General features: G+C 41.5%; 1 long non-coding RNA gene across 1 annotated transcript; it reads right to left on the reverse strand.

Moving 5' to 3' along the window:
- Nucleotides 1-46,375: 46,375 nt before the first annotated feature.
- LOC140487601 (uncharacterized) lies at nt 46,376-120,735 on the reverse strand. Its single transcript, XR_011962848.1, has 3 exons — nt 120,584-120,735; nt 61,553-61,634; nt 46,376-48,032 (listed from the first exon to the last, which is right to left on the reverse strand). It is a non-coding gene; the product is annotated as an uncharacterized lncRNA (long non-coding RNA).
- Nucleotides 120,736-121,896: the final 1,161 nt, after the last annotated feature.

Raw genomic sequence — 121,896 nt, forward strand, 5'->3', positions numbered from 1 at the left:
TATTATGGAAGATAACTTAATTCATATAATGAGATTAGATCTTCCAAACTGGTTGCTTCTCCAAATGCCTTGACCAACAAGCTGCATTAAAATGCCTAACTAACATCCACAGATTTTAGTTTTGTGGAACTGAGGCTCAAATTTAGGACAGAATATGTTGGTGAGTGCACACAGAAGTACTTTCCTTCAGCCTTTATACCTGATTTTGACCTCCTAAGAATCACAGGTAAGAATTTTGTGCATAAAAGTAAACAATCTGTATCTTCCTGCACAATGGATTTCAAGTGATCGATTCTAGTCTGTGCAATGAATGTAGTACAATTTTTGAACTCATTGTACAAATATCCAATTCACTCTGGAGCAAATCTCTATTGGAAGACTTTTCTGCAACTTCCAGCCATCATGTTTCCCAAGTAGGTGCAGAAAGCACAGAATAAGCAGCTGAGGACAAAGCTGGAGACTGCACCCTGGAGACCAAGTTCAGAGTTCATACCATTATATCGTAAGATTCTTTCTTCTTGTTCTCACTCTGGCATATAATCCAAAACTAGCTGTGGCATAGAATAGTAATTTGCCCAGGCCTTGCACCATTGACTGGAGCTTGCACATAGTGGCTATTTTAGAGAAATTATGGATCCAGGAACATTTTCTATTTAACAATCTGCATCGTGTGATCGAGAATCCACCATTGAAATGTTTGTTTCTCCAGCCAGCCTCCAAACCAGTCACACACCCTAATGTCATGTACTTGGAACTCTGTCTCTCTGCACTTGTCAGAAGGCTATCCATTCAGCTTTGTATCTTGTTTCATTTACTTTAAAATTGGTGAGTTCTCTCTTGAACTGTTGCAGATTGTATACTGCAAGTACTTCCATGGTTTTGTTTGGAATGGCAAAACCCTTAGTAACATTAAGATACAGATGGATTTAGGCAGACAGGTGCACAGTTGCCTGAAAGTGACAACTCAAGAGGGTAAGATTATCAAGAATGCATATGGCATGCTTTCCACCATTGATCGGAGCATAGCGCAGAAAAACTGGCATGTCATGTTGCTGCTGTATAGGACTTTAGTTCGGCCATTGTGTATAGTTCTCGTTGCCACACTACCAGAAATGGCAGCTTTGAAGAGGGTACAGAAAAGGTTTATCAGGATATCGGCTGGTTTGGAGAGTATTAGCTTTGAGGAGAGATTGGACAAACTGTTTGTTTCACTTGAACAAACAACAGTCCAGCACAGGAAAAGGCCTTTCTGCTCACCAAGACGGTGTCAATACATCATGTCTTTCTAAATTAAAATCTTTTGTCTCAACATGGTCTGTATTCCTCTCTGCCTATCCATATTTATGACAAGTCACCTCTTCAACATTGCTGTTGTATTTGATTCTACCACCTCCTCTGGTGTCGCATACCACCGACTTTTTAAAACCTTGCCTTTTGTATCTCATTTAAACTTATCCCCTTGTACAACAAACCTATGTCCCATAGTAATTGACATTTACACCCTAGGAAAAAGACTCTGACTATCCATTCTATCCATGCTTCTTATAATTTTGTAAACTTCTATCAGGTTGTCCCTTGTTCCCCTATGTTCAAGTGAAACAAACAATCTCTCCTCCAAGCTAATACCCTCCAAACCAGCCGATATCCTGATAAACCTTTTCTGTACCCTCTTCAAAGCTGCCATTTCTGGTTGTGTGGCATCCAGAACAATACACAATCTTGCAGATATGGCCGAACTAAAGTCCTATACAGCAGGAACATGACATGCTAGTTTTTCTACTCTATGCTCCAATCAATGGCGGAAAGCATGCCATATGCATTCTTGATAATCTTATCCTCTTGTTGTCACTTTCAGGCAACTGTGCACCTGTCTGCCTAAATCCATCAGTATCTTGATGTTACTAAGGGTTTTGCCATTTACTGTATACTTCCCCCTTGGACTGCATCTTCCAAAATGCATCATCTTTCAATTGTCTAGATTATACTCCATCTGCCATTTCTCTGTACATGGCTCCAACCTATTTTTATTCTGCTTTCTCCGCTGTGTTGTCCTCAAAATTACTAATCAGGCTAACTACATTCTGTTCCAAATAATTTTTATATATTACAAACAACAAGAATCCCAACACTGATCCTTGCAGAGTAGGGGCAGCATGGTAGCTCAGTGGTTAGCACAGCTGCCTTACAGCACTAGGGTCTCAGGTTCGATTCCAGCCTCGGGTGACTGTCTGTGTGGAGTTTGCACATTCTCCTCCTGTCTGCGTGGGTTTCCTCCAGGTGCTCCGGTTTCCTCCCACAATCCAAAGATGTGCAGATCAGGTGAATTGGCCGTGCTAAATTGTCCATAGTGTAAGGCGCATTAGTCAGAGGGAAATGGGTGGGATACTCTTCGGAGGGTCGGTGTGGACTGGTTGGGCCGAAGGGCCTGTTTCCACACTAGGGAATCTAACCTAATCTAACACCACTGGTCACAGATCTACAATCAGAAAAACACTCTTCCACCATTCCTCTTCATGTTCTATGACCAAGCCAGTTCTGTACCCATCTTACCAGTTAGCAGCAGATCTCATATGACTTCACCTTTCATATCAGCATGCCACAACTGTCCTTGTAAAAAAATCTTGATAAAACCTATATAGACAACATCTAATGCCCTGTCTTCATCAATCATCTTTGTCACTTGCTCAAAAAACTCAATCAGGTTTGTGATACATGAAACCAAAAGAGAAAATGCTGGAAAATCTCAGCAGGTCTGTAAGGAGAGAAAAGAGCTGATGTTTCGAGTCTAACTGACCCTTTGTCAAAGCTGATATGTGACCTTCTCCACAAAAATTAAATCTGTATTTCTCCAAATGTCCCTAAGATTCTTCTCCAATAATATCACCACCACTGATGTAAGGCTCACCAGCCTGTAATTTCCCAAATTATTCCTGTTGCCCTTTTTAAGCAATGGAACAGCATTAGGTATTCTCCAGTCTTCTCGGACCTCTCCTGTGACTAAAGAGGATACAAAGATTTTTTTACCAGACCCCAGCAGTTCCTCATCTTCCTCCCTCACATTCTGGAATAGATCCAATGGGGACGTGTTTAACTCAATGTTTTTCAAAATACCCAAAACCTTTTTTAATATTGACATTCCCTAGACTATTAACATACCTGTCCCTAGACTCACTTTGTCCTTCTGCTTTGTAAATACCAATGAAACGTATTCATTAAGGGCCTCATCCTTTTCCTCTGGCTCCACACATAAATTCCCTCCTTTGTCCTTTTTTTCCTCTCATTGGAGTTGCACTTATCTAGATAAGCAGGGAGTAATCTTTCACGGTCCTGACTTGTGCCTTGTAGATGGTGGACAAGCATTAGAGTCAGGCTAGTTACAGGACCTGAAATCCTAGCCTCTGAATTGCTCTTGTAGCAATAGTATTGAAGTGGCTCGTCCAGTTCTGTCTCCAATCAAGTGTAACCCCCAGCTTGTTATTAGTGGGAAATTCTGTGATGGTAATACCAATAAATGTCAAGCAACAATGGTTAGACTGTCTCTTATTAGAGATAACCATTGTCTGGCATTTATGTTGTACACATATTACTTGCTACTTTTCAAGCCAAACTTGGATATTGTCCAGGTCATGCTGTTTTTGGACACAGATCGCTTCAGTATCTGAGAAGTCATGAATGGTGATAAACACTGGGCAATCATCAACCCTATCATGGAGGGAAGGTCATTGATGAATTAGCTGAACATGTTTGGTCCTCGAACACTACCCTGAGGAAATGCTTTAGAAATTTTGTTTTGAGTCCATGACCCTTCTTCAAAACTGAAGATAACCAGACTCAAAGCATTAACTCTGCTTTCTCTCCTTCGATGCCGTGATACCTGTTGAATTGCTCAAGTAATTTCTGTTTCTGTTTGCATCCACAGTTCTTTGTTTCATATTTTCACAGATGTCCTGAAACTGAGCTGACTCTTTGATTTTCCTTTCTGCCAGGTTTGACTCTAACCAGTGCAGCTTTTCCCCTGACTTCCGTCAACTCCAGTTTTGCTAGGGCTTCTTGATGCCTCACTTGATCCAATGCAGCCTTGCTGTCAAGAACAATCACTTTCACTTCACTTCTTGGAGTCCAGTTCTTTTGTTCAAATTTCGTCCAAGTCAGCAATGAGATCAGGAGACATGAGGTCCTGCAAGAATTTAAACTGAGCAGCTTATCACTGAGCACATTTTTATACATTTTTCTGGTGACCCTGCTGTAGGAAGGATATTGTTAAATTAGAGAGAGTTCAGAAAAGATTTACCAGCATGTTGCCAGAACTGGAAGGTTTGAGTTATAAGAGAGGCTGGATAGGCTGGGACTTTATTCTCTACAACATAAGAGGTTAAGAGGTCACCTTATGGAGGTTTATAAAACCATAAGGGGCATAGATAAGGTAAATAGCAAAGGTCTTTTCCCTAGGGTTGGGGAGTTCAAAACTAGGGGGCATATTTTCTAGGTGAGAGGAGAAAAACTTAAAAGGGACTTGAGGGTTAACATTTTAACACTGAGGGTGGTTCATACATAGAATGAACTGCTAGATGAAGTGACCGTTGCAGATACAGTTACAACATTTAAAAGGCATTTGGACTGGCACATGAGTAGGAAAGGTTTAGAGGGATATGGCCAAACACAGGCATGTGTAACTAGTTCAGTTAGGGAAACGTGGTTATCATGGATGAGTTGGACTGAAGGGTCTGTTTCTGTACTGTATGACATTGTAACCATTTGCATTATTTTGCTGATGATGAAGAATGTGGACTGTGATTGTTTTGGTTTGATTTGGATTTGGTTTTGGTTTGAACAGGACATAGCTGGGCAACCTTCCACATTATTAGATAGGTGCCAGTATTGTAACAAAATATCTTGGTCAGGGTTGTGACTAGTGTGAAGTACAAGAATTTGGTAATATTCCCAGAATGTTGTCAGGACCCATGGCCTGTAGCTTACAAAGCCAAACATTCCAAAATGTCCCTTCTGCATGGTTTTGAAATCACTTTTATTTTTTTCTTTTTCTCCTGTGTGTCTTCCCTCATTCGTTGTCCAAGCTGGTCAATACTCCCTGATGCCTTGTCCTACCAACTGCTCACCACCCAAACACTCCTCCTGAGCACTCATGCTGCCCGATTTTGCTTATGGTTTTATTTCCTGTGTTATTTAGCAGTACCTCAACCAATGCTGCTCATCTAACACTGAATAGTCAGTAGTTCCCTTCAATTAAATGTCAGGAAGCCTAAAGTTAATCACATCAGCCTTAGCTGCAACTCTATTCACTAGCCATCAATTTTATACCACTTCCTACCCACTAAGTGAAGTTGAACCTGACTGTTCATAATCCTGCTATCCTAGTTGATCCTAATATTCTCCTTAAATGCCTGTAAGATTGATTGCCTCTGATTCTGCGACTCTGCTATGGAATCCCTCATTCCTTAAGGATAGTTATCTCTGTAATGAATAATCCCGATAGTCACCTGACCAGCAGCCCAATTTCTTCTTTCCAAAGGTCTGGTCATCAATAATTCTGCTGCCTGTATCCTAAAATGCATCAAGTTCCAATCAGCTATTACCCTGCATTTGCTCTCCTAAGACAGTTTCTCAATTTTAAAATGTTCATCCTTCTGTTCAAATGCCTCCATTGCCTTCCTCCTTCCTCTCTTTGTGAACTCTTCTTGCTCTGCAAGTCTTGATGATCTCTGAGCTCCTCTAACTTCAGTGTTTTGCATTTCTAGTTTTCCTCACTCCTCCATTCATGGATACATCTTTAACTCTCAAGATGATAAGTTTTGAACTTTTCTATCTCTCTCTCCTTTGCACCACTCCTGAAAACTTGTGTCTCTTGCTCTTTGTTGCTGTTCCTAATATTTCTTAATGTGTTTTAATGTTCAACTTTCTCTTGTGAAATACCTTAGATGCTTTATTTTATTAAAGGTGCTATACAAATCCAAAGCTATTGATTGTTGCAATGCAGATCCAGCCATCCAAGTGAATTTAGGCAGTCAGTTTTAGGAGAGTGCACTGAGTGAAAATAAAATACTCGTGAGGAAATGCTTACAGTGAGGGAGAAGGAGTCCATTCACCATTTCAGCTGCACTCCTGGATATTTGGATCTCTCAAGTCCTCATAAGTGCTGTCTGTTTAGGGTGGGTCCTCATTGGAGTATGTAAATATTCAGTCTAAATACAGCCCACATCTATTAGTCATACATGGCCTGTTCAGAACTACAGACCACCATGGCTTGGGGTCGGCCACTGCAATTGGCAGTTTTGTCCTTGTGGTAGAAGTCATGTTCCAGCAGATGTGACATGTCCATTTGGCTTCAAAAATGAAGTGAAGCTGTTACTTTGTCTATATCTGTGCTCACTACTGCATTAATAATCAAAAACACAACTTTGAAAAACAGAAATCTCCAAAGCTCTGTTCACGTCTGATCTTCTTTCTCCAACTGTCTGGGCACATTGTATATTCCCTGTAAAGAAATCACTGATATATACAGACATACTTAAATCCAATTCCCATCAACTTGAAGATTCAACATAAAGTCTTACGCAGAATACACGAGAACATCTCAGGTCAATATGGACGGCCAGCTGGAAACATAAGTCTGCAGAATGAAGACAGGAATGGTCACAAGATCTACTGCCTGTTTGCACAGTTTCACTTGGCCATTTTCCCAGTTGCCCAGCAACTTCATTGCCTCATATGATTATAGGTAGTGTATTGATGAAGAAAAACAGGAAAAAAAACAAATATCTCTCTGAAATCTATAGTTGAATTCGGAATTCCTCCTCTAGTTCTCGTGAATTTGAAGGAATGTTTTCACCTCGAGTGTGTTTACAGGCAGAACAGCCAGCTCGAAAAACACAAGCTACAATTCTGCCATCTTGGTCACCAGGGAAGGCTTACACAGTGGCAGATGCTCGATCTGCTGCTGCAAAAACTTGTGTCGCTATGCTTGTTTAATAATTCATGCAAATTTTAAAAAATTTAGTAGCAGATCCAGCTCTAGATGAAATTGCCAATTAAGCTTATGCGCTGCCTTCTGTTTGCTAACTGGGTGAAATGACTAAGACAAATGTATCTTTCATTTTAGACATTGCATTAAAATGAGTATCAATCTGAAAGAAAGGTTCCAGAATTGTAAAGATTTGTAATATTTTGTAAAGATTTGTAAGATTTATAAAGATTGTAATATTTCCACATTAAAATTCACAGTTGAGATCTGCTGACACTGATTATATAGCTTTAAATTCTGATTAAGATTATTTGCACTGCAGCATTGCTGCATATCTCATGCAAAAGGGATATAATATGAAACAGTGCTGAATGGGGAATTGCAAGGGATATTAGAATGAAAATTGGAAGGGGAGGAAGTTGTAGCTGTATGGTCTCAAGCAGTTCCTCTTGGGCTGGTTTAGGGCCATTGATGACTCACTGGCAGCTGCTGGTCCATCTGCCCTCTTGGCTTCAAAACCAACAAGCAGGGTGACTAAAGAGAATAGTAGAATATAAACGGAATAAAATAACAAAAAGAAACCTTTTAAAGTCAAAAAGCGGGCTTGTCATCACTGGAAAGGAATTGAGAAAATGTTGAAAGTACAGAGGTCAACTAATATCTGGAGCAAGGAAAGGCTGAGTGAGATCATTCTTTCCATAACTGCAATACAAATTACATCAACAATATCATGTTATTTCTATCAAGGAGTTTTTCCCTGCAAATAGCACATTGTAGATAAAAACAAACCATTTCAAGAAAAATTTAAATTAGCCACAGAATAAACCTTACTGCAGAGGAGCTTGCTCCAAAATATAACTTCACAATCACAAAAACACAGTTTTATTATTCTCAAAAGAACACATTACATGAAGAGGAGTGTGGAGGAGGTGAAGTTCATTTCAGACTATATAATGCCGGGGAAATGACATATTCCATGAGATGGAACTTTCATCAAGGAGTTCAGTTTGTAGACAAAATACAGATGTTTCCACCCCCCTCATCCATACAAAATCAAGATAAAGTCCTGAATTTGAAAGAGCATTAATTGCTGCTTTTCTTGTAGGAGGTAGGAATTCAGATCTGTTATCATGCATAATCGTAAAGACACCATTTCCCTTGCAACATTAAAAAGCAATGCAGACTACTCTGCATAATCTCAGAATACATTTCCTCACTATGACATAATCTTACGTCCACATATCCATTTCAATAATATATGACATATGGGCAGCATGGGATAATTCAGCAGGATCTACATTAGAAATAGACCATATTACCATGATTGGGATTGTGCAAAATGGACTTCCAGTTAAATTTCCAGTCAATTCTCTACTAGTTTTCATCAAGTTAAGTTTAAAAATGGTTTTGTTGTCATGCTCACACTGCTTTCCTATTGTTTGAAGTTGCTAACCAGTCCAAAACACAACAATGAGGATGTTAAGTCTTTCCCTCACAGAAACAGAAATTGCTAGTGAAACTTACCAGGTTTGGCAGCACCTGTTAGGAGAAAACAGAGTTAACATTTCAAGACCAGTGTCTCTTTTTCAGAAGTCTTTTCCCTGCTGGCTACAAGGAACACACAGCCTTTTGTCATGTTTATGGAAAGAGGTCATGGATTGTGTTAAAGCTATAACTTCTTATTTATTATTTTGAAATAAACTTTTCCAGACTAAAACACAGCTGTCACTGTTCTCATGGTACAAATTGACCATAATTTCTTGAAAGATTCCAATCTGCAGTTGTTCAGACTTCATCATTCTGGAAAGTCACAGCCTTGCATTTTATGTACCTTGTAGTCCATAGGCACAAAATACCAGTAGACTTGATGTTCAGCCAGTCTGAACAAATGGTAGCTATTGAAGCACATCATACTGAAAATAATGGCTCTCTATTTATCTTATACAAAGAAACAACAGATTCACTGGGGGCATAGAAGCTTAACCTAAGATGCAAATATTCACCTTCATCTCCTGAGGTAGATAATGATCCTCTGGATTCTCTGGTGAGTAATAATAATTTCTGGAGTGCTTGCTTCATTCTGGTAAGGATCTACTTACAGTTAACATCAGTCTGCTTTGAATCTAGGGCCTAATATCACAGCTAGCCTCTATACTGAGTAAAGCCTGCCTCAAGATTAAAATTACGGAAGAAATATTATATTGATCTGAAAAGTGAATCAACATCAACTTGCTGCACCTCTGTTAATTTCAAAAGGAATTGTTTTATTTCTTCCTTGATTACTCATGTGTGTTGTTACAATCTTCCCTTGGGTCTTAATGTACAACAAAAATCCTTCTTTTTAAAAATCTAAAGCGAGTTTGTTGCTGGAATTTTTTGCTACAATACCTAATTCCCACCAAGTCTCATGTTCTACCACACTCTCACAATCCTCTGCAAAATCATCCCAACTTGCTCTTACACATTCCAACCTCCCAATACTACTAACTCTACATTGTTAACTCGTTCACCCAGGATACTTCCTCATCTGCTTGGGTGACACAGTGGCTCAGTGGTTAGCACTGCTGCATCAAAGCACCAGAGACCTGGATACAATTCCAGCCTTGGATGACTGTCAGCATGGTGTTTGTATGTTCTCCCCATGTCTGCGTAGGTTTCCGTCATGTTCTCCAGATTCCTCCCATAGTCTAAAGATATACAGGTTAGATGGATTGGTCATGCCAAATTGTCCATAGTGTCCAGGGATGTACAGGCGAGGTTAGGCTAGGCCAATGGTAAATGCAGAGTTACGAGGATATGAAAGGGGCTGGAGGTGGGTCTGGGTGGGATGCTGTTCAGATGATCGGTGCAGACTCAATGGGCCAAATGACCTCTTTCAGCATTGCTGAGATTCTGTGATCTGCACTGAAACTAACAGTTGTGTCACTCATTTTCCTCTTATAATACCTGCAAATGTGAGTTTAATGATTTTTACAGAAAGATGATAGATCAGGGTACTTTCTAGATTGTAAGAAGTAAATACAGTGGATGTCCAAAGATACTTGGAGTTTCAGTTGCATACATCTTTAAAATGTCACGACCAGATACAGAAAACAACCAAGGAAGCTAATGGAATGCTGACTTTTATATCTGGATGAATGGAGCACAAGGATGGAGAATTTATGATGCATTAATGCAAAACCCAGGATAGACTCCACTTGCACTACTGTGAACAGATCTGGGAACTACACCTTAGGAAGGATATATTGTCTTTGAAAGTTTACAATGCAGGTTTCCAAGAATGATGTCTGGACTTCAAGGGCTAATTTAAAAGGAGAAATTATACAAATCAAGTCTATTTTCTCTAGAATTTAGAAGCTTAAGGGATGACTTGAAAGTCTTCAAGATAGTAACAGGAAAAGATATGGTAGATAAACATAAATTATTTCCATTTGTTGGAGATTTTGGAACTAGGAGACATAGTCTAAGAATTGTTAAATTTAAAAAGAGCTGAATTTTCTTTTGTTATGTAAAGTTATTAAGGGATATGGGCTAAAGGCAGATACAAGGAGTTGGGCCACAGTTTAGCCATGATCTCACTGAATAGTGGAACAGGTTCGAAGGGCTGAATGGCCTACTCCTGATCCTATGTTTCTATGCTTCTATCCTTCTCTCTCATTTCAGAAGGAAAACAGCCCATACAGCAGAAAGGTAGACAGTGGTCTGCCTGACATTTCGTTCCCCACTTCTTATGGGGAGTGGATCCCAACTTTGACTGCCCTGAGCAGTGTCTAGACTAGCATCAGAGGCTGCCCTTGGCTTATTGTGCCAGGACTCTCTGAGCAAATGCTATGCCCCTTGACTGACTGGGGCCTGCTGACAATCATAACAAGCCTCCTGGCTTTGTGATTGTGCTAAGCATGGGAAGCCAATAATAATATTAGCCTGGTATCACTGGCTGAGGAGGCAATGTGCATAAAGGCAAGGCAAGACAAAATAATGCAAGGCAACAATGCTGTGAGCATCCAGGTAGGCTCAAAGCGAGTGAGTGCTATGACAATAAGTAAAGAGCCTGGAGATATAGCCTGGTCCAGTACATGAGTTGGGTGCATGACCTTGCTGCAACATTACAGTGATAGGTGCCAATGCAGGTTGAGGTACACAATTGAAGAGCAAAGTGTTCTATAAGTAGATTGGCGCTGCACTAAGAGGGGTTTTAGAGACTGACATTATATGCCAAATCCATGAATGTGAGGTATGTGGTCAGTTCCCATGGCATATGCTCTGAGATGTTAGTGCTCAGTTTCCAGCATCAAAGTCATTCAGAGCAAGCAGTGAGTTGAATCTGCCAGGTTTTCAGTTTGGTTTCCTTTTTAATTCTTCCTGACATTGAGATATTTGCCAAGTTTGGTAAGATGGAAGTCTGAATATTAACAGCGTTAACAAAGCATTTAACAATCAATAATGACCATCAATTGGTTTTTCACTCACCACACCACTTACAAAATTATGGAATGTGACAATGATTGATGTGATGGATGTTGTGATGATGTGTCATGTAGATGACCTCAACTGTACCTGTCACTGGATTCTGCCATATATCTCATCATACTCACTTTACTCAGACCTCTGTAAGATTCTACCCTAAATGTCTGTATTAACTCCAAATGTAACATTAGTCGGAGAAAATTCTGGAACTCAGAGATACCAGTAATTCAAAATCTAAGGGCAAATGGCAAATTGTAAAGGAAACCTGATGAGGGGGCAGAAGGTATGGACCTAAAACAGCAGATGCTGAAAATCTGAAACAAAAACAGAAATTGCTAGAGAAACCTAACATGTCTGGCAGCATCTGTGGAGAGGAAGCAGAATCAACATTTCAGATTCAATATCCCATCATCAGACTGATTCCAGTTCAGAAAAGGTGGGATAAATTCTGAAGACTGGGTGGGGAGCTGTGGACCAGTGGGGAGGAGTAAACAATAGATGGGAATAGAGAGTGGCGAGAGTGAACAATAGTTGGGCAAAGGATTAGGTAATGATGAAGTGGGGAGAAAGACACCGCCAATGTGTTTACATAACCAGATACAAATTTCTACCTTCTCCCATGCCTAGTGATTCTTCCGCAGAGACTGTTCCCTCCACAAGACACTGTTCTACTCCTCCTTCATTCCCATGCAATCGCATGTAACATCTACCCACTTACTTCATCTACCCCTTGCCCCCTCCCCCTGCCCCCTATCCAAGGCCTCATATACACCTTCCAGGTGAAGCAGCAATTCATTTGCACTTTACTCAATCTAATCCACAGTATTCACTGCTCACAATGTGGTCTCCTCTACACTGGGGAACCAAACACAGACTGGGCAATCGCTTTGTGAAACACGTACATTCTGTCCGCCAAAATGACCATGAGTTTTTAGTTGCCTGCCATTTCAACACATCACATTATTCCCTGGCCAACAGTTCCATCTTGGGCTTACTGTAACACCCCAGCAAGATTGAGCACAAGCTCAGAGAACAAGATCTCATTTTCTGCTTGGGGACCACTGTCTGTGTGAAATCAATACCTCTCATGTCCCTTTTAAATCTATCCCCTCTCACCTTAAACTTATGCTCTCTACCTTTAGACTCCCCAGGTCATCCTTCACCTTCAACACCCTAGCCTATTCAGCCTCTCCCTAAAGCTCAAGTCTTCCAGTCTCAGCAACATCCTCATAGATCTTTTCTGCATCTTCTCAAGTATTACAACATCTTTCCTATAGAAGTGTGACCAGAAATGTACACAGTATTCCAAAGTGGCCTCACCAGTGTCCTTTACAATGTGGCACCTCAATGCATCCTAAACACTTTCTTCAATACCCTGTCTATCAGTCATTCCACTTTCAAGGAACTATGCACCTGCATCTGCACCCCATAGGTCTCTTTGTCCAGCAACACTCCCGAGGACCCTACCATTCATTGTATAAGTCCTACTTTGATTTGCCTTACTAAAATGCAACACCTCACACTTCTCTCAATTAAATCCAAAAGCCACTGCTCAGCCCATCAGCCCATCCATTTAGGTCCCATTCTACTCAGAGATAACTTTCTTCATTGTTCATTACATCATCTATTTTAGTATCATCTGCAAAATTATTAATCATACCTCCTATATTCAAGTAATTTATATAAATGACAAAAAGCAGTGGACCCAACACTGATCCATGCAGCACACCACTGGTACAGGTCTTCAGGTGGAAAAACAAGCCTCCACCTCCATCCTCTGTCTCGTACCTTCAGTCCAATTGGCTAGCTCCCCCTGAATTCCATATGACATAGCCTTGCTAACCAGTCTGCTATGTGGAACCTTGTCAAATGCCTTGCTGAAGTCCACATAGACAATATTTATTCCTCTGCCTTCATCAACATTTTTTGTAACTGCTTCAAAAACATAATCAAGTTAGTGAGACATGATTTCCCATGCATAATGCATTGTTGACTATCCATAATCAGTCATTGTATTTCCATATGCATATAAATCCTGTCCTTCAGAATCACCTACAATAACTTATCCATGACTGACATCAGGCTCACTGGTCAATAGTTTCCTGACTTTTCCTTATCATCTTCCTTAAATAATGGCACCAAATTAGCCAACCTCCAGACTTCCAACACCTCATCCATGGCTACTGACAATACAAATATCTCAGCAAGGGCCCTAGCTCCCCATGAAGGTCTGTATGGATACCAATACTCCTTAGGATGCTGCCATTTACTGTAAATGTCCTTTCGCATTTTCCTCCAAAAATGCATTCGCTGAAATATTAAACCCCTTCTGCCATTTCTCCACCCAACTTTTCAACTGGTCTATACCTTATGACAACTTTCCTCACATTGGTGGATTTTTCCACCAATTATACTAATCAAAACAAAATTTGGATTTTCTTCCAAATTATTTAAACATATGACAAACAATAAAGGTCCCAGCACTGATCATTGTAAAATACCAATTAGTCACAGTCCTCCAAAAATACCCCTCCATAACTATCATCTATCATCCAAGACCAAGCCAACTTGCTATCCAACTTCCCAAATCACCATGGATGTCACAGGATGAAGGTATTGCTGGCTAGGTCAGCATTTATTGCCCATCCCTAATTGCCCGGAAGGCATTTAAGAGTCAATCATATTGCTGTAGGTTTGGAATCCACGTATGGATGGCCAAACCAGGTATGGATGGCAGTTTCCTTCTGTAAAGGACATTAGTGAATCAGATAGGCATTTCCAACAATTGACAATGGATTCGTCATTAGACTCTGAAATCTAGTTTGTTTATTGAAATCAAATTCCATCACCTGCCATGGCAGGATTCAAATCCGGGTCCCCAGGACATTACCTGAGTCTTTAGATTAACAGTACAGCAGCAATATCACTAAGGCATCTCAAGCCCAATGATTTAGTAAAGACTATGTAGATAACATCTATTGCCCTTCCTACATCAATCATTTTCATTACTTCTTCAATAAACTCAATCACATTTGAAAGATAAGACATTCTGCTCAAAAAATGACATTCTTCCCCAAATGCAGGTAAACCTTGTCACTAAGAATCTTCTATAATAATTTCTCAAGAACTGATGTTAGGCTCACTAGTGTATAACATCCTGGATTTTTTCTATTGCCTTTCTTAAATAAAAGTACAATATCGGTTTCTCACTCGTCATCGTCTGTGACTAAAGAGAGTATCAGGATTTCTGTCAAGGCCCTTACAATATCTACCCTTGCCCCCTCAATACCCTGTGATAGATCCTACCAGACCTGAGAACTTATCTACCTTAATGTTTTTCACAACACTCAGCTACTCATGATATTGAAATGCCCTTGGGCATCAACATATCCTACCCTAAATTTACCACCATCCATGTCCTTCTCCTTGGTGAATATTGATACAAAATACTTGTTAAAGACTTCACCCACTTTCGTTGGCTCCATGCATAAATTCTCTTCATTGTCCTCGAGTGAGCCTACCCTTTCCTGAGCTAACCCAATATACTTACAAATTGCCTTGACATTCTCCTTAAATCTCTTTGCCAAAGGCATTTCCTGGCCCCTTTTAACTCTCCGAATTTCTTGTTTACATTATTTTCTGTTACCACTATATTTCTCAAGAATTTTGTTTAACTTCAGTTTCCTAAACCTTAAATACATCCCTTTTTCCTTTTGACTCTGGGGTAGTCCAAAAATGTGCAGGTTAGGTGAATTGGCCATGCTAAATTGCCCGTAGTGTTAGGTGAAGGGGTAAATGTAGTGGAATGGGTCTGGGTGGGTTGCTCTTCAGAGGGTCGGTGTAGACTTGTTGAGCTGAAGGGCCTGTTTGCACACTGTAATTAATCTAACCTAATCTAAATTTTCAATATCTCTTGTCAAAACATGTGGCGCTGGAAAAGCACAGCAGATCAGGCAATATCCAAGGGGCAGAAGTGTTGACATTTCGGTCACAAGTCTTTTATCAGGAATGTGGGAGAGATGGACAGGAGGGCTGAAAGATAAATAGGAGGAATGTGGGGCAGGGGGAGAGGATAGCTATCATGCTGGAGTTCTGAAGAAGGCTGACTTCTCCACCTCCTGATGCTGTCTAGCTTGCTGTGTTCTTCCAGCCTCCTGCCTAACTATGTTTTTCATGCCGGTAACTGACTTCTAAAAATCTCTCATATTTCAAATGTGAATTTACCCTCAAACTGCCACCCCCAATCTAATTTCTCCAATTTCTGCCTACTATTGTTGCATTTAGCCTTCCTCCACTTTAGCACTTTCACCTGAGGACCAATCTTATCCTTATCCAAAAGTACATTAAAACTTAAGGAATTATGATCACTGTTCCCAAAATGTTCTCCCATTGAAACTTCAATCTCCTCCCAGACTCATTGCCCAATACAGGATCCAATGCAACCCTTTCTCTAATTGGACTATCTAATTCAGGAAGAAGATTGCAGGTTAGGAAGGTGGTGCTGACCTCTCTGCCCCCACCCCACTCCGGCCTATCACCCTCACCTTTACCTCCTTCCACCTATCGCATTTCCAACACCCCTCCCCCAAGTCCCTCCTCCCTACCTTTAATCTTAGCCTGCTTGGCACACCTTCCTCATTCCTGAAGAAGGGCTCATGCCCGAAACGTCGATTCTCCTGCTCTTTGGATGCTGCCTGACCTGCTGCGCTTTTCCAGCAACACATTTTCAGCTCTGATCTCCAGCATCTGCAGTCCTCACTTTCTCCTCGAAGATTTTAACCATTTGCTAGCAGTTGGTCCATATCCCTGCAAACCCTTCCTATTCATATACTTAACAAGATGTCTTTTAAATATTGTAATTGTACCAGCCTCCACCACTCCTTCTGGTAGCTCATTCCATATGCACATCACCCTTTGAGTGAAAAAGCTGCCCCTAGGTCCCTTTTAAATCTTTCTTGTCTCACCCTAAACATACGCCCTCCAGCTTTGGACTCCGCTAACCTGAGGAAAGGACCTTGGCTATTCACCTTATCTATGTCTGTCATGATTTTATAAGTTTCTATAAGGTCACCCCTCAGCCTCTGACACTGTAGGGAAAAGAGCCCCAGTCTATTCAACCTCTCCCTTTAGCCTCCAACCCTGGCAACATTCTTGTAAATCCTTTCTGAACTCTTTCAAGTTTCACAACATCCTTCTGACAGCAGAGAAACCAGAATTGAATGCAATATTTCAATTGTGGCTTAATCAATGTCCTGTACAGTCGCGACATGACTTCCCAACTCTTATATTCAATGCACTTACCAATAAAGGCAAGCATACCAAATGCTTTCTTCACTATTCTGGCTATCTGCAACTCTACTTTCAATGATCTCCTTATTCAGCATCACGCTCCAGGAAATTACCATTAAGTGTATTAGTCCTGCCCTGATTTGTCGCTGCAAAATTCGCCAACTCACATTTCTCTAAATTAAACTCCATCTGCTACTCCTCGGCCCACCAGCCCATCTGACCAAGGTGCTGTTGTACTCTGAGGTATGCTTCTTCACTGTCCACTACACCACTAATTTTGGTGTCATCAACAAACTTACTAATCATAACTCCTATGTTCACATCCAAATCATTTATATAAATGTTGAAAAACAGTGGACTCAGCACTGATCTTTGTGTCACACCACTGGTCACAGGCCTCCAGTCTGAAAAGCAACCCTCTCCTACCACCCTCTGTCTCTTACCTTCAAGTTAGTTATGCATCCAAATGACTAGTTCCCCTTGTATTTCATGTGATTTAACCTTGCCGACCAGTCTACCATGCGGAACCTTGCCGAATGACTTAATGAAGTCTATATAGATCATGTCCACCATTCTGCCTACATCTTTGTTACTTCTTTAAAAAACTCATTTAAGGTAGAGAGACATGATTTCCCATGCAAGAAGCCATGTTGACTATCCCTAATCAGTCCTCGCCTTTCCAAATACATGCAAATCCCATCCCTCAGGATCCCCTCCAACAACTTGCCAACCATCAATGTCAGGCTCACTCGTCTATAGTTCACTGGCTTTTCCTTACCACCTTCCTGAAATAAGGGCACCATGTTAGCCAACCTCTAGTCTTCCAGCACCTCAACTGTGGCTACTGATGATACAAATAATTTTATTTTGTTTTAATGAGACAGTCTCTTTTGGAGACATAAGCACACAAATGTTGCAGAATATTCACTTGAACCATTCTGCGTCCAGTGGCTTGGTGAATCAAATAAGAAGTGTTGTAGAGACAATTTTAAACCAATTGGAAAGGAACAGGAGTAGGGTTTGGAAGAGGGGAAATGTAGGTTTACAAAGCAAGAAGATATTGTAGTATGACAAGGCAGCTATTTGGATATTGATACCAGTGTGGGCCAGAAAGAGTATAGAAACATAGAGAAACAGCAGTAAGTAGTACCAAAAGATGAAAAACTGGTAATAAGGGTAAACGTAATGGCTCTTTATCTGTAATATTTAGAACAAAATAAATGAATTCATGGCACAAGTACTGATTAATGGATATGATCTTTCTCATCATTACAGAAACATGATTATGAAGAGATCAAAGCTGAAAGCTAAATAGGTTTGTGACTTTGCAAGGATAGACAGGAAGGAAAGGATGGTGGGATACCTTTGCTAGTATGAGATGGAATAAGTACAAATACAGAAAAGCAAGATCAAAAGGCATAAAATCTATCTAGGTGAAGGATGAGAAATAAAAAGGGAAAGAAGACATTGTTGGGAGCAGTCAATCAGCCCTCTAACAATAGAAATACAGTGGGATCTGGAATAAATCAGGACATAATGAGTGCACTTAAAGATGACTTTAACCTTCAAGTAGATTGTGAAAGTCAGATTGACAGAGCAATCCATGAGGAAGAATTTATAGAGTGTATTCAGGACAGTTTTGTCAAACAATATCCAAATAGAAATCATGTTATTTTGGATATGATGATCAGTTAAGAGGTAGATTTAATAAATTATATTAGAATATTCTTATGTCAGAATCAGTGATTACCATATTAGAATTTAGCATTCAATTTGAGAGGGAGGAAGTTAGCTTAAAAAGAGCTTTGCTAAGCTTAAGTAAGAATAATTACAAAGGATTCAGTGCAGAACTGGCTCGACTGGGCTGGGAAAGGAGTTTAGAAGCAAAACGGTTGAAGAACAATGGCAAAGGTTTAAGAAAATTGTTAATTGCTCATAGCAAAATAATATTCCAATGATATGGGATTCCAAATGCAGTTTGCCCAGAGAATATCCCAGCCTCAGCAGTATATCTTTGCTCTTGTATTCTATCCCTCTTGAAATGAAGGCTAACATTGCATTTGCCTTCTTAACTGCCAACTGAAGCGAGGATGAAGGATCCTAGGAAGGGGACAAGCCAACTAAGTTTAACCAGGGAAATTAATAATAACATCAGATTGAAAGAAAAATCAATCAATGAGGCAAAGATCAGTGATCAGCCACAGGAAAGTTTTAAAAAAAAACAAAGCATGACTGAAAAAAAGGAAAAGAAAATCTTTGACGATACTTGCCAGTAACATCAAAATGATAAGATCATAGGCCATGAGACCATCAAGAGAAGAATTAGGCCACTTGGCCCACTAAGTCTGTTCTGCCATTTGAACATTGTTGATATGTTTGTCAACCAGACTCTCCTGCCTGCTCCTCATACCCTGGATCCCCCTACTAATCAATAACCAATCTATCTCTGTCTTAAATACACTCATTGACTTAGCCTCTTCAGATTCATCACCCTTTGGCTGAAGAATTGTCTCCTCATCTGAGTTCCTTCATTCTGAAATTGTATCCTAGGGAGCTAATCTCTCCTCCCTAGTCGAAACATCTTCTCCACATCCATTCTATCCAGGCCTCTCAGTATGCTATAAGTTTCAATAAGATCCCCCCTCATCCTTCAAAACTCCATTGAGTACAGACCCACAATCCTCAACTGTTCCTCATAAGACAAGCTCTTCATCCCCAGGATCATTCTTCTAAATTCTCCTCCAGGCCCTCTCCAATGTCAGCACATCCTTCCTTCAGCATGGGATTCCAAATGCAGTTTGACCAGAGCCTGATACAGCCTCAGCAGTATATCTTTGCTCTTGTATTCTAGTCCTCTTGAAATGAATGCTAACATTGCATTTGCCTTCTTAACTGCCAACTGAACCTCAACGTTAACCTTAAGAGAATCCTGAACTCAAACTCCTAAGTCCCTTTGAGCTTCAGATTTCCAAAACGATCCCCCATTTAGAAAATAGTCTAAACCTTTATTTTTCATACCACAGTGTATGACCTCGCACTTTCCCACATTGTATTGCATCTGTTTTAAACCCCATTGGCCAAAGGCCACAGAGCATTCAGAAGATCCAGGGTATGGGGGATATAACCCCATCAACAAAGACTAGTTTCAGAAGACTATGTGACAAGCAAAGAAGTCCCAGGAGAAGATCCGCCCTGACCTGCAAGACCCACTTTTGTGGAAGTGATCCAGCCCTATGTCAGAGGAGAAGGACATTACATTGGCTCAGCTCAAACACATGGATCATTGTGGATAATGATCTTTCTCAGACAGAACTAAATAGAGAGTAAATATTGTGGAATTTGGGAAATGGTCACATGGTGTTTTTAATAAGAAAGATTTTGTTAATTAAATTGAGTTGAACTGCAAACTGAATTTTATGTCCCTTTGTCCACCTCACTGACAAAAGTGTTTGGGTAAAGTGTTTTCAAAACATATGCTGGTTGAAGTGTCCAGAGCATTGACAATATTGGTGTCCCTGGGTATGCTTTAATTAGAAGTGTTTTTATAATCTCCCAGGTTGAATTCCCAATGACCTTAAATCCTGAGGCATCCAGCCTGAGCCTGATTTAAGAGGACAGCTGCCCCACATTGTGGCAGGTTTCAAATGGATGAAAGAGGAGTGAAGGCTTCCAACCAAAGATTGGGTGATAAACCAAGTGCTTGTAACTTGAGAAGGATAAAATTGAGATGGCCAGAGTTTGTACAGGGTCAGGAACCCATGGAAAATGAAATCTAGCATAGGCTAATTCAGATTTGGGGACCCTCAGAAAACAGAGGCAAAAAACGCAATTACAAGGTCAAAGAAACATGAGGTGGTGGGAAGCCGATTTTGGGTTGTGGGACCCATGAGGATATGGAAAAAATAGAGCTGGGACTATGTAAGGGATAGGGAGTAGGGTTGGGGGTCCAGAGTCATAGAGAAGTGAAAAACCAACTAATATGGTCAAGGACCCATGAGGGAGAGAGAGGGAGAGCAGTAAATTGAAAAGAAACAATTGGAGAAATGGCACAATGCCCAGAGCAGGAGGAGGTACTAAGAAAGTACTTAAATAAGCAGTGGCCCAGATGTGTCGACCTTTGCAGTGAGTAAATATAGGGATCAGGCTCCATGCTAAGAAATGCTAGGAGGCAACATAGAAAACTGACAAGAAGAAGGCTTTAAAAGTCAGCAAAGCTATAGCATTCAGCAGCTGAGAGGGTGAGAATGGAACAAGTTGCATCTAAGTAAGGAGCTGCAAAAACTGAATCAGGAACTAGAAAAAGCAAGAATCGGAGCTGCAGAGCAGGAACACAGGAACTAGGTGAACATGACACATTTGGGATAGTTTCAGACACCCCAGTGCAAAAGAGAATACCAGAATGTGCAGCCTGTGGTAAGTGATCGGGTCACAGCCCTAAAAGCTGTGGACGAGCTAACCGAGAAATGCAAACACTTATGGGTTGTGCTCAGAGTCCTGCTGTGGACCGTTTGAAATGTCAGCGTGAAATTGAAAAATTAACGTCCCAGCTTTCCACTTAAAAGGGCTTGATACATACATATAGGCAAAAACATCACATGGGGACAGTATATTATGAGATAGACTGGGAAGGAATGGAAGAACAATGGAAGCTATGTTAAGAGCAGCATAGATTGGGACAACCCTACTTCTCTTTCTGGAGGAGCAGATCCTTTGGCACCGCTAGGATCTTACCCTGCCTCAATGAATCCACTGAAAACAACCCATCAGGATGGTCAAAACAATGATCCAGTCACTTACAAAACCCATTTTATGGTGGCGCAGTTGACAGACAACAAAACAAAAGGCCGCATTTGAGCCAACAACTGACCTCCATGTGTTTCTTGACAGCAACCATGAACAAAGGGTTTCCCATGGGTTCGACAATGTTGAAAAGGTAACATTAATGTTAATATGCCTGGGCCCCACAATCCTTATCCAATCCTCAGAATGTGAGAGGAGGGGCGCTGTAGGTCATGAAAACAATAATCCTAGCTGCTGTAGTATACAATGGTGGAGACCATGTAAGTAAGTTTAGACAGTGAAATAGAGAGCATTTACCAGGCGCCCATGGACTCAAGTCACCAGAATCTTTGGGAACCCAAATCAGACAGTGCTGACACCACAAAACAGGGAAAACTTGTATCACATGTCACTGAGGCAGCGAGGAAAGCTTTTTAGAATTTTGACCCAACAGACAACACCAATTTAGAACAACGAGTGATAAGGAGAATGGTCTGGGCTTGGGAGAAGGTGATTAATGAGTCACAGTGCCCCAAATTTGGCAAGGGAAAAAAATGCATCCACTAAAAGCTCAAAACAGAAATGAAGGGGTCATCTGAAACAAGGGGAGCCATCCACCTTCATGCGACCATCTCGCAGTGAGAGATAAGGATCAGCAGCAAGAAGGTCTGAGCAGCAGCTGCCACCGCAAGGGAGGAAGCAGGCCACTTTTTAAGGGTAATTAGGCAATTAGTGCTGTTTAAGACTATAGTCCATGCCATTGGAAGGACTGGAGAGACAAGCAGCATATATTTTAGTGGGGGTGATGGCACATCTAAATGTAGTAGAGAAAATGCCACCATCCTTGTACCCCCTGGTTAGATATGCTCCACAAAGGGTAATTGAATCATGCCTCTCTTTGGTGGATGTGCAGCACTAGTTGGGATAGTATGGGACATGAAATGGACAACAAGTTGGAAAGCTACCCTGCTGAGTTTTTATGGGACACACGACAGTCCAGAATAATACTGAATACTTACTAAGATTTTGATGATACATAGCACAGCCATAAGAAAATTCTTCTGAGTGAATTCACTGAACGTCTACCAGAGATGATGGAGACCGAACTTACAGAATTTAAAGTGGGAGCCATAGTCTGTCAAAACCAGAGATTTAGGGTGTAGGTTTGCCCGCTGAGCTGTAGGTTTGACATCCAGACGTTTCATTACCTGGATTGGTAACATCATCAGTGGCGACCTCCAAGTAAAGCGAAACTGTTGTCTCCTGCTTTCTATTTATATGTTTGTCCAGGATGGGATCCCTGGGGTTTGTGGTGATGTCATTTCCTGTTCATTTTCTAAGAGGTTTATAGATGGTATCTAGATCTATGTGTTTGTTTATGGCATTGTGGTTTGAGTGCCAGGGCTCTAGGAATTCTCTGGCATGTCTTTGCTTAGCCTGTCCCAGGATAGATGTGTTGTCCCAGTCAAAATGGTGTTTTTTTTCCCTCCGTGTGTAGGGCTACGAGGGAGAGAGGGTCGTGTCTTTTTGTGGCTAGCTGGTGTTCATGTATCCTGGTGGCTAATATTCTTCCTGTTTGTCCTACGTAGTGTTTATGGCAGTCCTTGCATGGAATTTTGTAGACGATGTTGGTTTGTCCATGGGTTGTACTGGGTCTTTTAAGTTTGTTAGTTTTTGTTTGAGAGTGTTGGTGGGTTTGTGTGCTACTAGGATTCCGAGGGGTCATAGTAGTCTGGCTGTCATTTCTGAAACTTCTTTAATGTATGGTAAGGTGATTAGGGTTTATGGCTGTGTTTGGTCTGCTTGTCGTGGTTTGTTCTTGAGGAATCTGCAGACTGTATTTTTTTTGAGTATCCGTTCTTCTTGAATAAGTTTTATAGGTGGTTCTCCTCTGTTTTCCAAAGTTCGTCTGTGCTACAGTGTGAGGTGGCTCGTTGGAATAGTGTTCTGATACAGCTTCGTTTGTGTGTGTTGGTATGGTTGCTGGTGTAGTAAAGTATTTGGTCAGTGATTGTCGGTTTTCTGTATGTGTGTTGCTGGAAAAGTGCAGCAAGTCAGGCAGCATCCAAGGAGCAGGAGAATCGACGTTTTGGGCACAAGCATTTTCAGCTCTGATCTCCAGCATCTGCAGTCCTCACTTTCTCCCGGTTTTCTGTATACGCAGATTTGTAGTTCTTCATTGTCCGAACTTTTGACTGTGACGTCCAGGAATGTGAGTTTGTTGTCAGTTTCTTCCTCCATGGTGAACTTTATGCCTGCGAGGGTATTGTTGATGATGTTAAATGTCTCTTCTATCTTGTTTCATATTGTGATGACCAAAAAAGACCCAGTACAACCCATGGACAAAATCAACGTCGTCTACAAAATTCCATACAAGGACTGCCACAATCACTGCGTAGGACAAACAGGAAGAAAGTTAGCCACCAGGATACACGAACACCAGCTAGCCACAAAAAGACATGACCCTCTCTCCCTCGTAGCCCTACACACAGAGGAAACAAAAAAACACCATTTCAACTGGGACAACACATCTATCCTGGGTCAGGCTAAGCAAAGAAACGCCAAAGAATTCCTAGAGGCCTGGCACTCCAACCACAACGCCATAAACAAACACATAGATCTAGATACCATCTATCAACCCCTCAGAAAATGAACAGGAAATGACATCACCACAAACCCCAGGAACCCCATCCAGGACAAACATATAAATAGAAAGCAGGAGACAACAGCTTCGCTTCACTTGGAGGTCACCACTGATGATGTTACCTAGCCAGGTAATGAAATGTCTGGATATCAAACCTACAGCTCAGTGAGCAAACCTATACCCTAAACCTCAACCTGAACTACAAACCTTTACAAACGTTGCAAAAATCAGAGATGTTGATTAATCTCTGTAAAGACACCAAGCACATTTTAAGCTCAGAGTTTATGAGGATGTGTAGTTTATCTTTTGACCCAGTCAATTGTTACATTTTGCAAAAGCCCAAGCTTGATGAGACTCCACTGGAGTTTGCAACAGGCACATACACCCAGATAATTTGTATTGGGGCAAATTGTGGATTAGACCCAACAAAATGACTGAGGACTCAGCAGCATAGGCATTTCCCATGGAGTACAAGAGTCACAAGCACAACAGCATTCCTATGGAGGACAGGATAGTATTAGATGGACTGGACCCAAAGGCACTTTTCCCAAGCAGGCAGAGGGGGAACTGCCACGGGGTCATTAACAGTTTGTTAAAGTCGGGGGTCCTAAGCCCTGGAATGTCGACCAATAACTCACCAATATGTCCGGTTAAGAGACCAGCTATTGTAGTTCACCATTGATTCCAGGGAACTAAATAAAACCACCCCAATCACTGCACCAGTGGTAGCGACTAGGTCTGAAATAATGATGAGGCAGACCTCTTACTCAAAGAATTTCACTGTGTCCATTACTCTCAATGTGGTCTTCTCTACATCAGAGAGACAGAAAGTCTACTTGTGGAGCATTTTAGGGAGCATCTCTGAGACACACGCACCCAACAACACCACTGCCCTGTGGCCAATCACTCCACGAAGGACAGGCAAGGCAAAAGTGAGGACTGCAGATGTTGGAACTCAGAGTTGCGAGTGTGGTGCTGGAAAAGCACACCAAGTCAGGCAGCATCCGAGGAGCAGGAGAATCAACAGTTTGGGCAAAAGCCCTTCATCAGGCTCAAGGACATGGAAGTCCTGGGCCTCTTCCACTGCCAAATCCAAGCCACCCGACGTCGGGAGGAAGAATGCCTCATTTTCCGCCTTAGGACCCTTCAACCACATGGCATCAATGTTGACTTCACCCACTTCCAAATCTCCCCTCCTCCCACCTCATCCCAGATCCAACTCTCCGACTAGGCACTGCCCTCTTGACCTGTCCCATCTGTCCATCTTTCCTCCCATCTATCCGCTCCACCCCCCCACCAACCTATCACAATCACCCCACCCCCCACATCGACCTATCATCCTCCTAGCTACCTTCCCCCCAACCCCACCCCCACCCTCCTATTCATCTCTCAGTTCTCTTCTGCCCCCCCCCCCACACATTCCTGATTAAGGGGTTATGCCCAAAATGTTGACTATCCTGCTCCTTGAATGTTGCCTGACCTGCTGTGTTTTTCAGCACCACACTTTTGGACTCTGACTCTCCAGCATCTGCAGTCCTCACTTACTCTCAATCAGTAAAGTCACAACTACCCTCACAACTGAACATCAAGCCATTGTTTCTCCGACTGTTACCAAATTCATTACCTCTGGATATCTTCCCCCACTGCCTCTAATCTATAGTCTCCCAACACAAACAGCCTGCTTCTACCTCCTTCTAAAATACACAAACCAGACTGCCCCAGTAGGCCCATTATATCAGCCTATTCCTGCCCAACTTAGCTCATTTCCTCCTACCTTGACTCCATTATTTCTCCACTTGTCCAGATCTTGCCCACCTATATCCGCAATTCCTCTGATGCCCATCACCATATGGGCAATTGCCAGTTTACTGGCCCTAACTGCCTCCTGTTCACCATGGATGTCTAATCCCTTTATACCTCCATTCCCCACCAGGTTGTCTGACAACTCTTGATAAAGTCAATAGCCAGAAGCTTTTCCCCAGGGCAGGGTTGACTGGTACGAGGAGTCATAGTTTGAAAATATTAGGAGGAAGGTATAAAGAAGACGTCAGAGGGAGCTCCTTTAAGCAGAGAGTTGTGAATGCATGGAATGCGTTGCCAGCTATGGTGGGGGAAGCAGAGTCATTCGGGACATTTAAGTGACTGCTGAACATGCACATGGACAGCATTGAGTTGAGGGGTGCTTGGTTAAGTTATTATATTTTACATACGGATTAAACCTCGACACAACATCGTGGGCCAAAGGGCCTGTTCTGTGCTGTACTTTTCTATGTTCTATGGGCCATGTTCTTCCTTGACCAGAGGCCTGAACAATTCCCATCCACCACCACTCTCCTCCGCTTGGCTGAACTTATTCTTTCACTGAACATTTCTCCTTTAATTCATCTCACTTCTGCCAAGTCAAAGGAGTGGCTATGGCTATCCCCATGTATCCCAGTTCTGCCTAGCTCTTCATGGGGTATATAGAACAATCCTCATTCCAGTCCGACACTGACCCTCTCCCACAACTCTTTCTTTGTATCAACAACTGCTTAGCTGCAACTTTATTCTCTTGCCAGACCCTTGAAAAGTTTGATCATTTTGCCTCCAGGTTCCAACTTTCGCACCATGTACTTCTGACACTTCACTTACTTTTGCTGACCTCTCTGTCTCCATTTCAGGAAATAAACTGTCCACTGTCATCCACTACAAAGCCACTAACTCCCAAAGCTACCTTCAAAGCAGCTCTTCACACCTCAGGTCCTGCTAGGATTCCATCCCATTCTCCCAGTTCCTTTACCTACATCTGTTCAGATGATGCCACCTTCTAAAACAGTGCTGCTTACATGGTTTGCTTCTTACATAACTGTGGTTTCCAGCTTACTGTGGTTGACAGGGCCCGCAATCGAATCCAACTTATCACCCATGCTGCTGCACTTGCCACTTCCCATCACTCACAACAGTGCAATTGGGTCCCACTTGTCCTTACTTTCCATCTCACCAGCCTTTGCATTCAAAGGAGCATTCTCTGCCATTTCAGACAACTCCAGCAGAATGCTGGAGCACATCTTTCCCTCACTCCCCCACTTCCATTTCACAGAGGTTGTTTCCTCTGGGACACCCTATTCCATTCATCAACCATCAAAATCACATGCCTCTCCATGGCACCTTCCCATGCAACCGCAGAAGGTGCAACACCTGCCCCTTCACCTTCTCCCTTATCACCACCCAAGGACCTAAACAGTCTTTCCAGGTGAAACAGCATTTCACCTGTCCCTCCTCTAATTTTGTGTATTGTATTCGCTATACCAAATGTGACCTACTCTACATTGGAGAACCCAAACGCAGACTGCATGATCACTTTGCAGAAAACCTTTGGTCTATGCGCCCAATCTTCCTGTAGCTGGTAATTTTGACAAAACATCCTGCTCTCACGTCTACCTGTCTGTCCTCAGCATGCTGCAGTGCTCCAGTGAATCACAGAGCAAACTGGAGGAACAACACCTTATCCTCAGACTAGACACTTTACAACTTTCTGGACTTAATATTGAATTCAACATCTTCAAACTGTAAACCAAGTCCCATTCCTTCTTTTTTTTTAGCTTTACTTGTTACATTCTCTGTAACCATGTCCTCTCTCCCCTTCTCCTTCCCATGGGACCATCTATTCTTTCAAGCTGGCAGTTAGGCACACTATTTCCCGGCATTGGCAAATGAGTCCCGAAGCAGAGGTCAATGCACAGAAGCAAGTCCTGGAGCAGAGTTTGGTGGAGGGAAGTTGAGGGTCAGAGGTGAATCCTGGAGTGGAGGTTGATATAAGGAGGTGAGTCCTGGAGAAAACTTACCTTGTTTTAGAGAAAACTTTACCTTACGCAACTGATAGCAGGTGTGGAATCAACTGGAGGCTTCAAGCAGACCAGGGACAATTGTTGGGCTGAGATCTGGCATGGACAGTTAGACCACATGTGGAAGCCCCTCCTCTGAGCTACTGCAAATTTGTAATTTGTTTATCTGTCTGTAATGTCTATCCTTTGAACTATGTCATATTTTTAACTTACACTATGAATCACTGCAAAGTAATGCAACTACTTTTCTTTTTTACTTCTCTTTTTGTATCTAAGATTTGTACCTAGCTACTTTGTACCTAAGATGATGCCATAAGTGATGACATAGTAAGGTTTTCACTGTACTCCTGTACTTGAGTACACTTGACAGTAAAGGATATTCTATACTATTGTTCTGCTATTCTGACATTCCAATCACTTAATCTGAACTATCAACATTCTTTCTCCCCCAGGACTCTACACTCCATCCCTCCCTCAACTATAGCAGAAATGCTGCCCCCTCTAGACTTTACGTCAGCTCTGACGAAGAGTCATCTTGACTCAAAATGCTAACTTGCTCTTTCTCCATGAGTGCTGTCTGACCCGCTGTCATCTCTAACTGGGTACATAAGGCAGACTAATTAGCTAAGTAGGGTGTCCACAAAGGAGAGTTATGGTAGCCCCCATTCCAGAACAAATGGATTCTGTCACTGTGACCCAGAGCAAGGTCAAAGATCTGGAAGAAGCTCAGAGCAGTGACGCCAAGTTAATGCAAGTACAGAAGGGAACAATCTCCGCCTCCAATGGCAAGTGGGAGGATAAGCACTAAGGATGAACTTGTTCTCAAAGATGAACAGTGCATTATCCCAGTCCAGGACCGAAATCAAATGATTTATCAATGCTATGATGCCCAGGGTCACCTGGAAAAATGAAGCTATGACTGACAGAATTAAGGCACGGTGTTGGTGGCCAGAAATAGGAAAAGACAGAAAATATTATGTGAAGAATTATATAAACTATGCCAGAACAAACCAGACAAGTCTGCCAATAAAAGAGATTGAAAGCATATTCAGCCATTAGCAGGACTATGGACTGAACACCAAATAGAATTTGTTGCCTCCCCCTACTACCCTGTAAAGGGCAATAGAAGTGTATCATGGCCAATGAGGACATTTATAGCAAATGGGTAAAGGTGTTCCCCATTCAAATGAACATCGCTAAAGTTGCAGCTGGCTTCTTAGTTCAGCACTTTTTCATGAGATGGGGTATTTGCCACAGTATAAATTTGGACTAAGGAAGCAATTTCATAGTCCAGGTCATGCTGGCAGTGATGAACATAGTTGGCATCAGCCAAAGGTCCCACATTGTCTACCATGGTGGGAAAAGCAGGAAGGCAGATTATTATCTGAATGCTGGTAGTTTAAGAAAAGGTGAGGTGCAACAAGACCTCAGTGTCATGGTGGAACAGTCACAGATGTTTGGCATGCAGCAGGTGGTGAAGAAACCTAATGGCATACTGGCCTTCATAGTGAGAGGATTTCAGTATTGGAGTGAGGCTGTCTTGATACAGTCATACAAGACGTTGTTGAAGCCACATCTTGAGTATTGAATGTTGTTTTTCTCTCCTTCGTCTGGAAGTACATTCTTACTAATGAGGGAGTCCAGCAAAGGTTCACCAGATTGATTTCCAGGATGGCAGGACTGATATCTAAAGAAAGACATTACCAACCCTGGAATTATACACCCTGGAATGTAGAAGAATGAGAGGACATCTCATGGAAACATATAAAATCCTGATGGACTGGAAAGGCTAGATGTGAGAAGAATGTTCCCTCTACTGGGGAAGTCCAGAAGTAGTGGTCACAATATGAGATTAAGAGGGAAGCCATTTGAGACTGAGATGAGGAACAATTCCTTAATTCAGAAACCCCTTAAAGATCAAGAAGATCATCTATGTGTGGAACTGCAGGAGATTGTTGAGATACGAAACAATTATTTCACATCAGTGTTGACTGTGGAGAAGTTTATGGAAGCTGGAGTATTTGAAGGAATAAATAGCAATATCTTGAAAAGTGTCCATACTACAGAGGACAAGGTGCTGGATGGCTTAAAGTGCGTAAAGGTGGATCATCGATAACCATGCAAGAGGTATTGAAGACTGGATATTGGCTAATGTGGTACTATTATCTAAGAAAGGTAGTAAGGAAAAGTTAGGGAACTATCGACTGATGAGAATGACATCAGTGATGGGCAAATTGTTGGATGGGATCCTGAGGAATAGAATTTACATGTATTTGGAAAGGCAAGGGCTGATTAGGGATAGTCAACATGGCTTTGTGTGTGGGAAATCATGTCTCAGTGACTTGATTGAGATTTTTGAAGGAGTGACGAAGAAGATTAATGATAGCAGAGAGGTAGATATTAGCTATATGGACTTCAGCAAAGCGTTCGACAAGATTCTGCATGGTAGACTGGTTAGCAAGGTTAGATCACATGGAATATAGGGAGAGCTAGCCACTTGGATTCAAAATTGGCTCAAAAGTACAGACAGAGGGAGATGGTGGGGGATTGCTTTTCAGACTGGAGGCTTGTGAGCAGTGGAGTGCCACAAGGATCAGTACTGGGTCTACTGCTTTTTGTCACTTTCATAAGTGGTTTGGATGTGAATATAGGAGGCATGGTCAGTAAATTTGCAGATGACACTAACATTGGTGGAATAGTGGACATTGAAGAAAGTTATCTCAGAGTACAACAGGACATTGATCAGATGGGCAAATGGGCTGAAGAGAGGGAGATGGAGTTTAATTTAAATAAAGGAGGTGCTGATGTTTGGAAGGCAATCAGGACAGGACTTATATACATAGTATTAAGCTCCTGAGGAATGTTGCTGAACAAAGAGACCTTGGGTGCAGGTTCATAGTTCCTTGAAAGTCAAGCTGCAGGTAGACAGGATAGTGAAGAAAGTGTTTGGTAAACTTACCTTTATTGACTAGTGAATTGAGTATAAAAGTTGTGGAGTTATGTTGTAGCTGTACAAGAACTTGGTTAGGCAACTTTCAGAATATGGCATTGAATTCTGGTCTCCCTCCTGTTGGAAGGATGTTGTAAAGCTTAAAGGGTTCATAAAGGATTTACAAGAATGTTGCAGGGTTGGAGGGTTTGTGGTTTAGGAACAGGCTGAATAGGCTGGGGCTGTTTTCCCTGGAGCATCATAAGCTGAGGGGGAAATTTACAGAGGTTTATAAAATCATGAAGGATATGGAGAGCCAAGATCTTTTCCCCAGGGTGGGAAAGTCCAAACTAGAGGGCATATGTTTAAGGTGACAGGGCAAAGATTTAAAAGGAATCCAAGGGGCAACATTTTCATGCAGAGATTAGTGCAAGTATAGAAAGAGCTGCCAGAGGAAGTGGTGGAGGCTGGTACAGTAAAAACATTTAATGATATGAGCCAAATGCTAGCAAATGAGATTAGATCAGTTTAGAATATCTGGTTGACATGGATGAGTTGGATTGATGAATCTGTTTCCGTGTTGTACATCTCTATGACACAATTATTTTAAGACTCACAGACTTTAAGACTCATGGCAGAAGACCCTGCAGCAATCTCAGAAGACCCAAGAGGAGAACTGCCCTGACCTGCAAGACCCACCTTGGTGGTTCCAGCCCTATGTCAGAGGAGAAGGAAATTCAAATGGCCCAACACAAACATGTTGATCATTGCAGGTGGTATCTTTTCTTAAATGGATAGAGCTAGATAGCTGAATTGGCATCACATCCACAAGCATCCATTCCCTCCATCACTGACATCCACTACACACTGTGCTATTATCTACAAGATGCACTGCAGAATTTCACCAAAAATCTTTAGAAAGCACCTTTCAAATCCATGACAATGTTGATCTAGAAGGACAAGGACAGTAGATACATGAAAACACCACCTGCAAGCTGCTCACAATCATGACTTGGAAATATTTCATTGTTCCTGCGCTGTTGTTGGGTTAAAAGCTTTGAATTCCCTCACTAACAGCATTGTGGATCTATCTGCAGCACATGGACTGCACTGAGTGAAAAAGGCCTTCTCAAGGGCAATTAGGGACAGGCAATAAATAGTGGCCAGAAATCGATACCCACATCCTGCTGGAGAATATAAAAAAGGCAAACATACTGCACTCAAAGTTTCAATAATTGCCATTGTGGGAATTAAAGAATTAAATTAAAGAATTGCCATTGTGGGATTTCAGCCCATGTCAGCTATGGGTTTTTGGATTCCTCATCCAGTGACATTACCACTTCGCCAACACATACAGAATACTTTTGTTATTAGGCAAGTTATTGAATACAAAAGTGGAATGTAATATCCGAATTACATAAGACACTGGCTCGGTCACAGTTGGAGTTTTGTGAATATTCCGAACATCTTATTACATAAAAGGCATAATTACTCAACAGACAGTACAGAAGAAATTTATAAGAATGTGGCCTTATCTTGAAAATTAGAGGAAAGAGGAAGGATGAATAGGCTAGGGGTTGATTGCTTTAGAACAAAGGAGGCTGAGGGATTACCTAATTGAGATGTAAAAATAATGAGGGGATTTGAGAGAGTGGTCAGGGAAGACTTGTCAGAGAGGTCAATTACAGTGCTCACAGATTTAGGGTGATCGTTAGAAATATTAGAGAAGACATAAGGAAACACATTTGACCCCGAGGACAGTAGGTGTCTTGAATTCACTGCTCAGTTTGGTGATTAAGGTGGAAATGCTCAACTCATTTAAAAAGAATCTGGAACTACACCTGCAAGGCTATAGACCAGGTACTGGAAAGTGAAATTAGAATGCATATTTAGTTATTTCATTTATAACTTCTCTATGCTTTGTGGTTTTACTCTTTTAAACAGAAAGTAAATATCCCTCAACACTGTCTCTATCAAACATTCCCAGGACAGGGGTAGCACAGGGTTAGATGCAGAGCAAAACTACTACGATATCTTAAAAAGTGATAGTAAAAGTCGTAAAAATAGTATAACTGAAAGGAAATGAAAAATAATGTTCTCTAAATACTAACCCATCAAGTACTACCTGGACAGGACAGCACAGGGTTAGATACAGAGTAAACTTACCTCGACTCTTTTAAACTGAATGTAAAGTTAACACTGTCCCCACAAACGCCCCCAAGGTACGGGGTTAGACAAAGCATAAAGCTTTATCTGCATTGTTCCCATCTAACACTCTCAGGACAAGTGCAACACAGGGTTAGATACAGAGTAAAACTTCCTTTACATTTTTGAACTTCAAGTAAAGCTCTCCCAAAACTGTCCCCATCAAAAACCTCCCAAAACAGGACAGATACAGTGACTAGCTTTCTGTATTCTTTTAAAACAGTAAGGAAATGGAAAATAAAGTTATCTTGACACCATCCCCATCAAACACTCCAGAGATGTTATGTAGTTCTAAAATTAAGAGGGCAGTTGATAGTAAGGAAGAAAACTACAGAATGAGGTAAGTCATAAATCAGCTTGTCTGATGGGCAGAAAATATATAATTCAATCCAGAAAATTGAGATAATGCACTTGTTGAGGTCCACCAAGGCAAAGGAATGCAACTTAAATGATAGCATGCAAAGATGTGCAGAGGAACTAATCCCTCCACTTTCCAGGATGCGAGACTAGAACTTTGGAAATTGCTAGTTAGGTGGCAGCTAGAGTACCACTAATGAACAGCCTAAATAGAAAGGACATGAAGGGTCAATTTATCTTAGGAGAAAGATCCACAATTAGTGGCCATAAATTTAATGTAATTGGAAGAAGGGAGCTGAGGAGAAAGATTTTCACTCATTGTTGGTGTTATTGTTTCAGAACCCAATACCTGAAAAGGCTGCAAGAAGCAGAAACTCTTATTCCAGTTTTTAAAAAAAACTTGGCTATGCTAAAGTGCTGTAACTTACAGGGCTGCAGAAAAATAATTAGAAAGTAGAATCAGCCAACACAACTGGACTGAAAGACCTCCTTTCCAGCTGTAAAGCATCCCCTTTCCTATATTGTTCTTCGATATAGGTTACAGGCCATAATCAATGAAAGGATATGGCCAGCCCAAGGCTACAGAACATTGTCAGATCAGATGGGAATTCTTTAATTTAAATATACCAGAAAGGGCTTGGGACATTGCTGGATATTGTACAGAACTGCTGCTTCTTTTATGAGTATGATAACATTCTGATTCATTCAGGTCATGATACCTACCGGTAAAACTCTTGCCTTCAAATAAAGTATTTGAATGTAAGATGATAATTCATTCTGCATTTTCTTATAGCATTGCACATGTGCTTTTGATGATTAACATCTACACTTTCAATCTACTGTATGACTTTTATTTACTGGCATAAAATCAACAGCTGAATATAGTTTTAGTTTGCATCCTAAGTTCAATGTGAAATTATATTCAAAGAAGTTATTTTCAATATCTGTCGCATCAGAGAGAACAAAATATGGGACAGAAGCCAATACTTCTACATTTTTGTAAGAAATCGGAGAATTCAGATTTTGTGTGTCATTACAGGTGGTGATATATCAGTCTTAGTCATGTTGGTAAGCTTTGGTGCAAGAACTTAATTTTTTGTTTGACTTGCTGATTCTTAATAAATGCTAAATCTTGTCTGGTCGAAGGTTTAATTCAAACTAAACACAACTGAACGGGATCTGAAAATCTGTGAAAATACATTTTTTCCACAGGAGAGCCTTGTTCATGCTATGCGTTTTTAAATGGTTAAAACTATCCATGAGATAGAAGGAAAAAGAGACAAAGACAGAGGGCAGAATCTCTTGGTAATTCAGTTGCATGAGCCCATGTGTCATTGATATAAACAGTATCTCTATGGTGTACTGTCACATTGAGCTGAGCCACATTAAAATTCAAAATGTGGCAGAGAACCTCTGATGGAAAAAAAATGTTTATAAGCCTCTTTCAATATCTTAGATTTTGTCAGAGTGATGGTTAATTAACCTGTGGTAGCCTGTTGCAGAGATTACAGGAAGTACACTTTAAATTTTTCTGTCTAGAAGTTCGGCAAATTCTCCAAGCCAAATTTGTGTTTTCCTGTTATTTTTTAAATGTTAACACATTTAAAAGTTTTATTTAATTTTGTCACTAAACACCGCTAAGAATGTAAGTAAAAACCACTAATCCAGAATCTGGTTTCCAGCATCTGCAGTCATTGTTTTTACCTAGTTGATTTTAACCCTACTGTGAATCCTCTTGCAAGGATGCCTGCCTTGAAGAAGTTTTCCTCCTCTCTCTACAAGAATATTGCCCGAATGTCGATTTTACTGCTGCCTGAACTGCTGTGCTCTTCCAGCACCACTAATCCACAGCTAAGAATGTGCTGAGTTACTTGCTTAATAGGATACTTCACTTTTTTTTGGATTAGTTACCATGCCCTGCATTTTATAGCTATTTTCCATTGGAAACCAATTTGTTCTGTGTTGGCTTATTTAGCTTCTTGTAAAAAAAAATTGCCACAAAAGTATCTTGAAAGTCAATAATACAAGCTCTCTGATGCTGAATGATGGTGACTGCTTAGCAGAAGCAGGTAACAGCATTTGTTGTAATACTAGTCATAAAGTTACAATTGTCCTTTAACCTAGCACAGTGAACCAAGAGGCTGAAAATGCATGTTACAGTCTAAGCTTAATATTTCTGGTGGGATTATAAATTGTCAGCATTCTTTGCACTAAAGAAAAACAGCTCCATATTTTGCTTCTGCTTCTTTTACCAATCACCTTGAATCTGGTCCGTCTGGTTGCTGGCCCTTCACCGAATGAAATAGTTTTTCTTTATTTACACCACTAATTTCTCATGATCTTGAACACTTACATCATGTAGAAGCTATTGACAGAGGTGGCCATTTAACAACAGTTATAAAACAATTGGGGGAATATGATGATGCAATGGTAATATCTCTAGACTTGTAATCCAGGAGCCCAAGATAATGTTCTTGAACCAGATGAGATGAGAGTGTCTGCCTTAAGCATCAAGGACACATTTGATGGAGTGTGGCACCAACAAGCATTAGCGGAACTGGAATTAATGGAAATCAGGGGCAAACTCTCTGGTGGTTGAAATCATATCTGACAAAAAATGAAGGTGGTTAGGATTATTGGAGGTCAGTCATCTCAACTCCCAGACATTCCTGCAGGAGTTCCTCAGGGTAGTGTCCTAGGCCAAATCATCTTTGGCTACTTTATCAATGGCTGTGCATCCATCATAATGTCAGAACTGATGATGTATACTGATGCTTGTGCATTTCAGCACCATTTATGATTACTCCAATACTACAGCAGTGCATGTCCAAATGTAGTAAAACCTAGACAATATCCAAGCTTGGGCTGAAAAGTGGCAGTAACAATCATGGTACACAAATACTGGAAAATGACAATCTCCAATAGGAGACTATTCATGGGGCGGCATGGTGGCACAGTGGTTCAATTCCTGCCTCAGGCAACTGACTGTGTGAAGTTTGCACATTCTCCCTGAGTCTGTGTGGGTTTCCTCCGGGTGCTCCGGTTTCCTCCCACAGTCCAAAAATGTGCAGGTTAGGTGAATTGGCCATGCTAAATTGCCTAGTGTTAGGTGAAGGGTAAAATGTAGGGGAATGGGTCTTGGTGGGTTGTGCTTCAGCGGGTCGGTGTGGACTTGTTGGGCCGAAGGGCCTGTTTCCACACTGTAAGAAATCTAATCTAACATCACCTTTTGACATTAACATTTAATGGCATTACTATCACTGAAACTCTCATTAGCAACATGCTGGGGGTTACTATTGACAAGGAACTCAACTGTACATAAAACAAAAAAAACCAGCACTGAGGCAAGGAATGCTGTGATGATTGACTTACCCCCTGACTTCCCAAACTCTCACAGGTCAGGAGTGTGATGGAATACTCTCCGCTTGCCTGGATGAGTGCAGTTTCTTTTTATTCACTCATGGAATTTGGGCATCACTGGCTAGCCCAGCATTTTCTGGCCATCCCTAATCGCTTAGAGGGCAGTTAGGAGTCAACCACATTGCTATGGGCCTGGAGTCACATGTCAACCAACCAAGTAAGGATGACAAATTTCCTTCCTTAAAACCATTAATGGACTAGATGGGATTTTCCTACATTTGACAATGACTTCATGGTCATCATTAGACCTTAATTTCAGATTCTTTACTGGATTCAAATTCCATCATCTGTTCCCAGAAAACTCACTGAGTTTCTGGATTAATAGTCTAGCAATAATTCCACTAGACCATTGCCTCCCCATTTGATGCCAGTTCCAACAACTGCAAGAAACTTGCCACCATCTAGGACAAAGCAACCCGTTGATTGGCATTACATCCACTAACATTTACTCTCTCCATGTCCAATACTTAGTTGCAGTGTGTACTATCTACAAGATGCACTGCAGATATCCATCAAGGATTTTAAGACAGCACCTTCTAAACCCCAGAATGCTTTCATTAGAAGAACAAGGTTAGCAGATACATGGGAACACTATCACCTACAAATTCCGCTCCAAACCATGCACCATCCTGACTTGGAAATATGTTCCCATTTCTAGTGTCTCTGGATCAGAATTCCAAATCTCCCTAGTAGCTTTGTTGATCTATCTACAACAAATGGACTGTAGCGATTCAAGAAGGCAACTCACCTCCAACAGCTCAAAGGCAATTCGTAATGGGCAATAAATTTTGACCCTGCTATATTAACACCCACATCCCATGAAAGCAGTAAAAAAAAATTCAAAGAGGAGAGTGGTTAGGAAGTTGTAGTGCTCTCATAGTTTCTGTGACACTATGTCATGTGAAATGGGCCAAATAGTCTAATTCTGCTTCTACATCTTATGGTCTTTTGTTCACTAACCATTAACATGATAACTTTAGATCCTCCTCACTTCTTTTGTCAGGAAGTACTTCCTTGCATCAGCAAGTGTGAGCTTCAGCTATGTAATTTCCCACATGCTGGGCTTGCTATTGAGATGATAACATAAATAATTAAAATGATAACTAAAAATGGAAATTGAAAGGAAATAGGCTGGGCTTCCAAACAGCCCCTTACAGGAGCTTCTATCTAGCCTGCCCCAACCTTTGCATGCTGCACTCCCAACTTAGATTAAAAGCAGGGCTAGAGTACAATCCAGAGCTGATATTTGGAAAAACAATGATTACACTGTGTGCAAAGTGGACAGGAAAATCTCAAACATCATGAAAGGGGATATTTCTTTTATTCACCTCAACCCAAAAAAATCCAGATATTTGGAAGCCTCACCCATCTTTATGTGTATACAAGGAAGATACATTCTCCCAATGAGTAACATGGAATTCTGAAATGTTTCAAAATATTGATTTTTATGCTACTTTTATATGGGCCTTACATTATTACTAATCTACTGATTTTATAATACGTGATTCCATTCATCCAGTCATAGTCAAATTCCAGCTATGATGTTTGAACATTGAATTAACATCAGGGCACATGCATAGTACATAAGGGAGGTGAACACTTGGCTAATTGCTGTGTCTCTAATCTAGTTTTGGTGGGACACCTAATATTTTCGTAAGAACATCCTGTTTATTGCCCCAGTGCAATGACTTAATATCTTAAGGTGGCTCATCTGGCCACCATCTCATGGGAAAGGAGCCATTTGATCTGGCTGTGCTTTCATTCACACAGGAGTGATATCGTTTCACTATCTTGTGTGGTTCTTTGTATCTCTAGGAAATGACCATTTGTTTTAACCCTTTCTCCTCTGTTTATGCTCTGGTTGATCACAACATCAATGTTAATACGCTGGATTAGTTCAATTATTTTCCCAAGCTATGTTATTTGCTCTGTTGCACCTGCCAAACAATGTGTTTTAACTCTTATATCTAGTAAACAAACTGCAACCCAATTCTTCATATAACATTTATTTATTTAACACAATAAGGATACCGTTTTGGATACTGCTGGTGGGGAAAGCCAGGGGAAAGTCATAGTTGTCAGGCCTCTGGCACTGAACCTGGCACTGTGGATCAGAAGGGAAGGGGGGAGAATAGAAAAGCGCTAGTGGTAGGGGACTCAATAGTTAGACGGATTGACGGGAGATTTTGTGCTCAGGAACGGGACTCCTGGGAGGTATATTGCCTTCCTGGTGCCAGTGTCCGGATGTTGCCGATCGGGTTTACAGGATTCTGAAGGGGGAGAGTGAGCAGCCAGAAATCGTGGCACATATTGGCACCAATAATTTAGCCAGGAAAAGGACTGAGGATCTGAAAAGTGACTACAGAGAGTTAGGTTGGAAGGTGAAGAGCAGGATGAGTTGAGTAGTGATCTCAGGTTTGCTACTGGTGCCACGAGATAATAAGGTGAGGAACAGTCAATGAATGCAGCTTAACACGTAGTTACGAGGCTGGTGCAGGAGGGAGGGCTTCAAATACCTAGACCATTGGGATATCTTTGGGGGAAGGTGGGACCTGTACATGAAGGACGGGTTGCACCTGAACTGGAGGTGTATAAATGTCCTGGGTGGGAGATTTGCTTGCGTGATTCGGAAGGGTTTAAATTGGTTTGGCAGGGAGATGGGAATCAGAGCCACATATCTGAGAGGGAGACGGTTGCAGATGGGGCAGTAACAGGACGTAGTTAATCTATCGGGAAGGTTTCTCATGCAATTAAACAAAAGGATCGGTTAAAGTGTGTCTGCTTTAAAGCAAGGAGTGTCAGAAATAAGAGTGACAAAGTTAGAGCATGGATCAGTACTTGGGGCTTCGAAGTTGTGGTCATAACAGAGACGTGGGTTTCACGGGGGCAGGAATGGTTGCTTGATGTTCCAGGGTTTAGAATGTTTAAAAAGAACAGGGAGGGTGGAAAAAGAGGAGGGGATGTATCATCGTTAATCAGAGAGTGCTTCACAGCTACAGAAACAAAGGATGTTGAGGAAGGTTTGTCTACTGAGTCAGTATGGGTGGAGGTTAGGAACAGCAAGGGAACATCTACAGACTACCTAACAGCAGTAGAGAGATTGAAACATAGGCAAGCAGATTCTGGAAAAATGCAGATGTAGCAAGGTTGTTGTTATGGATGTTTTCAACTTTCCCAATATTGACTGGAACCTCCTAAGTGCAGATGGTTTGGATGGAGCCGTTTTTGTCAGGTGTGTTCAGGAGGGTTTCCTTACTCAGTATGTAGACAGACCGACAAGGGGAGAGGCCATTTTGAATTTGGTGCTAGGCAATGAGCCAGGGCAGTTGTCAGATCTCGTGGTGGGAGAACACTTTGGTGACAGTGATCACAACTGCCTCACATTTACCAAAGCCTTGGAGAGGGAAAGGAGCAGTTACCGAGGGAAGATATTTAATTGGGGAAAAGAAAATTATGACGCTATCAGACAGGAGGTGGGGAGTACCGACTGGGAGCAATTGTTCCACAGAAAGGGCACAGCAGACATGTGGAGACTATTTAAGGAGCAGTTGTTGTGAGTCATGCACAAATTTGTTCCTCTGAGACAAGTAAGAAGGGGTAGAATTAAGTAACCTTGGATGACGAGAACAGAGGAACTTCTTGTATAAAGAAAGAAGGCAGTTTACATAAGGAGGCAAGGATCTAGCACAGCTTTAAAGGATTACAGGCTTGCTAGAAAGGAGCTCAGAAATGGACTGAGGAGATCCAGGCAGGGACACGAAAAGGGCTTGGCAAGAAGGATTAGGGAGAACCTGAAGGCATTTTAGTCACACGTGAGGAATGATCAGGGAGAAAGTAGGGCCGATTAGGGATAGCGGAGTGAACTTGTGCGTGGAATCTGAGCAGATGGGGGAGTGAGAAAGTGAGGACTGCAGATGCTGGAGATCAGAGCTGAAAATGAGTTGCTGGAAAAGCGCAGCAGGTCAGGCAGCATCCAAGGAGCAGGAGAATCAACGTTTCGGGCATGAGCCCTTCTTCAGGAGCCTAATGAGTTTTTTGCTTCGGTTTTTACTGAGGAAAGGGACCATGTTGTGAATGAGAACTTTGAGGAGCTGGGATACAGGCTTGACCAGACGAAGATTGATAAAGTCGATGTGTTGGAAATTTTGGAATGCACTAAGATTGATAAGTCCCCAGGGCCAGACCAGATTTATCCTCGGCTGCTCCAGGAAGCGAGAAATGAGATTGCTAAGCCACTGGCGAAGATCTTTGCCTCCTCACTTTCCACAGGGGTCATACCGGAGAATTGGAAGGAGGCAAATGTTGTTCTTCTTTTCAAGAGGGGTAATAGGGAAATTCCTGGCAATTACAGACCAGTCAGTCTTATGTCTGTGGTCAGCAAAGTTTTAGAAAGAATTCTGAAGCAAAGCATAGTGTGATTAAAGGCAGTCAGCTTGGCTTTGTGAGTGGCAGGTCATGCCTCACAAATCTTATTGAGTTCTTTGAGAGGTGACAAGACAGGTCTATGAAGGTAGAGCAGTGGATGTGGTGCATGTGGACTTCAGCAAGGCATTTGATAAGGTTCCCCATGGTAGACTCATTCATGGAAGTATGGGATACAGGGAGACTTGGCCATCTAGATTCAGAATTGGTTGGCTGACAGAAGGCAGAGAGTTGTTATAGATGGAAAGTATTCTGCCTGGAGGTCAGTGATGAATGGGGTCCCGCAGGGTTCTGTTCTTGTGCCTCTGCTCTTTTGTAGTTTTTATAAATGACTTGGATGACGGGGTTGAGGGGTGGGTTAGTAAATTTGCAGATGACACAAAGGTTGGATCAATAGTATCGAGGGCTATTGCAGGCTGCAGCACAAAATAGACAGGATGCAAAGCTGCGCTGAGACATGGCAGATGGAGTTTAACCTGGATAAATGCGAAGCGATGCATTTTGGAACGATGGACTCCAATGCTGAATATAGGATTAAAGACAGGATTCTTGGCAGTGTGGAGGATCAGAGGGGTTTGGGTGTAAAAGTACATAGATCCCTCAAAGTTGCCACCCAAGTGGATAGGGTTGTTAAAGCATATGGTATTTTGGCTTTCATTAACAGGGGGGTAGAGTTTAAGAACTGTGAGGTTTTGCTACAGCTCTACAAGTCCTTGGTGAAAACACACTTGGAATATTGTGTCCAGTTCTGGCTGCCCTACTATAGGAAAGATGCCCTACTATAGGCTTTGGAGAGGGTGCAAAGAAGATTTACCAGGATGCTGCCTGGACTGGAGGGGTGGCCTTATGAAGAAAGGTTGAATAAGCTTGGACTTTTCTCTCTGGAGAGAAGGTGGAAGAGAGGAGACCTGATCGAGGTATACAAGATAATGAGAGGAATAGATAGAATCAATAGCCAGAGATTTTTCCCCAGGGCAGGATTGACTGGTACAAGGGGTCATAGTTGTAAGATATTAGGAGAAAGGTATAGAAGAGATGCCAGAGGTAGGTTCTTTATGCAGAGAGTTGTGAATGCATGGAATGCATTGCCAGCGGTGGTAGTGGAAGCAGAGTCATTAGAAACATTTAAGTGACTGCTGGATATGGACATGGATAGCAGTGAGTTGAGGGTGTGTAGGTTAAGTTATTATGTTTTACATTAGGAATAAACCTCAGCACAACATCGTGGGCCAAAGGGCCTGTTCTGTGCTGTACTTTTCTATGTTCTAATATTACAACAACAAAATACACCATAAATCTATCTTGTGTTTTAACTTAACTCTGGATGACCATAGACCCCACACTAGATCCACACATGGTGATGATCATGTGGTCGTCGCCCAGTGGTCCCAGGGTGTATTTTCTTCTCAGTGGTTGGTCTTGAGTTACTGCCTTGAGTGTCGTGTTGTGGGAATTCTTAGAATCTAAAGTCTTTTGGCCCTTTTGGGAGGGTCTTCACTGTTCACCAATGGATCCATCAGGTTCAATCACCCTGATCGATCAGAGCCAACCAGGCGCTGGCATTTGATGCCAGGATGGTTTTTTGGAATCCATTCCTGGAGCTGCTGGACACACGTAGCCTCCTCCAAATAAAGGTGTGAGGCATCCAGTGTCTGGTACACACTCTGATGTTTCTGATCGCCCTGAGGATGTTATTCCACTGACTGTATCCAAACCCAAATTTTTGTGCATATTGTAGGGTCTGTAGCTTTCAGGTTGATGGCATACTGTCTGTTGGTAGTTGCAGCCTGTCTAGATTCTGCAGCATGTTTATTAGCACTGTCACTTTGGTTCAAGCTTGCCTTAGTTTCCCAGCATGCCTTAGCCATTGTCCATTCTTGTTAAATGCATGAAAAATTCAGCATTTGAGTGGCCTGTCCAGCCGAAGCTCTAAATATTATCTTACCTAAGATTTTAAACTTTTGTCTTAACTGTTTTTTCCCCTTTTAAATCACATGTAGGTGAAAGGCAGTGTTTACCAAATGAGAGATCAGGAGAAATGGCAAAATACATGGTCCAAGATGTGTTTTAAGTAGAATTAAGGTGAACAGTTCAGAGGCTTACAGAAATTACAGACATAAAGCATATAGAGATGTGTATAAATACTTGATTGATGGAGAGAGGATGCAGATAAGGCTGAATACAATGAAGTCGTGTTCAGAAAAAGTTGCAGCTAAAGAGCTGAAGTAATACCAGGATATGGACAAGTAAATAAGGGAAGAATTATAAACTTAAAGCATTGACAGACTCGAGACACGGAAACTTTGCAAGTATTAGAGTAAGGAATAGATGGAGCTTAGTGTGGGATTACTGCAGCAAAGTCTTGGACAGGTTGAATGCTGAAAGTAGCTGGGCAGGCGAATACATTCAGTGACAAAATGAAATAGAATTTGTGGTAGGTATAAAACATTCAGTTTATATTCCTAACAGATATAATTGAATTGAATTGAATTGCATTAAATTCATTGTCATGTGTACCGAGGCACAGTGAAAAGCGAGCAATACAGGCAGATCACATAGCTAAATAGCATAGATAAGTAAATAATTGGTAAACAGCAGCAAAAACAAAAACACAGGTACAGGGAAATGTGAAGAGTTTGTGAGTGCATTCAGTATTCTAATGCCAGTTGGGTAGAAACTGTTTCAAAATCAGCTGGTGCATGTGTTCAGGCTTCTGTACCTTCTTCCCGATTGTGGAAGTTGTCAGGGGAAAACATTGCCAGGGTGGGATGGATCTTTGAGAATGCTGGTGGCCTTTCCTTGACAGCGAGCCTGGTAGATGGATTGTAGAGATGGGAGGTTGGCCTTTGTGATTATCCAGGCCAAGTTCACCACTCTGTAACTATCTCCGATCTTGAATGGTACAGTTGCCATACCAGGTAGTGATACATTCAGACAGAATGCTCTCGATGCCACACCTATAAATGTTGGCAAGGGTATTCACTGTGATGCCAAATTTCCTCAGGCAAATTGCCTGAAGAAGAAGCTATGTTGTTGGGCCTTTGTAACCAATGCGTCTTCATGAAGAGTCCAAGAAAGCTTGTCATGGATGACCACTCCCAGGAGCTTGACGCTCTCCACTCGTTCCAGCTCTGTGCTGTTAATGTATAGGGATGCATGAGTAACAAAACAGGTAATATGAGGGCGAAGAGAAGCAATGGCATCATTTTGTTGTAATTTTCCCATGTACATCTCCTCTGGACCTACATTTTTATTTCCTTGCTGCTACACTGTCATCCCTTTTTGTCTTGCACCAACATCCATTTTTCTAATTTAATCTATCCTGACTTTCACTGTTCTGTTCTTTCCTACTGCCCGCTTATCGCTGTAGCTGTAGTTACTTAATGCTCATTGCCTGGCCTAGTCAAAGACTCCCATGTCCTGTGAATAAATACAAAACCTATGCCTTCACCAGCAGGAATTTTTCCCACCCCTTAAGTTTAGGAAACCAGAAGCTACTTGCAGTCCAAGTCCCCTCGATAAAGTCTCTCATGACAATTTTAATAAGCTCTGAGGTGAGTACGCCTCTTTCTAGTTATTGGCTGTAGCCTGCGTCCCCTCATGACCTCTGCTCTTGGCCCGCTCCTTGGTGAGTCCCCTTCTTCCCCAGCATCGACTGCAGCCCAAGTCCCTTTGTGACTGTTTCCATTGATATATTCTCTCCTAGTAATTCTACCATGTTACCTCAATACATTGATGTTTCTAAGGTTTGGACAATTTTCAATCTCTTCCCTTTCTTTGAAAATGATGGTAACACACAATTAGGGGGCCATGATTCAGCCTTGTTGCTAGTTAAAAAATTTGGAGACCATGAGATAGACCTTCATAATGTGAACCAGGAACAATTTATTACATGACCTTTCAGCTGCATAGTCAGACCCAGAATGAGCCAAAGCTCCCCTCTTGGGGTGACCTTCTCTCTTAAAGGGGGCAGCACACATCCCTAACTACATGCACAACATTTTCCATGTCTATGGTTGTGCCTTTAGAGCGAGGAGACAGTGTCTACTGTAATGTTTAAAGCCTTTTCCAACATGTGGAAATCACAGAGGCTGGATTATCTCCCCTCAAAATGAAATTTCAAATTTAATTTGAACATTTGGATTTTGCGACAGTACCGTTACCCTTTAATTTGATCCAATTTGGTATTGTTTGTTTTGGTTCGTTTCAACGGATACCATTTCTATTCAATTCTAACCTTATTATGACTTAACTGGGAAGAGTCCTCTAATAATTCTGTTCCACTTCCCTAAAAGTTACCCCAAAATGTATAAACTCCTAATTATACGACCAAAGTGACCAATTTGCCTAATTGACTCTTCAGGACAAAGGCAATTCATACCAGATTTCATCAGCAACAAAATAACTCTAATATGCTTTAAAAGGTAATAAAAAGCAGAGAAAGAAAGGAATTCTAATCCAACAATATACAACTTAAATATTACCCTTCCAAATCCCCAAATATACACATATTTATTCACAATTAAGATGGACAAAAGGCAAACAGTTTGACAAAGAGACTATGGTGGTAAAAAGATGTGGACAGGAGAAAAAAAATCTGAAGATCACACGTTCAGATGTCAAGAATGGGAAAATTGCTTCAGAGTCCCTTTTGATTTTTAGTATTGATGACACATTGTTGTCTGTATTGCAGTAATTCCCAACCTTTATAAGCACAAGGTCACTGTTTGAATTTAAGCACCATCTAGAACTGACCATGAAAAATATATAAAATAATTTACTTAGACCATTATATAAGTGTATTAGCAAGTGTTGGTAGCTGAAGAAAAAAATCCTACAGATCTACAAAGGAGCAGAGGAACAGGATTAGCTGAGCTTTTCTTGCAGAGAATCTGAATGGACATGATGAGCAGAATAGCCCAGTGTTTTTAATGCTGTAATATATTAGCTTCACTCATTTAGTTCCAAGTATATACTTATTTATTTATTTGTATTGCTACCACAAAAGTTTACTCTTCAATAATCCATCTGGATCAAACTGAAACAGATACAGCAAGCTGGCAAAGCCCGTGAAGAATACATACTTTGAGTTCTCTAGTCTCATGAATTCCAGAAGCAGAAGTCATGCTTTGGCATGATGATCAACATGTGCACAGTAGGAGAACACTATCAGAGAAGTTGCGATAGACCAGTCAGTCACAATTTACAAACTGGAAACCACAGCTCGAGGAAGATGGTTGATAATTGAATGAACCTAAATCTTTTCTTATTAAAATTCTTTTAATCTTTCTTGATTTTCTATTTTTTATTCACATGAAGGGAGTGAGAAAGAAGTGGATGGATAGGTTCAGTTTGCCAGTTATTAATATTTCTCCTTCTGTTGCTCTGGCACTTATCACCTTTCATACTCTGTAGCTCAACCAATCAGAGAGTTGACATTAGGTAGATTTCTTTAACTAAAAATGCATTCAGTGCTGCTCAGTCCCCTCGTTGCTTTTAAAAGCAAAATTGCATTGCACAGCTCAAAAATATGCAGCATTTAATTTTCAAGTTCCAAAACCCTCCTGGTATTTCAGTTATACTGAAGCCAAAATTCCATTTCAATTTGTAGTCATAAAACAGAAAAATATGTGGTCCCTTACAACCTGCTCTCACAAAGTACTAAATGAGAGTACACTATTGTCCAGTTGGCATTTCATAATCTTCAGGTCAGCAAGAGTCAATGGAGAAAAGGACCTTCACTCAATGCTTCATCTTTCTCATTGACCAAGGAGGCCAAGGATACATTGGCCAAGGATACATCGTATCTGCTATATCCTCACACAAGATGAAGTATTTTCAGGGAGGCAGCTATAATAGGTTGGGGTAGAAGGCTTCCTGGCAATTACTTCATAACAATTGACAGTTTGGTTCATCAACATGAGGACAGGATGACTAATGAGCATGCAATGGGGTGTTGTGAGGCTAAAAATAATCCAGCTGTAGCAGATGCTTCATGTTCCTATGAAGTTGTTGACAAAGCTGTCCTCTCAAGAACCACAACAATGTAAGAGTACAATGTAACCACATGGAGAGCATGCCTTGGTCAGCTGGGAGGGCATAACTTGGAGCTTTATGAGGAGGGATGCCAGAGCTAAAGCATTTCTTGACCAAGACTGCATGCATTCACTTACAGGTCTCACAGGTCTGCTGAATAAGGTGTAAGCATGGCAAAGACCAATTCAGCAGTTCTTCTCACAATCATAGTACTAAAGATCAATTGTGCAGAAGGTAAGAGAGAGAGACAACTATAGCAGCAGCTGCTACTGCAGCCTCGCTCTGTAGGTTCAACAAGTGACTTGTGGCTGAGTACACGAGAATATAGTCTGCATGGGGCTCAACAGGGACCTGAACTGCTGAAATCCTTTGTGTTTCAGAGGCCTCCAGTAACTTCAGACCCATGGCAATGATTTGCTAACCAGATTGTATTCCCAAGAGATGAAGGGCTTTTGCCTGAAACGTCGATTTCGAAGCTAGCTGGATGCTGCCTGAACTGCTGTGCTCTTCCAGCACCACTAATCCAGAGATTGTATTCCCAAGTCTATTCTAGCTAAGGCCTCCACCTGAATGTTTCCGTATTGGTGGAGGATGCAGGTGAATACTCTGCTAATGCATCTTCTGACTTCCTCCTCAGCCTGTGACCTCTTGCAATAAGCCTGGGGATAAATGGCACAGTTTCTGTAGAAGAGAAGAGAATGAATTAGTCAGTGAAGATGGACAATAGCTTACTTATATCAATGCTTTTACTTTCACATTCATATGAGAAGAGCAGAGGCAACTGGGTTCAGGATCATTGGTATCGCCCCATCGACATAGGAACTGTCCCAGTTTAAACAGCTCAATGGCCCAATCCTCAAAGTAGGTGCAAATGTTTATATCCAGCAATGCCCACTGATCTTGGCGCCTCTCCATCTAGTTGTGTGCCAGTGTTTTCCTGCAATGAGATAAAAAGGAGGACTGAGAGTGATGGGAAATGGGTGCAAGAACAGTTTGTGAGTATGCACAACCATGCATGGTGATGAAATATCACAGTAAGTGAGTAAATAGTGCAGAGAGCAAGGATTGGTCATTCGTGAGCATAAGGTGAGTGTGAGGTCTTTAGGGATATGATGCAAATGGTGCTAAGATTTTTAGGCTATGAACCTTTGTAAGATATCTCTGTCATGGTACAGTGATACTGAGTGCTGCCACTTTGACAGAGAAGATAGCAAGGAAGATTGTTCATTTTGGGTTACTTCTTGCCATTCCCTCTGTCATGCTAGTGACACTGACCTTTGCTGTGATCAGTTTGTCAGCTGGATATTCTAAAGAGAGATCGTCCTGGTGCTATCATCCAGGAAAAAGATTGGTCTTCTCTTCACGACTCTGCCCAGCTCCAGCTGCAAGGCAATGTCAGTAAACCTGAGAACCAGCTTCAGCTACTGGATTTTTTTTAGATTAGATTAGATTAGATTTCTTACAGTGTGGAAACAGGCCCTTCAGCCAACAAGTCCACACCGACCTGCCGAAGCGCAACCCACCCAGACCCATTCCCCTATATTTACCCGTTCACCTAACACTACGGGCAATTTAGCATGGCCAATTCACCTAACCTACACATTTTTTGGAATGTGGGAGGAAACCGGAGCACCCTTCTAAGCTGCTTTCTGGAAGTGACCACCACTGGTTTCTGGGGCGCTTGTAGCATTTGAAGCAATGTCCAACTTGCCTTTAAATATTGCACCAGCACCTTTACAATTAAATCTGCAAAGAGATATAGTTAGGTTAAGAGAGTTTGACAATTGACAGATGGAATATAATGTGATAAAATGTGAGCTCATCCATTTTGGCAGAAAGAATAGAAAAGATTGCAGAACTCAGAGATACAGGGAGATCTGAATATCCTGCTCTATGAATCACAAAATGTTGGTTTCTCGATGCAGTAAGTGTTTTGAAAAGGTGAATGGAATGTTGCTGTTTATTACAAAGAGAATGGAATACACGAGAAGTGATGTTTTGTTACACTTGGACAGGATGTGTTGGGACCATCTGAATACTGTGTACAATTATGGTTTCCTTAGTTAAGAAAGGATATAAACACATTACAAGCAGATCAGAGGAAACTATCTCACCGGAGACTTACATACTTAACTGCTACAATTTCTGATAACCTTCCTCACTGTCCACAATACTGTCTATTTTAGTGTCATCAGCAAACTTTCTAATCACGCCTTGTATATTCTCATCCAAATCATTGATATAGATAACAAATAGAAATAAGTCCAGCACTGACCCCTGAGGAACTCCATTAGTCACAGGCCTCCAATCTGACAAGCACCCTTTCTCTATGACTCTCTGCTTCCTACCATCAAGTCAATTTCACATCCAATTTGCCAGCTCCCCCTGGATTCCATACGACCTAACCTCCCAGAGCAGCCTACTACATGGAACCTTATCAAAGGCCTTATTGAAATCCATATAGACTACGTCTACTGACCTGCCCTCATCAATCTTCCTGTCACTTCATCAAAGAACTCTAACACATTTGTGAGGCATGATCTCCCACTCACAAAGCCATGCTGACTACTCCTAATCAAACCCTGTCTTTCCAAATGCATGTCTATCTTATCCATCAGAAGCTTCTCAAATAACTTACCCACCACAGATGGTAAACTTACAGGTGTACAGTTCTCAAACTTTTGTTTGCAACCCTTCTTGAATAACATAACATTCGCTACCCTCCAGTCTTCTGGGACCTCATCCGTTGCTAATGACAATGCAAAAATATTGGCCAATGCGCCCACAACTTCCTCTCTAGCCTTTTGTAGAGTTCTTGGATCTATTTGGTCAGGACCAGGAGATTTATCCACCTTCATACATCCTAATATGTCCAACACCTCCTCTACTGTGATATTGACTGTCCTCAATATATAACCACTAACTTCCCCAAGCCTTCATGTCTTTCTCCACAGTAAACACAGAGGAGAAATATTCATTGAGAACCTCACCCACCTCCCATGGTTCTGCACATACATGTCCACTTTGATCCTTGAGTGGCCTTATTTTCTCTCTAGTTATTCTTTTTCCTTTAATATACTTAAAGTAGCTCTTTTGATTCACCCTAATCTTCTCAGCCAAGGTTATATCGTGCCTTGCTTTCTTCACCCTCCTGATTTGCTTCTTCAGTAAACTCCTATATTCCCTGTGTACCTTCAGGGATTCCTTTGAGACCAGCTCCCTGTACTTGAGCCACGTCTCTTCCTTTTTTCTGGTCAAAACCTCACTATGTCTTCTTAGCCAGGGTTCCCTGTTCCTGCCAACCTTGCCCTTCATCCTGACAGGAACATATAGACTTTGAACTCTAGCTATCTCACTTATTGGGACTATTTCATCAAACTCCTAACTTGTGGCTTGTAGACAGTGGACAGATTTGGAGGAGTCAGGAGATGAGTTACTTGCCACAGTATTGCTAGCTTCTGCCTGCTCTCATAGCCACTGTGTTTATGTGATGAGCTGAGTTGAGCTTTTGTCAATAATAATCCCCAGGATTTGACAGTGATAGTATCACCACTGAATCTCAAGGGGCGGTGGTTAGATTTTCTCTTATAGATGATGGCCATCACATTTGTATGGTGCAAATATTACATGCCTAGACACTGTACAGATCTCGTTGCATTTGGATATGGTACTGCTTTAGTATCTGAGGAGTCGCGAATAGTGCTGCACATTGTGCAATCATCTGATCTTATGATAGAGAGAAGGTCATTGATGAAGCAGCTGAAGATGGTTGGAACTAGGACACTATCCTGAAGAATTCCTGCAGATATGTACTTGTGCTGAGATGACTGACCTCCGACAACAACAATAACCAACTTCCTATCTGTTAAGTATGACTCCAACCACCAGAGAATTTGACCTCTGATACCCATTGATTCCAGTTTTGCTAGTGCTCTTTGATGCCACAGTTGGTCAAATGCAGCCTTGACATCAAGGGCTGTCACTGACACCTCACGCCTGGAATTCTGCTGTTTCGTCCATGTTTGAACTAAGGCTGTAATGGGGTTAGGAGCTGAATGGCTTAGCAAAACCCAGCAAGTTATTCATATTTCATAGTAATAAAAGCAAGAGTAGGCCATTTGGCCCATCGAGCCTGCTCTGCTATTCATAAAGATCATGGCTGATCTATCCATTGTCTCAGCTCCTCCGATCTGCAATATCCCTATAACCCTTAATTCTCCTTCCATGCAAAAACCCACCCAACTGTGTCTTGAATATATTTAATGAAGCTGCCTCTATTGCTTCCTTGGGCAGAGAATTCCATAGATTCACTACCCTCTGGGAAAAGTAGTTCCTCCTCATCTCTATCCTAAATGTACTCCTCTTAATCTTGAAGCCATGTCCCCTAGTCCTCATCTCACCCACCAGCAAAAACAACTTGCCTGACTCTATTTTACATATATTTTTCATAATTTTACATGTTTCTATAAGATTCCCTCTTATTCTTCTAAATTCTAGAGAGAGTACAGTCCCAGGCAGTTCAACGTCTCCTCATAGGGTAACCCTCTCATCTCTGGAATCAACCTGTTGAACCTCCTCTGCACCACCTCCAAAGCCAGTATTTCCTTCTTCAAGTAAGGATACCAGAACTGTGCTCAATATTCCAGGTGCAGCCTCACCAACACCTTGTACAATTGCAGCAGAACCTCCCTGCTCTTCAATTCAATCCCTCTAGCAATAAAAGCTAAAATTCTGTTTGCCTTCTTGATTACTTGTTGCACCCACAAATCAACTTTTAGCAATGTACAAGAACTTCTAAGTCCCTCTGCACAACAGCATACTGCAATCTTTCACCATTTAAATAATACTCTGACCTATTTTGACTTCCAAAGTGGATAACCTCACATTTACCAACATTGTACTCCATCTGCCAGACCTTTGCCCACTCAGTTAACCTGTCTAAATCTCTCTGTAGACCCTCCACTTCCTCTGCGCAGTTTGCCTTTCCACTCAATTTAGTATCATCAGCAAATTGGGCACACTCGGTCTCCTCTTCCAAACCATTTAGATGTATCATGAACAGTTGTGGGCCCAACTGCTCACCACTGATCACCAACCAAAGAAACACCCATTTATCCCAAATTTTTGCTTTCTATTGGCTAACCAGTCCTCTTTCAATGCTAGTACATTCCTCACAACTCCATGAATTCTTATCTTATGGATGAGTCTATTATGCAGCTACCTTATGGAACGTCTTCTGGAAATCCAAGTATACAATATCCAGCTGTTCTCCTCCAACCACCTCACTTGTTAAATCCTCAAAGAACTCCAGTAAGTTGTGAAATGCAACCTTCCCTTTCTGAATCCATGCTGTGTCTGCCTGTTGCAACCATTTCAACCCAGATGTCTCATTATTTCTTCTTAAATGATAGCCTCCAGAATTTTCTCAACTACAGATGTTAGGCCTATAGTTACCTGCCTTTTGCTAACACCTTTTCTTAAACAGTGGCGTGACATTCGCTGTCTTCCAGTCTGCCAGAACCTGCCTGGAGTCCAGTGAATTTTGGTAAATTACCACTAATGCATCTACTATAACTTCCGCCATTTCTTTCAGCACCCTGAGATACATTCCATCAGGATCAGGGGACTTATCTACCTTTAGAATCTCAATTTAGCTCAACACCTTTAACGATAACAATTGAATTGAGGTCCTCACCTCCCATCATATCCTGAGCAGGTGCTGCTTGATAGCACTGTTGATGAAATCTTCCATCACTTTACTGATGATTGAAAGTACCCTGGTGGGACAATAATTGGCCGGGTTAGATTTTGTCCTGCTTTGTGTGTACATGACATAACTGAACAATTTTCCACACTGTCAGGTAACTGTTGTAACTGTACTGGAAGAGCTTGGTTAGGAGAGTGGCAAGTTCTGGAGTAGAAGTCTTCAATAATATTGCTGGAATGTTGTCAGGGCCTGTAGCCGTTGCAGTATCCAGTGTCTCCACCCATTTCTTTTATTCACGTGGAGTGAATTGAATTGACTGAAGACTAGTATCTGTGATGCCAGGAACCACTCGAGGAGGTGGGGATGGATCATCCACTCGGCATTTCCAGCTAAAACTTACTGTGAAAGCTTCAGAAATCTTTTGTCCCGAGGTGCTGGGCTCTTCCATCATCAAGGATTGGGATATTTATGCAGCTTTCATCTCCAGTGAGTTGATTCAATGTCCACTTCCATTACCAACTGGACATGGCAGGACTGCAGAACTTAGATATGATCAGTTGGTGTTAGGATTGCTTAGCTCTGTCTATCACTTGCTGCTTATGCTATGTGGCATTCAAGTAATCCTTTTTGGTGGCTCCACCATGTTGAAACCTCATCTTCAGGTATGCCTGCATCTGCTCCTGGCATGCCCTCCTGCACTTGCCATTGAACTGGGGTTGATCCCCTGGCTTGATAGTAATGTTGAGTTGGGGATATGCTGGGCCACGTGATTACAGATTGTGCTGGAGTACAATTCTGCTGTTGTCGATGACCCATAGGTGTCATACCCGATGCCCGATCTGTTCGAAGTCAGTCTCATTTAGTACAGAGATAGTGCCATTCAACATGATGGAGATTATTCTCAATGTGAAGGTAGGCTTCATCTCTGTAAGGACTGTGTGGTAGCTGCAGCTGGCAGATTGGTAAGGATGAGGACAAATATGATTTTCCCTCTTGTTGGTTCCCTCATCACTATCCGCAGACCCAGTCTAGTAGCTATGTCTTTTAGGACCTGATGAGCTTGATCTGTAGTACTGCCATTCTTGGTGGTAGACATTGAAGTTCTCCACCTGGAGTACATTTTGTGTTCTTGCCAACCTCAGTGCTTCCTCTAAGTGTTGTTCAATATGGAGGAGTACTGATTCATCAGCTGATTGAGGATGGTACATGGTAATCAAAGTAAATGCTTAATCTGAAGCCATGAGACTTGATGGGGTCCAGAGTCAACGTTGACTCCGGGGCAAATCCCTCCCAACTGTGTACCACTGCACCACCACCTCTGCCGGGTCTGTTCTGCTGGTGGGACAGGACAGATCCAGGGATGATGCACTGAAGAGCAAGATTTACAACAGAAACACAAATAGAAGTTGCAGAAAAAGCTCAGCAGGTCTGGCAGCATCTATGAAGAGAAATCAAAGTCAACATTTTGGGTGTGGTGACCCTTCTTCAGACCTGATGAGCTTTTCCAGCAAATTTTGTTTTTGTTTCTGATTCACAACATCCACAACTCTGTCTGGGGCATTGTCTGTAAGTTATGATTCCATGAGTATGACCATATCAGGCTGTTGCTTGATCAATCTTTGAGACAAGTCTCCCAATTTTGGCACTAGCTCCCAGATGTTATTAAGGAGACTTTGTAGGGTTGACAGGGTTGTTTCTGCCGTTGACTATTCCGCTGTCTGGGTCAATACCAGGTGATCCATCCAGTTACCTTTCTTTGAGACTTTGTCATGATTGATACAACTGAACGAGGCGATTTCAGAGGGAAATCGATATTCAACAAGATTACTGTGGGTTTGGAGTCACATATTGGCCACATCAGATGAGGATGTCTGATTTCCTTCCCTGAAGGACATTAGTGAACCAAATGGGGTTTTCCCACAATGATTTAAAGGTCATTGGTAGATTTTTAATTGCAGATCTATTTTTATTTAATTCAAATTTTCACTACCTGCTGTGGCAGGATTCAAACGCAGGTCCCCAGAACATTAGTTGAGTTTTTGGATTAATAGTCTAGGCCATCAGTGAACTGAAGAGGAAGATTTACAACAGAAACACAATCAGAAATTGTTGGAAAAGCTCAGCAGATCTGGCAGCATATGCAAAGAGAAATCAAAGTTAACGTTTTGGGTATAGTGATCCTTCTTCAGACCTGAGCTTTGCCAGCAACTTCTGTTTTTGTTTGATTCACAACATCCACAATTCTTTTGTTTTTATTTAAGATTTACAACAGCTCTGGCTACACATTGCTGTTTCATTAGAAATAAGTTAAACTTCCATACAGAGATAAAATCCTGCTTATGGATGATTCTGATTTCTTCTAAAAACAAGTGTGCAGTTCCAGTTACACAGTACTTTCACTTAGTTTCTTCCCAGTAAATTAATTCAACAGTATGACTCATTACTCATTTACTTCCTACATGCCGTGTTGCATCAATTAGATGAGTTAGCTTTTTTTTTAAATTGAGATGACTCAATATTGTGCTCTTAGTTTTATTAAAGTGAGTCTGTAAAGATTCACCAAGACTATACATCATGTACTCTATTGGAATGTATCTGTCATTGAGATTGAAATATTTGTAATATCGTTTGAGCACTAGCCTGGTATTTTAAAACATCAGGTAAAGGGTAATTTAAAGAGGAGTGATTTGTGATTGAAAAGGATATTCTCCAGAGTTCTCTGGTATCACAGCTACCAGTCTTCAACCAATTTGATTCACTCCATTTGGTATCAAGGAAAATTGGAGGTACTGGATACTGTAAAGGCTCTGACAACATTTCAGCAACAGCGCTGAAGACTTGTGTTTCAGAAGTTGCCACAATCTTCGCCAAACTGTTCCACATAGCTCCAACATTGGATTCTACCCATTAATGTGGAAAATTGTCCAGCAGGGCAAATCCAACCTGACCAATGACATCTCATCAGTCTAATCTCAATCAACAATGAAGTTATGAAAGGTTCATCTTCAGTTCTATCAAGAAGTACTTGCTCAGCAATAACCTGCTCACTGATGCCCAGTTTGCATTCCATCAGGGCCATTCAGCTCCTGATCTTATCATAGCCATGGTTCAAAAATGGATAAAAGAGCTGAAGTTAAATGTGAAGTGAGAATAACTGCTCATGATGAAAGTTACATTGGATTGATCATTACATAGTGGATCCTGAGCAAAACTGATATCAATGGGAATCAAAGGGAAAACTCTCTGCTGGTTGGAATCTTGCCTGGTACAAAGGAAAATGGTTACAGTGTTAAATGTCAATCATCTCAGTTCCAGAACATCTCTGCAGGAGTTCCTCAGGGTAAAGCCCTTGGTTCAATTATCTTCAGTTGCTTCATCAATGACCTTCTTCCATCATAAGGTCAGAAGTGGGGATGTTCACCAATGATTGTGCAACGTTCACTCACGACTCCTCAGATACCCGAAGCAGTCCTTGTTTAAATACAGAAAAGCGTGGACAACTAGGATTGGGCTGAAAAGTGGCAAAAAAAAATTTGATTCATACAGGTATGTGGCAAGAACCATTCCAATAAGAGAGAATAGGATCATCACTCTTTGATAATCATTAGAATCACCCACATTCAACATCCTAAGGGATTGATCAGAAACTAAATCGGAGTAGCCTTACAAATACAATGGCTACAAGAACAGGTCAGAGGCTAAGAATCCTGCAGCAAATAATTCATCTCCTGATTGCCCAATGTCTGTCCACCATCCACAAAGCACAAGTCAAAAGGTATGAAATACTTCTTGATGATTGCAACTCCAATAACACTTTGTCACCATCCAGATCAAAGCTTGATCAATTTGTGAATATCCACCACCAAAGCTCAGTACCAATGGTCTGTGTCATTGATGAATTTTTTGTCAAAGGTCCTAAGACAGAACTTTCCAAATCCATTGTCAATCAGAGAAGCAGAGGCAGCAGATACATGGGACGACCACAACCTGCAAGGTCTCTTCCAAGTACTCATAATCCTAACTTGGAGGGAGAGGAGGTGGGAGGTCAGGGTTAAAATCTGGTTGTTTAGAGATCAGCAGTCAAAGATCTTGACCTTTGCAATGAGACTAAAGTACTTAGGCTAGTGATGAATGGTCCTTTTGTGTGAGGTTGGGTGCTGAAATCACCTTTCCGTCACCAAGTTTGGCTAAGCTATTTACCATCCTCGCTGAAGGCATACTTAGAACAGATTACAAAGGCATGTCATGCCTCAGGGAAAATTAATTGAAGGAAACTTTGAGCAGGCGTTACACAGGTCTTTGCACACCACATAGCATCTACAAAATACACATCACACACTTTTCCAATTCATAATTTCTAACTCAGTAGCCACCTGTGTAAAAGAACTCCATGTATTAAATATTTTTCAATGTGGATAATATTCCAGCTTCTGACCAATTTGTCATCAATATTTGGGGATCTATTAACAGTCAGCCTATCATTCAGACTCTTCTTATAACAGAATATGTCTGGACATTTTTGTTTACGAGTAGACGTTACCAACTCCTCTGCAATCATTCATCAAGTTCCAGCAATGTACACAGCCTTATACTTAATACTGATCCTGCATCTGAATGATTTCATCTCACATTCACACAATTCTCATGGTTCTCAAATTCTTTGCATTCTTTATGTGATCTTTGTTCTTATGTGATGTTACAGGTGTTGGACAGTCACACAGAAAAAACATCCAAATTTTGTTATAAAGCATGAAGGAAAAGTGTCCTAAGTGAATTTTTTGTTGATATTTTATGTTGCTCAGAATAAATCACTAATTATATAATTCATTCTTCTAATAAATATTAAGCAGAGTTTCTGTACAAGTGAATGGGTTAGAGCATGATATTATCTCACTGTGAATTTGTCTGTACTGTATGCCCTTAACTGATAAAATGCCTTGACATGAGAATAGAATTTTATCCTGTTGTGTTCTATTTTCACCTCATTGGTTTTTGATTTTCTTGGCAGAACATATTTCACACTTAGGCTTGAAAGGGGTGCTTTAACTCCTCTCAAATTGCGTAATGGTTCCATGATTCTCCATGCATTGAGAAATTAGCCTGAGTTTGACAAAAGTAAATTCTGAAATGACTTTAAACTTATTCCAAGCAAGCATTTGGTTCAAAGTTGATAATCTTTTCTAAATTGCCGTACCATAGCAGCATAACCTAACTTCAGATGAGTAAATTGTGATGCTTATTCCCCAATATTGCTGTCAAGTCTCTGCATAGAAGAGAGATGTGGCTTTCATTTTCATCCAAGCATTATCTAGGACCTTCTTAAGGGCTACTCATTTGTTTCTTATTCGCAGTGAAGGATCACTGAATCATAGAAGGCAACCATTCAACCCATTGTGTCTGTACCATAGAATCCCTAGCTGAAAATGTGTTGCTGGAAAAGCGCAGCAGGTCAGGCAGCATCCAAGGAGCAGGAGAATTGATGTTTCAGGCATGAACCCTTCTTCAGGATTCCTAAAGAAGGGCTTATTCCTGAAACGTTGATTCTACTGCTCTTTGGATGCTGCCTGACCTGCTGTGCTTTTCCAGCAACACATTTTCAGCTCTGATCTCCAGCATTTGCAGTCCTCACTTTCTCCACCATAGAATCCCTACACTATCTAGGATCTTCTTTATACTGGACCATAGGCTATTTATCCAAACTGTTTATTTGTTTTTTCGTAGTAGTGAATGATCACTGAATCACAGAAGGTGGCTATTCAGCCCATTGTGTCTGCACCAAATGAGCATATTATTCAGTGTCATTGAACTGCCTCTACATGAAACTTTGTATATTATTCCTTTCAAAGTCTAACACTTCCAAAAGCCTCAATCAAGCCTACATCCACCTTAGTCTCAGGTAGTGCATCTAACTAACATCCAAAGGATTATCATTGACCATAAATTGAACTGGACAAGTCATTTGAATCCTGTGGCTGCAAAAGCAAGTCAGAGACCAGAACTCCTGCAGCAAGTAACTCACTTGCTGACTCTGCAAAGCAGTTCCACTGTCTACAAGGCACACGTGATTGATACCACATCCACAAATACTCTCTATCTCTACCACCAATGCTCAGGAGTAATGTACACCACCTGCAAAATATACTGAAGAAATTCACCAAAGATCCTTAGGAAGCACCTTTCAAATACATAACTACTACAACCTAGAAGGACAAGGGCAGCAGGTACATGGGAACACCACCATCTGCAGGTTCCCCTCCAAGCCACTCACTATCCTGACTTTCAAATATACCATCATTTCTTTGGTGTTGCTGGGTCAAAATCCTAAAATTCCCAGCCTAACTGCATTGTGGATCTACCTGCACCAAATGGACTGCAGCAGTACATGAAGACAGCTTACCATTACCTTTCAAGGGCAACTAGGGGCATGCAATCGATGCTTGCCCAGCCAGTGATTGCCCATATCCTGTGAATGAATAAAGTACATCTAACTACTTACTGTGAAAAATCTCTCGTCAACTTCCTATATATAAATATATATATAGGTATGTGATGATTTCATTGTGGATACTGTTTTTTCTGTGAGAGACCTCCTTTTGTTAATGCAAATGCTGCACGGTAACAAATGGAGTTAAACGTCTGCTATCCTAGTCCCTGAAGATTTAGCCCTTATGTGATATCTACCAATCTTCCCTCATCTGACCATATGCGTCCATACACTTCAAATAAATTGATTATTTGGCAGGATGTTTGCTGGCACTTTAGAATCCCTCTGGGTCTCTCTGTATTTTTTCCCCCCATCTGGTGCATTCATGACTTTCTATGCTTTTTTTGTTCAGAAACATAGATTTGGCAAATAGCAAGCTGGGAGAATTCAGAATTTTTCAAATGTATTCTTCATGAGTGATCTGAGATTAGGTGGATCAATATCAACATATTTATTGCAGCCTTAAATAATTTTTTCAGCTGTGCTGTTTGCTGTGCAATCACACAGTGAATGAAATGGTTTCACTGACACCTATTTTGCAAACTGCAAGTTTAGGAGAGAAATGTTATATGAAGTAGTATCACTGGCCACGAGGCAGGGCAGTGATGGTTTTCTCGTTTTCAGCTTAAAGGTACAATTAGAGTGACTGGCAGGTTTTGGATTTCCTTCTCCATCTCTAGTGGTCATGATTGGAGCTTCTGTTGCAGTTTGGGAAAGGTGACAGCTGGTCTAACAGAGAATGTTGATTCACCAGCTGGGTTTATTGTTGAGTGAGGTACTGTGATTAACTATAGCCTCTTCCATCTGCACTAGAGTAATGCACTTCTTTTTCATAAAACATCTTAACTGAATTATTTTCAATGGGATTAAATTCCAATTGTGCATTCCAGAATAAATCGTAAAATTAGTAAAGATTATATATGTTGTATCATTGGTCCACAATAACCCGTCAAAGACTTACGGGATAATTTTAACACTTGGCAGAAAAACCAACCTGGAAGATAGAGTTGGAGTTGGAGGACCAGCAAACATTAGTTGTTGAAATGCATTTGAATGTTACCTGTTTTTGATGGGAAATCATAGAAAGAAGATAGAAATAGGAATAGGCTATTTGATCCCACAAGCCTTCTGTGCCATTCAATATGATGATGGTTGATCATTGAGTTCAATACCCTAATCCCACATTCCCCTGAATATCCCTTGATTCGTTTAGCCAGAAGAACTATATTTATTTTGTTCCTGAAAGAACATAATATTTTGATCTCAACTACTTTCTCAGTTAATTTCTGAGGCTCATTACTCCCTGGGTGAAGACATTTCTTCTCATTGCAGTTGGAAAAGGTTTACCCTTTATCATTAAACTGTGACTCCGGGTTTTGTACTCCACCATCAGGAACATTCTCCCTGTATCTAACCTGTCTAGTTCTATGAAATGATAATCTTAATTCTTCTAAGTTCCCGTGAATACATTCCTAACCAACTCAATTTCTCCTCATACATCAGCAAGAACACCAAAACTTCACACAACATTCTATGTGTGGCCTCATCAATTCCCTTTATAACTGCAGCAAGACATCCTTGTTCTTGTACACAAATCCTCTCGCTATTGTTACGACACGGGGTAAAGCCCTTTGCTAATTTAAACGCAAAACCCAGAAAAGCTCACCTCATGCCATAACCTGTTAACTTTTGAGAGGCAAAGAACAATCCCAAATTTCACAATATAATGTAAAAATTAACCATTTTATTCTTTGAGTCCGACAGCAAACATTAAATCTACAACTATTTATAACTTCTTTCTCTTAAACCTATCCTTTACCTCCCACTCTATCATCTGTGTGGTCTGCAGTGCCAAAAGGGAATACAGATTTCTCCAATAGCCATATCATTAGTCAATACACTGAAACTCTGCATTCACGAGGCAGCTTGTCCAGTAATTAGAAATTTGTATAATTGAGTCCATTAGTGTTAGATTCATATTCTACCATATAGAGCTCAATAGTGACTTACTGATGAAGGAAGTTGCATCAGGATTGAAAATTTCATTCTGCAATGGATGTGTAATCTTTGCTGTAGTGGTCTCTCTAGTAATCTAGGGAAAATACAAGAGAAAACTCCTGAAGTGGACCCGATGTAGAAATACAACATTTATGAAAAATTGTTCAGCAAACTATTGTTATACCTGGGTTAGCTCAAATCAGACTGAAACAGAGCACTGAACCACTAAAACAGTGCATCAGACTAAAAGTGGGAGATTGCTCCTCTCCATAAAGTGAAGGTGCCGGTGTTGGACCGGGGTGGACAAAGTTAAAAATCTCACAACCACCAGGTTATAGTCCAACTCCATGGTCAGGTGGAGCAGCTCTACAAAAGCTTGTACTTCTAAATAAACCTGTTGGACTACAACCTGGCATTGTGTGATTTGTTTTAATGTTGTCCACTCTATAAACAAATAGAAAAACCAATTCAAATTTTCTTTCATCTAATCTGTGACTTATTGTAAGCACAAGTGACACTGTACTGGAACTAAATAAAAATAAAACACATATAATGAAAATTAAGAAGGTTTATGTAGCTGCGATTAACACACCATGTAAGGCAGTGAAATATTTTTGCTGTCATGCCCCATCCTTTTCAACTAAATGTGAAATTGATACATCTCAGAAATGGTGTCATGAACACTGGATCTAGTCCCTTCCACCATTTTTAAAGATTCCCAGAATCTCCAAACATCATGAAAATCCAGCCAATTGTTATCAATGACAAGGGTGAAATCTACTTACTAACAGAATTGAATGTAAGGTCAGTGTTTTCTGCTCAAATTTTAGCCTTGATTTTTAGTGTCCTCACCTCGTGAAAATCACCGGGGAAAATGGTGTTAAAACGATAACTGGGATAAACCTCTGAATCTCATCATTTCTAGCCCCATCCTGAGATTTTAGCTATGCTATGAGATTCTTGAATAATATAATTTTAGAGCCATTGTAAAAGCTGACAATAATCAAGACCAAACCAGAAGAGTTCTAAGAAAGAAGAAATTGTTGAAACAATAGACACACTGTCAAACTTTCCATCCTGTGTTTATGAGGAAAGATACCAGAATACAAAATCTCAAAAGTGTATAACTATTTGCACTGCATGATAAAAAGTCTGCTGATTAATTAAGTTGTTGCCATGGAGAATGTACCAGGCAATTAGTGTGCCCCACTTAGCACTGAATGAAAAGGACAGTCCCAAATTGTCCCTGATGGCAACTTAAGTCCATATGATTGCTTCCCTGCATCTGATGGTGAACTTTTTGTCATGACTGTTGACTTTTGACTGGCACTTTAAAGAAAGCTGCCACATTAAAACTGGTTATAGCTCATGCTTCAGGTAGCTAGATGGAATATCTTCTACATCCTTAATTACTGGTCTAGGATAAAATTGTAGCTAATCTAACTACTTCTGACATCAGATAAATATTTGTTTCCCTGAGGTAATTGGTATGTTCAAGCAACAGAAATGAATCTGGTTACTTGAACAAGCTGTGGTTTATAATAATGGCAATGAGGTGCAAGTTGTTTTTGTAAGGTGGACATTGTGCTAAGACTATTGGGAGATCTAGTATATTGGTCTTCACTATGCAAGAGCTTATGAGGTTCTGCCTATCCCGACCCAACCATCCTACAACATCACCTGATTTAGCAGGCCTTAATGCAGAATGACCCCATTTGGAACTGTTACCTTATGCAGCATCTCTTCCAAAGCTTATTTCCTCAGTAGTTAACATTCACACTTCCATGTGTGTAATTACGTTTGTCACTATTCCAGATCCCATCAAGGTTTGGACCCCAAAAGTTCAAGGAGTATGGAGGTTTCACAATTCTTCAAGAATATTCTCTTTTTCAGATTTGGAATATTTGAGGAATGTTGGTCTTGATTCTGTCCTTGCCATTGTGTGGTGTTTCTGCTTCAGGACCACTTTTTTTTTTATTTTGAATATCCCTTGTTGAAAGTTGTTGGTCCTGCTAAATCAACTAGTCAATTGATATTTTATCTGGATGACTCTAAAGTTCTTGAATTTCTTTTGCAGTGGAACTCTTCCCTGCCTTTTTAAGAACATCTGAAATTTCATAAACGCCATGGCTCACAGCTATTCCATTGAAAATATTTTTTTGCATTGTCCTGGATTACTGGAGCAAACATTTTCTTCTTAGTAATATCCTAGATCTTTGTGCCAGGTAGTTTCTTCTTGACCATTGCTCTGGTTCTGTGATGTTAATCATTCCACCTCCATTTTGGCTCCCATGGTGTAGTATGGAATCCACCTTCGATATTTATTCCTAATCTGCTCATTAATATTTGTTCTATTTTAAATATTTATTTCAACTGAATTATTAAATTTAATAATTTCATTTACTCTCTGGTTATGTTACTGGTGAATCTGAGATTCATATTGCAGTCATGCTACTTGAGGATTCTTGCTGACTTAACTATCTCTCTGGTACTGATGTTCATCCTTGGAAGAAGAAGAATTGAAATATTTCTCTTGAACTTGTCTCTTCATTGTCTGATATCAGATTCAAATCCACTGCAATTTATTCACCAGATTGTTTTGGAGCCCCAATAATTTCTCTGAAAGAATGGTTAGTGAGCACAAGTGACTTGTACTGCTTCTCCTCATCTGCATCTTATTTCATACTTTTTTTTCCTGAATTTCCTGCTCCTTCAGGAATATTGAGGTCAAGATGTGTATGTGCCCAAGAGTGATCTTTCTTGATTATTAATTATATATACAATCTCTGCTACTTTGCACCTTTTGTGTTGCTTGGTCCATATAATTTCATCACTGTATGCTGTGGCTTTATTTTGTCACCCACAGTAAACAAGCTGAGATCTGGCTTCCCATTGACAAATGCATTTTGTCAAACTCCAGTTGGTTGGGTCACCAATTTCCAACATGGATATATTAAATATTGTTTCTAATGCTGGTGGCTCTACTACATTGACATTGTCTAAGTAGCCATTTGCCTTCTCGCTGCTCTATTTCTGTATCCTGTATCTACACTACTTCTGAAAGTTAGTAATATAACACTTTTTAATAGATCTGCACTGCTTTTGCCTGGGAAGCTTTGTTGTTCCACATTGCTAACATTGTTGTCTGGCCTACTGTTTGTTACGTGTGACTTTACAGTTTTTATATTCTAAAAATCGGATTCTCTTGCTGTCCTGTGATGAAACTGTCCTTTTCTCAGCATTGCTGTGCAATTCCTCTAATAGTTTTCTCCAAGGTTTTGAACTTTGAACTGGAATAAATCTGATGAAATAATCCTTAATAATTCACACATTGTCTTTTATGAATTCTGATTTTAATGTGCCATAGTTATAGCTTTCCACTGAACTGTGGAGAGTATTAATGAATTTCATTTGGATCCTGAACTCTTTCAGGCATTTTATTTGTTTTCAGATTAAAGTAAATGTCAAAAGCCTGTGAAACTTCTTCAAACTGATCTGTGCCACCTTTTATATTTTGAAGAACATTATCGTCATCTGCTGTAGTTTCTATTGAACTCAGAAGTGTATTTGCACGTTCAGTTCTCCTGTTCTTATTGTGGCCTAAATAGAGTCATAGAGATGTACAGCATGGAAACAGACCCTTCGGTCCAACCCGTCCATGCAGACAGATATCCCAACCCAATCTAGTCCCACCTGCCAGCACCCGCCCCATATCCCTCCAAACCCTTCCTATTCATATACCCATTCAAATGCCTCATAAATGTTGCAATTGTACCAGCCTCCACCACATCCTCTGGCAGCTCATTCCATATACGTACCATTCTCTGCGTGAACAATTTGCCCCTTAGGTCTCTTTTATATCTTTCCCCTGTCACCCTAAACCTATGCCCTCTAGTTCTGGACTCTCTGACCCCAGGGAAAAGACTTTGTCTATTTATCCTATCCATGCCCCTCATAATTTTGTAAACCTCAAATCCTCCAACCCTGGCAACCCCCTTGTAAATTTTTTCTGAACCCTTTCAAGTTTCACAATATCTTTCTGATAGGAAGGAGAACAGAATTGCATGCAATATTCCAACAGTGGCCTAACCAATGTCCTGTACACCTGCAACATGACCTCCCAATTCCTGTACTCAATAAAGGAAAGCATAACAAATGCCTTCTTCACTATCCTATCTACCTGCAACTCCACTTTCAAGGAGCTATGAAGCTGCACTCTAAGGTCTCTTTGTTCAGCAACACTCCCTAAGACCTTACCATTAAGTATATAAGTCCTGCTAAGATTTACTTTCCCAAAATGCAGCACCTGACATTTCTATGAATTAACTCCATCTGCCACTTCTCAGCCCATTGGACATCTAATCAGGATCCTGTTGTAATCTGAGGTAACCCTCTTCGTTGTCCACTACACTTCCAATTTTAGTGTCATTTGTAAACTTCCTAACTGTACCTCTTATGCTCGCATGCAAATCATTTATGTAAATGACAAAAAGTAGAGAACCCAGCACATCATCATTTTCTGTTCTTGATCTTCCAAAAGACTGGCTCAAGTGTCGAAGTGCAAGTCCTATTTCTGTTTAACTTGGAGCTGAAAGCTTTACAGGAAGTGCTGAGAAGCATGTGAATGTTGTTTGCTTTGGATTACTTGAGCATGAAATAGGCAAAGGCTTGATCAAATGGCCTCAATTTATGCTGTGAACTTTTGTGCTTCTATACAATAAAGATCTGTGCTCTTCTAGAAGGCTCAGTAATTGGTAAATGTTTAATAAAGGCAATTCATTAAAACAGCTAACTAAAAGAATTGTGTCAAAATACCAACCTTGTTGGAAGTGAAAAGTTTGTTAAAAACAGTAACATTTTCTATCTTTAATATTACATTTCCAGACAATATTACATTTACTTCCAGACAAACATATTCAAAGCAAACTCAATAGATGAGTTTGAGTTTTCCTTCCCTAGTTGCTCTTGAGAAGATGATTGCTGCCGCCTTGAACTGTTGAAGTTCACGTGCCGCAGGTAGACTCACAATGCCTGTATGGACAAAATTCAAGGCTTTTGACCCAGTGACTAAGAAGAAATGGTAAGATATTTCCAAGTCAGGATGGTGACTGTCTTGGAGAGCAGTTTGAAGGGGGTGGTGGTCCCATGTATATCCCATCCTTGTCCTTCTAGACAGAAGTGGTCATAAGTTTGAAAAGTGCTGTCTGAAAAGACTTTGCAAATTTCTGCAGTGCGACTTGTAGATGATACCGAGCGTTGCTGGAAGCATTAGATGTTTGTGGATGTGGTACCAGTCAAGTAGGCTACTTTGTCCTGAACGATGTTAAGCATCTTGAGTGTTGTTGGAGCTGCACAAATCCAGGCAAGTGGGGAGTAACCCACCACACTCCTGACCAGTGCCTTGTAGATGTTGGACAGGTTTTGGTAAGTTGGGAAGTGAGTTCCTTGCTGCAGTGCTCCTGCATCTGACTTTCCATTTAAATAGCTAGTCAAGTTTAGTTTCTGGTCATTGGTAATCCACAGGATGTTGATAATGGGGCATTCAATGGTGGTAACACCATTGGATGTCAAGAGATGATGGTTAGGTTCTCTCTTCTTGAAGACGGTTATTGCTTAACATTCTTGTGATGTGAATGTTACTTGCCATTTTTCAGCCCAAGCTTCAGTATTGTCCATGGTTTGTTGCTTTTTGAATGTGGAGTGCTTAATTATCTGAGGAGCTGCAAATAATGCTGAGCAGTTTTTGGCAAACATTCCCACTTCTGACCTTATGATGAAGCAGCTGAAGGAGGTTGGGCCTAGGACACTACCCTGAGGAGCTCCTGCAGAGTTGACTTGGATCTGAGATGACTAATCGCCAGCATCCACATCCACCCTCCTATGTGCCAGGTATGATTTCAACCAGCAAACTAAAGCAGAAATTACCAGATAAACTCAGCAGATCTGCCAGCATTTGTGGAGACAAAGCAGAACTAACATTTTTGGTCTAATACCTCTTTGTTAGAATAGAAATTACTTTGATCCCCATTTATTCCAGTTTGCATGGGTTCCTTGATATCATATTTGGTGCCTTACTCTGCAATTCAGCTTTTGTGTCCATATTTAAACCAAGGTCAGGAGCTGAGTGGCCCTGGAGGAGGAACTGAAACTTGGTGTCAGTGAGCAGGTTGTTGCTAAGCAGGTGGTGTTTGATCGAACAGTTGATGACACCTTCCATCACTTTACTGATCATCGAGAGCAGACTGATTGGACTGTAACTGGCAGGATGGATTGTTCTGCATTTTGCCTGGGCATGTTCCCATATTGTTGGTCAATGCCACTATACTATCTGTACCAGAACAACATGGCTAGGGTTGCGACTTGTTCTGAAGCACAAGTCTTCAGTACTGTTGCCAGACTGTTGTCAAGGCCCATAACCATTGTAGTGTCCAGTGTCTCCAACTTTTCCTTGATATCACATTAGTTGAAGACTGGCATATGTGATGCTGGGGGAAACTGAGATAGATTATTCACTTGGCACTTCTGGCTGAAGATTCCTGCAACTGTGTTATTCTTATCTTTTACCCTAAGGACCCTTTTTTATCATAGAGGATGGGGATAGTTGTGGAGCCTCTTACTTCATCGAGCAGTTTAATTGTTCATATTTGGATAAGCAGGTCTGCAGAGCTTAAGTTTGATCTGTTGGTTGTGGGATTGCTTAACTGCTTGATTGCTTACTGCTTATGCTGTTTAGCATGCAAGTAGTCCAGTTTGCTAGCTTCACTAGTTGACACCTCATTGCTAGTTATGTCTGGTGCTGTTCCTGGCATACCCTCTCCATACTTTCTCTGAATCAGGGTTGTTTCCCTGGTTTGATGGTAATGGCTGAGTGGGTGATATGCCAGACCATAAATTTGCATGTTATATCGAGTCTGCTGCTGTTGATGATCCACAGCACCTTATAGATGCCCACTCTTGAGTTGTTAGATCCATTCAAAGTCTGTTCCATTTAGCACAGTGATCATGCTGCACAACAGAATGGAAAATATTTTCAACGTGAAAGCAGTACTTCATCTCCACAAGGACTATATGGTAGTCAATCTTACCCACGCTGTCCTGGACAGACATATCTACAGCAGACAGATCGGTAGGGTGATGGTAAGTATGTTTTCCCTCTCCTATTGCTTTCCTCACCACGTATCGGAGATGCAGTCTGGCAGCAATGTCCTTTACTACCTCACCAGATTGCTCAGTAGTGCTGCCATCGATTCACACTGGGAGGTGGACAATGAAATGCCCCACACAGAGTACATTTTAAACCCTTGTCTCCCTCAGTGCCTACTCTAAATGTTGTTCAACATGGAGGTATGCTGATTCATCAGCTGAGAGAAGACGGTACATGGTAATTAGCAGGAGGTTTCCTTGCCCGTATTTAACCTGATGCCATGAGACTTCATAGATGCTATGAGGAGCCCCAGGGCAACTTCATCCTGACTGTATAGCACTGTTCTCTGGGTCTGACCTGTGGGGTGGTACAGAACATAGTCAGGGTGTTGAACCTAGTGCCTCAGTCAATGCCAGGTAGTCTGTCTGTGTTTTTTTGCTGAGATTTTGTAGTGATTGATACAACTAAGTGACTTGCTCGGCCCTTTCAGAGGGCATTTAAGAGTCAACCACATTGCTGTGGGTCTGGAGTTTTATGTAGGCTAGACCAGGTGAGAATGGCAGATTTCTTTCCCTGAAGGACGTCAGTGAACTATATAGATTTTTCCAACAATCGACAAGGAGAAAAGAAGTAAGCCAAACAATCAGGGCAGACAGGGACAAAGCAGAGAACATGGTCGGACTGACAAGTTAAACTGCAGTTATTTCAACGCAAGAGGCCTAACAGGGAAGGCAGATGAACTCAGGGCATGGTTAGGAACATTGGGACTGAGATATCATAGCAATTGCAGAAACATGGCTCAGGGATGGACAGCTTAATGTGCCAGGATACAAATGCTACAGGAAGGATAGAAAGGGAGGCAAGAGAGGAAGGGGAGGGAGGTTTTTGATAAGGGATAGCATTACGGCTGTACTGAGGAAGGATGTTCCCGGAAGTACATCCAGGGAGGTTATTTGGGTGGAGAAATAAGAAAGGGATGATCACCTTATTGGGATTATATCATAGACCCCCAAATTGTCAGCGGGAAATTGAGAAATTAATTTGTAAGGAGATCTCAGTTATCCGTAAGAATAATAGGGTGGTTATGGTAGGGGATTTTAACTGGGACTGCCATAGTTTTAAGGGTTTCAATGAAGAGGAATTTGTTAAGCATTTACAAGACAATTTTCTGATTCAGTATGTGGATGTACCTTCTAGAGAAGGTGCAAAACTTGATCTCGTTTTGGGAAATAAGGCAGGGTAGGTGACTGAGGTGTCTGTGGGAAGCATTTTGGGGCCAGTGACCACAATTCCATTAGTTTTAGAATAGTGATGGAAAAGGATAAACCAGATCTAAAAGCTCAAGTTCTAAATTAGTTGAAGGCTAATTTTGATGGTATTAGGCAAGAACTTTCAAAAGTTGATTGGGGTCAGATGTTCGCAAGTAAAGGGACAGCTGGAAAATGGGAAGCCTTCAGAAATGAGATAACAAGAGTCCAAAATATTGCATGCAACTCTGATCTCCTTCCTATTGGAAGGATGTTGTGAAACTTGAAAGGGTTCAGAAACGAATGATAAGGATGTTGCCAGGGTTGGAAGTTTTGACTTATTGGGAGAGGTTGATTAGACTGGAACTGTTTTCCCTGAAGCGTCGAATTCTGAGGGGTGACCTTATAGAGGTTTATAAAATCATGAGGGGCATGGATATGGTAAATAGACAAGTTCTTTTCCCTGGGGTGGGGGAGTATATTCCTGTTAGGGTGAAAGGAAAGGCTGGTAGGTATAGGGAATGCTGAATGACTAAAGAAATTGAGACTTTGGTTAAGAAAAAGAAGGAATCTTCAAGTATAGACAGGATAGATCAAATGAAGCCTTAGAGTATAAAGGCAGTAGGGGTACATTTAAGAGAGAAATCAGGAGGGCAAAAAGGGGACATGAGATAGCTGTAGCAAATAGAGTTAAGGAGAATCCAAAGAGTTTTTACAAATACATTAAGGACAAAAGGGTAAATAGGGAGAGAATAAGACCCCTCAAAGATCAGCAAGGTGGCCTTTGTGTGGAGACACAGGAGATGGGGGAGATACTAAACAAGTAGTTTGCACCTGTGTTTGTTGAGGAAAAGGACGTGGAAGATATATAATGTAGGGAAATAATGGTGACATCTTGAAAAATGTCTATATTACAGAGGAGAAAATGTTGGATGTCTTGAAATGCATAAAGGTGGATAAATCCCCAGGACCTGATCAGGTGTAAACTAGAACTCTGGGGAGCTAGGACCCTTTGCTGAGATTGCTGGACCCTTTGCTGAGATATTTGTATCATTGATACTCACCGGTGAAGTGCTGGAAGACTGGAGGTTGGCTAATGTGGTATCGCTGTTCAAGAAGAGTGGTAAGGACAAGCCAGGGAACGAAGACCTGTGAGCCTGACGTTGGTAGTGGGCAAGTTGATAGAGGGAATCCTGAGGCCAAATACGTGTATTTGAAAAGGCAAGAACTGATTAGGAATAGTCAGCATGGTTTTGTGCATGGGAAATCATGTCTCACAAACTTTATTGAATTTTTTGAAGAAGTAACAAAGAGGATTGAAGGCAGAGTGGTAGACATGATCTATATGGACTTCAGTAAGGTATTCAACAAGGTTCCCTGTGGGAGACTGGTTAGCAAGGATAGACCTCATGGAATACACAGGGAGAACTAGCCATTTGGATACAGTCTGGCTCAAAAGGTAGAAGACAGAGTGGTGGTGGAAAGTTGTTTTTCAGACTAGAGGCCTGTGACCAGTGGAGTGCTACAAGGATTGATGCTGAGTCCACCAATTTTCATCATCTATATAAATGACTTGGATGTGAGCGCAAAAGGTATAATTAGTAAGTTTGCAGATGACACCAAAATTAGAGGTGTAGTGGACAGCAAAGAAGGATACCCTCAGATTGCAACGAGACCTTGATCAGATAGGCCAATGGGCTGAGAAGCGGCAGAAGGAGTTTAATTTAGATAAATGTGAGGTGCTGCATTTGGGGAAAGCAAATCTTAGCAGGACTTATACGCTAAGTGGTAAGGTCCGAGGGAGTGTTGCTCAACAAAAAGACCTTGGAGTGCAGATTCATATTTCCTTGAAAGTAGAGTCTCAGGTAGGTAGGATAGTGAAGAAACAATTTGGTATGCTTTCCTTTATTGGTCAGAGTATTGAGTACAGGAGTTGGGAGGTCATGTTGCAACTGTACAGGCCACTGTTGGAATATTGCATGCAATTCTGTTCTCCTTCCTATTGGAAGGATGATGTGAAACTTGAAAGGGTTCAGAAACGATTGGTAAGGATGTTGGCAGGGTTTGAAGTTTTGAGTTTTTGGGAGAGGTTGAATAGACTGGAACTGTTTTTCCTGAAGTGTCAAAGGCTGAGGGGTGACGTTATAGAGGTTTATAAAATCATAAGGGGCATGGATAGGATAAATAGACAAGTTTTTTTCCATGGTGTGGGGGAGTCCAGAAGTAGAGGGCATAGCTTAAGGGTGAGAGGGGAAAGATAACCTAAGGGGCAACATTTTAACACAGTGGGTGGTGTGTGTATGGAATGAGCTGCCAGAGCAAGTGGTGGAGGCTCATACAATTGCAACATTTAAAAGGCATTGGGATGGGCATATGAATAGGAAGGGTTTGGAGGGATATGGGTGGGTGCTGGCAAGTGGGACTAGATTGGGTTGGGATTTCTGTTCGACATGGATGAGTTGGACCGAAGGGTCTGTTTCCATGCTGTACATCTCTATGACTCTATGATTGAAATGACCACCCCTCAAGGGAAGTATATTTAAACTATGAGTATCTCAAAATGTACGTATATCCACAGAAGCCCACAAGAGGACTTAAAAAGTGTCTTCATGATAGAAAGATAAAAGATCTCCCTTTGCACAATAAACTCTGGTAGTGATTTTGAAATTATTTTGTGATATTCCTGTAAATAATTATAATTAGCTAAACAAAATGACAAGCCAGAATAGCTTTGTCAGAGACAAATTTTTGTTTAACTAGTTTGATTGAGTTTTTCCTGAGGTACCAGAAAGAGATGTAGGGTCAAAGTCACACAGCACAGACAAGGTTCCTCAGCCCATCAAGTCTACGCTAATCTCTTTAATCCCACTTTCCAGCACTTGGCCAATAGCCTTGAATATTATGACATTTCAAGTGCTCATCCAAGTACTTTTTCAAAGATTGAGAAGTTTCTGGTCTCTGCTTCTGTTCCAGGCAGTGCATTCCAGATTTCCTCCACCATTTGAGTGAAAAGTCTTTTCATGAAATGTTTTCTAAACCTTCTGCCTTTCATCTCAAAACAATGCTCCTTGTTATTGACCCAACAGCTAAGAGGAACAGTTGCTTCCTATCCACCTTGGCCATGCCCCTCAATCTTAATTAGCTACCTTCTCAGCCTTAGTTGCTCCAAAACAGCCCAGCTCACCTCTCTACATAGTTAAACCGCAACATCCTGGTGAATCTCCTCCCCATTCCCTCCAATGCAGTCATGTTCTTCCTACAATGTGGCAACCAGAACTAAATACTACTCAAGTTGTGGCCTAACCAAAGTTTTGTACAGCTCCAACATAACCTCTTTGCTCTTACAATCTGTGCTATGACTGAGAAGGACAAGTACTCATTTGTCTTCCTCACTACCTTATTAACCTGACCTGCCACCTTCAGGGTCTCAAGATCCCTCCATTAGTCTGAGCTTCCCAATCTCTTGCCATTCATTGAGTACTCCCTTATCATGTACTGGATTAGTGGTGCTGGAAGAGCACAGCAGTTCAGGCAACATCCAACGAGCAGCGAAATCGACATTTCGGGCAAAAGCTCTTCATGCCCGAAACGTCGATGTCACTGCTCGTTGGATGCTGCCTGAACTGCTGTGCTCTTCTAGCACCACTAATCCAGTATTTGGTTTTCAGCATCTGCAGTCATTGTTTTTACGTTACTCCCTTATCATGTTGCTTCTTCCAAAGTATGCTTTTCAGGTCTAAATTCCAGCTGCCACTGATCTGCCCCTCTGACAAACCTATCTATATTTTCCTGTAATCTAAACCTTTCTTCCTCACTGTCATTCACCTGACAAACATTATGTCATCCACAAACTTTCTTATCATACCCCATATCACAAACAATAAAAGACCCAGCAGTGATCCTTTTTATGTGCCACTGGACATTGGCCTCAACAGCATCCTACCACCATCCTCTGTCCTCTGCCACTAAGCCAATTTTAGATCCAACTTGTGAAATTACCTTGGATCCCATGTGCTTTTACCTTCTTTATCAGGCTTCCATGTGAGACCTTTGCAAAAGCCTTCCTGAAACCATTATAACAACAACAACACCCCCATCTACATACCAGATCACCTCCTCAAAATCTTCAATCAAATTTGTTAGGCATGACCTCCCTCTGATCAATCCAGACTGACTCTGATGAAACCTTGCCTTTCTAAATGGAGATTAATTTTCTTCTTCAGAATTTTCTCCAACAGTTTCCGTATCACTGACATGAGACTTACTGGTTTGCAATTCCCTTGTTTATCCCAAACACCCTTCTGGAAAAGTGGAACCGTATGAGATGTCCTCCAATCCTCTGCCACTTTCCCTGTGACCAGAAAGGAATTAAAAATTTGGGTCAGAATTGATGAGGTAATGTGGTTGATGGTTGCAAAGCTCTCAAAGTAATTTGATAAAGTGTCACATAATAGGTTTCCAGCACAGTTGAAGCTTTTGGAATAAAACAGAAGATGGTACTGGCTGAGTGATAAGAAATGGACATTAGCAGTTATTACTCAGACTGAGTAAAAGAATACGGTGAGGTTCTATTTGTACCAGGATCATTACTTTTCTTGCTGTAAAACAACACAGATTAGAGTGTTTAGGTACAATTTCAAAACTGTAAAGTATCCAAACCTGGAGGTATTGATAACTGTAAGAAGGGTAATTGGCTTCAAGAGGACATAGACTGATTGAATGAAAAGATGAAAGTTGACAGATGAAAGTTGGTAAATGAAGGTAAATGCAGAGATGAGTGAAGGGGTAGATAAGAACAATAAAGGAATAATATAAAATTTTTAAAAAGTGCAATTCTAGAATAGAAACTATTAAAGATGACAGGGCAGTTCTTGCAAGTGGTTAAACATGGCATGCCAGACCATGCATTTTATAATATAGACACACAGTACAGTTAAGCAAAGAACTAATGATGAATCTTTAGAAAAATGCATTTGATCTCAAACCAATTTGGATGACTCTGTTCACTTCCAATAAAGTCAAGTATCCAGGAACATGTACATAAATCATTGGATGGATGTTTCAAATGCTGTATTTCCATAGACCAAAAAGGCATTTCTTTACTTTTAACTTCAGAACAGAAGGTTCAAGGTCTCACTTCAGACGAACCAAGAGTTTAGTTCAGAAGTAGAACCATTTCTCTCAACAGCAGAATCAAACTTTTAATTCAAGGGAATCAGTGACTATTGACAAAATCCTTCAAACTATAAAGCTTCCACAAGTCAGGACAATTTGGATAAAAATCTTCAAGTTGTTACAACCAAAAGAAGTTGCTTAAAGTTATTACAATGGGTGGCATGGTGGGGGTCAAAGGTTAACACTGTTTACCTCACAGCGTCAGGGGTCTCTATTCAATTCCAGCCTCGGGTGACTACCTGTTTTGAGTTTGCATGTTTTCCCTGTTACCGGCATGAGTTTCTGCTGGGTTCTCTGGTTTGCTCCAAAGGTGTGAAGGTTAGATGAGTTGGCCATGGTAAATTATCCATAGTGACTGGAAATGGGCAGGCTAGGTCGATTAGCCAAGGTAAGTGTGAGATGATGGGGTAAGGAAGGAGGCTTGGTCCGGATGGGATGCTCTTCACAGTGTCAGTGCACATTTGATAGGTCAAATGGCCTCTTTCCACAAAAAGCTTGGGTTCGCAAAATTGTGACATGAACATGACTAAAAAGGAATCAATGAGGTAAAAACAATGACTGCAGATGCTGGAAAGCAAATACTGGATTAGTGGTGCTGGAAGAGCACAACAGTTCAGACAGGATGCTGCCTGAACTGCTGTGCTCTTCCAGCACCACTAATCCAGTAAAAAGGAATCAAAACATTCAAGTGTGAAGAAGGAGCAGTGCCTCTTGCAAGAGGAAGGAGCAGAATCTGGAATTCCAAATAAACTTGTTGGACTATAATCTGTTGTGTGATTTTTAACTTTGTACATCCAAATCTGTTTTATCATAGATAAGTGACTGGCTGACAGTGGATTTTATTAATTTAAACATTCCACTCAGCTAAAATAATAGTTGTTTTAATCTGATCTATTTTGTTAGAGATTTACTATGGCCTCCATGTTCTATGCAGATGACAACATCATCTCTATTCTTGCAGAAGAGAATCAAGAGTTGCCTTTGTGGAAGCATAAAGAACTACTGTCAATTTAAAGTTCAAGATGACTTAAATATTTTCCCAACCCGATTCAGGCTGTGTTTTGATCTGTCTCTCTATTAAGAAACCCCAAGTGATGGCAGGAATAGAAGGACAGAGCAGATGAATGCATGGCTGAGGATCTGGTGTATGGAAGAAGGATTCACATTTTTGGATCATTGGAACCTCTTTTAAGGTAGACGTGGCCTGTACAACAAGGACAGATTGCACCTAAATTGGAAAGGGACTAATATACTAGCAGGGAAATTTGCTCGAACTGCTTGGGAGGATTTAAACTAGTAAGGTGGGGAGGGATGGAACCCAGGGAGATAGTGAGGAAAGGGATCAATCTGAGACTGGTACAGTTGAGAACAGAAGTGACTCAAACTTTCAGGGCAGGAAGGGACAAGGTAGGACTAATAAATTAAACTGCATTTATTTCAATGCAAGGGGCTTAACAGGGAAGGCAGATGAACTCAGGGCATGGTTAGGAACATGGGACTGGAATATCATAGCAATTACAGAAACATAGCTCAAGGATGGGCAGGACCAGCAGCTTAATGTGTCAGGATACAAATGCTACAGGAAGGATAGAAAGGGAGGCAAGAGAGGAGGGGGAGTGGCATTTTTGATAAGGGATAGCATTACAGCTGTGCTGAAGGAGGATATTCCTGGAAATACATCCAGGGAAGTTATTTGGGTGGAACTGAGAAATAAGAAAGGGATGATCACCTTGTTGGGATTGCATTATACACTCCCCAATAGTCAGAGACAAATTGAGAAACAAACTTGTAAGGAGATCGCAGTTATCTGTAAGAATAATAGGGTAGTTATGGTAGGGGATTTTAACTTTCCAAACATCAACTGGGACTGCCATAGTGTTAAAGGTTTAGATGGAGAGGAATTTCTTAAGTGCGTACAAGACAATTTTCTGATTCAGTATGTGCATGTACCTACTAGAGAAGGTGCAAACCTTGATCTACTCTTAGGAAATAAGGCAGGGCAGGTGACTGAGGTGTCAGTGGGGGCACACTTTGGGGCCAGCGACTATAATTCCATTCATTTTAAAATAGTGATGGAAAAGGATAGACCAGATCTAAAAGTTGAAGTTCTAAATTGGAGAAAGGCCAATTTTGACAATGTTAGGCAAGAACTTTCGAAAGCTGATTGGAGGCAGATGTTTGCAGGTAAAGGGACGGCTGGAAAATGGGAAGCCTTCAGAAATGAGATAACAAGAATCCAGAGAAAGTATATTTTTGTTAGGGTGAAAGCGAAGGCTGGTAGTTATAAGGAATGCTGGATGACTAAAGAATTTGAGGGTTTGGTTAAGAAAAAGAAGGAAGCACATGTCAGGTATAGACAGGATAGATCAAGTGAATCCTTAGAAGAGTATAAAGAAAGTCGGAATATACTTAAGAGGGAAATCAGGAGGGCAAAAAGGGGACATGAGATAACTTTGGCAAATAGAATTAAGGAGAATCCAAAGGGTTTCTACAAATATATTAAGGACAAAAGGGTAACTAGGGAGAGAATAGGGCACCTCAAAGATCAGCAAGGCGGCCTTTGTGTGGAGCCTCAGAAAATGGGGGAAATACCAAATGAATATTTTGCATCAGTACTTACTGTGGAAAAGGATATGGAAGATATAGACTGTAGGGAAATAGATGGTGACATCTTGCAAAATGTCCAGATTACAGAGGAGGAAGTGCTGGATGTCTTGAAACAGTTAAAGGTGGATAAATCCTGAGGACCTGATCAGGTGCACCTGAGAACTCTGTGGGAAGCTAGAGAAGTGATTGTTGGGCCTCTTGCTGAGATATTTGTATCATCGATAGTCACAGGTGAGGTGCCAGAAGACTGGAGGTTGGCAAACGTGGTGCCACTGTTTAAGAAGGGCAGTAAAGACAAGCCAGGGAACTATAGACCGGTGAGCCTGACCTCAGTGGTGGGCAAGTTGTTGGACGGAATCCTGAGAGACAGGATGTACATGTATTTGGAAAGGCAAGGACTGATTAGGGATCGTCAACATGACTTTGTGCATGGGAAATCATGTCTCACAAACATGATTGAATTTTGTGAAGAAGTAACAAAGAAGATTGATGAGGGCAAAGCAGTGGATGTGATCTATATAGACTTCAGTAAGGCGTTCGACAAGGTTCCCCATGGGAGACCGATTAGCAAGGTTAGATCTCATGGTATACAGGGAGAACTAGCCATTTGGATACAGAACTAGCTCAAAGGTAGAAGACAGAGGGTGGTGGTGGAGGATTGTTTTTCAGACTGGAGACCTGTGACCAGTGGAGTGCCACAAGGATTGGTGCTGGGTCCTCTACTTTATGTCATTTACATAAATGATTTAGATGTAAGCATAAGAGTTACAGTTAGTAAGTTTGCAGATGACACCAAAATTGGAGGTATAGTGGACAGCGAAGATCTCAGATTACAACAGGATCTGGACCAGATGGGCCAATGGGCCGAGAAGTGGCAGATGGAGTTTAATTCAGATAAATGTGAGGTGCTGCATTTTGGGAAAGCAAATCTTAGCAGGACTTGTACACTTAATGGTAAGGTCCTAGGGAGTGTTGCTGAACAAAGAGACCTTGGAGTGTAGGTTCATAGCTCCTTGAAAGTGGAGTTGCAGGTAGATAAGATAGTGAAGAAGGCGTTTGGTATGCTTTCCTTTATTGGTCAGAGTATTGAGTCCAGGAGTTGGGAGGTCATGTTGCAGCTGCACAGGACATTGGTTAGGCAACTGTTGGAATATTGCATGCAATTCTGGTCTCCTTCCTTTCGGAAAGATATTGTGAAACTTGAAAGGGTGGTACGTGTGTGGAATGAGCTGCCAGAGGATGTGGTGGAGGCTGGTACAATTGCAACATTTATGAGATTTTTGGATGGGTATATGAATAGGAAGGGTTTGGAGGGATATGGGCCGGGTGCTGGCAGGTGGGACTAGATTGGGTTGGGATATCTGGTCGGCATGGACAGGTTGGGCCAAAGGGTCTGTTTCCATGCTGTACATCTCTATGGCTCTATGACTCTATATGAAGTTCTTGATGTGAACAAACAAGATATTCTTAGTAAGAGTGCAGATGACACCAGAATTGGAGGGTTAGTGGACAGCAAAAAAGGTTACAATGGGATTTTGATCAGATGGGTCAATGTGCTGAAGAGTGGCAGATGGAGCTAATTTAGATAAATGTGAGTTGCTACATTTTGGAAATGCAATTCAGAGCAGAACATATCCAGTTAATGGTAAGGTCCTGGGCATTGTTGCTGAAAAAAGAGAACTTGGAGTGAAGGTTCCTTGAAAGTGGAGTTGCAGGTGTATAGGTTCGTGAAGGTGATGTTTGGTCTGTTTCCTTTACTGGGCAGAGCATTGAGTAAGGGACTTGGGAGGTCATATTGCATCTATACAGGACGTTAGTTCGGCCACTTTTGGAATATTGTGTGCAGTTCTGGTCTCCCTCTTATCAGAAGGATGTTGAGAAATTTGAAAAGGTTCAGAAAAGATTTACCATGATGTTGGCAGTGTTGGAAGATTTGAGCTATAGGGAGAGGCTGAATACGCTGGAGGTATTTTCTCTGGAACATTAGAGGCTGAGAGATGACCTTATAGAGGTTTATAAAATCATGAGGGGCATGGATAGGGTAAATAAATCAGATCTTTCCCCTGGGGTGGGATAATCCAAACATAGAGGGCATAGTTTAGGGTGAGAGGGGAAAAATTAAAAAGGACCCAAGGAGCAACTTTTTCACCAGAGGGTGGTGCATGTATGGAATGAGCTGCTAGAGGAAGTGGTGGAGGCTGGTACAGTTACAACATTTAAAAGGCGTCTGGATGGTTATATGAATATGAAGATTTGAGAGGAACATAGGTGAAAGTGAGTACTGCAAATGCTGGAGATTAGAGCCAAAAGTGTGATGCTGGAAAAACACAGCAGTTCAGGCAGCATGCCAGGAGCAGGAAAATCGATGTTTTGGGCAAAAGCCTTTCATAAGGAATTTCATTCCTGATGAAGGCTTTTGCCTGAAATGTCGATTTTCCTGTTTCTCGGATGCTGCCTGACCTGCTGTACTTTGCCAGCACCACACTCTTAAAGGAATACAGGCCAAGTGCTGGGAAATGGGACTAGATTGGGTTGAGATATCTGGTCGGCATGGACAAGTTGGATGGAAAGGTCTGTTTCCATGCTGTACCTCTCAATGACTGTACCTGTCATGTCGGGTTGACATTGACCACAGAGATTCAACATCACATTCCAATCTGTAAGCACCTCCCTTGGATGCCTGAGGCTGAGAGTCTTTAACAACCATGACATCCATGCTAATACCAAGGTCCTTGTGTATAAGGACAATGTCTTTCCAACTCTTCTATATAGCTCCAAAACCTGGATCACATTTAGGTACTAATTCAACTCCCTTGAGAAGTAGTCTCAACGCTGTTTGAAATTAATTCTCTGCATCAGTGAGGAGGACAGGCATACTAATATCAGTGTCTTTGAAGCAACTAATAGCACCAGCATTGATGCCATGATCATCTAAAACCTACTCAACTGGGCCAGCCATGTGCTTAAGATGCCTGAAGACTGACTGTCAAAGCAAGTTATCTTCACTCAGTGCAAAGCAGGCACTCATTAAAGAGGAGGACAAAGGAAGTGTTTCAAAACTCTTTGAAGGCTTCCCTTAAGAAATGCAATGCAGACATCAATACATGGATGACAGTCGTCCAAAGAAACTCACTTGGAGGACCTCCTATATGAAGGGACACACACCTTTGAAAACAGCAGTTAGCTGGAGGAGGTACAGGAAAGAAAGCAAAGAAGGAATGCCAACAATCCAAGACCAAGATCCAATTTCATCTGGTGAAACATCTGCCAAATGTGTGGTCAGAGATGCAGCCCTAGCCTCAAGCTTATCAGTCATACAAGGACCCACAGGATCCATCAACAGAGACACAGAATTTCTAAATGGACAATTATACTTGCTGGTAAGTGATTGCCGATGGCTATAGCCTAAGATATAAAGTTGCAATAGAATTTTTACAAATTATGTTTTCTTTCTCATTCCTGAGAAACACGATTCACTTCTTCATGTAAAACTCAGCTAATTTTGAACAAAATGTTTTGCATGCATATATTTACACATTATATTTACATATATAAAGAGATTTATGTTAAAAATCCTCTTTGTTTTCAGTGTCTTTGTTATCATTGTTAATTATTTTACTCTTTACTGTGTTTTAAATTGGGGACAAATCAGCTATTGTATTGTAGCTACCTGAATGACCAAAAAGCAGAATCTGCCTCACACTTACCTTCAACACTTCTCTCTCTCCCCACCCTCAACATTGATCCTCAAATTTGAAGAGCAGTATCTGAAATTTAATGTTACTTTAGTGTACAGATTGTATGCTTTGACTTGCTGAGTGTTCTCGGCATTATCCATTTTAAATTTCTAACAATAAAATACTTTCTCCATGTTTACTTCTGTAGATAAGCAGGAGGCTGGGAGAGCACAGCAAACAAGGCAGCATTAGGAGGTGGAGAAGTTGACGTTTCAGGTGTTAACCTTCCAGCCTCCTGCTTATCTATCTTGGATTCTAGCATCTGCAGTTTTTTTTACTCTAACCATGTTTACTTCTAGCTAGCCTCAGGTCACTGCCTCCCAGTTTCAGGCATCATGCTCCTAATCACTTGCTTGTCTTTCAATCCAACCCATCTTCAAAGTTTCAGGGCTCTTCGATAGAAAGAGTCGGGAAACTGGAAACCAAATCAACCTATCCAATGTGCTCTCAAAATTGGTATGATACTATTAGTCTGCCATTCCACAATGATAATCAAACCATTTCCCCTTTATATTCAATGGCACTGATATCTCTGAATCTCCACTGTCAGCATCTTGCGGGTTACCACTTAACATTGACCAGACACATAACAGGTGAGTCACATAAATAACAGGTCAAAGTAAGTCACCTCCTGAATCATGGAGTGGAGGGATGAGATGAATAACTAAAATGAAACCACATTATTTCCAAAAATTGCTAGTCAATTGTAAAACCTTTTAGTTTAATGTTCTGATATGTTTGGCACATTTATTATTTGCATACACATAGAAATACTTAGCGTAATTGGCTGGGTGCTTGAGCCATGTACATATTTGCAAGAATCCCATTACCAATGTGAGATTGATATTGGTGCAATACATTTGACCATCTGTGATATGGACAAAGCTATTCACAATGATATAACTGTCAATAACATGTCTGATCACAAACAATCCTTTGCCTTTGAGTATGCATTATTATTACTTTGTTTAGCCAATATATAAGAAGAAAAATCATATCCAAGTTATAGTTCTCAGCAACCTTCACAAATTGGACATAAATGCTAAACATCCTCGGTGTATAATTTAAATATTATACTATATATATTGCTTTAAAGCAATACATCACCATTGTTTAATCTGTAGCAGATCTAGTCTCAATAGAAGCCAGGTGATATCTCCAAAATTGCTGACTCCAATCTTCTGCGCCAGAAATCACTATAATATGCCAGGAGACATTTACAATGTTGTTCCTGACAACAGATGAAGTGGAAAGTAAAATGTCTGATACATTAGTTTGTCTTGCTTAAACCCAAGTTCATAGTTCTGGCTTCAATTTAAAGGTTGTGAAATATGAAATCAGTCTTTTACAGGAATGAAAAAAATAAGGAAATCCCTTAAATATCCCCTCAAGTGGAGTATGAAGCATAACTTTGGGAGATTAAATGTGGACCTGTATAAAATGCCTCTTAATGCAGTCTTCGTGGTAAACAGGTTGATAACATCCAGATGGTTATCAGTAACTATCTTCAAGATCAGAATAGATTCATATGGTGCCAGATCTTGCCAAATGGACATAATCCTTATAGAGTATTATGCAAACTGCTAATATATGTACTGAAACAACTCCATACAGTTTAGAGACAAACCAGTCTGAAACTACAGAGGCCAAGTTAGGTGGAACAGTAGATAGTGAAGATTGGAATGGAAAGCTACAACAGAACATTGAGTGGGATAAAACTGTGATAGATGCAATCTAGAGTGGGAAAAAGTGAAGTTATTTACTTCAGACTTAAGAAAGATAGATCAGAATATTTTCCAAATAATGAGACATTAGGATTTGTGGATGAGTAGAGAGACTAAAGATCCATGCATAGAATTCACTACAAGCTAATGGCTAGATTCAAAACATTAAAAAATCATAACATGATGGAACAAAAGCAAAATTCTGTGTATACTGGGAATCTGAAATTAAAATAAAAATTACTGAAAATGCTCATCAGATCTGTGAGGATCAGTGGGGAGAAATATAATTAACATTTTCATGCCAATAACCTTTCAGTAACTATTTATATTACATTGGTTTCACTTTATTCATTATTATGTGTCGTGATTAACTTAGCCAGAGAATGAAACGTATCAGCGTGCCTCATGGTTGGCATGCATTAGTGATTACAGGGAAGTGTATTAGGAAGGGAAAAATGTTTTAATTGTGCATTTATGCTTTATTGAATGTTCTTGTTAGCATCTGGCGAATATATTCAGCATTCTGTGGGAGATGTTGGAACTTGCAGGCTCAGCTGGCCCTCCCTTCTAGGCATTATAAAGGGAATTGGCTCAAATATTCTGATTTGAACCAGAAACCATATTTCAGGGCAAGCTCAAGACAAAATATTGCTCATTTACCTTGCCAAGAGTTTTGTGACTGAACCTTCAAGGCAGGAGCATTCACAGTTGAGATTGTTAAACAATGGCATGGATCATGGCAGAAAGCACATCTTTTTTTTACATAGTTTATCACATTTCAAGATCCCAAAACTACTTTGACAGGTACAAACAAAAGGTAAGGTGTCAGGAAAGTTGTGGCTTGAGTATCCGGTAGGCAAATGGGTAGGATAGCAGTTGCATGAGGGGATAGGATACTAGGTGAGTGAGGGGGACAGATGCCCAATGGATGATGGGGAGCATGCGAGGCAATTGAGATGTCTAGGTATCTGTTCTGTAAGAAACTACACATAAGACAAGAGCTCAGTATTGAGGATAGTATATCAATATGGTTTGGCTAATTAATAGATGACAAGATGTTGTGATAAAAGGAATATTTCTCAGGTTGGCAACCTGAAATTAGTGTCAGGGTCACAATTATTTACAATATATTAATGACTTCAAATCATAGAATCACTACAATATGGACACAGGCCATTTAGCCTAATGAGTCCATACTGACCCTCCAAAGAACATCCCATCCAGATCCACCCCGATTACCTATTCCTGGACAATTTAGTATGGCTAATCCACCTAACCTGCACATCCTTAGGTTATGGGAGGAAACCAGAGCACCCGGAGGACACCCCATACAAGAGAGTGGAGAGAACGTGTAAACTTCACATGAGCATTCACCTGAGGCTGAAATTGTCTCTAATGCTCTGAAGCAGCAATGCTAACCACTGAGCCACCATAACTCCCTAAAAATGCCAAATTGGATGAAAAATTTGACTGTACTGTCAATATGTTTGGGGGAAGGCAAGTAATGGACATGACACAAAGTCTACAAAGGATAAAGATAGATTAAGTGAGCAAAACCTTGACAAATGGAACATTTTGTGGGGAAATGTGTCATTATGACCGTTGACAGGCAGAATAGAAAAGCTAAATATTACTTAAATGAAGAAACACTGTAGGAAGCTATCGAACAAAACAATTTGGTAAACCACATACACGAGTCACAAAAAGGTGGTATCCAAAGCCAGTCAGTAATAGGTAAAGCAAATGAAATTTCAACCTTTATTTCACAGAGAATGCACAGTGAATAGTTTTGCTCTCTTATCTAAGGGAAAATGTGTTGACATTGGAAGCAGTGGGAGCAAAAGGTACACTGGGTTGATACTGTGTATAGAAGGCTTGTGCTCATTGGAGTTTAGAAAAATAAGAGGAGTTCTTATTGAAACAAATTTTTTAAAGGCTGACAGGGTCGATCCAAAGGGTGATTATTTCCCCTTGTGGGAGAGTCTAGACGACAGCTAAAGTCTTGGATGAAGAAGTCATCCATTTAAGGCAGGAATGAGGTAGAATTTCTTCTCTCAAAGTGTAGTGAATCTATGGAATGCTTTACTGTAGAGGACTGTCAAGGCAGGGTTGTTAAATATACTCAAGGCTGAGATGGACAAGTTTTTAATCAGCTGTCAAGGGCTATGGGAGAAGGCAGAAACATGGAGTGGAATGTGACCAGATCAGCCATAATCTTATTGAATGGTGGAGCAGGGATTCTAGGAAGAGAAGTGTGCCATTCAGCCTATGTTTCAGGTTTTATAAACCTGAGCCAGAGACCCATTTTGGGAATATGTGTTCAAATTCTACCATAGCAGATGGTGAAATTTAAATTTGATATCCTTAGGAAAGAAAGCTGCCATTCTGACCTACTTATGACTGCTTACCAACAGTAATGTGGCTGACTCTTAACTGTTCTCTGGACAATTAGGGATAGACATGAACACTAGATTTTAGAAAAAGATTATTTTTCAGTCAGCTTACTATATTATCCAAACACTTGATAATTTGAACATGATTGCAGTTTGGACAAATTGTTAAATTTCATGGATACAAATGATCTTTTTGTAGATGAATTTTTTTTTGGACTGTATATGGGCATGGCCAGATTTTGACAAATTTAGAAAGACTAAGGACAGTAACATTGGAAGAGTGCGTATGTAATTCAGAAGTTGTGTGTGAAGTTGCAGAGTCTTCATTTGGAAATTCCCTTGTCAAAGCTGGCATTTATGGTTATAGACTGTGCCAAAATATCAATTATGGACAGATTGCTAATTTTCACTTGAATAAAATTTGCAGATAAAAATACACTGTGAGAAAAAATATCATTTGCTAGGAAAGCATTCCTTCACAGTAGAATTGGCATTGTAAAGGGCCAATGATATAACAGGAAATAGTTGATACAAGGTTAACAGATTGGCAAAACTGTCCATATGTAAGTCACAGGCTACAGTATGAAAGTAGAACTGTAACTAATGGAAATGAGGAGAGAAATACTATTGCTTACTTTAAGAAGCAGAATTTGGAACTTACAAGTGATTGAACCCAGAAGTGCACAGGGTATTGTTAACCAAAGTTTCAGGTGTGATTCAAAAGTACCACAAAGCCATGAACTGTCTCAAACTCTGCTATAAAGTACTCCAAACTAAACAGCAAACAAAGAATGCGGAGGAAGATAATGATGGTCACAAGTAGCTTCAGCACAGTAGGGTCACACATAGAATCGTAGAGATGTACAGCATGGAAACAGACCCTTCGGTCCAACTCATCCATGCCGCCCAGATATCCTAAATTAATCTAGTCAGCACTTGACCAATTTCCCTCTAAAGCCTCTTATCCATAGTTCCATTGAGATGCTTTTAAATGTTGTAATTGTACCAGACTCCACCATTTCCTCTGGCAGCACACACTTCCCTCTGCATGAAAAGGTTGGCCCTTAGTTCCCTTGTAAATTTTTCCTCTCTCAAACTAAATGTATGCCTTTTTGTTCTGGACTCCCCCACCCCAGGGAGATGACCTCGTCTATCCATGTCCTTCATATAAGGTCACCCCTCAGCCTCCGATGTTCCAGGGAAAACAGCCCTAGCCTATTCAGCTTCTCCTGACAGATCAAACCCTCCCACCCTGGCAACATCATTGTAAATCTTTTTTGAACTCTTTCAAGTTTCACAATATCCTTCCAACAGAAGGGAGACCAGAATTGCACACAACATTCCAAAAGTTGCCAAATTAATGCCCTGTACAGTTGCAATACCACTCCCAACTGCTCTCCTTGATGCTCCGAATAATAAAGGAAAGCACACCTTCTTCATTATCCTGTCTACCCATCACTGCACTTTCAAGGAACTATGGACCTGCACTCCGAGGTCTCTTTATTCAACAACACTCCCAAGACATTACTATTTAATGGCTCAGTCCTGCTCTAATTTGCCTTTCCAAAATGCAGCACATCACACTTAAATAAATTAACTCCATCTGCCAATATTTAGCACATTGGCCCATCTGATCAAGATACCCTCTGAGGTACCTTTTTTGCTGTCCAATTTTGATGTCATCTTCAAACTTACTAACTATACCTTTTATGCTCACATCCAAATCATTTACACAAATGATGAAAAGCAGTGGACCCAACATTGATCCCTGTGGTCACAGGCCTACAGTTTGAAAGACAACCCTCCACCACCACTCTGACTTCTAACTCCGAGCCAGTGTTGTATCCAAATGGCTAGCTCTCTCTGTATGTGATCTAACCTTGCTAACCAATCTCCCATGGGGAATCTTGTTGAACTCCATACTGAAGTCCAGATAGATCACGTCCACCACTTTGCCCTCATCAGTCCTCTCTGTTACTTCTTCAAAAGATTCAGTCAAGTTAGTGAGAGATGACTTCCCACACACAAAGCTGGTCCTTACTAATCGTTCCTTACCTTTCCAAATACATGTAAATCCTGGCCATCAGGATTCTCTCTAACAACGTGCCCATTGCTGATGTTAGGCTCACCAGCCTATAGTCCCCTGACTTTTCCTTATCACTCTTTTTCAACAGTGGCACCACGTTAGCAAACCTCCTGTCTTCCAGCAGCTCACCTGTGAGTATTAATGATACAAATACCTCAGCAAGGGGCTCAACAATCATTTCCTGAGCTTCCCACAGAGTTCTAGGGTACACCTGATAAGGTCCTGGGGATTTATCCACCTTTAAACATGTTAAGACATCCAGCACCACCTCCTCTGTAAAATGGATTTTTTTAAAGATGTCACCATCTATTTCCCCACATTCTATATCTTCCATGTCCTTCTCCACAGTAAATACTAATTCAAAATAATCATTTAATATCTCCCCCATCTCCTGCAGTTCCATACATAGGCTGTCTTGCTGATTTTTGAGGGGCCCTATTCTCTCCCTAGTATCCCTTTTGTCTTTAACATATTTATAAAATTCTCCCCTTCCCCTACCAGAACCATTCCACACTTTACTAGTTGAAATCCTCCCAAGCAGCTCTAGCAAAGCTCCCTGCCAGTATACTAGTCCATTCCAATTCAGGTACAATCTATCCTTCTCATACAAGTCACTTCTACCTCGAGAGAGATTCCAATCATCGAAAAAATGTGAACCCTTCTCCCCTGCGCCAGCTCCTCAACCATGCATTCATCTGCTTTATCCTCCTATTCCTACCCTCATTAGCACCAGGAGTAATCCAAATATTACTACCCTTGAGGACCTCCTTTTTAAATTCCTGCCTAACATTCTATATTGTCCCTTCAGAATTTCATCCTTTTCTCTTTCTATGTCAATAGTTCCAATGTGCACAACGACCTCCTACTGGTCCCTCTCCCCCTTGAGAATATTCTGCACTGTCTCAGACATATCCTTGATCCTGGCACCAGGGAAACAACACTCCATTTGGATTTCTCATAAACATCTGTCTGTGCCTCTGACTAGAGAGTCCTCTACCAAAATCAATCGACTGGAATCTGACATAACCCTCATTACATTAGAGCTAGTCTCGGTAGCAGCAAATTGGCTATTCATGCTACATTCCCCTGAGAGTCCATCACACCCTACATCTTCCAAAGCAATACACGTGCTTCAGATGGGGATAGTTACATGACACTCCTGCACTATCTTCCTTCCTCTCCTACCTTTCCTGGAATTAACCCATCTACCTGACTGTATCTATGGTTCCTCCCATCCTATAACTGCCATGCATCACATCCCCTAGCCCCTGTAAATTGTTCATTGCCTCCAACTGCCACTCCAACTGATCCATGCGGTAGGATAGGATTAGCATCCAAAGATATTTCCTACAGACATAATCGTTAGTAACATGGAAACTCTCCCTAATCTCCCACATCTGACAGGAAGAGCACACCACTCTACTAAAGGCTGTATTTGCTCCTTAACAATCTACCAACCCAGAAAATAGCCCCGTCTTACTGCTCTATAAAACACTGCTCCAGGCTAACTATGTTTTACGTTTTTAAAATTTAAATCAAGAGACAGATCTCAAATCAAACATATAATAAAAAAAAACACCAATCCACTCACTATTGTAGATTTGAAGCAAGGTTACACTTAAAAACGGTGCATTTAGCTTCTCCGGTGCTGTGAGCTCTCTCACACAAGTTACTCTGTGAATTTCACTGTTTGTTAATTTTTTTTGGATGCACTCCGATGTCCAGGGATATTTGAACTCAAACAGCAAAGGCAATAGGTGTGCAGAATCACTGCTGTGTCAGGTTTCTGACTATGTGGTCTCTTAGCTTTGTCTATCCTCCTCCTATTATAAAGTATCATTGCCTTGATCTTTCCTCCCCCAAAGTTCTAAAATAATACAACAGCTTATATAGCAGTAATTATTGCTCCTGGAATTAAAGGAAAACACCTAAAATACCTCAAAAAAAAATGAAGAGCAGCTCTTACAGACACACTTTTGTCCCCATACTCCATCTTGGACTACCCAGAATCTTACACAGTAATGAAAGTATTGGTTGCAGAGTATTTCAATTGTACTGTATTGCTATGTTAGATGCAGGTTTAGAGTGTGTAGAATAGACTTGCTAAAATACTTCCTAGTATCTGAATCAAAAGTTGAGGAAATTGAAAGTTCTGTCAGTTTCAGATTTGTGGCATATAAGATGCAGAAACCTTTAACAAGATTTGTCATTCCTTATAAAATAGCTGAAATCACTCATTTTGAAGAGCTAAACAGATGGTGTATGGGGGAAAATTTTAGGTTTTTGAACAGTTTTGGGATAGGTAGAACTTGTAAAGCTAAATGGGTGGTTCTTGAAACAGAATGGGCCCTTGTGGGAAGTTTTAAATGAACTTGACAGGGAATGGTGCAATAAATGGATGTTAAATCAGGAGCAAAGTCAAATCAGATTCAGAAGGAATACCAGGGCAGTTCAGCAGGAAGAGGAGATGTGAGCAAGACAAGCCAGGTGGGTGTACCAGAAGGCTAAATTGTAACTATTTTAAAGCAAAGATCCTGACTGGTAAAGCAGGTAAATTTACACATTAGACTAGCCTAGGGAATATAAAATCATTATATTCACTGACTCATGGTTGAAGGAAGGGCAGCTCAACATTCCAAGGTATGGAAGTTTCAGACGTGATGTGAGCGAATTTGAGAGAGGTGAGGGCATTACATTATTGATAATAAAGACCATCTGCATTACTGTAGTAATGAGGAAGGATGTCATAAAAGGCTCTTCAAATGAGGTCCTCTGTGCCGAGCTTAGAAAAGAGTGGATGGGTTGCTTAAAACAGAAATTAGGAGGCAAAGAGGAGCCACAAAATATTTTTGGCAAATAGAATTAAGGAGAACCTCAAGGCATTTTATGTATTAAGAACAAGAAGATTATTAGAGAAAGAGGAGTTGTTTCCAGACCAAAGAGGCACTCTGTGAGTAGAGCCAAAGGATATGGCTAAGGTTTTAGATGACTTTCTCATCTTCACAAAGGAGAAAGGCATTGTAGCCAGAGATTTTGGTTCAGATGGTTAGGTTCTATAGCATGGTTGGATTAATAAGGAAGAAGTATTAGATATTTTAGTGGGCATAAACATGCACAAATCCACAGGTGTATCTCAGACTGCCATGGGCAGCAAGGAAAGAGATTCTTGGGGCCCTAGTAGATAGTTAATACAGAAAAACCTCAATTATCGGAACGAGATGGGCAGGGAGTATTTTGTTCAGATAACTGATCTGATCATAAACAAAAGGAAGCCACGCTGAACACAATGACGTAAGTAAGCATGTTTACAGAGTTTTTATTTCTTTGAAATGTGTACAAACATTGGGTATTGCTTAAAAAAATCATGATATTTTACAGATAAAATGACTTTCGGTTAGAGTTTGACCGAACACTGAAATTTGTCACTGATATTTTCCTCGGTTTTATCCCGGTCCTCGTTAGCAACCGGTATCTTTCTGTTCAGAGACAGATACATTTAGGTTGCTGACTTCAGTTTCCAACCTCTCAATTTTTTTAGGGGGGGGCTTAATGTTTCCTCCCGTCAAGTTTTCCCTCCCGTTTGTTTTCACATGCGCTAACTCACTATGATTTGCTCTCCCCATCAAAAAATAGTAACATTAAATTTTCTTGAAAGCTAAAAGATATTGAACTACTTTTCTTCCCCCCAAACAACAGTAATCATGAGACAACAGGAGGATAAAGCAACAGAAACAATAAGTGCAAGTGAGTATTTTGACTTAACTCTCCGGAAAAGGAAAATAGGAAAACAAAAATTGTTGTGTTTGCAAAATGGAGCATGTCCTGATATCAAACTAACTACATACCCTTCATTTTACTATCAACCATGTGTCTCTCCAAAAGTTGCTTCAGTGGTATCTGGCTCTACCACTACTGCTGGTAGTGCATTTCATGCATCCACCACTCTGTGTAAAGAACATAAGTCCAACATCTCCCCCTAAACCTTCCTCCAATCATCTTAAAATTATGTCCTCTCATGATAGCCACTTCAGTCCTGGGAAATGGTTTCTGGCTATCCACTCTCTATGCCTCTCAACATCTTGAACACCTCTATCAAGTCACCTCTCATCCCTCTTCACTCCAAATGAGAAAAGCCCTCACTCCCTCAATTTTTCTTCATAAGACATGCCCTTTACTCCAGGCAGAAGTGGGTACTGCAGATGCTGGAGATTAGAGTCAAGATTACAGCAGTGCTGGAAAAGCACAGCAGGTCAGGCAGCATCCAAGGAGCAGGAAAAATCAAATTTTCAGGCAAAAGCACTTCATCAGGAATGCCCTTTAGTCCAGGCAACATCTCAGTAGGATCTCCTCTGCACCATCTCTAAAGCTTCCACATCTTTCCTTTGATCAGAACTAAACACAATATTCCAAGTATGATCTAACCAGGACTCTATAGAGCTGTGGTATAAAGTTGTGGCTCTTAAACTCAATCCCCCATTCGGAAAGCCAACACACCAGGTGCCTTCTTAACAATCCTATCAACATGGGTGACAACTTTGAGGGATCTATGGATATGGATTCCAAGAACCCTCAGTTCCTCCACACTGCCAAGAATCCTGCCTTTAACCCTGAAATCTGCATTCAAGTTCCACCTTCTAAAATGAATCACTTCACACTTTTTCAGGTTGAACTCCTTATGCCACTTACCAGCCCAGCTCTGCATCCTGTCAGTGTCCTGTTGCAACCTACAACAGCCCTCCACACTATCCACACTCCATCAACCTTCATGTCATCGGCAAACTTACTAACCCACCCTTCCACTTCCTCATTCAAGTCATTTATAATAATCATAAACGGCAAAGGTCCCAGAACAGATTCCTTTGGAACACCACTGGTCACTGAGTTCCAGGCTGAATACTTTCCAACAACTACCACCTTCTGTCTATGGGCCAGCCAATTCCAAGACAGCCAAATTTCCCTGTATCCCATGCCTCCTTATTTTCTGAATGAGCCTACCGTGGGAACCTTATCAAACCTCTGGCTCTAAATAACTTGCTAAAAATACATATCCACTACATCCACTACTCTACTTTCAATGTATTTTGTCACATCCTCAAATAATTCAATAAAGTTTATGTGGCATGATCTGCCTCTCACAAAGCCATGCTGACTATGTCTAATCAAACTATGATTATTTGGAAAACCATAAACCCTAGTCTCTCAGAATTCTCTAATTTGCCCACCACTGACATGAGCTGACTGGTCTCTCATTCCCAAGGTTATCCCTATTCCCTCTCTTGAACAAAGAGAATAATGTTTGCCACCCTCCATCATCTTGCACTGCTCCAGTGGACAGTAAGGATGCAGAGGTAATCGCCAAAGGCACAGCAATCTCTTCCCATAGTAACCTTGGGTATATTCAGTCTGGCCCAGTGAGCTTATCTATACTCATGTTTTTCAAAAGTTCCAGCACATCCTCCTTAACAGCCAACCTGTTTGAGCGTAACAGCCAGTTTCACACTGTCCTCAAAAACAAGGTCCATCTCCCTAGTGAACACTGAAGCAAGTTATTCATTAATGACCTCTCCTACCTCTGAATCCAGGCACAAGTTCCCTCCACCATCCCTGATCAGCCCTACCCTCACTCTAGGTAAAAACAATGACTGCAGATGCTGGAAACCAGATTCTGGATTAGTGGTGCTGGAAGAGCACAGCAGTTCAGGCAGCATCCAAGTAGCTTCGAAATCGATGTTTCGGGCAAAAGCCCTTCATCAGGAATAAAGACAGTGAGCCTGAAGCGTGGAGAGATAAGCTACAGGAGGGTGGGGGTGGGGAGAAAGTAGCATAGAGTACAATGGGTGAGTGGGGGAGGGGATGAAGGTGATAGGTCAAGGAGGAGAGGGTGGAGTGGATAGGTGGAAAAGAAGATAGGCAGGTAGGACAAGTCCGGGCAAGTCAAGGGGACAGTTACTGAGCTGGAAGTTTAGAACTAGGGTGAGGTGGGGGAAGGGGAAATAAGGAAACTGTTGAAGTCTACATTGATGCCCTGGGGTTGAAGTGTTCCGAGGCGGAAGATGAGGCGTTCTTCCTCCAGGCGTCTGGTGGTGAGGGAGCGGCGGTGAAGGAGGCCCAGGACCTCCATGTCCTCGGCAGAGTGGGAGGGGGAGTTGAAATGTTGGGCCACGGGGCGGTTTGGTTGATTGGTGCGGGTGTCCCGGAGATGTTCCCTAAAGCGCTCTGCTAGGATGCGCCCAGTCTCCCCAATGTAGAGGAGACCGCATTGGGAGCAACGGATACAATAAATGATATTAGTGGATGTGCAAGTAAAACTTTGATGGATGTGGAAGGCTCCTTTAGGGCCTTGGATCGAGGTGAGGGAGGAGGTGTGGGCGCAGGTTTTACAGTTCCTGCGGTGGCAGGGGAAAGTGCCAGGATTGGAGGGTGGGTTGTTTGGGGGCGTGGACCTGACCAGGTAGTCACGGAGGGAACGGTCTTTGCGGAAGGCGGAAAGGAGTGGGGAGGGAAATATATCCCTGGTAGTGAGGTCTGTTTGGAGGTGCCGGAAATGTCGGCGGATGATTTGGTTTATGCGAAGGTTTGTAGGGTGGAAGGTGAGCACCAGGGGCGTTCTGTCCTTGTTACGGTTGGAGGGGTGGGGTCTGAGGGCGGAGGTGCGGGATGTGGACGAGATGTGTTGGAGGGCATCTTTAGCCACGTGGGAAGGGAATTTGCGGTCTCTAAAGAAGGAGGCCATCTGGTGTGTTCTGTGGTGGAACTGGTCCAGAACCTACCCTCACTCTGGTCATCCTCTTGTTCCTCATATAAGTGTAGAACATCCTGGGGTTTTCTTTAATCCTACCTGGCAAGGCTTTTTCATGCACCTTTCTAGCTCTAAGTCCATCTGTCATTTCCTTCCTGGCTACTTTGTAATCCTCTAGAGTCCTGTTTGATCCTTGCATTCTCAATCTTAACTAAACTTCCTTCTTCCTCTTGAAGAGATGTTGTACATCACTTGCCATCAAAAGATTCCTTCACCCTATCATCACTTCCTTGCCTCAGTGGGGCAAACCCATCCAGCACTCATAGCAAGTGCTCCCTAAACAACCACATTTCTGTTGTGCATCTCCCTAAGAATATCTGTTCCCAACTTATACTCCACCAGTTCCTGCCTCATTACTATTTTAACTCCCCCTCCCCCAATTAAATACTTTCCCATACTATCTGCTTCTATCCCTTTCCATGATTCTCGTAAAGGTCAGGGAGTTATGACCACCGAAATACCCTCTCACCAAGAGATTTGACACCTGACCTAGTTAGTTGCCAAGCACCAAGTCCAATATGACCTCCTGTCTAATTAGCTTATCTACATATTGAGTCAGGAATCCTTCCTCGATGCACCTAACAAAAATCTGCTCCATCCAAACTATTTGCTCCATCCAATTAATGTTAGGGAAGTTAAAGTCACCCGTGACAATGACCCTGATACTTATGCACCTTTCCAAAAGGAGAAACTTCAGCCAGTTAGTGGTGAATCTATGGAATTCATTGGTACAGAAGGCTGAGGAGGCCAGGTCATTGAGTATATTTAAGACTGAGATGAATAGGTTCTTGAGCATCAAGGGTTACAGGGAGAAAGCAGGAGAATGGGGTTGAGAAACATATCAGCTAGAATTGAATGACAAAGCAGATTCAATGCACTGGATAGCCTAATTTCTGCTCCTGTGTCTTTAATGGTCTTATAGTATATATGTCTATAGATTGCTGAAGGTATCAGTACAGTTAGACAGTAGTGAAGGCGGCATTAACCAGGGTGTAGAATTCTAAGAGCAAGGAAGTCATGTAGCAAATTTATAAAATATTGGTTAAGCTACAGGTGTAATATTATGTGCAGTTCTGGTCAACGCATGATCAGAAGAATGTAATATCACTAGAGAGGGAGCAGAGGAGATTCACCAGGATATTCCTGGGATGGAAAATTTTAGTCATGAGGAGAGACAGGATAGGCTATATTTGCTTTCCTTGGAGAAGAAAAGGCTGAGGGAGGATCTGGTAGGGGTTTAACAAAATTCTGAGAGTTGTAAGATATATTGGGAGAATGGTCTCCCCATGGGCGGTGTGTCTAAGACCAGAGGGTATAGGTTTAAGATGAGGAGTAAATGGTTGAGAGGTGATTGGAGGAAACTTTGTCACCCAGGTGGTTGATAGAAATAGAGGACATGCCATTTGAAAGGCTGGTGGAGGCAGATACTCTCCCATATTATCTCAAATGTTATGCCAAAAAACTTTTTCACTATATAGTGAAAATACAACAGAAAAAAAGAATAATGAAAAGAATTGGTTTAACTGAAACTCTATTAGAATACTTAAAACAATATAGAAGAATATTTTTAAAATATAGAATCCCTACAGAGTGGAAAACAGGAACTTCAGCCCAACAAGTCCACATTGACCGTCCAAAGAGTAACCCATCCAGACCAGTTGTCAGACCTTATTAAGCCTGACCTATGCACCTAATCTATACATCCTTGAACACTATGGGCAATTTAGCATAGCCAATTCACCTAATAAACCTGCACATCTTTGGACTGTGGGAGGAAATTGGAACACCCAGAGGAAACCCACGTAGACACAGCGAGAATGTGCAAACTCCACACAGACAGACAGAGAGAGTCACCAGAGCCTGGAATTGAACCTGGGTCACTGGCACTACAAGGCAGCAGTGCTAACACTGAGCCACCATGTCACCCAATAGGTACAGTAACTATTACCAACTAATTGGCGGCACAGTGGCACAGTGGTTAGCACTGCTGCCTCACAGCGCCAGAGACCCGGGTTCAATTCCTACCTCAGGCAACTGTCTGCATGGAGTTTGCACATTCTCCCCATATCTGCTTGTATTTCCTCCGGATGCTCTGGTTTCCTCCCACAGTCCAAAAAAAAATGTGCAGGTTAGGTGAATTGGCCATGCTAAATTGCCCGTAGCGTTAGGTGAAGGGGTATATGTAGGGGAATGGGTCTGGGTGGGTTGCTTTTCAGAGGGTCGGTGTGGACTTGTTGGGCTGAAGGGCCTGTTTCCACACTGTAAGTAATTTAATTTAAAAAATTGTTCCAATGTTGTAAGATTACATAAGCACACCCCTGACAAAAGGCAAATTCAGAAAACAGACAGTCTCACTTGCAGTTCTCCAGTCCAGGAGGAAAGAACATCAAAAGGTAGTTCTGAGAGAAAGAGAAGCCCAGTTTTCACTGCAGCAAAGAGAGATGTGGCAGCTTTGTTACAATTCTCACAGCTTATGTTGAATACTAAAGCAAAGATCCCTGGTTCTGTAAGAGCCTGACCACACCCATTCAAACTACTTCTATTATTCCAACTTTTTAACAAGCTTCTACTGTCTTACAGGTTGTTTGGCACCTCTCATTCAATTTCTCTTTTAAGAAGAGAACAAAATAACCTCTCAAAGCCACTGCATCATTACACACAACACTTAAGCAGCAGCTGGATGAACACTTAAAAGACCAAGGCATAGTAGACTATGGACCAAGTGCAGGTCATTGGGATTAGTGTAATGCTTGTTTGTTGACATTTGGTGGGCTGGAGGCCCTGTTTCCATGCTGTAAGATTTTATGACACAGATATCATACTTTGTGTCATTCCTTTATTATGAAGTAAACTATCAATGTAGAAAGCACAAATGAAACTGGGTATGAAAATTGGCAAAGCTATTACTTTTGGAAAAAAGTGAATTTAATTTACATCAGAATATTCTTTAAAGTGGAACACAACCTCTCCACTAAAAAGTTTAAAAATGTGTATTCACATCAGAAAGTAAAAAATTAGATAGCAGAGTCGATTGCTTTAAAATTACATAAGCAGCTCATCCAACTTCTAAAAGGAGTAAATGTGAGGCAGTGTGGGCCATCAACACCAGCAGAATTGTCACTTTAGCACAAATCTGCAACCTCAGATTCCACAAATCAACATTTCTCATCAAGCCACAGATCAACACTGGTTTAAATCGAATGTGCGTGGAGTCATGTCAGGAGCAGCACAGGCATACATAAAAATGAGGTGTCAACCTGGTGAAGCTATCAAAGAGGACTACTCATGTGCCAAACAGCATAATCAGCAAGTGATAGGCAGAGGTAAGTGATCCCATAATCAATGGATCAGATCTAACCTTTGCAGTCCTGCAACATCTAGTTGTGAATGAAGATGGACAAGTAAACAATTCATTGGAGGGGAAGTCTCCACAAATATCTCCATCCTCAATGATGGAAGAGCCCAGCACATCTGTACAAAAGATAAGGTTCAAGCATTCACAGCAATCTCCAGTGAGAAATGCCAAGTTAATGATCCATCTTGGCCTCCTCCAACACTCCACAGCATCACAGGTGCCAATTCGATTCACTCCACTCAAGAAAAAGTTAGACACACTGAATACTGTAAAGGTTATGGGCCCAACAACATTCCGGCAATAGGACTGCAAACTTGAGCTCCAAAATACACTAGCCTAGCCCTTCCAGTTCAATTACAACGCTAGCATCCAGATCACATGTCCTGTACACCAAAAGCGGGACAAATCCGACCCAGCCAATTATGACCCCCATCAGTTAGTAAAGTTGATCATTAGTAAAGTGATGGAAGCTGTTGTCAACAGTGTTCAGCAATATCCTGCCCAGTTTGAGTTCTGGCAGGGCACTCTGCTCCTGACCTCATTACAGCCTCAGTTCAAGCATGGACAAAAGAGCTGAATTCCAGTGGTGAGGTGAGACAGTGATAGCCTTTGACATCAAGGCTGCGTTCAATGAAGTATGGCATCAAGGAGCCATAGCAAAACTGGAATCAATGGATAATAGGACCAAACTCTCTCCTGGTTTGACTGATGCCTGGCACAATGGAAGACGGTTGTCATTGTTGAAGGTCGGTCATCTCAGCTCCAGGAGACTTTTGCAGGAGTTCCTCAGGGTAGTGTCTCAGGCTCAACCATCTTCAATTACTTCATCAGTGACCATTCCTTCATTATAAGGTCAGAAATAGAGATATTTGATAATGATTCCACAATGTTCAGCAGAAGTTACAAGTTGTCAGATACTCTCGCAGACAGTGTTCAAATGCAGAGAAAGGTTTTCATGAAAGAGGCTTGTGGGTGGTGGCTGAGATATAAATGGGAGGGGGTTGGAGTTGTGGGGCGGGGGGGGGCTGGGAGAAGATAGCTGAGAAAGTGATAAGTAAATGAAGGTGGGGAAGATGATGATAGGAGATGATGATAGGTCAAAGGAGGGAGTGATGTACAGGTCCGGAGGCCAATACCAAGGTGGAGGCTTGGGACTGGGATAACTTGGAGGGAGGGGAAATGAGAAAACTGTTGAAATCCACATTTATCCCGCGTGGTTGCAGGGTCCCAAGGCAGAATATGAAGTGTTCCTTTTCCAGGCGTTGGGCGGTAACAGTTCGGCGATGGAGGAGGCCAGGACCTGCATGTTCTTGACGGAGTGGGAGAGGGAGTTGAAGTGTTCAGCCATGGGGCGGTGGGGTTGGTGGATGTAGGTGTCCCAGAAATGTTCTCTGAAACGATCCGCAAGAAGACATCCTGTCTTCCCAATTTAGAGGAGACCACATCAGGTGCAACGGATGCAGCAGATGACATTGGTAGAGGTAGAGATAAATTTGATGGCTGTGGAAGTATCCCTTGGGGCCTTGGACGGAGGTGAGGGAAGTGGCATGGGTGCAGACTTTGCACTTCCTGCGGTTGCAGGAAAAGGTGCCAGGAGTGAGGTGTGGGCTATGGACCTGATGAGGGAGTTTCAGAGGGAATGGTCTCTCTGGAATGCTGATAGCGGTGGGGAGGGAAAACATATCTTTGATGGTGGGGTCCGTTTTAGTTTGCAGAAAATGATGCAAGGTAAGCGGAGGTTGGTGGGGTCAAAGATGAGGACGCGGTGGGGACGGTTCTGTCTTTGTTACATTGGGAGGGGTGGGGTTCAAGGGTAGTGGTGCGTGAAGTAGAGGAGATGCACTAGAGGGCATAGTCAACCACATGGGAAGGGAAATTGTGATCTTGGAAGAAGGAGGCCATTTGGGACTTTGAGATGGAGTTAGTCATCCTGGGAACAGATGCGGTGGAGGCAGAGGAATTGGGAATAATAGATGACGTTTTTACAGGAGGTAGCTGTCGGTGGTCTTGTAATAGATGTCAATGGTTAGTCAGTCACCAGAAATGGTGAAGGAGAAGTCCACAAATGGGAGGGAGGTGTCCAAGGTGGTCCAGGTGAATTTGAGGTCTGGGTAGAAGGTGCTGATAAAGTTGATGAACTGTTCGACTTCTTCATGGAAGCATGAGGTTGCACTGATACAGTCATCGATATAACGGAGGAACAGGCTGGGAGTTGATGCTGGTGTAACTGTGGAACATGGACTGTTCCACATACCTGACAAACAGGCAGGCATGGCTGGGTCCCATGCAGGTGCCCATGGCTACCCCTTTGGTTTGGAGGAAATGGGAGGATGGGTAGGAGAAATTTAGGGTGAGGACCAGGTTAGCCAGGCAGATAAGGGTGTCAGTGGAAGGGTATTGTTTGGGACAGCATGAGAGGAAGATTCCTGAAGAAGGACTTATACCCAAAACATCAATTCTCCTGTTCCACGAATGCTGCCTGACCTGCTGTACTTTTCCAGCAACAGACTCTTGATTAATATTCAAATGCAACAAGATCGAGACAATATCCAGGCTTAGGCTGATGAGACTATGACAATGACAATCTAACCACTATCCCTTGACATTTGATGGAGTTACCATCACTGAATCCTCCACTAACATTCTTGGAGTTATCATGAACCAGAAAATCAACCATACACAAACAGTCGTGGCCACAAGAGCAGGTCAGAAGCTAGGAATACTGCAGTGAGTAACTTACCTCCTGACTTCCCAAAGTCTGTCCCCAAAGATAAAAGTCAGTACTATGATGGAATACTCCCTAATTGCCTCAATGGGTGAAGCTCCAGCAACTCAAGAAAGTTGAGACCATCTACAAAGCAGCTCATTATGCTGACACCACATCCACCCTCTCCACCATCTATGCTCAGTAGCAATGGTGTACTATCTATAAGGTGCACTGCAGAAATTTACAAAAGATCCTTAAACATCATTTTCCAACATTTTGGTCACTTCTACTAGAAGGACAAGAACATCAGATGGATGGGAACACCACCACCTCCAAGCCACTCACCATTCTGACTTGAAAATATTGCCATTCCTTCATGGACACTGTCAAAATCCTGGAGTTCCCTCCAGAAGGGCATTATGTGTAAACTTACAGCACATGGACAGCAGCAGTTCAAGAAAGCAGCTCACTAACACCTTCTCAAGACAGACTAGGGACGGGTAATAAATGCTGGCCAAAGCACCAATGCAATTTTTAAAAATTGGTTTTGAATTTTCCAACGTTAGGAAAAGCCAGGAACATGAAACTTGCTTTGAGTAATGTTACTTATGCAAATATCTACAATGGGTTTTTGAGTAGAAGGGAATTTATATCTTTTTTCCTTGCGGAAAAGTGGGGTCAATGTTCCCTGTTCATTTGGAAAGTTAACATATCATAATAGTAGCAAGTACCATGTAGTACCTTAGCTGCAGAATCTCTTGTTCTTGCTGAGGCAGTAAATATCAGTTTGGTCGGTAAAATATTGGAAGAAGTTGTAACCAGAATTTCAGCAGCAGTGTCTATTGAGTACTGCATTGATGATAAGTCATTATGGAATAGGGTAGGGCTCAACAAAATACATGAGTGAGAAAAGACTCAATCTTGATATGGCAGTTTCAAAATTGATGATTGCCACGATGTGGAGGTGCTGATGTTGGACTGAAATAGACAAAGTCAAAAGTCACATGACACAAAGTTATTGTCCAACAGGTTTATTTGAAATTTGAGTTCTGCTCCTTTGTCAAATAATTTTTAAAAATTTGTTTCTTTTTGATGGCATCTTGGAATTTGGCAATTATCAACGTTGAGTGCCGAGGCTGTTGCAGCGATGCCTTTGACATGGGGTTGGGGGGGGAGGGGGTGGTGGCGGGGAGAGATGTGGTGTAGTTGCTGAAGTGTTCAGTGATGAGAACTGTTCCTGGTTTGACAGGTCTGTGGGTGCTGAGTTTCTGTAGGAAGTGTGTAGTGTTTGACAGAAGCTGGGGATTTCTTGTTTGATGGCTTTCAAGATGCCCTCAACATCTCCAGAGAGGTTCTCACACAGGGTCCCATTGCCTGATATCATGGGTCCCATTGCCTGACATGATGGGACGTCCAAGTGTGTTGGCTTTATGCATCTGTGAGGTGTATGCAGGATGAATGTGCACAGAATATTCTGATGGTCTGGATCGAAGGTTTTGATCACTGTTGGAGTTGACAGGAATGTTCTTTAGTCAGATCAACAGGTAGTCTGTAGTGTTCCTGGCTGTTCAGCTGTAGATATGCTTCTTTGCAGTAGTCCATTCTATTTTGTACGACAATGGTTCCTCTTGTCTGCTGGTTTGATGATGACATTGCAGTTGGTCTTGAGTGTGTGGATGGCAGTGCATTGTGCTTGGGTGAGGTTCTGGGCTCTAGTGAGTGTGGCTAAAGAATCTGGCATTGATGCGTCTCCTAACAACTTGAGCACACATGTTGAGCATAGGATAGTGGACTTCCAGAGGAGTTCAATTCAGCTTTTTCTTCAGTTGCCGCTCTTGGATGTCGCTGCTAACTATTCCGGTTCATTGGTATCTCAGTGGGCTTGCTGCTGACATCTTGGAGTTTGTGGAAGAATTCCCAGAGTTGCATTTACCTGATTTTGGTTGAGCCCTTGGCTGAGAACTTAGATTTCATCTGTTTGAAAGGTATTGGAGGCTTAGTTACTGCTGATGGTGATACTGAGTTTCTCAGGTTCTCTGCTCTTGGTGTGTATATAGGTGGCTTCGTCTGACAAAGGAACAGCACTCTGAAAACTTGATTTCAAAAAAATGTGTTGGACTATAACTGGGTATCATGTGACTTCTGACTGAGTTTCAAAACCTGTTGAGGTTTATTAAAGGTAAATAGTTTAGTTGATTCTATTTGATCTTGTTTCCTTTTGCTTAATAAAGCTTGTTTTATTGGTAAAATAAAAATTGCAGTATTGCATGCTTATGTTCCAGTGAAATACTACTCATCAGAACAAAAAAATGAAGTTTGATTGCAGTCTGGAATCTGGCATGTTCAGTAATGTTGCAGCTGAGATCACAACACTTTCAATGTCTACACAGCACAAATTAGGAGCATGGTAGAACAGTATTCACTTATCTTCATGAATGTAACTCTCACACCCATTTCCAAATCAAAGCGACCTACTGATTAAAACTGTGTTGTGATACATTTGATCATAACAGGATAATAACCAACTAATACCAACACTAATTTGTGTGATGTTGTTTAAAAAAACACTCAAGAACAAGTATAGACCATTCAGCCCTTTGAGATTGCTCTACCATTCATTAAGATCATGGCTGATCTGATGTTAACCACAAACCTCTGTTTCTGCAAATGGCCAATCTTCCATAATCTTGCAATCTGTTATCTTATAGTTTATACTCTATCAACTCAGAAAAGAAATGCTTCCTCACCTTAGTCTTAACTAGGTGCCTCCTTATTTTTAAACTATGACCATGGTACAAGAGTCTCTGACAAGAGGAAAAATCCTTTTAACATCCATGCAATCCAATCTCCTTAAAATCTTACATGTTTCAATTCAGTCACTTATGACTCTAATCTCCACAGGATACAAGCTTAGCTTTTCATCATAACACTATCTATTCATTCCAGGTATGAGTCTAGTAAGCTTCCTCTGAATTGCCTTCCCTAAGTATGGTGACCAATAATGTGCAGATACAGGAAGAATTTGCAAACTCCACATAGACAGTTGCCCAAGGCTGGAGTTAAAGCCAGGTTCCTGGTGCTGTGAAGCAACAGTGCTGACCATTGAGCATCTGTGCTGCCCCAAGCTTCTGTGATGCATGCGCTAGGGCATCAAGAATGCTTAGACAGCAACTTCTATACTACATCTACCACCTTTAATGACAAGGCAACAAATGCCTTGAAGCATCATTTACCTTCATGTTTGCCTCCAAGGCACATACCATCTTGACTTGTAATTTCATTGCCTTTCCTCCTGTGTCACTAGGTTAAAATCCTGGAATTCGATCCCTAATTGTACTGTTATAATCTTATAATGTGAGCTAAAACACTCAAGACTGTCTTGTAGTACTGAATTTTAAGATGTTTGTCCTGCAGGACCAGTTATTTGATGGAAACACCATTATCTCCGAAAAGGCAATTTGGGATGGGCTGTGCATGCTACCCTGGCTACTGACACCCATATCACAAAGAATGAAAAATATACCCCAGTACTGTCTCAGAATTTATTATTCTTTCCATTTTTAAAAATGTCATTCGTACGCAACTAACGATGCATTCTGCTCCTAGAGTTTCTTTCTCACTGGAATGTAATGCTGCAGAACATAATGAAATACGTCATTGACTGTACTTTTACTGATGAAATTAATCTCACTTTCCAATTGACCTGAACAAGTTCTGTCTTATTCTCTTATAATTGCATTTATTTACATTTAAAAGACTTATTTTAGACCCACTCCTTTCTGAAAATGATTGCAAAATTCGATCTTGTAATGGTCAGTGCTACCCAGAGGCTCTTTCCATCTGAGGTAATTCATTAACCTTGCCGCATTGCACATTACATGATCTAGAATGTGATGCTCTTAGAAACTCACCTTTCAGGTGACTTTGCCAATCTGATTTATCCAATTCCTAAAATACTTACAAACACTTCAGCAGAAACTCTTTCCTATTTCTTTGATGACATTGGTAACCACATGGGCCATCTGTAAATGGGCCCTCCCAAAAAACTGGAGGTTTCTCTCCAGCACCGATCAAGTGCAACAACAATTGCCTAGACACTCAGATTCAGTTTTCTGCAGTTATCACCCTGACCAAATAGTCCTCTGCTACCACAACATTCCCGTTAATTCCATGAGGCAATAAGATACCAGAGCATATCGTAGGCCATTCAGCCCATCTGGTTTGCTATCCAATGAGATCAGAGCTCACCTAATAGTCCTCAATTCCATGATCATGCCTTTTCCGTATAACACATGATTCCCTTCCAGACTTAAAGTTTCTGTAGTTCCCTCTGCTTGAATAGCTTCCTGAGCCATAATACCATAGTCAGTAACCCATTTATGCTGCAGAACCCACTTTTGTCCACACAAGCTGTAACAGCCTCAAACAAGTACAAGGGCTGAGTCTCCTCCACATCTAGCTTCTTTATCCATAAACATGCAGCACTTACAATTGCACATTCTATTCCTAGGCAGACCAAATCAAACTCTATTCAAAAGGGTATGACTGCCTCTTGGATCAAACTGTCCAAGTAAATTCCAATATGCCTGATGTGTCTAAGTGTCAGAGCTCAGCTTGCAGCTAAACGGAGTTTGTACATTCTCTCCATTTCTGCGTGGGTTTCTGATGGATGCTCCTGTTTCAACGCAGAATCCAAAGATGTGCAGGGTAGGTGGATTAAACGTGCTAAATTGCCCATAGTGTTCAGGGATGTGCAGGATAGGTGGGTTAGTAATGGGAAATATAGGATAGGGGGATGTGTCTGAGTGAATGCTCTTTGGAGGACCAGTTGGGCCAAATGGCCAGTTTCTACACAGTGGGGATTCTATGATCTAAATGATTCAGAGTCAATGTTCTTTAAGCTGCAGACATTTTCTGCATACATGTTTTCCTTGAATTACATTGACAGCCAAAATGTTTCATATACATCAGCCATAGCCATCTTTGTTGCATATCACTTATTTATTATCTTAATTCACTTCCATTTAAAGTGTCTAGACCTATTTTTCCTTATATTTTTGTTACTTGAATAAAATATTTTACTCAATGTAATAGAAATTCCTTTGTTTAGAGAAGCTAAATAGAAAATATTATACTCACCTGTCAGTCACTTGCATCCCTATCATGACACACCTTGATTTTTGTTTCAGAATGTGAAGTTTGACTGGTACTTTGAAATGTCAGCAACCACCATTCCATATCCAAAGAAACTGCATTCACCCACTTAATGTTTAATATCCCATGATAACTCAGTCTTCTACTCGATCCTTATCCTGAAATCTCCTTCTGGTTCAGCAATGATACACTATTGCATGTCAAGGGGACATGTTTAGATTCATTGTTGTTGGAGATGCTCATTACCTACCATTTACATTTGCCACCTGTAAGTCCAAGCTGTTGTCAAGGTGCATACTAAGAGTCACGAATGGTGCTGAGTATTCTGCAATCATCAGCATTTCTTTCGGTATGATGGAGGGAAGGTCATTAATGCAGCAGCTGAGGATGGTTGAGCCTTGGTTACCACACTGAGAAATACCTGAGAGATCTCTATGGACAGAGATGAGTTATTTCCTTTGTGCTAGATAGGACTCAAACCAGTGAAAGATGTTCCCCTTATTCTCATTCACTCCAGTTCGCTTAGGGATCCTTGATACCACACTCTTTAAATGAGAGTTTACTGTCAAGAACAATTACTCTCACCTTACCAATTGTGGTCAAATATTTTATTCATGTTTGGCGAAAGCTGTTATGAGGTCAAGTGCTGAATGACCTTGCTAGAACCCAAACTGATCATCATTGGCTCAGTTACTGCAAAGCAAATGTTGCTTGATGGCATTATTAATGACCCCTATCCATTATTTTGCTGACAATCAAGGTGTGATGGTAATTAGCCGAGTTGAGTTTGTCCCACTTTTTGCGGACAGGGCACACCTGGGAAATATTCAACATTGTAAGGTAGTGCCAGCTTTGCGGTTGTACTGGAACAGTTTGGCTATCAGTATGATTGAAATCGAATTATCCTGAGCCTCTTGATCACAAATGAGGTTATTACTGTGACACAATGTAACTGAATTGCATTGTGCTGTTACGTCGATACATACATTGAGCAGTCACCATGTGTAATTATCAAGCAGCACATTTGGATAAAACCAGTTTGGCTTGATTTGAGCTTTGATCAATATTGTCTGACATACATGTCATTATTTAATAAACTACAATTAAAGAAAAATAAACTTTAAAATCTAGGCGGGTTTGGTCCTTTGCCTGTTTTTTTGTATGGAGTGATTGCGACCAATTGAATAAATGGTGATGTTTGCCATCCAGTGTTATTATTAATGCCATAGTTTGCTCCTTTGTTTTGTGAAGGCATATTCTAGCGGTTTATAATTCCTCTTAAAAGAAGCTTGATAAATTACACAAGTGGACTGCTCAATGTATGCATCATTATAACAGCACAATGCAATTCAGTATACATGGTGGCACACTATTAACCTCATTAGATCAGTGATCAAGAGGCTCAGGATATTAGAAGCTAGGTTTGGTGTCATGTAGGTTTATTTACTAATATCTCTTGAGCAAGATGTACAAATGCTACAGCAGTTTCAGACAAGGGCAGATGTCCAATTAAATTGTCTTGTCATTTAAAAATGGTGCAAAGGAAATGTAAAACAATTATGGCCCAGGTAGTCTTACTTTGGTGGTGAGCAAATTGTTAGAATCAATCCTGAGAGATTGAATAAACTGTCAGTTAGAAAGGCATGGATTAGTCACGGATAGTCAGCATTTCTTTGTTAAAAAGGTCATACCTTACAAATTTGATTGAATTATTTGAGAAAGTGACAAGAAGGATAATGAGGGTAGTGTAGTGTATGTAGTATATATAGATTTTAGTAAGGCAATTGACAGTCCCACATGGCAGATTGGTCCAAAAAAAGTAAAAGGCTCTTCATCACAGATTTATTTTTAATTAAATCCAAATTACACTATGGCAGGATTTCAACCCAGATTACTACAAGTCTCTAGCTTTATAGCCTAGCAATAATACCACTGTGCAAAAGAGAGGACTGCAGATGTTGGAGATCAGAGTCAAGAATAGAGTAGCAGGAAAATTGACATTACGGGAAAAAGCTCTTCATCAGGAATGAGGCAGGGAGTCTCTGGGGTGGAGAGATAAATGGGAGGGGGGGGTGGGGCTAGGGAGAAGGTAGCTAAAAGTACAATAGGTGGTTGGAGGTGGGGGATGAAAGTGATAGGTCGGAGAGGAGGGTGGAGCAGATAGGTGGGAAGATGATTGGCAGGTAGGACAGGTCATGAGGATGGTACTGAGCTGGCAGGTTGGAACTGGAGTAAGGTTGGGGGGAGGGGAAATGAGGAAACTGGTGAAGTCCACATTGATGCTCTGGGGTTGAAGTGTTCCGAGAAAGAAGATGAGACATTCTCCCGCCAGGTGAGAATGTGGTGGTGAGGGTGGTGGTGAGGGAGGCCCAGGACTTGCATGTCCTCAGCAGAGTGGGAGGGGAAGTTGAAATGTTTGGTCACAGGAGGAGGCCCAGGACTTGCATGTCCTCGGCAGAGTGGGAGGGGAAGTTGAAATGTTTGGCCACAGGGTAGTAGGGTTGATTGGTGCGGGTGTCCCGGAGATGTTCCCTAAAGCATTCTGTGAGAAGGTGTCCAGTCTCCCCAATGTAAAGGAGACCGCATCGGGAGCACAAGATACAATAAATGACTTGATGGATGTGCAGGTGAAACTTTGATGGATGTGGAAGGCTCTTTTCGGACATTGGATGAAGGTGAGGGTGGTGGTATGGGTGCAAGTTTTTGCAATTCCTGCGATGGCAGGGGAAGGTAGGTTGTTGGGGGGGCGTGGACCTGATCAGGTAGTCACGGAAGGAACGGTCTTTGTGGAAAGTGGATAAGGGTGAGGAGGGAAATATATCCCTGGTGGTGGGGTCTATTTGTAGGTGGCAGAAATGTCGACGGATGATGCAGAGGTTGGTAGGGTGTAGCTGAGGAATGGGGGTGGGGGACGTTCTGTCCTTGTTGCGAGTGGAGGGGCGGTGTTTGAGGGAGGAGGTGCAGGACATAGATGAGATGCATTGGAGGGCATCTTCAACCACATGGGAAGGGAAATTATGGTCTTTTTAGAAGGAGGTCATCTGGTGTGTTCTGTGGTGGAACTGGTCCGCTGGGAGCAGATATGGCAGAGGTGGAGGAATTGGGAATGCAGGCTAGCATTTTTGCAAGAGGTAGGCTGGGAAGAGGTGTAATCTAGATAGCTGTGGGTGTTGATGGGTTTGTAAAAAAATGTCAGTGTTAAGTTGGTCGTCATTGCTGGAGATGGAAAGGTCTAGGAAGGGGAGGGAGGTGTCAGAGATAGTCCATGTGAATTTAAGGTCGGGGTGGAATGTGTTGATGAAGTTGATGAACTGCTCAACCTCTTCACAGGAGCGCGAGGTAGTCATCAATGTAGCAGAGGAAGAGGTGGGGAGTGGTGCTGGTGAAGATGACGTAGCCAAAGAGACAGGTATAGTTGGGGCCCAAGCAGATGCCTACGTCTTACGTTTGGAGGAACCAGAAGTCATAGATTCAGAATGGGATTAAATGAGATATGAGGAAAAGCTGTTTTACACAGAGGGTGGCAGGTGTCTGGAATTCACTCCCTGAGTTGGTGGTGGTGACAGAGACCCAAAATTCTTAAAACCTGTTTTTGCAACTTCAGTGCTATAAGCTGCATGTCTGTGGACCTAGGAAGATGGGATTAGAAAGGGCATCTGTGTATCTTTGGTTTGGCATGGACAACATGGGTAAATGGCACCCTTCTGTGCTGTATCATTTCCACGGCTCTACATTCTAAATACAGAAGTTAGAAAGTCACTATTGTAGCGTTTCACTGTAGCTTTGTAAAGGCAGCATCTTTCTGTCTGATTCTCAATTCAAATACATTACATGCCATGAGGATTCTTGATTCATATGACAAATATAGAGTTATCTCACAACAGTCTTGTTAAGTCTAAGTAAACTTTTCATGACATTACTCAAAACTATTCAATATTTTTGACACTGACCAAGTGGACTCTCAGCCCTGCAGGTTTTAGTTGTTGTTAAAGATTTCAAATAATTTTATTTCTGTTTTCCCCCAGTTAATGAATATTTCTCCTTCACTATTTCTTTCTCCATCTGATTTGACATTAAATTCTCTATTCTAACTAGTATTTCCACTTGACTTTGCATTATTGAGTTCACAAAACTTCATTCTGATTGATAAAGAGATTCTTGATCCCTTGTAGAAAGCAGCACTTATTCCATCACAAACTATCAGCAACTTGGAACATTAAATATCATTGGCATAAGATGGATATGCAAACATTTATCTAATATATGTCATTTGCTGCCCAGCTACAGGGAAATTTTGGTCCTACATTCCCCCTTAAATGGATGTGAAATTTATAATCTGATTACCCGAGTTTGTGAGATAGAACTTTTGATATCAAAATGAACATAGATACAACTTAGCTGAACGATGAACTCAGGGCATGGTTAGGAACATGGGACTGGGATATCACAGCAATTACAGAAACATGGCTCAGGGATGGACAGGATTGACAGCTTAATGTTCCAGGATACAAATGCTACAGGAAGGACAGAGAGGGAGGCAAGTGAGGAAGGGGAGTGGTGTTTTTGATAAGTGATAGCATTACAGCTGTATTGAGGGAGGATATTCCCAGAAATACCATCCAGGGAGGTTATTTGGGTGGAATAGAGAAATAAGAAAGGGATGATCACCTTATTGGGATCGTATTATTGACCTTCTAATAGTCAGAGGGAAACTGAGAAACAAATTTGGAAGGAGATCTGTTTTCTGTAAGAATAATAGGGTGGTTATGGTAGGGGATTATGACATTCCAATCATAGACTGGGACTGCCAATAGTGTTAAGGGTTTAGATGGAGAGGAATTTGTTAAGTGTGTACAAGAAAGTTTTCTGATTCAGCATATGGATGTACCTACTAGAGAAAGTGTAAAACCTGACCTATTCTTGGGAAATAAGGCAAGGCAGGTGACTGAGGTGTCAGTGGGGGAGCACTTTGGGGCCAGAGACAATAATCCTATTAGTTTTAAAATGTAGTGATGGAAAAGGATAGACCAGATCTAAAGGCTGAAGTTCTAAATTGGAAGAAGACTAATTTTGACAGTATTAGGCAAGAACTTGCAAAAGCCGATTGGGGGCAAATTTGCAGGTAAAGGGACAGCTAGAAAATGGGAAGCCTTCAGAAATGAGATAACGAGAGTCCAGAGACAGTATATCCCTGTTAGGGTGAAAGGGAAGGCTGGCAGGTGTCGGGAATGCTGGATGACTAAATAAATTGAGGTTTTGGTTAAGAAAAAGAAGGAAGCATATGTCAGGTATAGACAGGATAGATAGAATGAATCTTTTAGAAGAGTATAAAGGCAGCAGGAGTATACTTAAGAGGGGATCAGGAGGGCAAAAAGGGGACATGAGATAGCTTTGGCAAATAGAATTAAGGAAAATCCAGAAGGTTTTTACAAATACATTAAGAACAAATGGGTAACTAGGGACAGAATAGAGCCCCTTAAAGATCAGCAAGGCAGCTTTTGTGTGAAGCCGCACAAAATCAGGGAGATACTAATAGAGTATTTTGCATCAACATTGACAGTGGAAAAGGACATGGAAGATATAGAATGTAGGGAAATAGATGTAGACATCTTCAAAAATGACGGCATTACAGAGGAAGAAGTGCTGGATGCCTTGAAATGCATAAAAGTGGATAAATTCCCAGGACCTGATGAGGTATACCCTAGAACTCTGTAGGAGGCTAGGGAAGTGATTGCTGGGCCTCTTACTGAAATATTTGTATCATCGATAGTCACAGATGAGATGCCGGAAGACTGAAGGTTGGCTAATGTGGTGCCACTGTTTAAGAAGGGTGGTAAGGTCAAGCCTGGGTACCATAGACCAGTGAGATTGACGTCGATGGTGGGCAAGTTGTTGGAGGGGATCCTGAGGGACAGGATGTACATGTATTTGGAAAGGCAAGGACTGATTAGGGATAGTCAACATGGCTTTGTGCGTGGGAAATCATGTCTCACAAACTTGCTTGAGTTTTTTGAAGAAGTAACAAAGAGGAATGATGAGGGCAGAGCGGTAGATGTGATCTATTTAGACTTCAAGTGAGGCATTCGACAAGGTTCCCCATGGGAGACTGGTTAGCAAGGTTAGATCTCATGGAATACAGGGAGAACTCACCATTTGAATACAGAACTGGCTCAAAGGTAGAAGACAGAGGGTGGTGGTGGAGGGTTGTTTTTTCAGACTAGAGGCCTGTGACCAGTGGAGTGCCACAAGGATTTGGAGGTGAGCATAAGAGGTACAGTTAGTTAGCTTGCAGATGACACCAAAATTGGAGGTGTAGTGGACAGTGAAGAAGGTTACCCTCAGGTTATAACAGGATCTTCATCAGATGGGCCAATGGGCTGAGAAGTGGCAGATGGAGTTTAATTCAGATAATTGTAAGGTGCAGCATTTTGGGAAAGCAAATATTAGCAGGATTTATACACTTCATGGTCATGTCCTCGGGAGTGTTGCTGAACAAAAAGACCTTAGAATGCTTGTTCATAGATCCTGGCAAAAGGAGCTGCAGGTAGATAGGATAGTGAAGGCGGGGTTTGGTATGCTTTCATTTATTGGTCAGAGTATTGAGTACAGGTGTTGGGAGGTCATATTGCGGCTGCACAGGACATTGTTTAGGCCACTGTTGGAACATTGCATGCAATTCTGGTCTCCTTCCTATTGGAAAGACGTCGTGAAAGTTGAAAGAGTTCAGAAAAGATTTACAAGCATGTTGTCAGGGTTGGAGGATTTGAGCTATAGGGAGAAGCTGAACAGGCTGGGGCCGTTTTCCCTGGAGTGTCGGAGGCTGAGGGGTGAACTTATAAAGGTTTTAAAAAATCATGAGGGGCATGGATATGATAAACAGGCAAAGTCTTTCCCCTGGGGTGGGGGAGTCCAAAACTAGAGGGCATAGATTTAGGATGAGATAGGAAAGATATAAAAGAGACCAAGAGGTAACTTTTTCATGCAGAGGGTGGTACGTGTATGGAATGAGCTGCCAGAGGAAGTGGTGGAGGCTAGTACAATTGCAACATTTAAAATGTCTTGGGATGGGTATATGAATAGGAAGGGTTTGGAGGGATATGGGCCGGGTGCTGGCAGGTGGGACTGGATTGGGTTGGGATATCTGGTCAGCATGGACGGGTTGGACTGAAGGGTCTGTTTCCATGATGTATGTCTCTATGACTCTAATATTTGTGATATATCATATAAATCTTATGTCCTTACCAAATAGTTTGATGACATGCTATCAGATTGATAATCTAATCGACCAAAATAAAGTGATGATGATATTACTTCTCAGAGGAATGGAGATTTATTCTACATATCCTAAACGATTATGTGGATTTTTAATAGTTTATTCAGAATCCTACTGTGATGAAGGATAAAGGACAAACCTCTGCCAATAAAGCAGGTTAAAGAATATGTCAAATATTTAAGTTATTAATTTGGCTAAATGCAATTAGGGATTCAAACTATTATTTTTACAACCTACCAAGAATCACTCACATGCAAAAATTATAAATTGCTAAGCTAAAATCTGAAATATTGTTAAAAATCAGTTACAGAAGCTAAAGAGCCTTGTGCATTTTATGAAAAGGCAAACATTCTGTTGAAGTTTACGAACAGCAATAATTAACAGCTCTAATTTTGATACTGATTTGAAATTTGTTTCACAGTTCTATTTATCTATACTTGCTACTCACAAAACAATATGTCTGTAAAATATAACAGAGCTAGACAGACAGACAATGTCAGGGGGCTACATAAACAGCAATTGGCACAATGACCTAATTACTTTCACTGGAAAGTAACATTAGCAGATTCATTTTGTCTTGTTCAAAAAGTTGTCTCATCAAGTTGCCACATTTGTGTCTGCAACACCAACAAATTTCAGGTCAAAGAACGTACAAGAATGCAAATACGGAATTTAAGTTCTTTTTGGTAGACAGTTTGTTATTGATACTTACAGCTTATTTCCCTCTTTCAGAGGCTTCAGACAAAGGCTAAAATTTTGAAGTGAGTATGCTCACACCTGCACATACCTGCTTTATACAAAACAATATTTATATAATTGCTGCAAAATTACGAGGCTAACTGATATAACTGCAGAGAGACTGGTATCTCATCAGCAAATGACCCTCTGTTTACTTGTGCGCAGTACACTAGCTGTGGTCAGCTAGCTCAGAGTCAGTCACTTGACCTGAGGAGATTCTCATCTCCTGCTTACATTGGTCAGCCAAGGCTTTCCTGATTAGCGAAGGTTAACACGGGCTGTTAATGAACTTTTAGTCAATGAGGTCAACGAGGTTCCAATCAGTACATCCCTCCCCTCAACAACCCCCCCCCCCCCCCCCCCCCCAACCCCCCACCCCCAAGTCCAGGGATTAGGCAGAGTCTTTGGCTTGTAGCTTTTCCTGCAATTTTTTGCCCCAAGTATGGGTTCCTCTGATTCAGACTCTGACACTGGTGCTGAGTACCAGGTGACGATAGCCTGCTTCTTGCATCTGGAACATCTTGGGAGAGTTTTGTCCTCTTCTTGCACTGGTAAAATGATATTGAGCCTGCACCCATCTCAGACTGAGGTTTACTCAACAATAAACAGAGGGGTAGAACCTCTGGTTTCTGACAGTATGTTGAGGGGCCAGGAATGCTCTGCACTTGCCCCATTTCAGAGGTAACAGCTTTCAAGTGATCCACTTGTTTGTTCAGGACTGTATTACCTACACAAACTTTGTAAGTGATGGGGCCTGACCTCGCATCTTCCTCGCCTCGTACTCATACAGAGCGATTTCCATGGTTCCAGCACCAAACTTCATTCCTTGAATTAAATTCTCTTGGCTATGTGGCCAACTTAGTATTCCTGCTGCCATTTCAACATCCAAGCTCCCCCACCTCCTCCCCAGGTCTGGGAATATCAGGTTTAATCTGGTGTAGAGTCTTCCATCCATCAGCAACTCTGTTGCATGGGTTGTCCGATAATTGAATAGTAATCTGGACAGTTTGTTATCAATTGACGCTATAGTCTGCTTCTTTAAACCTGCCAATGTTTGAACTGTTCTTTTCACTAGAACATTGAATGATCAATGGTATGGAGCTGTCCTTACATGCAGAAATCCATTTGACTTTAGGAAATATTCAAATTCCCTGCTGGTTAATGACATTCTACTGTCTATGATGAATACTTCCAGGAGTCAGCGTATCAGAAACAATGTTCTCAGTTTGTCAATCATCAGCCCTGAGTTTGCCAAATGAACTTTATGCACATCCAACACTTTGAATGGGCATCCACAATGGACAGGAACATTGCGCCCATGAAAGGACCAACATAGCCGACATGTAACCGAGTCCAGGGTTTTCCCAGCCATTCCGACAAATGTGGGGATGCTGCTGGTGGTAATTTTTGTTCTTGCTGGCATTCTGGGTACTGTCCCACCAATGCAGCCATGTCAGCATCCAACCCCAGCTGCCAGACATAGCTTTTTGCTAGCATCTTCATCTTGGAAACTGGTGGAGTTCAGCCAGTATCTGGAGTGACTGTTACTTGGGATAGTCACCCTTGCTCCCCATTATAATATGCCTTCCTCTACAGTGATCTGGTTTCACCAGGTCCAGAAAGGTTTAATTTGGGTTGTGATGGCCCATCTGTTTCCCCCATAACCACTAGCTGTTTTAATTTCACTAAGACCAGGTTTTTTGTGCCCACAGTCAGATGTTGTCAGCGGTGACTGGAAGGGTGTCCATGAAGTTCAAAAGCAAACCCGACTCTTCCAGGGGAGGCACCACCAGTGGAATATCTGCCAGTGGGAGGCAGCTCAAGGCATCCACATTAGTCACTTGGCTTTCTGGACGGTGATCTAACGTATACATCTTGAGAATTAAGACCCAATGTTGAATGCTACTTGTCTTGTCTTCCTTCAGTAGCCACAGTAGGGACTTCTGATCTGTTACTATGAGAAATTCCTTACACCAAAGACGACTGCCAAAATTTTCTTCTATATCTGGGCATCTTGTGTTCAACAGCAGTTGGAGTCCAGGAAGCATCCGCATTCCATTGGGCACCAGTGATCCAATACCACCCTGATATCATATGGGAAGGCATTGCATGTCAGTACTACCTCTGACTTCAGATCATAGTGGGGCAATACCTGAGGTGACACTAGCTGCTTTTTCCCATCCTTTAAAGGCTACTTCTTGACTATGCGACCATTTTCAAAGCTGACCCTTTGTCAATAGCAGGTGCAAGTTTGACTCAAGTCTGGATGACATAAATTTCAATTCAAAAGTAGATGCTTTATTTCTGAATAGCTGGCGACAGATTCTGGGTGACAACAAAGCCTTCTTGTGGTTGCATCCTTTGATGAATCGCTGCTCTATATGCACAAGCAGTATATTTTATAGGAATAATAGAGATCTACAAGTTACATGGCTGATTGCTATTACATTGTAATTACATGTCTTAAACAATGCCCAGTGATTGCTGACTTCCTGTGACGAATAGTGAATGTTTACAGGAACTGGTTATCGTATTCTTCACAATCGTATGTAAATGGATAAAGGTTTAGACAGAAGAATTTTGCTTTGTTCTTATTGTTGGTTTCACATACCCTTGTTAATAGGTAAGGGAAGGACTACATTGGGAAACAGGAGGCAGTGAGTATGGTTATGACCAAGGCTATCAGTCTTGTCCAGGAAGAACAAACACCTTTGCCTGAAGCTGAAAGTAAAATCCACATGTTTGGCTCCAGAACCTTGGAGTCAAGATTAGAGTAGTGCTGGAAAAGCACTGCAGATCAGGCAGCATCTGAGGAGCAGGTAAAAAAAAATAATGTTTCGGGCAAAAGCCCTTCATCAGGAATGAGGCCTCAAAATGAAGTTTGAGAACCACAAAATTATTCTTTTATGGTTCTCAAACTTCTTCATAAGGGTACCAATATGGAGACCAGGTTATGTATGAATTTTCCATCATAATTCACTAACCTAAGGAGAGACCTAAGCTCCAGTACAGATGTGGGAGCCAGGGCTCCTTTGATCACCCTCACTTTCTCTTCCAACAGGTGTAATCTGGTTTTGTCGATTCTGTAGCCAAGTAGTTTTTTGGGGTGCCTTGAACACAAATTTTTCCCTCCTAAGGCTTACTCCCTCCTCGGAGGGACATTTATGCACCACTTCCAAGATCTTCCTCTTCCATGCTCTTTATTGATCTTCCCTGTTATTAGTATGTTATCCAGATAAAATGCAACCTGGGATAGCCCTTGTAAAATGGTCTGCCGGAAAAGGGTGCAAGCCGATGATACCTCAAATGACAGTCTTGTATATTGATATAAACCATTATGTATATTAATTGTAGCATACTTCTGGGACTCCTCATCCAATTGCAATTGCAGGTAGGCTTGGCTTATATCCAGCTTTGTAAAGGATAGCCATCCCCCCCACCAACTTTGCTTGCAAGTACTCTATGAACAATTAAATTGCTTAGTAATATCCAAATTGGAACAAATAAAAATTAATATTTGGTTAAGTTATCATCCAGTTCCTATGGAGTTAAGGATCAGGTTTATGCACCTGCCAGAAGCAGTTTATTGTTTGCTTAAAATCCTCAAAGGTGAACTGAGCTTTCACACTTGGTAAGACCAGTGCTGCCCATTTGTAACCTACACTGTTTTGATAATTCCTTCACTCTCCAGCCAATTGATTTCCATCTCTAGTTTTATCCAAAAGGCAAATGGCACCAACCAGACTTTGCAAAATCTCAGAATTGCTTCCTGGCCAACACACAAAGTGACTTTGATCCCTTTGAAGTCCAAATGAAATAACCAGGATTATTAATGTGGCAGTAATTTTCTAATCCAAAAGTGTTAAGGCAATCCAGACGAATTTTTCTCCACCAATTATACCCCAAAGGCTTGGGCCTGAACCTTTTACTACTATCAGAGGTAACTGCACTAATTGCTTCTCATAGGACACTGGAACTGATGTCATAATCTGCCACACAGTTCCCCAGTATATGCTCTCAGTCTGACTGAAGTCTTGTGCAAACTTAAAGGTTAGAGTCCTGAGTGAATCTTTAAGGATGGATCTTCAACCACGGATACAGCTGCACTGCTGAAGGAGCAGAGCTCTAAAAGTTAGTGCTTCCAGCTAAACCTGTTGGACTATAACCTGGTGTTGTGTGACTTTTAACTCCATAGGAACAGGATGATAACTTAACCAAATATTAATTTTTATTTGTTCCAATTTGGATATCACTAAGCAATTTAATTGTTCAAAGTAGGAAGAGACTTTCCAGAGTGTGCACTCTGCTGGGTACCAGCCTATGAGTTTTCTTACTCAATTCAGCCCACAAGCCTTCTTGATCTCAGCTTGCCCCGATGCACCTTCTTGTGCTTGGCTGCTCCAATGCACCTTCCAGCCATCCCTAGGATAACTGTCCCGATTACCCCTTCTCAGGAAGGGAGTGCTCAGTACAGCCTACCAAACATTCCAGTTCTTGGGGCAACTGGCACTGGGGTGGCCTACCCACCTTCTGGTTCACAGGATGGCCTACCCACCCTCCAGCTCTCAGGACAACCCATGAGCCTCCTAGCTCCCAGTAAGGCCTGCCAGGCACAGGCAAGACAGTACAGGTGATAAACCAACAAGCACCAAGACAGAGTCCCTTCTGAAACACAGTCCATTACTATAAACAGTTGTCTTCAGAATGCAGCATCCATTCCTGGGAATGGAGTGCAGCAGACGGGCGGATGACAACCAAAGGCAGGGTCCACTCCTGAAGGCAGTAAATGCACACCCCACAGCACACAGGTGTTCAGTCTCCATAGAGGCTGAGTCTATCCTCAGATGACCAGGCCCACATGCAGGAATACAGTTTATTGTAAAACAGGTTCAGATAACTTAGGGGAAAGACAGGGTCCACTTCAACAGGCAAATGCAGCAAATGCTCACCTCCCAGCACACACACTGATCAGTCTTTACAGAGGCCTAGTGTACCCACAGGAATAACTTATCTGAAAAGCTGCATTATCTCACAGGGCCTAAGTCCAAACACCAAAAAGCAAAAACACATGCAAAGGAAAAAAAGAAAACCTAGAGTGCAAGGGTTAAGCCCTGCCACAAAAGTCAGCTTTGGGAGAAAGTGAGATCTGCAGATGATAGAGATCAGAGTCAAGAGTGTGGTGCTAGAAAAGCACAGCAGGTCAGACAGCATCTGAGCAGCAGGAGAATCTATGTTTCAGAGCCCTTGCCTGAAACATCGATTCGCCTGCTCCTCAGATGCTGCCTGACCTGCTGTGCTTTTCCAGAACCACACTCTTGACTAAAATCAAGATTCTCCTTTTCTCAAAAGTAATAACACAGGCTGTAACCAGCCAGTGGAACAGTTTCCTAATGACAACTGAATTACACCTGAAACACTGAAGATCAGGCAGTTTAGAAATCAGTCCTAAAAGGGAGTACCAGTCAGTCAACAAACTGGCTGTTTAATTCAGCCAGTTCAGAAATTAGGGTTTCCCAAAAAGAAATCAACCAACAGTACATGCTGGCTGTGGTCAGCCAGCACAGTCAGTTGCCTGATCTCAGATTCTCATCTCCTGTTTATTCTATTAAACAGTACAGTTTACAAACAATTAACATTAACAGCTGTATACAAAGAAGCAGCAATTTACAAGGGAGAGGGGCAGCAAAGCCAGACCCAGAACCCCAACGTTCAACCAGTTTCTAGGGAAATGAGGAAAAAACATCAAATCCCACTTTCAGTCACCACAAAAGTAGCAGTAACAAATACAAGACAGACCAAATTAGATAAGGTAAGGTGTATAGAATACAGACACTACGCCCCCCCCCCCCCGCTTCTCCTCTAATACCCAGCAAGCCACCCATCCCTCCAACCCTAAGGCAGCCCAACCCTTCTGGCTCTCAGCCTGCCTTGACACATCTTCTGGCCACCTCTGTGACGGCCTGTCCTGTTTCCCCAACACCTCCCCCCCCACCCCCTGCACAATGTGATCAGGACAGCCTATCCACCTTCTGGCTTCCGTAAGGTTCCTTCGCACTTTCCAGCCACCTCTAGGACATCCTGCCCCAGTACCTGCCTAGGGTGACAGTGCTAAGGAAAACCTACCTGCTTTCTGGCTCTCAGTCTGCCCACATACCATCTGGCTCTCACCTCCCCCCCCCACCCCCGACACATCATCCAGCCACTTTTGGGACGACATCACGCAGGGCAGCCCACAGGCCCTTTGGATCTTGGCCTACCTCACACACCTTCTGGCTCTCAGCCACTCTGACACAGCTTCCGGCCACTTCTAGGACAGCCCATCCCAATTACCCCTTCTCAGGGTGACAGCGCTCAGAACAGCCTACTCATCTTCCAGCTCTTGATGTGACTGCTATCAGTGCAGCCTACCCACCTTCTAGTTCACAGGTCATCTTACCCACCCTCTGGCTCTCAGGGTGGGACAGCTTTTGGGACAACCTGAGCCTCTGAGTACACACGAAGGCCTGCCAGACCCAGAGACACACAGGGCAATAAACCCAACAAGCAACAAGATAGAGTCAGAGTCAATCATTAACAAACAAACCCTTCTGGTACAGGGTCCGTTATCATAAAGATTTCTCTTCAGAATGCAGAGTCCATTCCCAGGAACAGAGTCCATTCCAGTATACAGAGTACATTGTCAGAAATGGAGTCACTCCAAACTGCAGAATCCATTGCCAAAAATGGAGTCCACAACCAAGGGCAGAGTCCACTCCTGAAGGCAGGAAATACACACCCCACAGCACACATACAGGCAGTCAGTCTCCACAGAGGCCCACTCTCAGGTGCACAGTACATTGTAAAAGGAGCAGTTAACTCAGAGGTTTGGTCTACTCCCAGACTCCAGGATACAGTAAACACTCACCTCCCAGCATACACATATCTGTTCAGTCTTTACAGAGGCCTAGTCCACTCACAAGAGGCCAGGCCTACCACACAGGAACAGTTGTTCTATGAAGGTGCAGCTTCTCACAGGGCACCAAAGATTGGAAATATATCCAGAAAAGAAAGAAAACCAGAGTGCAAGGGCTTAGCTCTGCCACAAAATCAGCATAGTTCTTTTCTCAAGGTAAAAGAAAAGAGCATCACACAGACTGTACTCAGCCAGTGAACCAGTGAAACAACAGTTCTCTAATGAGGCCTGAATTATGCCTAAAGCACATTGACTGCATAAATCAGGCTATTTAGAAATAAGTCCTCAATAGAAGAGGAATATCAGGCAACAAACTAGCTGCATAGATCAGCCAGTTTAGAAATTAGGTTGTTGTTTTTCACTGTGTCCTACATACACAACATAGGTGCTGGGGAAAGAAAAATAACAAGTGTTTAGGAAAATAAAACAAAATACTGGAAACAAGGCCATCTGCATAGAGACTGTCTCACAAACAAAAAATCAGGAACTAAGAAATCTAAAGTTAAAAATCACACAACACCAGGTTATAGCCCAACAGGTTTATTTGGAAGCAGTAGTTTTCGGAGCACTGTTCTTTAATCAGACAATGACCTGATGAAGGAGCAGCGCTCCGAAAGCTAGTGCTTCCAATTAAACCTGTTGGTCTATAACCTGGTGTTGTGTGATTTTTAACTTTGTACACCCCAGTCCAACACCAGCAGCACCAATTCAAGAAATCCAAGTCGGCTTTGAGGCTCTTCCCCTTTTTCTTTTCTTTTCCCCAAGTTCCGGTTCTGGTCTCAGCCATTGCATGAACCCGGGACTGCTGAAATAACAGCCAATTGTGTTGCTCAGTAATTATTTAATGTAGGTTGTCCTCTCCAGCCAGAGTTAGAAGACCATTGGAACATCTCATGTCTATGATTCAGGCCACTTTTCGATGGGCTGGTTTCTGTCTGACATTTTATTCAGACAGAGATTAAATTCACTTATTTCAGCTGGAGGCAAGTATAAATCTAAAGCAAGTCATCCTAAAAATGCTACAACAGATTTGTAGTGTTTTGCAGGGCACTAAATCATTGACTGCTGCACAGATTCAAAAAAATTACAATGATGACTTGACATATCTTGGATGACTTCCTGGTGATATTATGTTGAAATAGATAAACGTGTGAGACCAGCTCAGCATCTATAGAGATTTCCAGCTGTCTTTGAGTCCAGACTGAAAGACAAGATGGAGGAGTTGGGAAAGGAAGAAGTATTTAAAAAGTGATGAATCCGACAGT

The sequence above is a fragment of the Chiloscyllium punctatum genome, chromosome 2, assembly GCF_047496795.1.
Source record: "Chiloscyllium punctatum isolate Juve2018m chromosome 2, sChiPun1.3, whole genome shotgun sequence".
Taxonomy (NCBI): Eukaryota; Metazoa; Chordata; class Chondrichthyes; order Orectolobiformes; family Hemiscylliidae; genus Chiloscyllium; species Chiloscyllium punctatum.